This window comes from Sciurus carolinensis, chromosome 4 (genome assembly GCF_902686445.1).
Source record: "Sciurus carolinensis chromosome 4, mSciCar1.2, whole genome shotgun sequence".
In the NCBI taxonomy this organism is placed as follows: Eukaryota; Metazoa; Chordata; class Mammalia; order Rodentia; family Sciuridae; genus Sciurus; species Sciurus carolinensis.
Window position 1 is genome coordinate 165,037,589 of NC_062216.1, and position 138,151 is coordinate 165,175,739.

Consider the following 138,151-nt stretch of genomic DNA (forward strand, 5'->3'; position numbering starts at 1 on the left):
TTCCGTCCCTCCCTCCCTCGGGACAACTAGCTGTTGAGCACCAGATGCAGAGCTGGGTACCCCTTACAGGTGAGCTCACTGACTTCTCTGGACATCGTTAGGGGCGAGGGATTACTGTCCCTTGGAATGGCTGAGGGCCTGAGGCTTGGAGAAGCTACAGGTTTGCTCCAGGCCACACCAAGCAATGCAGAGCAGACACCAAATTTAAATTGAGGCAAGTTTCCTTTGGAGCATCTTATTCATCCACTGGTAGATACGCACACAAAAATGGTGCATCCAAACAACGGGATACTACTCAGTGATAAAGGGAAGGAACAACTACCGTGGGAAAGACATGGACGGATTGCCAAAAATAGTACTCAGTGAAAGGAGGAAGACACACAAGACCACCTTCTTTCTGTGGGATTCTGTTTGTGTGAAATTCTAGGAAAGGCAAAACAGTGTCAGAAAGCAGATCGGTACTTTAGGGAGGCACCGGCACAAAAAGCCCCTTGGGAGTGATGGAATGTTCGATATCATCATGGCAGCCGTGGTATCACGCTTCCAACTGTCCACTTTAAGTGGCCGATTGCACTGGACACTCTTGCACTGTGCACAGTACTTAGGCCTCGTTAAGCTAAAAAATGTTAGAGGCCTTGAGCTGCAGGTGCCAGGTGATGTGATGGTGGAAAGCGGGCAGGAGCTGAGAGGAGGCTCACACGACTGCAGAGAGACTCTGCAGAGAGACCCGCAGTCCTCCCAGACACCCTGTGTGGGAGGGGGGGCTTCCAGGGAGAGAAGGAGGGCAGAGGGGAGGGGGCACAACTCCGCAGAACCCCCAAATGCCGACGAGATCAGGAAGGGAACAGCAGGAGACCCGTCAGCAGGGGAAGGACAATCAGAAGCCCCAGGAGAGGACACAGGGCCCCTGTGTGAGCCCTGGCATTCACAGGCCTCCCCTCTTCTCCTGTCCACCCTGGCCACCCAGTGCTGTCTCTGGCTCCTGAAGCCCAGGAAGCACACACCACTGAAGACTCCATTCCTTCCTGGAGGCCACCGGAGGCCGGGCTGGAGGAGAGTGCAGAAGCAGGGGAAGAAAACTAACCAAATGACCCAAGTGTCAGGGTGGAGAAAGGGGAGGGGACCAGGAAGGAAGGCAGAGACCGGGTGACTGGAAGGAGCCTTGGAGACTCCAGGCCAAAGGGCTCCCACCCTTAGGGTGGGAACCTGAAACCCAGAGAGGAGATAAAAGTCACGACAGTGGCAGGAGGAGAGGGGACAGTGGCATTCATTCATTGAGCAAACGTTTGCAGACAGCTGACAGGCATCTAACACAGCAGAGAGTCAAGGTCGAACAGGGCTGAGTCCAGGCTTTCCAGGAGCTCACAACCCAGAGGAGGAGACAGCCAGGTCCCCTGGAAATCCACCTAAGTTCCAAGTTGCTCAGGACCCACAGGGTCCCAGCTCCCAACAGTCAACAAAATATTAGCATAAGCAAGGGAGAACACAGATTCAGGGGCCCAAAGCGTATTTGGGAAACCCTTCTGTGCAAAAAGACCACAAAATTATAAATGGAAAATGGGGTACAAAAGTATAAGTCAATGCAGGTGAGAGACCCTAAAGTTTAAGTTCTTTTAGCTCTTACAGCAAAAACTACTCTCCAAAAACAAAATGTACTTTGGAACTGGGCCAGCAGCGCCCTCTAGTGGCTCCAGGGAGGAAGGAGGCACCCACCAGGTGTCCAGAGACTGAGTCCGGTTCTCCTGGAAGCCCCCATCCTGTAGCCCAGGAGGGTTAGAGGTCATCGTGCAGATTGGTTACTTGTAGTTTGGGGGTGAGTAACTGTATCTTTGTGAACTTCCCTTTCCCCACTTGTAAATAAATTGTATCTTTAAAAAAAATATGTTGTAGTTGTAGATGGACAGCAAGCCTTTATTTTGTTTATTTTTATGTGGTGCAGAGGATCAAAACCAGTGCCTCACACCTGCTAGGCAGGTGCTCTGCCCCTGAGCCCCAGCCCCAGCCCCAGACCCAGTGAGTTGTATCTTTATAGGATTAAATAAGTAACTCCTCCCGAGGATGGTTCTCAGGATCAAATACCAGGACTCAGCAAGGGTCTTCTGCAAAGGGTGCTGTAATATGCTGGTTTTTAAGGATCACTTATGGATCTTTTTCTGCTTCTGAATCAACTCACCTGAAGGACTTCCCCTTACTAAGGACTGAGGAAGGACCACCCATCTCCTGCCACTCCCGGACCCTCTGAGGCTGAGGGAGGAGCTTATCGGCTTTGCTGATCCCAGTACCTCCCTGGCTGGGGGACCATCATGGGTTTTAGAAAAAGTCACTGCACAAGTAAATGGTGTGAGATGGACCAAACTAAATGAGCATTTTCTTGTTTTGCAGCCTACCTTTATTTGTTGACCTAGTTGAGAAAAGTTGAGACAATAACGAAGAATTTTCAGGTGCCCAAATTCCCACATGGGGAGGTTCCCACGTAAGCCCGTGCTTCTGCCTGTCGGACTCCCAGGACATTCCTGAGTGTGTTTGCATCAACCACCCGGACCAGGTCCCGTTCAGAAGTGTTCCTTCCTTGGTCCCCAAATCTTAAAATTTTCTTAAAATAAAAACATGCACTTACATCATCACATTTCAAGGATCCAAATCAGTGTTGTGATTTAGAGATGAGGTGTCCCCCAAAGTGAGACACTGCAAGAGAGTTTGGAGGTGAAATGGTTGGGTCAGGAGAGCCTCTAACCTAATCAGTGCATTAACCGCCTGATAGGGATTAACTGGGCGGTGACTGTAGGCAGGTAGGGTGTGGTGACTGCAGGAGGCGGGACGCTGGGGGCAGGCCTGTGGGGTTTATATTTTGTCCTTGCAGACCTGGAGGTTTCTCTCTCTGCTTCCTGAAGCCATGTCCCCTGCTGCTTTCCTCTGCTACACCCTTCCGCCTTGACATCCTGCCTCACCTGGAGCCCTGAGCAATGGAGCCTGCTGGCTCTGGACCAAGACCTCTGGAACGGTGAGTGCCTAATTAACTTTTCCTCCTCTAAAATTGTTCTTGTCAGGTTTTTTGGTCACAGTGGTGAAAAAGCTGACTAAAACAGTCAGGAAATTAACAAAAACAGAGTAATATTCTTATTGACCCTACGAACCTGTTAGATTTCACCACTGTTCCAATAATGTCCGTCCCGGCACGTGGCGCACGCCTGTAATCCCAGCAACGCGGGAGGCTGAGGCAGGAGGATCGAGGAGGATCATGAGTTCAAAGCCACTAAAGCAACTTAGTGAGACCCTGTCTCAAGATTAAAAAATAAAATAAAAAGGGCTGGGGACGTGGCTCAGCAGTTAAGCGCTCCTGGATTAAATTCCTCGTACCAAAAAAAAAAAAAGAATATCCGAGACCGCGTGTTGTATTCAACAGTGAACTCTCTGTCTTTGTGGATCTCTTCCTTATGGGTGTGTGTGCATGGGGCACGCTTCACGACGGACAGGTTTAAGTCAGTGCTAGTTATACAGTAGGATGTCTTTCATCTGAGGTTTGCCTGATGTTTCCTCGTAATTAGATTCAGATTGTGCACTTTGGGTAAAATGCCATAGGATCAATGTCATCTCAGGTCCTTGTATCAGGAAATGCCTAGCCATCCCAGGTGGTGGTAATGCTGATCACTGGTGTACAGTGGTGTCTTCGCTGTTATGTTGCTTTTTGGCTCCAACCTTGGCTCCACTGAACCACATACATATGATCTGGGTCCACTGGATCTTGGAACATAATCCCCGCAGATGGGGCGGGGGGTACTGTAATTTTTTACTACATTATTTATTTTTATGCTCAGTTTGTCCTAGATTTGAGCAGCGAGAAAGACTGAGAGAGGCATAGGTGTGGAGGGCAGGGAACTAAGTAATTTCTTAATGTCACAGGAACTTGGTCCTCAGTAAACACCTAGAATTTAGAGACCTGCAGGAGAGTGAGTGATGGATTGTCAGCGGTCGGCCGTCATGACACTTGCTTTTTGCTTATGAGAAGCTCCTCCAGAGAGAATAGGGACAGGAACTCTGATCCCTTCCATCTGAAGTTTAAAGAAATTAAAATATATCTTGCGGACTGGAATGATCTCAACTAAACCTGACTGCAAGAAAAGACAGACTTCGGGGGTGTGTTTGCCCTGGGATGGGGAGCTGGAAGTTAAGGCAGGATATTGACATCGGTAAAACCAAAATATAGACTATTTCCCTCTCCCGAGGAGCCCTGGTGCTGGGGATTGAACCCAGGGCCTTGTGAACCTCTACCAACTGAGCTATCTCCCCAACCCCCCTCATATTGTTCTTTCATGCCCACTGCACTTCCTTCCTGACCCGGCTCCACCTTTAATTACTGGTAACCTCTAATGTGTCCTCCTTTTCCATAATTTTGCCATTTCAAGAGTGTAATTTCGGGCTGGGGTCGTGGCTCAGTGTTAAGCACTCGCCTAGCATGTGTGAGGCACTGGGTTTGATCCTCAGCACTGCATATAATAAAGAAAGGTATTATTTCCATCTACAACTAAAAAAAAAAAAATTTTTTAAGAGTGTAATTTAAATGGAATTGCATAGTCTGTCATCTTTTGGGATTGGCTCTCCTCTCTGGGGATCCATCCAGGTTGTCGTATCAGAATTCACTTCTTTGTACATCTGAATAGTGTCCCGTGGTGTGGAGGAACATCTAGGTGGCCTCCTGTTTGAACGACGGCAAGGAGACCTGCTATGCATGCGTGTGTTTGCGTTTTTATGTGAACATAAATCTTCATTTTCATGGGATAAATGCCCAGGAGTACAACCACTGTGTCGTTTGGTAGTTGCACGTTTATTTTTTGTAAGAAGCTGCTGGCCCTTTTCTGAGTGGCTGTGGCCAGTGACGGAGCCCCTCTGCATCTTCACCGGCATTTGGTGCCGTCGCCGTTTATTTTATTTTAACCACTCCAAGAGGTGTGTCATGATATCTCACGATGGCTTTCGCTGGTGGCTGATGATGCGGCGCCTCTTGTTAAACACTTACCTACCACCTGCTAGTCCTCTTCAGTGACGTGTTCCTTCCTTCTTTTATCCATTTGCTCCTTGGATCGTGGGTGGGAGGCTTACTTGGTTTTTACTATGGAGCTTTTTCTACTATTGAGGTTTTCAAGTTTTCCACATGATGCTCAGTACATGCAGCGAGATGCTGTGTGTCTCAAGCAAATTAACACAGCTGTACCTCACCTGGTTTTGTGTATGGGAGAGAGAGAGAGAGAGAGAGAGAGGAAGACAGAGAAAGAAGGGAGAGAGGGAGAGAAAGAAGGGAGAGAGGGGGAGGGGGAGAGGGAGAGAGAGAGGGAGGGAGAGAGGAAGAGAGGGAGAGAGGGGGAGAGAGGGAGGGAGAGAGGGGGAGGGGGAGAGGACACTTAAAAATCTCTTGCCAAGGGTCAGTGTACGGTACAGCGAGATGAGGCACGGTCCTTCCACTGCCCGTCAGAGCTCCCGTCAATCATCCCTCGTTGCTACAAGTGTGCATTCTTCCACCTCCACACTGGTGGCCCGTTCTCTCTGTTCTATGTGCTCCAACTTTTCTGATTCGGGAGGTGAGGTCATGCAGTAGTTGCCTGTCTTGTTCATTTCCCTTAATCTCACGACCCCCGGGCTCATGCATGCCATCAGAACACCCCCATTTAGGGCTAACCCATAGTCACAGACACCCCAGCTCCTCTGTGCGCTCCTCTGTGGATGAACCCACAGGTGCTGGCACGTCTCAGCTGCTGGGAAATAGCGCCATGGTGAACAGGGGCCCGGATGTCTCTGAGGGGCTGACTCCCTTCCCCATGGGTGTATGTCCAAAGGCGTTGCTGCTCATGTGGCCGCTCTGCATTCACGTCTTTGGGAGCCTCCGTACTGTTTCCCAACCGGCTCACCAGGCCTCCTGCCCAGCTGCGGTGCCCAAGGCCCCTTTCCCCCACGCCCTCACCCTTGGGTTCCCTTTGGTTACAGTAGTCATTGAACAGGTCCAGGGCGACAGGTCCTCATGGTTTTGATTGACATTTCTCCTGATCGGAGATGTTTTGCACCTTTAAATATCTGTCGTATATCTTCTTTTGGAAAAATACCTATTGAGGTCCTTTGCTATTCTTTATTTTAGAGGTTTTTGCTCCTTGCTTGTTTGCCGCTGTTGAGCTGAATAAGTTTCTTATATACCTTGGATATTAACCCCTTATGCAATCTTGAGAGACAGAAAAACAAATGTAGGCATCATATTTCCTGATTCTGAGTTACATTTCAAAGCCATAGTAATCAAATCGGTATGGTACTAACATCAAAAACGAACACTTAAGCCAATGGAAGAGAACACAGAGCCCAGAAATAAGCCCAAATATGTACAGTCGACTAATTTTTGACAAGGTTCCTAAGAACACAATGGGGGACAGGACGGTACCTTCATTAAACAGTGTTGGGAATTCTGGATTTCCACATGCAAAAGAATGACACTGGACCCTAATCTTACACCAGACACAAAATCAACTCAGAATGGATTAAAGTACTACACATAGAAAAGGAGATAGAGAGGGAGGGAAGAGGGACTGAAAAGAAGAGAAAATGTAGGATGAATTTAACAAAAAATCATGTTATGTGCACATATAAATCCACCACAGTGAATTCCATCTTTTTTTTTTTTTTTTTTTTTTGGTATTGGGGATTGAACTCAGGGGCACTCAACAACCCAGCCACATCCCCAGCCCCTATTTCATGTTTTACTTAGACAGGGTCTCACTGAGTTGCTTAGCACTTCACTTTTGCTGAGGCTGGCTTTGAACTCTTGATCCTCCTGCCTCAGCCTCCCCAGCCACTGGGATTAAAAGTGTGCACCACCACACCTGGCTCACTGAATTCCACCTTTATGTGTATGTATAAATCACCAGTCAAAAGCATATCAATAAGGCAGGGGACGTAGCTCAGTTGGTAGAGTGCTTGACTAGTATATACAAGGCCCTGGGTTCAATCCCCAGCACCACCAAAAAAGGAAAAGTAAATCAATAAATGAGTGAAAGGGAGATCAGTAGAGTAGAGGAAGGAGTGACAGGGAAGAGGGAAGGGAAAGGCTGCGGGGAACAGGAACTGAAAGGTAGTAAATCAAATTCCAGGTTAGTCTGACTTTGTCAAACTGAACCCAACTAGTACATAAAACTATAATGTTCTAGTAAAAGATAAATGAACTAAACATAAGATGTAAGACTATAAACTCCTAGGAGAAAACAGGAGGAAAAGCTCCTTCATTTTGGCTTTGGCAATATTTTGGCTATCACACCAAAATCTCCATCAACACAGGCAAGAAGTGGGACCGCACACACCCAACCAAAAGGCTTCTATACAACAAAGGAAATGATCAATGGAAAGGCAAACAGCCTACAGATTAGAAGAAAGTGTTTACAGTCATACACTGTTGAGTTTTGAGAAGTCTTATCTATTGTAGGTACTAGTTCTTCTCGCTACTATTTTCTCCCACTGTAGATTGCCTTTCCATTCTCTTAATAGGGTCCTTTACAGGCAAGGGTTATTAATTTTGAAGAAGTCCCTTTAATCAGTTCTTTGCTCTTATAAATATTTTTGGTTTCAAGTTTAAGAACTCTGTACCTAGACCTAGGTCCTGAAGATTTTCTCCTTATGTTTTTGTATGAGTTTTGTAGAGTTGCACTTTACATTTAAGTCTGTGATCCATTGAGTTAATTTCTCTAGATGGTGAGACTTAGTTCAAGATTTTCTTGTTATCATGACTAATGTTGCTGCTGCTGCTTTTGCTGATGATTGTTGTTGCTCCAGCAGGATTTGTTGAAAAGGCTATCTCCCTTCATTAAGTCACTTTTCCACCTTTGTCAAAAATCTTATGGTATATTCCTTCCAGTTAATTTCTGGTTCTACAATCTGTTCTAATGATCTACGTGTCTCTCCTTCTGCCAATATCACAGAGTCCTGATTGATGTCTCTGTATGTCTTGAAGTTAGACAGACTAATTCCTCTTCCTCTGCCATGTTCTTCTTCTTCTTTTTTTTTTTTTTTTTTTTTTTTTTTTTTGGTACTGGGGATCGAACTCAGGGCCTTGTGCTTGCAAGGCAAGCACTCTACCAGCTGAGCTATCTCCCCAGCCCTGTTCTTCTTTTTCAAAATTGTTTTACCATTCTAATTTGTTTGCCTTTCTACATAAACTCTAGAATAGTTTTTCTATATAAAAATAATATTGATGAGATTTTGATAGGAATTTCATTAAACTTACATATCATTTGGGGAAAACTGGCATCTTTACTACTATGTTAAGTCTTCCAAACTATGGATACATGTCTTTTCATTTATATATGTAGTTTTTAAAATCCTTCACCAGCATTTTTCACAAGTTTCATTAGATTTATACGTAAGGGTTTCTCTTTTTTTTTTTTTTTTAACTATTGTAAACGGTACTTCATGAATGATTTTGAATGATTATTAATTGTATCATATTTTTAATTTCAGTATCTGCATGTCACTTGCTAGTATATAGAAATACAATTTTTTGTGTATGTTGTATCCTGTGATGCTGATAGCCTATTAGTTTAAGAAATTTTTATACTGTCATATTTTTATGTAAATATTTTAAGATTTTCTTCATAAATAACCATGCCATCCTTCCTTTTATTTCCTTTTCTTCCCTTATTGCAGTGGCTACAATTTCCAGCAATGATTTTTTTAATGAGAATGATAAGAACAGCCATCTTTACCTGGCTCCCAATTTTAGGGGAAAAGTTTTCAGTCTTTCATTAAGTAAGTTAGCTATAGGTTTTCTGTGAATGCTTTTTATCGAGTTGGGAAAGTTCTCTCTTCCTTACTTTTTAAATCACAAATGAGTATTAAATTTCATCAAAAGCTTTTCCTGCATTGACATAGGATCATGTGAATTTTCTTTTGTAACCTGTTATTTTGATGAATTATGTTGACTGATTTTCAAATACTGAAACAGCCGTACATCCCTGAAATAATTGTGCAATTCTTTTATAGTTACTGAATACTCTTTGTTAATAGTATTTGTGTCTATACTCATCAGGGACATTGACCTGTAATTTTCTTTTTTGTATTGTCTGTTTGGTTTTGCGATGACCATAACACCACTTCATAAGACGAATTGGAAAATGTTCCTTCCTCTTCTATTTTCTGGAAGATATTTTGTAGTTTGCTTTCGTTATCTTTAAATATTTGGGGAATTCTCCAGTAAAACCATCTAGGCCTGAATATTTCTTTTTGGCTTTGATTTGTTGGTACTTTGTGTTTTCTGAAGAATCGTTCTGCTTCATCTAAGTTGTCAAATGCTTGGTATTCTTGGAGAATACTATGAACAACAACACACACAAGCACAGTGTTCTGCTCCCTCCCTCCCCTTCTTTCTCTCCATCTGCCCCTCCCCCTCTTTTATTAATCTTATTAAAGAGCTAGACTTTTTGTTTAATTGATTTTCTCCCATCGTTATTCTGTTTTCAATTAGACTAATTTCTGAAAGCATTCTGATTCTCAGGCCCCCCTCCATCTCAAGCTGCCAAGAGGGTCCTCATTTCTCTCTCAAGTTTCAGAAATACAAAAGAATCGCTGTCTACCTCCTGGCTCCCACCACCAAGCCCCTCTTGTTGAGTTAGCCTCTAGCAGGCACCTGATCACTGTTTTAAAGAACATCCCTTCCTACCCTTACGCCTCCTGGTGGTACTTTCTTATCTGACCTAGCATTATTTTTCTCCACTTCTGATCATCATCTCGCATAGTGTCTTTTCTCCTTACAATGATTATATGCAGCCTCCCAACCCAACTAGAATATTAGTTCCTGGGAGTCAAAGACTAGATTTTGCTCACTGTTCTATTTCCACCAACTAAGGACAGTGCCTGATGTGTGCTGTGTCTTCAATATGGATTTTTTCAGTGAGTGAATGAACAAATGAACAAAAAATGAATGGGTGTGTCGCAATCCAAGACTAGGAGCAAGATAATAGTACTTTGTGATCCAGGGAGCAGGCTGTGGAGCTATGTGGAGTTTCAGATGAGCAAGAACCTGATATGCCCTGTACCTGGTGGGATGAAAGAAGAAATAGCACAGTGGGCACTCAGACACACTCTGGTCCACGCTGGTGGTACACAGACACTCTGGTCCAAGCTGGTGGTGCATGGGGGGACAGCTACTCTTTTCCCCACCCAACATCCCTTCACCCTTCTAACCGTACATCCTGATTTCCCTGGGTCCACCCCTACCCTACTTTTGGGGGTGAATATCTGAGATAATTTCGTGACTCAGGACACCCCACATTGTTGCTCATGGTGATTGTTTTCTGTTTGGACACATGACCCAATTCAGGCAAAAAAAAGTCAATGTCCCATGACTTTTGTAAAAGCAAAGGGGGGAAAGTAACTCCCTCCCCAGGGACACTGTTCGCAGCAAAGATGAAGCCTGGAGTTGTTGGAGTCACCACCAAAGCCAGCTCAGAGGAAAGCACCCCAAAGACTAACTTGAGTCTCTCCCTGGATCTAGCCATGCCTGAAGGCACTGGGCATTTCAATACCATTAGCCAATAAATTCCCCTTTTCTAGTGAACTATTTTCAGTTGGGTTTCTGTCACTTAGAACTGCAAACTTCCTGACTAGTACATCCAGTAATAAATAACAAAAAGGAAACACAGTCCTAAGGCTAAGGCTCTTAAACATCTCCAAGGAAAGTCTAACATCAGACATGGTGCCCCAGAAATGCCATTTCTCCCCCTTGGTGAAACTCATTGCTTTTTTTTTTTTTTTTTTTTTTTTTTTTTTTTTGGTACAAGGGATTGCACCCAGGGGCACTTAACCACCCAGCCACATTTCCGGCCCTTTTTATGTTTTATTTTGAGACATGGCCTTGCTAAGTTGCTGAGGCTGGCTTTCAATTTGTAATCCTCCTGCCTCAGCCTCCAGAGCCACTGGGATTACAGGAGTAGGGCACCACACCTGGCCATTGCCTATCTTTTTGATGAATAGGACAAAGATGAAGGAAAATAAGGTCATGACATCAGTTTTAGTTATTATTTGCGTCTACATTTTTGGGAATAAACTCAGCAACTTTGTCACAGGTGTTTCAACATCTCAGCATCTGACAGATGGAAGAGCAGCAATTAAACAAATTCAGTCTTCTACTCCACACAGAGGCAGGTAGAGCAGGATAAGGCAAAAGAGGACAGAGTCAGAGTCTAATGTTCTGGTTTCTAATCCTCATCAGCTCACTCACTAGCTGTGAGGCCTGAGACCAGCTGCCTTTCTCTCCTCTTTGTCTTGGGGCTGCATCCTCCTCAAGTACTCATCCAGTTCTGGAATGGCTAGCCTGCTAGGACAGAATTTCTTAACTTTGATGGGGCCTAAGTCCCAGAAAAACATACAGGTGATTTTTGCATAGTGTCATGGGGTTCACAACTCTAGAAGCCAGTGTGTATCTCTAACCCTGCTTTACAGTAACTAGAACCCCAGCGTCTGCTTGGACTCCTCCCATGATGGAGAGCTCACTACTCACAATGTAGTCCGTAATACTAGTGCTAGGAAAATAAAGTCTTCATATTAAAACAAGTTGTGTACACTGTAATGCCTAACCATCTGTCCATGTTCTTCACAGTAAATAAGAAAAATAAAGTTCTCTCCTGCATATGGCATCTCATCTCTGAATACGGCTTCTAACTTTTAAGTGAACATAATTTATGGTGGAGAAATGTGGATGAATAGGCATGCAAATTATTTTACAGTGTGTCATTGCAAAGCTATGTTCTTCCACCTCACCTCCCTGCCCTGATATCCAAATATAGATGCTAAATTACAAGTAAGCGACATTGCTGTTACTCTGCATGACTCTGAGTTTTGCAAATAGGGGAATTACTGTTTAAAAATATCTCGAAAGAAGTACTATAGTCTTTTGGGGAAAGCACTGTATTAAGAGGCAGAAGACTTGGAGTAGTAGTCTGCCTCCCATCTCATTCCATCATTGGGCAAGTCACTGAACCTCTCTGAACCTACTTCTCTTCTGCAAAATGCGACAAAACCGACCTCACAGGGTTGCAGTGCGTTTTGAACCATATACTAGCCCAAACCTGGCACAGAGCAAGTTCTCACTCAACACCAGCGCTGGGCTCCGCAAACGCAGATTCATTCGATACGCTCGGCGCTCTTTCTGAGCGGGATTTCCCCCTCTGGAGTCGGAGTCTGCGCTCTGGGCTCGACTGAGGCTCCCTGGCCGCTCGCGCTTTTCTCTCCTTCTCCAAGATGGCGGCGGTCGGCGGCGCTGAGGCGGGATCCGGGCGAGCCGAGTGAAGGTAGCGGCGAGCGGAGCCCCCACGAGGCCGGGCTGGGCCCCCACCCCGAGGCGGCAGCGGTCCCGACCCGGCGCCACCCGCCGCCCTGAGCCCGCGACAGCGCCGCGGGGGCGCCCCAGGCCCGCCGCGGCCTAGCCCGGGGGCCGAGCCGGGGACTGGAGTAGCGGCCGCAGCCGCCCCCGGGAAGGGGCTGGAGCGGGCCGAAGGAGGAAGGCGGGCGCGAGCTGTTCAAACGGGGAAGGCGGGAAAGCTGCGGGGCCGGGAGGGGGCGTGCGGCCGCCCCGGGGGCCTGCGGGCCGCGGCCGCCCCTCCCCCTGCCCGCGGCTCCGCCCTCGGGGGCGCCGGGCGCGCGGGAACCGGGCCGGGCCGGGCGGGAGGGCGGCGGGGCGTGGGGTCCCGGCGCTCGGGGGAGAGGGGCGCCGGCGGCGACGGGAGGGCCGTGTCCTGGGCCGGCGGGAGAGGCTGCGCGGAGCTCCTCGTCGCCTCTTCACAGAGCTTTGTTGAACTAGCTGTTGCTGCACAGCTGCCGGGAGAACCCCATGGGTTTGCCGTGCGGACCCCACAACTGGTGGTCCTGGGGCGCAGTTTGCATAAATTCCCTGGTACTGTGTGCATTCTTTGCGTGCCACCCAGGGTGTGCCTTCGTAGCGGAAATCTTCTCCATACAGGCCCCTTTTCCCTCCGCAATTACTACTCGTAGGTTCACTTTATTTTAAATCCTGCAAAAGAGAAGAAACGTCTTCCTCTCTCCTCTCCGCCGGCCGCGTCCGTGACTGATTGTTTCGCCTCGTAGCAGAATAAATAAAATACTCAATCCAAAATAAAGCCTGTTGATCGCACAGGGCTTGTCAAAATTTGTATCGCTGGTCTCATGGAAATGTGTCTTGTCAGCCGATCTGTGCGGTGGTCCTGGTTCCGCTAAATTGCACTGCAATGAGAGAATTCAATCCTCATCCCGGGCTGTGGGATCTGCAGCTTCCAGAGCTGGCAGGGGCTGTGAGTGCTGCATAGGTAGGTTCTTGGACAAGGGAGTGGCAAGAATTCCGAGCGACTGGGTTCCAGAGATCGGAGGAAACCTCGTGAACATAAGAAGACATCTGCTGCTTCTATCCTCCAACCAATGGCAACAAAATTTCTGCAACTGGCAACAACTGGATGTGCATCTGTCTGCCTTTACCTGCAGGGAGTTCCTGAAAGGCGTGTTGGAGGAAGAGGAAAAGGAGAACAATCCTGGACAAAGTGCTCAACGTGGACTAGACGTGGATCTTAGGGTTTCACTTACTGCCCAGTTCACAGGGCTAATTTGTTTCCTTTTTTCGGTTCTTATTTATAACCTGGGATGATGAAGCTTGGGGCTCAGATTATTTCAAAAGATCACCTTCTGAAACTTTGTATTTACAACTTTGAATTTTCAAAATAACAAAATGTTGCATCTGATGACTTCGATTTTTTTTTTTATAAATACTTTGGTCATCCAGAAAACCTGTGCCTGAATGCAAGTTGAATCTTTATCTCCAAGTGGAAAAAGCAGCTCCACCTCCCCGGTATCCATGGACTGAAGAAAGTCCCAGCACAGCCAGTTAACAGTTTGAACGTTTCCTGCACGTGCATTTTTAAAAGTGGCATGCTTACTTCCATAAACAGTATGAAATAATGAACTTTTACTTATGTTGTCATTTCTTAGCACGCTGAGACGAACATAATTGTAAAACTGTCCCTTTCTCCTGAAATTGACAACATTAAATTTTAAACTCCTAAATCGTGGAATTCAGGAGAATGTGTTTTCGCACCTATTTTACAGTTGCCAACATTTAATGTAGTTATGTTTTCTAATGTAAAAAGCAAAGTTAATTTTTTTCTTTTTCATTAATCTCACACTCTCCTCCCTCCCCCGAACCCTGAATTTATCTTGGATAATATTCAAGACCTGGAAGAAACATCAGGGGTTCATTCAACCTTGTATAAATGTTGCCTGAACTCTGCCTCTCTTTCATCCTGTTGCTTGAGACTTCTTTATCTGATATCATCTTTCTTTTATGAGTCAGCAACCACAACTAACCCCTGTGCTGCAATAATACCCTGATTTTAAAGAGCCTAGAAATTCAGGGCCAATCAGTTTTCCCAGTCTGTGAGTACTGTAGTCCAAGGTGTTTTTCAAGCTCTTGGCTGCCCCAACCCATTTTGGATTGGATTTGTGTTCAGGTCCCATTCAATTTTTTCTATATTTAATCCTATAATTATAAAGTGCTCTTCAGTATCTTTCAGAAGATTTAGGACTGGAGGTGTAGCTCAGTGCTAGAATACTTGCCTAGCATGCTCTAAGACCCTGGGTTCAATTCCCAGTACCAAAAAAAAGATTTAAACAATAGCAGGCCTAATTCTCACACATAATATCAACAACAGCGTGTTTCTCTGTTGGCCTACCTCTGAGGGACAGTTCCCAATTTTCTGTTCCTTTTTGCAGCTTTTTTTTTTTTTTTTTTTTTTTTTTTTTTTTTATTGCACTAGTTTTTCAGAGCACTCCGGTGTGAGACAAGGAGGGCTTTTTCATACCCATGAAGTCTCAGTCGCATTTCTATACTATCTGCAGAGCCACCACCTGCTCCTATTCTGACCAGATTGCTCAACTCTTCTGTTTTGATTGCCAAGGGCAGGCCAGCTCGTAAGTCTCAGAACCTGCCTTTGCTTAAATTTAAAAGTGCATTTTGTTGTTGACCACAGATGAAGTCTGTGTTTATGAGATTGAATAAGTATTTTTTGTTTTTGCCATTATTTCTCAAACATTCTTTGCCAAAACCCATTAGACATGAAAAGCATTTAACTGGAGGTCTCAAGCTATTGTAGTTCTTTGGCATCATCAGTCTGTGAAAACCAATGTGATCTGTATATTTTTCTAATAAACTCAATGTTGTGGTGCCAGTGAGAGAACGTTCCATTTTCAAATGGGTAGATATAATTCCCTGTGATGCATCTTCACCCCTTTTGGAGACAGCACCACTTGGGTGAGAAGGAGAGGATAGTGATTCCCATTCAAGAAAAATTAGTATTTAAATGCAGGAACATGAACAACTGGCCAGGCCACGTTACCTATCTTGTCTCCTCACATTTTTACACAAGGCCTGACCTTATATCCCCTTTGCATCCTCTGAAAAAGCCTTTTGAACAAGCAGTTTTCAGTTTGCTTTTGGCCAATTAGTTTCTTTACTTCACTCTAGTTTCTCTTAATTAAGCAAGTCCGTTCATCAGTTCACTTCTCAGGGAGTGGATAAGTACTTTTTGTACTTCTTTTCTTGATCTTGTAAATTATTCTTGTCAATCTTCTGTTTTCAATTTAGACCTACTTGTGTATTGTATTTTATCTAAGTGTACAAATAAGTTTTTTTAATGTTGATTTGTGAACATTTCCCCTATTAATCCAGTTCACCTTTTCATTCACAAAAGCGACTTACTTATTATTTGTACCCACCTGAAGGAATTAGTACTGTGTCATGGAAGTATCCTTCAGTATTTCTAAATCCCATTTATAATGATAAAGGTAAAATAAGATGGAAATAAATGACTAATCAGGTCAACTTTTAAGCATTTGACTAACTGTATGAGAACTTTTTCAAATTATTTAATACTTTAAATATCCTGCAAAGACCTTTCCTGGAGGACTTGTGACCCTGCTTGTCCTAAGGTCTTTGAAGAACCTCACCTTCCAGTGCCACATATAGCAAAGTCATCTTCAAAGTCAAATGCATATCTAAACTTCAGAAAACATTCTAAAACCTCAATATGATATATAGAACACTTAAATTATACTAATTGTAATCAATAAAGATCTAAAAATCGTACAGATCAACAAATGAAAATTCTCTGTATTTTTCACCTAGCCTTTAAGAAAGGCTTATTGGTGTTAAACTCTCATATATCCAACTACTATGAGAAGTGTACCTACTTTTACACACTTTGTGAACCAAATAATTTAAGTTTTTAAATATCTCTATGCTGTTATTATTTCTGTTTTAAGTTGCAATAAATTTTACTGTTTCTCCCATCCAGTTGGTAGGATTTTGTGGTCTTCAAGCATTTGGTGTAATCTGTCTTCCTTTGCATCTTGCTTTACCTGTGCATCTTGTAACCACGATCGAACCTACTCCTCTGACTTCATGTCAGTTTCTACCCTGTCTCTATGTTGTTGGTCCTGTTGGCATTTCAGAAATTCTCATTAATTTTGGAAATAATTTTTATTTAGGAAGTATTTTATATACTTCTCCAAATGACAACTTTAATTCATGACTCAAATCTAATTAATTTTAACATACCTCCTGCAGTTTCAACCCCAGTATATTTACAACCAGAATGAGGAGGTGACAAGACACTCCTTTATTTCTTGCTGCCCTTCCAGTCGGCCCTTGGATCGCTGCACATTCCACCTGGAAGGTTGCTTCTCCACAGATTTCGCATTACAGAAGGGTTTTCCTTCTTTATTTCTCAGACCTGGTCCTGTAGACGAGAAGGAGCCTGGACACAGTGACACATTCTCAAAGGCCCTGCAGGACCACCATGGCTTATGATGACTCCGTGAAGAAAGAAGGTATGGCCCCTTTATCTGAGAAGCATTCCAAAGGGGGTATCCTCTTCAATACTTGCAGCCCGTGGATGTAGGAACCAGCACTGGGCGTCCCAGCCTAGGCTCCCAAGTGATGGTCCAGAGCACTGTTATGACACTCAGCCTCCACGTCATCCCCAGACTGGGCCCGTGGAAATGAAAACCAGGACAGGGGTTCCAACATGAGAGTCTGAAATGAGTCTTGGTTTGTTGGGGAGATCCCCTGCAGCACTCTTGGTCCTTGCCAGCTCCAGTGTGCAGGAGTCTGGGGATAGGAATCATATTGGACTCCCACAGAGCAGCGCAGCACATGAATCATTACTTTCAGCCTTACCTCCGCAAGTCTGTGTCTACCTGTCAAATCACAACTAGGAAATCATGTCTGAGGATGCAGCTTTGGGCCTTGCATAGCATGGAAACATTGTTTCTTCAAGTTTGATTCTTGTATTTGCAGCCAGGTCGCCTGAGTTTAGCCCTGTATTCCAGTGGACTTACTGAAACAATTGTAACTTGGGAATGGAGAGACTGTTACATTTGGTTGCTACTTATTTGACATTCTCACTTCCTTTCCCAAATTAACCTTTGCTCAGATTGCTTTGATGGTGACCACAGCTTTGAGGACATAGGACTTGCAGCTGGCCGAAGCCAACGAGAAAAGAAACGTTCTTACAAAGATTTCTTAAGGGAAGAGGAAGAAATTGCTGCTCAGGTCAGGAATTCTTCCAAGAAGAAGTTTAAGGTAAGTTCTAAACATTTAAGTTAGAAAAATTGTTACACTTCTTATCATAATTCCTAATATTTGAAAATGAAAGTATCTTCTTAAAATTTTAGAAAAGAATAATAAACATCTTGACATCTGATTATTTTCCATGCTTTTCTTTGTTTTCCAAAGTCAAAAACCATCAAAGTGTAGTTCCAAACTGCCTTGCCACATCTCTTCTTATTGGCCAATTCTTCCTTTTAATTGCAGGATAGTGAACTTTACTTCTTGGGGACGGACACACACAAGAAGAAGAGGAAGCACTCCTCTGATGATTACTACTATGCAGGTATGGAGGGGAAGGGGCAACACACTTCGCTGGTTCTTGGAGTCGGGGTAGGGGAAAAGGATCCAGATGTTGCTGACTCAGTGGCCTATTTAACAGGACAGTGGTTCTTGTTCTGAGTGCCGATAAACCAGTGTGAAGGAGGAGAGAGGTGGAGGGCTGGTATTTTGGAGGATTCAGCATAGAAGAACAGTCTTCATTTGTGATATACCAGGTACCAGGTTCCTTCTCCCCCATCATCCACTTATCTTGTGCCATGTTATCTAGCCTCCCTTTTGCCAATGTGGTCCTTGGGCCCTCTGGCCTGCATCTGTGGGTCTTTTCTCAACCAGTGTGTATCCACTCACAAAACCAGTGTCTTAGCTGTGTTATGCACATAGCTGATGGGACAAATGCTTTACCGCAATGAGTTTTCCTGAACACAGAAACAAATGCTACTTGATCTGCAATCTAATCTAAATTGTAACTACCCCTAATCCACAGCTATAGTCGATTCTTCTGGGTTTGCTCTCTGGTTGCTTGTGAAGACTCAGTGAAGAGAAACGACTTTAGTGACAAGGATGGTCGCGAGGGTCACAGGCAGACTACCAAACCAGGAAGCACACGGGCACCTCGCCGAGCTAGGAGTCAAAGGGTGTCCCTTCACACCACTCCTGTCAGCCTCTTCCTCTTACTAGTTGGGTGTTTTGGTGAAAGAAGAAACTTGATGGACGTTGCTTCCTGTCTTATTGACAGTACTTCTCTTGATTATTTCCAGACATTTCGTCTTTGGAATCATCACAGAAGAAAAAGAAGAAGTCCAGCCCACAACCTGCTGATACAGCTATGGACCTGTTGAAAGCCATCACTTCCCCACTGGCAACAGGCTCCAAGTCCTCCAAAAAGGCTGGGGAGAAGTCCTCCAGCTCCTCAAGCCATTCGGAAAGTAGAAAAGAACACCACCGGAAGAAAGGAAGCGGAAGCAGCGGGGAGCTCTCCCTGGAGGACAGCAGCTCCCACAAATCCAAAAAAATGAAGCCTCTCTATGTGAACACAGAGACACTGACCCTTCGTGAGCCTGATGGCTTGAAGATGAAGCTTATTCTCTCACCAAAGGAGAAGGGAAGCAGCTCAGTTGATGAGGAGTCTTTTCAGTACCCCTCTCAACAAGCAACTATGAAAAAGTCCTCTAAGAAGTCAGCTCGGGATGAGCAAGGTGCTTTACTCCTAGGACACGAGTTACAGAGCTTTCTGAAAACGGCCCGGAAGAAGCACAAGTCATCCTCAGACCCACGCTCATCCCCTGGCCCTGAAGGCTGCCCGCCCGATGCTGCCCAGGTTCCAGAACCCCACAGTGCTAACCTTGATCTTTCAGGGCTTGAACCTATTCTAGTAGAATCAGACTCGTCCTCTGGTGGGGAGCTAGAGGCTGGCGAGTTAGTGATAGATGATTCTTACCGGGAAATCAAGAAGAAAAAGAAGTCAAAGAAGAGCAAAAAGAAGAAGGACAAGGAGAAGCACAAAGAAAAGAGGCACTCAAAGTCCAAGAGAAGTTCAGGACTGTCTGCTGCCACAGTGGGAGAGGCCGCAGTGACACCCGGCCCTCCGCCCAGTGTCCCGCACGCTGGAGTCGCCACCCCTGCCCCACCACTTCCCAGCTTCCACACAGACGGGCACGCTGAGAAAAAAAAGAAGAAAGAAGAGAAAGACAGAGAGAGAGAGAGGGGGGAAAAGGTAACATGTTTTTTGCAGGGGGGGGCAGGCAGTGGGTAGGAGATGAACTAGGTTCTTCCACGTGGGAAGTGGCCTTGGAGTCCAGCAGCCAAGGTGCATCTCTGCAGATTTAGGGGATCAGGGCTTCTGTGGAACGATAGAGCTTCAGGTATTGGAGTGGCCAAGTCTGTCTGTTCACAAAGAGCCCGTTGCAGTCTGAATTACTCCTGGTTTTTCTTAGTGGAGTTGCTCTCCCATTGTGCGGATCTGGGCTTGGGGGTACTGTGGCTTATTCTGGCCGCTTCTTAGAGTTCATGGGAGGAGCTGAAGCCAGCTTCTTTCCTTGCCCTTAGCAGCACTCTCTGGCGGTTGAGCATAGAAAGGTGTCCTCTGAGTTCATTTTAAAAGACCATTTTTTAAAAGCAGCCTTTCAAAATTAGAACAATGACTGGTTAAGTTAACAGTAAACTAACACGTTTCCACTGGCTGGTGCGGGCCATTTCTTGGTGCCCTCTTTGGGTGCTCACTGTGGGCACTGCTGTGGGTCTTGCCAGAAGGTTCAGAGATGAACAAGACATGGTTCTTCCCCTTGGGAAGGTTGCTGTCCCCTGGGGAGTGGGAGAATCATTCACCTGGGTTTGATAAGAAGTTTTCCAGCAGTTGGATTTTAGGGTCTGAGGGCTATGTAGCTAAAGGTTTTCTTTAAAAATGGGCTTTTTGTCCATCTATCTGAGTAATAATGAGAAATTTACAAACTAATAAAAACAAACAGTCTTATTCTGAAAATATCCCATGAGTAAATTACCAGAATTGCAAAAAAAAAAAGAAAGAAAGAAAGAAAGAAAGAAAGAAAGAAAGAAAGAAATTTATAAACTCTGAATGGTAGAAAGGAAAAGAAATCATAGTTTTGCCACTTAAGAATAAGTATTTGCTTCCTCTGTTTATACTTCTGCAAGATGAAATATCTGAAAAAATCTAACAGATGATCAGATACATTAAGAATTTGAGAGTGGGAATTTCATTTCTGTCTGTGAGGTATAAGTTATTTTCCCCACTTACATGGTGCCTTTTAAGATAGAGAAGAGAGTGCGTGTGTACACTTCAGAGTGGGGAGGGTGGGTAAAAACTACCCTTTGAGCCAAGATTCAGTGTGAGCCTGAAGATCTGGATATTTAAACACTAAGGCAGGTTTTATCCATTTGTCTGTTTGAAAATTGCTTCATGAAATACAAAGTGTATATTCTGTGTTTGATTCTGTTTATCCCAAGAATTTCCATTCTAGTGATCTATGATAATGCTATGAACTAATCGCACAGTGCTGGAGGTGGAGGGTCAGGGGTGGCAGAGAAAGCTGGAAAGAAAGGATGCAGGTGGGAGGAAACACCCAGAGGTAGAGAGGTGTTTTGGAACCAGCCTAGAGAAATACCTGACCTCCAGGCCTGTGTTTCCATCTCCCTGGCAAATATCTCTGCATGAATGCCTTGGGCACCTCAAACCCCTGTGTATAAATGAGTTTGTCCGCCAGGCTCCAGACCGCCATCTCCTCCATTTCCTTCTAGGTTCCCCCTGTCCTGCCAAACAACCCAAACTTCATCCTGTACACTTAGATTTTTCTCAACATTTTATTATGAAATTTTTCAAATAGTAAGAATTGAAAGATTGTACAGTGAACACCATAAACTCTCCTTTGAGGGTCTATAGTCAATATTTTGCTTTCTGCTCTATCATCAGTCCATCTTAGTTTTTTTAATGTATTTCACAATAAGCTGTGGGTATCTTACACTTTACCCCTAAGCCCTTCAGCTTGGGTTCTGTGTGTTTTCAGGGTTTTCTTTGATCTATAAATTTGCATATGGTAAAATGCAGAGAGGTTAGATGAACATTTGTTGCGTTTTGGTAAATGCACGCACCTGTGTAACCAAGCCTCTGTCAGGGTATGGACATGACCATCATCCAGAGAGCTCCCTCACACTCCTTCCTGGTCAGTCCCCACCCCCAGAGCCAGCTGCCGCTCAGATTCATTTTCTAACTCTACGGTTCACTTTTGTTTTTCCCTCTTTGCTCCCCTCCACTTGTTTCCACTCGAGTGTCAGGCCTGTCGTCTTCCTCGATAACTTTTAAGCCTTTATTCGCTGCCACTGTCAGATGGCTTCCTTTCTGCTGCTTCCCTTATGCAGTTCATCTGACACGTGATTCCAGCATTCCATCGTAGGTATGCCTGGGAGGACGACAGTCTTCTGTGGGACCCTTAGTACCTTATGTTAGACTGTGAGCTGCTCTCCCTGGGCTTAATCCAGCCTCTGGCCTTTTGTAGACCGTCAGGAAACACTTGCTGAATACATAAACACCAAGGTCCAGGCCTTGGCAAGCATTTGTAATTGTCTGGATTTAGCCCTAAACCTGCCTTTGCAGCTTCCCCTCTTCTTGGTCTATTTGATATACAGTGTGTGAAAATTGAACTCTTCCTCCCACACTCTCATTTCTGTTATTTTCCTCACTTTTGCAGTGACCTTCCCCTTCTGACACATCCAAGCTCTGCCTTCCCTTGAGACCTTAGCACATGCCACCTTATCTAAGATGTCCCAAACCCATGTCCGGGTTAGCTCCTGAACTCCCAGGACAACTTGTTTTCTTGTTGGACTTCCTTATATTAGAGCTGTCGTTAAGTTAAACACCAAAAGCTCCTCAATGATAGTCACTGTTTTAGTCAACGTAATATTACCTAAACGCCTCAGGTTCCCTAATAAGCATTTGGTAAGTTTATGTTAAGTGAACGAACTTGTGGATGAAACATGGCATTGAAAAGGCCAGGTGGGAGCCAATTGTAGAGAGACCTAGGTACCGAAATGAGGCACTTGGCAAGGGTGCCTTGTGGCTTATGAGCAAGCTTTAGATGTGATCCAAACGTCAATTTAAAGATAAAATGATAGAACTGGACAAGATGGATTAGACTGGCAGCACTCAGGAGCTGCAATAGTCAGAAGGTCAGCGGGGAAGCCGGAGGAAGGTTGAAAAGACAGATTCAGAAAGGACTTACGGAGAGTGGACGGGGTCAGGCCCCGGGGCGCTCACGAGTCTGAGGGAGGCCCTCAATGCTTAGAACCTGGGCGGGCGCCTTGGCGAGCAGTGGGCTCCTCCAGGCTGGAGGCCTGCTCTGCTGTGCTGCCCTGTGACAGGCTGGCAAGTGCTGAGAACCGTAGTGCTTGGCAAGAACCTTACTATGACTTAATGTATGAAGTGACTGTCTTACTCTGAATCTAATCATTTATTCATTCAACAAATATTTACAGTGCATATATCATGTTTTTTAAGCCCAACTTGAGCATAAAATTTTCCTTTGATGTTTTTAAAGAGTATTCTTGGGCTGGGGAGATAGCTCAGTCGGTAGAGTGCTTGCGTTGCAAGCACAAGTCCCTGAGTTCGATCCCCAGCACCGCAAAAAAAAAAAAAAAGAGTATTCTTTCCAGGATTTGTTTCATATTAAAAAAAAAAAGTCTCTAAAAGTCAGGGACAGAGTCCAGAGAGAGAGGAACTGCTCAGGGATAGTGTTCCCCCAGCCTGCAGGGAGCAGAGACCGAAGAGCCACCTGGTAGAAATGCTGGTGGCCAGAACTGATGAGGAGTGGAGCTGGCGTGGCGGAGAGAACATAGATTCAGTTCTGAGGAGGAAGCACCAGGAGAGCTGCTTGGCTGCGTGGTTGAGGCAGACTGTGGAGCCAGACCGTGTGTCCAGACCCGACTCTGTGTGTGTATGTGTGGGTTGAGGATTGTACCCTGAAGACTTTACCACTAAGCTGTACCCCAGCCCTTTTTATTTTATTTTGAGACAGTGTCTCACTAAGTTGCCCAGGCTGGCCTTGAACTTGCGATCCTCCTGCTATGGCCTCCTGAGTAGCTGAGATGACAGTGATGCACCACTACACCCAGCTGAAAGTAGATTCCAGTTTGTGGAGAATAGAGTATTGGTGTCTGGAGATTTGTCCTCTTGAAGAGAAGTGTGAAGGATTTTTTTTTTTTTTAAACAAGCAGAGTGTAATAAAGTGGTGAAAAACTTGGACTGGAATTCAGCAGACTTGAATTCTTCTGTCTGCTTCTTGGCAGCTTTGTTCCCTTGAGAATGCTCCCCCAATTATCTGCTCATTAGTAAAATGGGGTTATTTAGGTTAAATTAGCGATACATGTTAACACTTAGCACAGGGCATGACTCAGTAAATGGTAGCTGCTGTTAGAATTGCTGTTGCTTGCTTCTCAAGTTCTGCAAAAAACATAAAAGTATGTGTGAAAATGTCTTTAAAACTTCTTTTTCAGCCACTCATTCCACATACTGGTGGACTAAGCAAGGAGACTGCTTATGCGCCTGCTGCCCTCCTCAGTGCAACACCCCAAACTCTACAAGATCTTATTTGAAAAGCTGTTAAGAGCAAAAAGAAAACAGGGACTCTAAAGAGCAAAGGCAGATGTTATAAAATGATTTTTTTTTTTTTTTTAGTAATTTTTTTTAAACATTTTACTTATTTATTTATTTATTCTTAGATGTTGACAGACCTTTATTTTATTCATTCATTTTTATGTGGTACTGAGAATTGAACCCAGTGCCTCACATATGCTAAGCAAGTGCTCTGCCACTGAGCCACAACCCCAGCCATAAAATGATTTTTCTACCACACATCAGAGCTCACTGGAGAGCTTCATGGTCTCGGGGTGGGGGGAGGGGGGGAATTGTGACCCCACTGGCCTGTTCCTTTTTTCTTGAAGTGGGTAACTAGCAACCAGTGTACTTCCTTACAAAGTTGTGATGAAAATCAGCTGAGGTAGGGCTGGGGTTGTGGCTCAGTGGTAGAGCACTTGTCTAGCTTGTGTGAGGTGCTAGGTTCAATCCTCAGCATCGCATAAAAACAAAATAAAGGTATCATGTCCATCCCCAACTGAGAAAAAATATTAAAAAGTCAGGTGAGGTGACAGCAGGACACAAATGCTCTGGCCTCTCCCCACACAATTCTGAGGCTTTGATATTCATCCAGTACAGATTTATTCTGCACTTGGATAGTGCCAGGCACTTGCCAGCTGCCATGGGTACAAAAAGAAATAAGATACAGTGTCTGTTGTCAAAGATCTTCAGGTCTCTTAAAAGAGTTTGGAACATGTTCTGTATTGAACTGCAGCAGAGGCATGAGGAGGCAAGGAGCCTGCGTGGTAGGTTCCCTGGGTTAGGTACCATCAGGACCAGATCTTAAGGCCAAGTAGCAATTATCAGGTGGAAAAAGGGCACTTCAGTCAGCAGTTGGAAAACATCTGTGAGGAACTGAGGCATGAGTGGGCATGGGGTGGCCAGAGAACCCCAAGATGTCGGTGCACCTAATGGAAAGCCAGCAGGTCAGAAGTCCCCATGTAGAAGGCAGGAGGAACTGGGTAGGAATTAGGAAGTCCTGGCCTCCATGGCCGCGTGTATGGAGCTCTTGATTATGTTTTAGGTGTTTTCATCCCATTTCAGAGAAAGGGTCAGAGAAGTGAAATAACCTGCCCCAGGATGCCCACCTCTACATGCAGAACAGGAACTTGGACTCACATTTTTCTAACTGGGATCCATGTGCTTTTCACTACAGAAAGAGTGTTTCAAATTATATTCAGTGATGTATTGTGAGAGATCCAGAAGTATAGTGTGCATTTTAGAAATTTCCATAAATTGGCTAAAATAAAAGATTTGAAATAAAAACCTCATTTGTTTAGTAGCATCTCCCTAGCCAGGTTGGATTAATCAAGTTCGGTTAGAAGAGCATCAGACGGTTTGGTGGGTAACTTAATCTTTCAATTAATGGAAGAAAGCTAACTTTTATTTTTTAAAGATTCATAAGCAGCATTGTTCCTTTCCCTTAGATGTTTTAGCTTTCAAAACTGGACCGTAGAGTTCATAGAGGAATTTTCATCTGTTTCTGTGATCCAAGAAAGTTAAGTAAGACTACTTTAGAAAGAGCATTAAGAAGTTGCTATTTTTTGTGGGGGGTGCAGGGTGGGGGGCAGTACTGGTTATTGAACTCAGGGGCAGTGGACCACATCCCCAACCCTATTTTGTATTTTATTTAGAGACAGGGTTTCACTGAGTTGCTTAGCACCTCAATTTTGCTGAGGCTGGCTTTGAACTCAAGATCCTCCTGCCTCAGCCTCCCGAGCCGCTGAGATTACAGATGTGTACCACCATGCCAAGAAGTTGCTTTTTGAAACATCTTAATACTATTAGTATATATCATCAAACATTTTAAAGTAGATTCTGATTGTAAAATTAAATCAAGAGTCACATTTAGTAAGTAGTCAATAGGCTTGTTGCTAAGTTTGCTACTAGTAAAAAAGTATCCAAGTTTTCAGAATGATAACATCTTTTACAGCACAGTCCATGTATTCCAACTGTGATTGACTTGCCATCTTGTATGTTTTCTTGCATGAGAAAGCCTGAACTAGTGACCTTGCATTTTAAATCTTGTAGAAATGTGTTGTATGTATAGCTGTGTGTCATCCACCATTTGGGTATTTTTGTCTGTGCCTTGGAAAACTTTTAAGCCTTCACTTTGAAGTCTGAACTTGATCCACAGACTAGAGTTGTCTAACACAGTGGCTATGTTCTAAGGCCATATTTTAAGTAGTCAGAGTTTCCTTTGGAAATCCCTTGGGAGGGCGCCACTTTAAAGGCAGGCAGATTCTCAGTCCAATAGAATGTTAGTCCAGTGCAGCTAAATTTTTCTGAATTCTCAATATCACATGATGCCATTGGCATATGTTCAAGAACCATACGTCTATTTTTTAAGAAAATTATGTTATAGGCATCAGAATCCCACTTCAGTAGTGAGTTGCACACACTGAGATCTACAGAAACTATCTAGGAAAAGCAAATCTGTAAATTTATATCCCCTGTTTGTAGAGTAGAATGAATGACAGAATCACCCAGACTTTCCGTACCTCTGTGCCCTCCCTCTTTCACTACCCCCTCCCCAACAAATGGCCAGATATAAAACTTACTTGAGCTTGTGTGTGTGTAAGGCCACTCTGTTGTATTTTCTGTTGTATTATTGTGGGCTCAGTAAAGGGGGTTTTAAAAGGAAGGATCCTTAGTTAGGATACTAAACACTTTGGGATATAAAGCTGCTATTAAGTTAATAAAGGAGATATAGCACCCAAAACTCACTTCTGTAGCATCTCTGAACAACTTTACTAGAAGAATACTAAGAAATTGTATGTTTATTATTTTAATGAAAAAAGATTTAAATAAAGGGCTTGCAGCTCTTTTGTCTCATATAGTTCAGATTGTTTCACCCTGCTTTCCTCTACCCGTTCTTACATGTAAAAGAGCTTGTATTGGCTTTTTGGACGCCACAACTTCTGTTTTGAAAACTATAGAGGGAATAAAAAAGAATTCATATGAATTTTCTGTTGTGGCATAACAAATTATCATAAGCTTAGCAGTTTAAAATAACATGTTGTTGCCTCCCAGCCGTGTAGATTGGAAGTCCAGGTTATTTTCAGCCACTTCCTCCACACAGGGACTCACAGAACTGAAGTCGTGTTGGCCTGGGCAGGGTCCACATCTGAGGCTCAGGCCTCTTCCAGGTTCCTTCAGGTTATCAGCAGCTTTCAGTTCCTTGCAGTTGTAGAATTCATAGAAACTTGTTTTCTTCAAGTTCAAGGCCAGCAGTTGTTTTTTGTCCCTTTTTTGGTTTGGTTTTGGGGAGTGTTGTGGTTGTTTTGTTCCTGGGGACTGAAACCAGGGTTCTTGCACTGAGCCATGTTGGTCCCTGGCCCTTTTTTTTTTTTCTTTTGTACAGAGAATTTAACCCAGGGTTGCTTAACCACTGAGCCACATTCCCAGCCCTTTTTAATATTTTATTTAAAGACAGGGTTTTGCTAAGGTGCTTAGGGCCTTTCTAAGTTGCTGAACTGGCTTTGAACTCACAGTCCTCCTGCCTCTGCCTCACAAGCCACTGGGATTACAGGTGCATGCCACCACACCTGGCTCTTTTTATTTTTTGAGACAGGATCTCACCAAGTTGCCTAAGGCCCCACTGAGTTGCTGAGAATGACTTAAACTTGGAATCCTCCTGCCTCAGCCTCCTGAGTTGCTGAGATTACAGGCGTGCACCACTACACTGGACTTTGCTTTGGTTTTTTTCCTCAATTCTCATTTAATATGGTTTCTATTACATCCGAAATTATTTCAGGAAACATTTCTAAGATTTTATTTTTGTAAAGCAAAATTTTTAGAGTTTTAAATTCACAGCAAAACTGAGAAGTAGCAATCTCCCATGTATCCCACACCACCTGTGCGTGGCCTGCTCCATTATCAACATGGGCTGCAGCAGATGAACCCAAACTATATCTACACGTCACCACAGAAGTCCAGAGTGCTCTGTGGCGTTTTCCTCTGTGAGTTTGACCAGTGTGTCATGATAACTATGTGTCTACTGTTGGAGTGTCTTACAGAGACTTCCCTGCCTTGGAAGTCTGCTCCACCCGTTCATCCTTCCCCTGGCAGCCATGGGGCTTTCCAGTGTCTGCCTGCACACGTGGCCTTTTCCATTGTCACATGTTAGAATGTTAGAATGTAGCCTTACAGCCTCCACCTCCCTCACTTGTCACGTTCTTCAGTTCCCTCCAAGGCTTTCACAGCTTAATAGCTTTTTCTTTTAGTGCTGGATAATGTTGCATGGTGTGAAGTACCACAGTTGATTCCTTCCCTGGCAGCAGAACATCTTGGTTGCTTTCAAGTGTTGGCAATTAATGAAGCGTCTATAAATATCCGTGTGCAGGTTTTGCTTGGAGATAAGTTTTCAGCTCATTTGGGCAAATATCAAGGAGCATGAATTATATGATAAAAATGTCTTGTTCTGTAAGAAACCATGCAACTATCTTCCCAAGTGCCTCTGCTCTTTTGTACTCCCACCAGGAGTGAGGGTTCCTATTGCTTCAAATCCTCACCAGCACTTGGTGCTGTTGGTATTCTGGATTTGGGACATTCTAGAGGGACATTTAATGGTATCGCAATGTTTTAATTTATCTGATGACATGATGTAGATCATTTGTTCATGTTTGTTTACCATCTGGTTTGTTTGTTTGGTACTGGGGGATTGAACCCAGGGGCACAGCCCTTTTTATATTTTATTTTGAGATAGGTTCTCACTAAGTTGTTGAGGCTGGCTTTGAACTTGTGATCCTCCTGAGCCACTGGGATTACAGACATGTGCCACCACACCTGGTTCATCTGTGTATCTTTTTTGATGAGGTATTTCTTATAGTCTTTGACCCAGTTTTTACTGTGTTGTTTGTTTATTATTGAGTTTTAAGAATTCCTCATGAGTGTTGGTAGAGCCCTTGCCTAGCACATTTAAGGCCCTGAACTCAATCCCCAGCATTGCCAAAAAAAGAAAAAAGAATTCTTTATTTTGTATAACGATCTTTTTTCCAATATGTCTTTTGCAAGTATTTTCTCTCAGTCTGTGGATTGTCTTTTCATTGTCTCAACAGTGTCTTTCAGAGTGGAAGTTTTTAATTTAATGAAGTCCTGCTCATCAGTTCTTTGTGTTATGGATTGTGCCTGTGTGTTACATATGAAGAGTTGTTGCCAAACCCAAGCTCGTCTAGATTTTTCTCCTATGTTGCTTTCCAGGAGTTATATAGTTTTGCATTTGTCTGTTTGTTTGTGTGTTTTCTGCAGTGCTGGGGATTGAACCCAGGGCCTAGCGCATGCTAGGCAAGCGCTCTACCGCTGAGCCACATCCCCAGGCCCTTCTGATTTTTCTGTCCTATGTGTGTCCACTCGTTCCAGTACTGTTTGTTGAAAAGATGTCTCCTGTAGCTCTTCTCCATTGTGTTGCCTTTGCTCCTTTGTGAAATCCAGTTGGCTGTATTTATGCCAACTGTCTCTGGGTCTCCATTGTATTCCATTGGTGTATTATCTGTTCTCTCACCAGTAACACACTGTAGCTTGATTACTCTAGCTTTATAGTCAATATTGAAAGTGGAGTGAGACCAGTCCTTCAACTTTGTTCTTATTCAATACTGTGTTAGCTATTCTGGGTCATTTGCCTCTCCATGTAAACATTAGTTCCATAGAAACTTTAGTTCCTCCAAAGAAACTTTAGTTTGCTGATGTCTACAAAGTAACCTGCTAAGCTATCTTGTGGTTTTGAAGCACTCACCTGATGAGGTCAGGTCCAGTCAGGATAATCTCTATCTTTTTTTTCCCCGATACCAGGGGTTGAACCCAGGAAACACGGTCTCACCAAGTTGCTGAGACTGGCTTTGAATTTGCAGTTTTCCTGCCTTGACCTCCCGAGTTGCTGGGATTACAGCTGTGCACCAGTGTACCCAGACAGAATGATCTCCTTTTCATTAACTCTCTTGAGCTCACCAGAACCTGACAAAATTCCCTTTACCTGATAGTAAAACATGAAGTTGGGACTGGTAACCTTCATGTTCACCAGGCTCACCCATACTTAATGGGGAGACATGATATAGAACATACATACCAGGGAGCTAAATCTTTGGAACCATGTTGGAATTGTCTGCCACAAAAATAGTGTCACTGAGTACCTACCAAAGTGTGAAACACCATTTGATTAACTCCACCTTCGAGTTAAATGGTACCATCCAGGATTTACTTACAAGGAAATGAAGCCATTTGTATAACTAGTAATTACTAGTGTCAAGATTCTAACTCAGCTCTGGTGGTATTCAAAGCTCAAAACTTCCTGTTTTGCCACATGTCCCCATTAAATCCTGTCACTTCTCCTTCCCTTCTGGTGTGTGCACCTGCTTTTCTCTAGGCCACTGTCTTGTCTGGAGGCTGTCATCCTCCTTCCCAGCTCTCTGGTGGCGGCCCCTGGATTGGCCCTCCTGCCTCTGCTCTTGCTGTTCTCTAGTCCGTTCTCCACAGTCTTAAAGCACAGCCCCGCCTGTGAAGCTGCCTGCTTCAGACCCGAGACCTGTCCCTCCCACCTCAAGTCCATGCTGTGTAGTAAGGGTCACCGAGCCTCAGTTTGTGATCTCTGCCTGCTGCTCTGACATCGTCTCTTGCAGCTGTCTTTGAGTGTACCATGGTTCCCTCTGCCTAGAATGATTTTTTGTTGAGTTTTGTTTTCTTTCCTCTTTCTTTCTAGTACTGGGGATTGAACCCAGGGGCTTAGCACAGAGCAGCATCCCCAGTCCTTTTTAGGTTTTACTTTGAGACAGGCTCTTGCTAAGTGGCTTAGGCTGGCCTCAAATTTATGATCTTTCTACTTCAGCCTCCTGTGTAGCTGGGATTACAGATGTGTGCCACCATGCCCAGTTTGCCTAGAGCATTCTTAGCTGCTTTTCATCTGTCTAGTTCTACCCAGCTTCATGTCTAAATTAAATTCCACTTCCTCCAGAAGTCTCCCTTGGCTCCTTGACATGAAGGAGGTCTCCTGTCCTGCCCCCATGGCACCCAATATCTTCCCTATAATAGTGTTGCCTTTTATTAAAATGACATATTTGTCTTTTCTGTTGTATGTCTCATTCTTGGCTCTATCCCGATATCTGGTACGTAGTGGATGCTCAGTAAATATTTATCAATGAATAAATGCCAGAGTACTTTAATAGGTAACTTTTTTCTTTTACCTTTGAAATATTTCTTTTTAGTCTCTGCTTTTCCTTCTTTGCCATTAAAATACTTTTACTATTACATATCAGAAAAGCTACCCATTTCTCATGTGTTTTATTAATATCAAATAATTAGTATATGCTATAGGTAAGAGAAGATAGTGGGCCTTAGACTTTAGATTTCTTGCTTTCTACAGTTTATGCTCTTAACTTCCTGAGGATATGATCTGAACCTTTAAATTCATACTCTTAACTACTTACTGTACCATCACCCTGATTAAGTTATTCAGTAAATGCTAGTTTATTTTCTATATAATTGAATAAAGTCATTTATAAGAGGTATGAGGAAATCCCCTTTCTTCAGTAGGAAAATTGGGATCTAGTATATTGACCAAAAATTGTAATTAATTTTATAAAAGTAGTTTTAGGACCAGGGTTGTGGCTCAGTGGTAGAGCGCTTACCTGGCATGTGTGAGGCCCTAGGTTTGATCCTCAGCATCACATATAAATAAATAAAAGATCCATTGACAACTAAACAATAATTTTTTTAAAAGTAGTTTTAACTTTATGTTACAGCTATAGATAGCCTTGTGAATACGGAGTTAACATTTTAGAGCCTTGTATCACATTTGGGAAGCCTTGTTAAAATGCCTCTCTTGCAGGTTTTCTAATATGGCCAAGCGAGTTGTGGAATCTTGTGCTCACATGCTCTCTGATGTTCTCAGTGTTTAGTAGTGACGTGATTCAACAGTTGGGAAAGACTTGCAGATGTATAGATTATTGTACTTTAGTAAATGCTAAGCCTGTAGATAAGCCATTTTTAAAAGATTAGCATAAAAATTTGAAACTCAGTTTTCAATAAATATCCCACAGTTTTCCAAATAAATGCAATCTCATTCAATGCATTACTTTGGAAGGTATCCTAGGAATGTTTCCATTCTACAAAATGTTTTTAGAATTCCTTTTGGAATTAAAGTCAGAGCCATCACACTTGCTTTTCATTGAGCAAGTTATTTTATGGAAACACTGTTTGAGGATGGTTATTTTATGGAAATTACTTTAAGAACTGAGTCAGTCAGGTAAACAGTATGTGATCAAGCTTTGTTCAAACACCATGCAACTCTGAAGTTACAAGACAGGACTGTGGTGTTTGTTAGTTTGGGGTCCTGAATCTAACTCTTAAGGCAAACAAAGGTTTTCAGTAACTTTTTTCATTTCTTTCTTTCTTTTTTTACTATTTTTTTTTTTAAATGCAGGATTGAGCCCTGGGTCACTTAACTCACTAAGTTGCTGAGGCTGGCCTTGAACTTGTAACCCTCTGCCTCAGCCTCCTGAGTCTCTGGGATTACAGGTGTGCACCACCAGGCCCAGCTTCGTAACTTTTTTCCTTGGCATCACTGGTGATGAACCGGAAGCCTTGCACGTGCTGGGCAAGGACTTCCGTCACTCAGCTACAGCCCATCCCCGCCCCACAGTTGCTTGAAGCATGGAATGTTTGTGTCATTACAGGAACTAGAGGACCAAAAAGGATTCTCGGAGAAGGAGAAGGAAAACTAATCATTTTATTTTGATGCTTACAGATGAGGAAAGTTTGATTTTTTTTTTTTTTTTTTTTTTTTTTTTTTTTTTTTTTGAGGAAAGCCATTTTGAAAACATCTCAGTTTGTTAGATTAAGATTATATTATAAAGCGATAATTCTTTGTTTTAAATAGTAACATTTTCTGTGAGGAGGCATTTTACCAGCTGAGCACAATGGAGCACACCTATAATCCCAGCGACTCAGACTAAGGCAGGAGAATCACAAGTTCAACGCCAGCCTCAGCAATTTAGGCCCTAAGCAACTTAGCAAAACTCTGTCTCAAAAAATAAAAAGGCTGGGGATGTAGCTCAGAGGTAAAACACCCCTGGATTCAGTCCCCAGTACCCAAAAACAAACAAAAAGCATCATGTTTTCTTCGGCCCACAGTGCATAACCCTAAGAGTCAGAACTACTCTACACTCCAGTAGTCTTGGACACTAGTTATTAAAACTATTCCTCTGAGTTTATTTTTTCTCATCCTCAAAATGAGAGATTTGGACTGATACCTAATCTAATACCCTTTTCTGGATAGGAAAACTTACATTTTTTTTACCCAGTCAATGGAAAGCTGTACAGTGGTAGGTAATAATGTAATCACTTGTCTTCTAAAACCTTGCTGAATTGGCTTTGAAAGTTATTTGATGTCTTCTGAAAAAGCATGGGTTGCTTGTGGCATTGTCATGGTACAGTGAGGAACAACATGCTTCAGTTGATCCAGAGTAGCAAGTTAACATTAAAGAGTTTTGTCAAGGGGGCTGGAGATATAGCTCAGTGGGTAGAGTGTTTGCCTCACAAACACAAGGCCCTGGGTTCAATCCTCAGCACTGCAAAAAAAAAAAGTTTTGTCAAGGACTACCAAAATGTTGTCTTCAATTATTTATTTACTTCTTACCTTGAACCACAGGAATATGGACAGTAAAATAATGGTAAACTACAAATGACAGTAAAAGGATCAGGAAACTTCAAGATTAGAAATCAATATCAGAGAAACAAAAAACATAGATTTGGCTCTGATTTTCAAAGATGAGAAAAATAGATAACCCAGGAAAGGTCAAGATTTTCTTAGCACTGAGTTCTAAAAGAACTAGCAGTGTGTGATTGTAGACATGAAGAGTGAAAGGCTTTAGGAAGAGTTAGCATGGAGCTGCAGCAACCTGGAGAATCTAAAAATAGGGCAGCATATGACTTTTACCTACTAAAAGTAAAACTGATACTCATCTCCTAAGTGGTAAGTAACAGGATTAGAAAGTAATTATCTTGCCTGGCATTGCAGCACATGCCTGTAATCTCAGCTGCTCAAGAGACTAAGGGAGGAGGATTGCAAGTTCAAGACCAACCTCAGCAATTTAGCAAGTCCCTAAGGACTTAGCAAGACCCTGTCCCAAAAATAAATCATAAAAAGGGGGCTGGGGATGTGGCTCAGTGTTAGTGTGCCCCTAAGTTCAATCCTCTGTACCAAAAAAAAAACCATATATATACACACACACACACATATATATATACGCACACACGCACATATGTACATATATATATATATTTGTTTGTTTAGGAATACTGTTTAGTAGCATGGACCTTTCCTATGAATGAGAAAGTTTAGGTACCCTTTCTGCATTGTTACCCTAGATTGAATTTAAACTTGAGTTCTAATCAAGTCTTGCCTTATTCTTTTTTCTGTGTGGCACTAGCCAAAAAAGAAGAACATGTCGGCTTACCAAGTATTCTGTAAAGAATATCGTGTAACCATTGTGGCTGACCATCCAGGGATAGGTAAGAACATTTCTGATCTTTAGTTTGTTTACTTTATCTCTGAAGCAGTATAGCTAATTAATTCAGTCAGCAAGCAGCTTCTTCCCATACCAATCACATTTTTTTCCTCAGATCTGCAGATCACTTCAGATTCTGCCCTATGCCTAAAAGATAGAAGTTTTCTATACATACCTCTTAAACTGATAAAATGGGGAACTTTGTAAAATTAAATGTTATAAAGTACAGTACATATATATGTGCATAAATACACAGTTACTTCCATGATTCTATGTCGACCTTTTCCTTAAACTGCCCTTGGGTGTAGAGTTAGAATGAGGTGACTTTGTTATGTTGTTCCTATTTGTGTCTATATTAGAAGTCAGTGAGAAGAGAATACTGTGCCGCAGACCTCAGACAGGTCACTGAACATCTGCATACCTCACTGACCTTCTGTGTAAAGTAGCTGCCCTGCCCTGCCCACTCCATCAGGTTGCTGTGAGGTGCACATGGGTAGGTCTCACAGCCTAAACTTGCCATACAGATAATATTACACTTCTGGACTGCTACAGGAAAATGCTTCTTGACTTCTGATCTCAGAAATTTGGTAGAAACTTAGCGTCTCTTATCAAATTCTATGTAACATATTGTCATTAACCTTCCGTGGTTGGTCTTCTATTGCGAAGTTAAATGAAAGGACACCAAAAAGATCCCTAAGGAACAAACCCCTAGAGAGTAGATATGTGAGGATTCAAGCCTGTCTATGGCCAAAAGAACACCCCACTTCTTCAGGAAAAGTCAGGAGAAAAGAGACAGGGTGTGGTTGGGTTTCCTGAAGGAGCCCAGCATTATTTAAGTGTGGTATTCAAATCCCCTTTTCCAGTTTCCGCTCCTATCAGTCTTCTGTTTTGTTAAAGTTGGCCCTATTCTGTTTTAAAGTCAACCCTATTCTGTTTTAAAGTTAGCCCTATTCTGTTTTAAAGTTAGCCCTATTCTGTTTTAAAGTTAACTCTATTCTGTTTTAAAGTCAACCCTATTCTGTTTTAAAGTCAACCCTATTCTGTTTTAAAGTTAACCCTATTCTGTTTTAAAGTTAACCCTATTCTGTTTTAAAGTTAACTCTATTCTGTTTTGATTTCTTTCTTTCAACTCTTATGCCAGATTTTGGAGAACTTAGTAAAAAACTGGCTGAGGTATGGAAGCAATTGCCAGAAAAGGACAAATTGGTAAGTATACTTTCTTATAAACATATTTTTCTTTGCCTTTTGCCTTCCCAAATGTAGTTCTCCCAAAACCATCCAGCCACACATTGTAGGAAAAAAATCACAAATTCATGGAAAACGATTTAGCAGGGGGCACTGGCAGTGCTGGTATCAAGTTACTCCAGGGGAGCAGTTAGCTAAAGGGAAGTGATGTTTTTTAACTTTATTCAATTTTTTTTCCCCAAAAATTTTACACTGGGCCAGGCACAGTGGCACACAACTATAATACCAGCAACTTGGGAGGCTGAGACAGAAGGATCATGAGTTCAAAGCCAGCCTCAGCAACTTAGTGAGGCCCTGTCTCTAAATTACAAAACAGGACGGGGGTGTGTCTGAGTGATTAAGCTCCCCTGGGTTCAATCCCAGCACTGAAAAGGTCTCCCCTACGACCACCATGGTTGGCCATGGTCTGAGAACCGAGGAGCATCATCCTCAGACAGGAATGCCCTTAGCCATGTCCCCATCCTCATCAGGCAGCTCAGAAGGCCTTAGTAAATTCATGTCTGAGTCGTGCACAGTCACTTTCCAGTTGGGTGATCCGTAGGTGGTATGGGAACAAGAATTGCCGTCTTACTTTAAAGTACAACTCTCCAGATGAAACAGTTGATTTTCACCCAGATAAGTTAACCTTTAGTTGCTGTTTTCCATGAAATTTTTGTCCTATTGGTATTGTCAACCAGGTGACAGGAAATATTTAAACCACCTGGACACTACACAGAGCCACAGGTCTACAAGTTGGTAGTGAAATTTGACCATTAGCACTGAGGAACATTTATGATTCTCCACATAAATATCAATACAGTCAACAGTCCAAGGCCAGTTCAGTGGCCCTCAGCTTAAAAGTTAGCATTAACCCCCACTTTCCCCTCCACTGTTCCCTCTCTTCTTTTTGTTCCACCATGACTGCTTTCCATTTTACTTTTTTGTCCTTTTAATTTATTTTAATCTGTTGGACACTGATCTGATTACAGATTTGGAAACAAAAAGCTCAGTATCTGCAGCACAAACAGAACAAAGCAGAAGCTACAACTGTGAAAAGAAAAGCGTCCAGCTCAGAAGGTCCCATGAAGGTCAAAGGTAGCGCCCACTTCCCTTCCCGCTTTTAATTCTTTTCTCTACAGTGATGTGAATTTTGCTTCCTTACCAGGAAATTGTGAAAGCAGCTTTTACTAGAAGCAGACCTTTATACCCAGGTATTATTACTGAATAGTACAGGCAGAGGGGAAAAAAAAGATGTTCAGTTTTAGAAAATGTACATCAAAGGTCTGCAAACTTTTCTGTAAAGGCCAGAAAGAAAGTAAATATAGGCCTCATGTGCAGTGTGCATTCTCTTGTCACATAGTCTTGGATTTTTCTCCAACTCTTTCTAAATATGAAACTGTTTTTAACTTCCAAGTCACACAAAAAGTGGTTGTGGGCTAGATTTAGTCCACAGGCCATAGTTTTGCTATGGTTGATATGATTCATAAAAAGGCAAAACTAAGAGTCATGTTTTTGTGGTGTTCTAGACTGTAGGCAAATTTTATCTCTAATTTCATCCCTCTGTTCTCAGCTGCTTCTGTGGGAGTACTATCACCCCAAAAGAAGTCCCCACCTACCACCGTGCTGTTACCAGCGTCACCAGCCAAAGCCCCTGAGACAGAGCCCATCGATGTTGCAGCTCATCTTCAGCTGTTGGGAGAGTCTCTCAGCCTCATTGGACACCGCCTGCAGGAGACTGAGGTGAGCACAGCCCTTGGTGGAAGGACTCGGGTTGGGTACAGCGATTGTATCCACCCATCATTTCACCTACATTCACAGTTCCAGGTACTCAGGATACAGTAAAAAGAAGACATGGTGGTAATAGAAGCATCCAGAAACATGGAATCCACCTGTGTCTCTATACTAATATCATCCAGTTGAAACAGTGGCACAAAAAGAAGTTAGATATCCTTTAGCTGATTTTTATTCTTTAAAAATGTTATGTAAAAGATGAGTGCAAATCCATAGACATTTATCATTAGTACTTCTAAAGGAGTTTGAATTTTTCCGTGCATTTCCGGTAAAGTTCTGAGTAGACAGACTGCATTGTAAAGGGAATTAAGATTTCCTCTTCTTTGAAAATAGGTAGCAAATTGGGAAGTCATGGTTCTCAAGCTCTTTGTTACTGTGCACTTGAATTATATAATGCTATGTGCTCAAGGGAGATTTTTGTCCTTTTAAGCTTCAATTTCAAAATCACTTAGCCTGTGAGGCTGCTGTACTCCATCCACATCTAACCATTCTGCCTGTTGGCTAATTCAGTAGCATAGCAGTCCATCTTTCAGTCCCAGTAAGACATTTCTGCAATGAACTCTGAGCTACTAAAGCCATTCCTAAGCTACAAAATCAGTGCAGGAATATAAAGCTTGCTTCTATGTGAGAGTGGAATTATTGTTCAATAAATAAATGCCAAAGGCCACAAGAGATGAAACTATATCTGAGTTCTTTGGCTAATTTCTAAAAATTCAGCAGGTATCAAAATAACCTGAGCACTCTCATGGAGACTTATATATGTGAATAGTTGGAGGGATTTCCAGAATATATTCTCTGGTACTCATTTATGTTTTTCATATTTAATCATTCTTATGTTTCCTAAAAAGCTAGAAGTAAAAGTGGTTTGATTTTTTTGTTTTGTTTTGTTTTTTGCGGTGCTGGGGATTGAACCCAGGGCCTTGTGCTTGCAAGACAAGCACTCTACCAACTGAGCTATCTCCCCAGCCCAAAGTGGTTTGTTTTGAGCACCTTCCATATTCCAGGTTTTCCCAGGTAATTCCACTTAGTTTGGCAGATATTTGTTGAATACCTAGGCATTCTTCCAAGAACTTGGGGAGTAGAAAATCTAAATAGCACAGTATGCCAGTCATCAGGAAACTTATAATACAATTGGAAAGAGAATATTTACATAATCAACCAATTGAAACAGGTTGGGGATTTAGCTCAGTGGCAGAGTGCTTCCCTAGCACGTGAAAGGCCCCCCTGAGTTCAGTCCTCGGCCCTGAAAAAAAAAAGTGAGGAAAAAAAGTCCAAAAGTAAACAAAGTAACAAACTGAAACAAACTACCTTCTATGAAGTGTTGCTATGAAAGTTATATACCCAGCACAATAGTCCCTACTTGTGGGGGATAGTTCTAAGACCCCTGAGGATTCCTGAAACTGTAGATGGTACCAACAGCCGGATGACTGAGGTGCCCGCTTAGTATAGTAACAAGTGGGCGGTGTACACAGTGTGGATACTCAACAAATGGTTGGTTCACACCCTGGGCAGGACTGAGTGGAACACAGATGTCATCATACTATTCAGAACGACATGGAATCAAAAACTTATGAATTTGTTTGTTTTGGCTTTGCTTTTTGTTGTTTGTTTGTTCTGGTTTTGGTTTTGGTTTGCAGTACTGGTGAACCCAGGGCCTTATGCAAACTGGGCAAGTGGTCTACCACTGAACCCTGATAATTCAGCCCTGAATTATTTATTTATTTTTTGAATTTTCCTTTTTTTTTTTTTTAACAAGGTTGACTGTGGATAACAGAAACCATGGAAAGGGAAACTGGAAACCATAAATAAGAGGCAACCACTGTACCCAGCAAAGGAAAAGAACTTTGCAGATTCTCTAGTCTGCTTATTTTTATAACAGTTGTATTGAGATATAATTCATATATCATAAATTTTACCCTTTTAAAGTACAGAATTTAGTGGTTTTTAGTGTATTCTCAGAATTGTGGGCCATCACTATTATCCAATTCCAAAACATTTTCACTACCCCCCTAAAAAAACCATACCCACTGGGAGTCATTCCCCATTCCCTCTCTAATCGGCTTTTTCCCCAGTTTAATTACTTGGATATAATTTTGCAATTTCTATGTGTCATTTACTATTATTTACTTTATAGATTAATCTGTCTGTGCTTTTCTAATGGGGTCCTTGAAATCACAAAAATGATCTAATTTTTTGCTAATGCACATCATAATGGATATATAACTATCAAAATAATCCCTGAGCATGGTGGGCACACTTATAATCCAAGTGAGTTAGGAGGCTACGACAGGAGGATCGCAAGTTCAAGGCCAGCCTCAGCAACTTAGTGAGACTCTGTCTCAAAATATAAAGGACTGGGGGTGTAGCTCAGTAGTAGAGTACCCTTGGGTTCAATCCCCAGTACCTCAAAAATAATCATCCTTAATGTTCATCTATATGCCACCTAAAATCATGTATCACAACTTCAGGGAACCATGATGTATGTGGTCTGCTAACTCAGCACCTGAATGCCCGAAGCTCATGAAGTTCACTGAGTCGCACAAGTTGACAGCTGCTGGCAGCAGAGCTGCAGTGGCAGCCCGGCCAGCCTTGCCTCCACCTGCCTTCCCATCTTCCACCCAGTGCTTGCTTGAGCAGTTAGGAGACTGATGAGGACAAGAGGAGGCAGGAGAGGCTTTGTGAAGGGAGGTGGCGTTCAGATTCGACCTTAATGGATGGGAGGACCGTGTCCTGCAGGGGTCCTGGAGAGACGCTCCAGTCACGGACACGGGGGCTTTCCAGAGATGGATGAAGGCCCCTTGGAGGCCGGGAACCCCATCCCGTTGTAACCAGCCGTTTTATGTATTGGGGTTCCATAGAAAGCTTTATTTGAAAAAGAGTTGCACTACTAAAGTGTTGAAACCACAGGTTTTATTACTTTAGCAGTGAATTTGGATCGTACAGTGCATTCGGTGGGAAGAAAAGGCTGGAACCCAAATTGCAGCAGGTCTTCAGGGACACTGAGGTCTCTCCTCTGCTGTTCAGGAACAGGAGGGTGTGATCAAATCAGAGGTCCCAATTGGGCTTTCTCTGAGAACATCTTCTGTTTTAATTTACAATTGAAAAGACACCAGAACTGGGGAGGTTATAATAGTTTAGACCTGACAGAGATTTTAACTTAATTCAGCAGATTATTGCAAGTGGCATGTGAATGGACAGGAGTTGCTGATGGGCCACCCTCCCACAGCTTCTCCCAACTCCCTGTGGCTGACTGTTACTGTCTGTGGGACAGCAGCCGTTATTGAGAGGACTTTAGAAGGTGTAGGCTGCGTTCCCTGCCCTCGAGGGACTTAGAATCCACCCAGAGACAGAGTTGTAAAGTCTTAGCCATGGGCGCAGGTCCTAAGTACTGTCGCTGGCTGCTGACTCCCACTGAGGCTGCTCAGCCAGCTTTGATTCAGAGTACTTTATGTAGATCAGTTCTTCAATTCACACTGCAACCTGGGAAACAGCGTTATTATGTCACGAAAGAAAAAATGGAGACGTAGGTTGAGTTGCAGTTAGCCCCTAAGCGTTGAATCAGACTTGGATTTGAAGAGTGACTTCAAGGTGCAAACTCTTAACCTCATGAAGAAATGTGCCCCAGAAAATAGAGAGGGGAAGGAAGAGTCAGCAGTGGATGAGGCCTTGGCACTGGGCAGCTGTGGAATGGTGAGGATTTGGGCAGAGATATGGAAGCTGAGAGGAGGGCAGGTTTGGCTCTTCATGGCTTGTTGACATTGAGCAGTGGCCATCAGGAGAGACCAGCAGGCTGCCAGAGCATGGTTCTGGAGATGAAGATGTTGGTCGTAGTAGTAATAACTTCTGATGTGTTTTGAGTACTTAGCAGCTACCAGCTACCACCCCAGGTACATCCCTTACCTCAACCCCTTGCTGTCGGCACTCCATTCTGCAGGCACAGCAACTTGCCCAGGTTCCAGAAGCAGCAAGTGTGGGACCAGGATCTTGACCGAGGCAGGCCAAGTCCAGAGCCATTCTCTAAAAGACTCCACTATGCTGCCTCTTGATGATTTCATGTCCTCACAGTGCTTCTGATTGAAGCAGACTGTGTAGGAACTGGGAAGTCGTATTTGCAGCAAGCAGTCTTAACAGTTATATAAATAATAGGAATTAAACAAAGTGTTAAATTTTGAAATTAATCAAATGCACTTCTTTTTGAGAGTGAACAGTTCAACCTAGAATAACATTATCGGCTATCAAAAGCCACATGTGGGGCCGGGATATAGCTCAGTGCTAAAGTGCTTGCCTCACAGATATGAAGCCCTGGGTTCGCTCCCCAGTGCCACTGAAGGAAAGACCAAAACAAAACGAAGAGAAACAAACACTCCTCCCCACCGCCCCCCCGCAAAAAAGAAAAGGCCACATATGTAGAGAAGCACATATATCCTCATGTAAATGGTAGTGTGTGGGGTTGTAGGTAATCACATTTGAGCTGTATTCATGGAGTTCATAACAGATAAGCTTTTGCATTTACGATCTCACAGACCTTCCCAGTTGCTCTCTGCAGTAGGTGAGGCATATTTCACCAGGGGAGAAGAGAGCCCAGCGACTTTCCCAGGACCATCGAAGATAAGATGGGTTAGGAATATAGAAAGAAAACCTGAAAATATGTAGTAAGAATTGTCCTTTTAAGCAACTTAGAGTGATTAAAGGAGAAACCTTCCATTTGTGCTGTAGTTCTCATATCATGACTAGAAGTGCCCAGAATTTTAAAAGCCATGTGAGAAGTTAACCAGAAAACGGAGAGAGCATGGAGAGCGTGATTTGAGTTAGTGTCCTCTCCTTTCAGGGCATGGTGGCAGTGTCTGGCAGTTTGTCAGTGCTTCTGGATTCCATCATCTGTGCCCTTGGCCCCTTGGCATGTCTGACGACACAACTACCTGAATTGAATGGCTGCCCCAAACAAGTCTTGGTGAGTTTTCCTTGGATTTTTAGGGCGAGGCCCTGGAGATCAGAGCGGCCCTGCCTTACGGGTGCTGTCAGGTAGACTGCCAGGCGTTCTGGTTTGCTGTGCGTGGCCGGGGGAACGTGATGCTGCATTATCAAACGCATGTCGTGTCAGTAAAACTAGAAAACATGCCATTTCCCCAGAGGGTACTTTGGAGAGAAGCAGTCTAGCCCTTGAGGTGCTGCGACTCCTGCACTTGCCATTCGCTCTTCTCCACACAGACAGTGCAGGCGCTTCACTGGGGTTAGTGGGAGAAGGCGTCAGGAAAGCCCCTAGCTGGGCAGAGAGCAGGATGCCACTGCCAGTCCTCCTCACCCTGTGTTCCTGGCTCCACTCTCTGTCTCATCTCTCTCCCCTGAACAAAGAGACATGTCTCAAGAAGCCACAGTGAGTGCTCTTCAACTGAACCTTTTTTCCTTGTTTTGCAGTCAAACACACTAGACAACATTGCTTACATCATGCCTGGACTGTGACAGCAAGACCCCTGGGACAGAAACCTTACCTACCCTTTGTGTATAGGTTTGTGTATATGTGAACTGTCCAGACCCCTTCACTGGCCTCTGGCTGTGGGTTTTACATTTTTATATCTATACATATATATATATGTATATCTGTATATATATAATGTACAATATATACATAGGACTGTAACTACTTAGCTTTTAATAATTTTATGAAATAGCAAAGGTTTAGCCAAGAGGAATCTTTGGCACGAAGTATGGGCTTGGGATCTTTATTCTCTTGTGGTGGATAAATCTGCCTTAAAAATCAGTGTAACTCGGGACTGGGGGCTTGTTCTGGGTGCCAAGTGCATCTCCTTATGGATAGCTAAAATGTGATTTTTTTTTTCCAAACTCAGTTGTACCTCCAGACCCATCACTGACCATTTGCCTTACCTGTCTAACAGTCAGAAATATAATAGGATAGATTATGGGAGGATGCCAGCTGACCTGAGTGCAGCCTTTCAGCCTGCGGTGACTGAGGTGGGAGTGACGAGGTCATTCCCACCGTAGCAGTTGGGGTGGGGTAGGTGGACTGAGTAGGGGGTTCATTCCAGTTCCTACTGCACAAGCGTCCGTGTCTCAAACTTTATTGTAATCATTGGTACCATTGGCAGCCTCAGCGGAGGCCAAGGAGTTATGTGATTCCTGGCAGCAAAAATACTGGCCATGCTGCCAGTGCCACCAGTTGAACCTGCATGTATTCTCTCAGCTGACCCAGAGTCTGTGGTCCGCAAAGCCAAGAGCTGGTATCTTTCATTGGCAGCATTAGGTTGGCCACCAAGTCCTCACAAATTCTGCTGCTTAGTTGCTTGGTGGTTATGGAAGATAGACTTTGCCCAGCATGGTTCTTGGGTTCATCTTTACAGTTCCCCTGGTGGGCAGATACAGTGTTCTGCATTCCACGTGTAAGTGAATTGCAAAGAAAGTACTCGATTCTCATGTAGGTTTATTTATGTGTGTGAATGTGTATTTTAATTATGTGTATTTAACTCTTTAAAATTTCTTAGATTTTAATTTATCCTGTAAATTTCTGTATATATAATTTAATAACAAAAACTTTCCACCAGCAACAGCATGTGGAAAATTTAGATTTATCATTTCTCCCTCCCTTCCTCTGGGCTGTTCCAAAAACTCCAAATCATCTATATTTTAAGGTATTGTACCTCAAAAAGGAATCATTATGTTGGGATTCTAATTCTCTATAAAGAACTTCATGGCCTTCAATAATGTTGAGAAAATGAAATTAAAAAAAAAAAAGTTGCCATTCCTAGCTCCCCTTATTTCCAAAACCCCAGACCTTCCCAGTTGCAAAGAAGACAGTCAGATACTTCAAGGAGAGTTTTATAGTTGGTGTGAGATTCGCTACCAAAGCCAAGCTCTGAGGCAGCTGTGCTCTCCTCCCTGGCCTAGTCAGAGCAGGACAGCACCACAGTTACCTCTGGGGACAGTGCGGCCAGCAGGCGTCCTGTTCATTCCCCCCGTTCTCCACCAGTGTTGCAGCACTGTGCTTCCCAGAGGCACCCGGCTGCCGAGTCCCTTTCTCAGCTCGGAGCAGTTTTAAGATTTAATCCAGGAAACAGAGAAAGAAACAGGAATGTTTAGGAACTAAAATCAAGAGAAGCAGAAGTCTTAGCTTGATTTCATGTGTCAGAACCTTGTCCCATGCCTCATCGTCCAGCGGAAGTTTCCTGTCCGACACAGGGTGTGGGAGCAGCAGGGAGACTCGGTAGTACAGCAGAGCTCGCTCCTGCCACTGTCGTTTGTGTACCTGAATGAAATCCCACTGAGGACCCACTTTTTGTTTGTTTTCCTTTGAAACCCAGTCCTGTTGTATTTGTATTTAAGATTTGTACACATTTGTATAATAATCTGTACCTTGTGGTATTTGGTACTATTAGAGGAAAAACTTTGGATTCAGGCCTTCTTGCAGTTTTTATATCATTGTTTTATTTTGTTTTTTAAATAAATTCTAGTGGTTTCATCCAAATCCCATTACAGTTGTATAAAGAAATAAAATTTTGTACTTATATTATTAAAAATCACATTTTTAATATTTGTAGTTCAGTCTCAGGTGTCTTTTCCCTAATTGTGCTAATCATAGTTGCTACAAAATCATAAAACTTCTTTCACACTTTACCCTATTATAATATTCTTTTTTTAAAAAAAACTGGAATACAAGTCAAGTTTCTAATCTCAACCATTAACATATAAAACCAGTGACTCAGATAGCTGTGGCTCTGTTTATTGGCAATGAAACTGTATTCTTTGATGTCGACCTAATTCAAGAAAAGATCCATCAGTCTTGGGTAAGGATCATATCTATATAATTTGCTAAAGATGATACATTTCATGCTGTTTCACTACTGTCTGGTCTTAGTGATGTTGGCTAAGTCACTTAACTTTTATATAGGTTTCCAAAGTCTCATCTGTAAAACAGAGTAATTTCACTTCCCTGTCTCCAACCCAAGCCTGCAGCCAGCCAGCCTGATGTCAATGTTTAGTAATATTACAAACATTGAATAAATGGAAATTTGACTTTTCAAGGTAAAACACAAAGTATTAAAAGTCATAAGTAGGTCTTAGGGTGTAGCTCAGCACTTGCCTACCATATGCAAGGCCCTGGGTTCAGTCCCCAACACCCGCACACACAAGGACATTTTAAAGGCGACATCTTATGGAGAAACAGCAAGAATGACTATCAGGCTGACTACACACTTCATCTCTCTTCACCCTCTCAAAAGCCTTTGAATAGCATTCCCCTTTACTGTCTCTGAGGAGAAGGATGCAGGAAAGTACCTTTCCTAAGTTCATATAGCTAGTAAATGGCAAAGTGAGAATGATACTGGTATAGCTGCCCCAAAACCTAGGCTCTTTCTACCCTAACCTACTTTCAAACTCAAATCCTGCATATGATTCATCAAGATCCTGTTTCCTACGATCCTGATTGCAGGAATGCTGAGATCTTTTCCTTGTCCGGATGTCCAGCAGGCTCTCACTTTTCTCATTCTGTTGGCTTCAGATGTTAGAGGCAGTGTATCTTGAGTAGTCTCTCGAAGTCCATGAAGGGTGTGGATTGCATTTATGCAGTATGTCAGTCTTACGGTGCTTGACATTTTTACCTTAGTGAAGCTTGACATTAATATAACACACATCCAGAGGAAAGATTAATTTAAATTGAAACAGATTTTTTTTGTGGGTTGGGGGTCCGTACTAGAGATTTAACCCTGAGGCACTTTACCACTAAACTACATCCTCAGCCCTTTTTGTTTTTTATTTTGAGACAGAATCCCTAAGTTGTTTAGGGCCTTGCTAAGTTGTAGGAACTGGCCTTAAATTTGTAATCTTCCTGCCTCAGACTTCCATGCTACTGGGCTTACAGACATGCCCCTGCGCTCGGCTGAAACAAGACTTTTTACTGGATGAATTTGTTCCTTATTAGTATACTTTTAAAAAAAAAGTTTTGATCAGTTTAATAATACACTCAATTTTTACCATGTATATCCATATCTGCTGTTTTGATAAAACTGATGTATTTCCACTTCTGTAGGAATAGCTATATGGAATGCATGGAGTTAATGTGATTCTGCTTCCTATTTGGGAATATTTGTTTTTTTTTTTTTTCTGATTTTCTGCCATGAAGAATAAAGCTTAGGAGAACTTCAAGCAAATCACCATCCAATAGGGGGATATTAATGAAAGAACCCAAAAGTTCACGTTCAATATACTCCATCCAACCAAGCAGTATGCTTGAATGCAGAAAGACAGAAAGTAACTGACATGGAGTTAAGTGCACACACACCCTTTACAACCCAAAGACCACTACTGAAAGGCAGACTGGCCGACTCAGATTTTAATATGCTCTTCATGGGGTTAAACAGGAGTAGCCATCAAAATAGACACAGTATCCCAGTCGTCATGGAACATCTATCCTGGTAGGGAGAAGGGCACTTGTTTACAAGTCTTAAGAACATTATTGAAACACTTCAAAAGTTTTATATTATACAGGAAAAATGTCCCATGGCAGCTCAAACAAGTGAATGCATAAATCACAGAAGTGACTGACAGTCCTAATTTAGGTTTTCAGTCATCCAAAATTTGTACAAAATCAATTTAGCAATTTGGATTTGGAAGTCACAAACGTCAGTATCAATAAATTCTAAAGCTCCCTGCAGTAGCCCAAACTACCAAGGCAGTGGCAATTGTATGTTTTGGAGTGGTCAGATGAAAAGGTTAACAGCCAACAGTTCAGGTGTCTGGTGTGTAAGCATAACCGACACATGCACAGCAAGGAAGGCTGAAGAAGACACTAGAATCACAGAGCTGGCAATGTCCTTGGGGATTCTTGAGGTCTACTGTTGTAACTCAGGAATCTCAAAAACTCCCTGGTGTTTTAAGCAAAATTGGATCACTGCCTTTTCATCGTCTTCAATTTTTCAAAGGAGCCTGTGACCTAAAAAAGTAAAATGAATTGGTTAAGAGTCCTTGATCTAATTCCTGTATCCAGAGAAAATTAGCTTGTTTGGATCACAGGGTAAATTAATGGTAGAGATGAGTGCCACCTGCCCCATTCATGACTGCATCAGTGTTCACTACTAGCCCATCAGTCATAAGGGACAAATCCAAGTCCTTGCCATCTAGTGGAAACAGGTGAAACGGATGCCCATTTGGAGCAGGGAAAACCCGACATCAAATAGGAGTAGTCTTATCGGGCAGGGGCAGGCAGAACCCCATTCTCAGGTTAGGGGTGTAGTCTCAGCGAGGTCAGGACTAGAGATAGTGACATTCGCACTAGAGTTGCGAGTTTATGCTTAAACTTCAGGTCATTCCCCGACCACAGACCAGTCTTCCGATGGGGTTGACACCTTTAGGCCACGCCCCTAAAAGCCTACTGAAAGCGCCAGGGGCGTGGCTTGGGAACACGCGTCCCAGGCCACGCCCCAGCCCTCCGACGTGCGTGACGTCCGCCGACGCCGAGGGTCTGCAGCGAGGTTGTCGCCCTCAGACTCAGGGCGTCCGCCTCGCCGTCAGGGCGGGGCCTGTGGCGGAGGCAGCGCCTGGGCCCCGCCCCCGTCGGCACCTCCCCGCGGGCGGTCCGCCGCGTCACGTGACGGGTCGGCGGCGCTGGCGGTTGCTGTCAGCTGATTCCCGGGTTGGTCGCAGCGGCAACCGGGGCGATGGACTTTCTCTTGGGGAACCCGTTCAGCTCTCCGGTGGGACAGCGCATCGGTGAGTCCCTGGAGCCCCGAACAGCTCCTCCCCCGTGCTCCTCACTCGGCTTTGGTCCCCGAGGAGCCTCCAGGTTCCCAGTCTCAGCGCTGGGAGGCTAGGAGGGCAGTGAGGCTGGCGTGTCGTTGTCCCGCCCACTCCCCCGCCCACTCTTGATTGACAAGAACTCAGGCCACTAGGAAGCCGGGCTGGGGATGGATGCTTGCGAGTGCCAATAGGAAAGGAGAGAGGACGGGTCCAGCGGCCGCGTCTCAGCCAATGTGCGCGTGCTGGGGTCCCGAGCGGAGGGAGAAAGTTTTCGGGATTAAAGGGACAGAGTGATTGAGCAGGAGTTGGTCGGTGGGCTGCTTCCCCGGCGTGCTCTCCTGCGGGCCCCGCTGCCAACCACTTTCTGGCTCGCCACGCTGCCGGGACATGGATACCTGAGCGGGATCAGATGTCCCTTCTCCCTAGACCCAGGAGGCTAGGACTTGGCACCTGGGGCGACTTGACGGAGGGACTCCGAGACCTGTCGGCCGGTCTCGCAGACCCGGGGCGGGCTGCCGCTCGGAGCGACCTCGCCTCCAGAGCCCTTCTCTGGCGCGATCTCGGAAACCACGGGTCGGCCTCCCTGGCCCCCAAGTGGCTGTGCAGCGAGCACCTGCCGAAACGTGCCGTTCGCGGGAGCCCAGGGCTCCAGGCCCGCAGCATGATGGTGTCTCCGCGCCCTGTCGACAGGACACAGAGTTCTGTGCCAGAGCCCCTGTGCTGAGGGCTCCTCGCCTGTCGTTAGGGGTAACAATCCCTTCTTTGGCTTGTGCAGATTAAACTCGTTAATAACGTGAGAACAGAGAGCAGTGCCCAGCGCGCGGCCAGTGCTATGTAAAAGAAAGTCCCAGTATCGTTGTTACTGAGATACCACCAAGTGGGGATCGTGAATACTTGGAAACCACCCGGCAGAAGGTCTCTAGGTACCCATTCCCAATCACAGGCCAAACCGTCACTTCAGGGACAGTCTGGGTGTGGTCCAGTATTGTATGAAGCAACTCTAACGGCCCGAAGTTCTCTCATCTTCTTGATAACTTTTAAACTTAATCCATATTGGGAAAGTGGCTTCTTTTAAGTAACACCTCCTTTCCATTCTTAATGTTTCACTGACTCAGCTGTGTTGTAATGGCCACAGGATTATGTAATGGCCACAGGAGTGAAATCATCTCAGGTCTACGGACCAACGTGCCCTTTCGAGAGTAAAGCTTACAGGACTGGCATCCCTGAGGACAGTGGCTTCTAATGATACCAGTAGGACGAGAGTCACTTAACTCTCAAAGTTACCCAGCCACACACATGCCTTGGTGCTTGCCTGTCGCCCTGCCTGGAGTGTCTGCTCCTGCTTCCCCTCTGAGCAGCTCTACTCATCCTTCAGGACACGTGGCGTCCCCTCCTTCCTGAGGCCTTCCCTGACCCTTCAGGTCCAGCCACTGTTCCCTGCTCTCCCAGGCTCCTGCCTGCCAGACTCCCTTAAGCTGTGGCTGTCAGTGTGGAGCAGGCTAGTCCCCAATAGCGCCTGCACAGCGCAAGCGGACATAGCCTCAGCGCTGGTCGCCGTCATCATTGGCATTATTTCTGCCATCGTCACACAGATGCACCACTGTCCTCTTGTATTTGCAGTCGTGCCTGTCTGTCCCCTCAGCTAGACTGGACTTCTTGAGCGCAGGAACTGCCCCCCACTAGCCCAGCACCAGCATGATGCTGGCATCAGGAGGGAAGAAAGCAGAAAAGTGACATCTTGAGAGTAAATACCATGTGCCAACCATTCTGCTGGGGTCCTTAGTATTCATCTTGGTGACCCTGTGAGCTTTTGCTACTTTCCATTCCTCCAAAAGCAATTCTGAGCGAAGGGAGCCCTGCAGGTCTCACGGCTCCTGGAGCCAGAGTTCACCCCAGCCCTGCTTTTGCACCTCCCCACTGGGCCCCAGGCGCTGGGAGCATGTTGCGAACTCACCTCAGTGCAGCCCGCTGAGAGGACGTATGGCTCCACCCACAGAGGAGGACATGCTCATGGGTTTGTACACCCTTCCAGGACACTCACCGTGTCAACTCCTGGAGGGCTTCCCAAGGGCAGCAGCCCATGGCCAAGAGAAGCCCGATTCTTAGTAATAGGTAAGGCAGACGAAGCCCTCTTCCTTCCAGGTATTCCCTGAGAACAAGTCTTAGTGTATATTTTATAGACAGACGTCAAAAGTCTTCCCGGGGATCCCATTTTTCATCTCTGGCTGTCAGCTCACCCCTGGCACTTTGAGTCCAAATCCCAGCAGCTTGCTGTCATGGAGCTGCAGAGACGGAACACAGGCAGCCCTGGGGCCCGCCCTGGTAGTCTGGGTGCTGGATACTGGGCGTCAGGAGAGAAGAGTACAGACCTGAGACAGCCCTGGAGCCGAGGAAGGTCAGAACTGCCCCAGTCCACTAACTCCTCCCCAGGGGACCTTCAGAAAGGAATCGGAACTGAGCGACCCCCAGTCGCTTCCCCTTTGGGGAAGATGGACTGGAAGCCAGAGTGGCAGTCAAGCCACATGATGGAGGCAGGAGAGCAGCTCCAGTTCCGGTCCTCCTTTGCCTCGCACCCTGTCCTTTGCCCTTCTCCTGCCTGTGACCTGAAGGCACCACCACTGACCCTGTCCTTCCCAGAGGACTGGTGAGGAACAGGAGGTAGGCGAGGAAGGACGATGCTAGAAGAAAGAAACTGACGCTGTTGAGAGGAGAGAGCTGAGTGCACAAGGCCCAGCGGACAGAGTTCAGAGCCTGCGCCGCCAGCCCTCCATGGTGCACTGGGGGCCAGCGCCCCACCACCCTGGGGTTGTGAAAGCAGGGACCCAAGGGCAGGGAGCTGCGCAGGGGACTCCTGCCCAACTCTGGGTGGACCTGACCAGGTCTGCAAACTTTTTCCATAAAGGGCCCCCTAGTAAGCTCTTGTGACTGTGAGCTGTGTGGTCGCTGTTGCAGCTGCTCCGCATGGCGGTGATTGCATAAGAGCCCTAGACGGTAGGTAAATCAGCAGGCCGGCTGTGCTCCAATAAGACTTCATTTATGACGCAGGAATACAAAGTTGGCCTAATTCTCACGTCAGGAAATATTCTCCTTTGGCTTTTGTTTCGTCCATTTAAAATTGTAAAGACCATCTGTAACTCTCAGAGGGTACAAAGATGCACTGAATTTGAACTCCGAGGATGCTGAGCTCTGGATCCGAGCCCCGGCTGAGGCAGAAGAGTGGAAGGCTGTGTTCCTCAAATGGGATCAGAGCACCCACGTGGGGCGCTAAGGCCCTGGGCCCTCTGAGTCAGGACCTCTACCCTTATCTGCAGGGTGCCCCTGGATGTCCTCACGTTTTAAAGCTTTTGTTTCCTAACTCACAGATGCAGGAGCCAGATTAGAGCCCAGGTCTCTGTCTTGAGGCTGGCGGCAGAATGTCGGGACAGGACATAGTAGTAAGACCCAAGGTGAACTTGACCCAGGGACCCTCACCAGCTCTGATAATGGGGCAGGTTTCTTAACCAATCTGTTCTTCAGTTTCTCATCTGTAAAATGAGACCAATAATGGCACCTGCCTGAGGGAATTGCGTGTGCTGCCTCGCAGGGCCCTTGACCTGGGACCTGCAAAGGTGGGTCTGCTGCCTGCCGCCGTGGTGATGCTCGCTGCTGCTGCTGCTGTCAGCTCCTCAGCACAGCTGGAGTTAGTGCCAGAGCTGAGGTGCCAGTCCAGGGCCCTGACTCCAGTGTAGCCCTGTGTTGGTTTCTGTCTGGGTCTTTGTGTCCCTGGGAACGAGCCACAGGCTGGTGGCAGCCGCATTCACGGACAGGTCAGGTTTCAGCCTGTGGGGTGGAGCTGACTCTCACTTGGGAATTAAGGCCTTTGCCTGATGGAACTGGTGAATAGGTTTTGTTCCTTCACTGAGCTCAGAGAAATAAGAATCCTAGGAAGGATTTCCGCTCTTCTGGTTTTAGAAAAAGCAAAAACAAAGCCCCTCAGTGTCTTCTAATTAGCTCGGGGTGAGAAGCAGGGGGTTGGGGCAGGTTAACGCTCCCCCTCCTCATCGAGAGGCCCAGCCAGTGTGTCCTTTGTGTGCGACCATCAATCCATCTGTGGACCTGCCTGCCACCTGTTTTGTGGTCCCTCTTTGCTATTTTAATCTGACCTGGTCCTGTGTGGTTATATCCCTGAAGTCATGGCTTCCATGAGCCAGTTCATGTTTTTTCTGTCCTACGTTTAAGTAAACATGTCCGTCTGTGTCTTTGTGTTTGCCCGTGAGCCAGCCTGCCGTGTTCCAGGGTGACACGTTTTGATGCCTTGGTCCTAGTAGCTCCACGTGGGGTCCAAGCCTGGCCTCTACCTCAGAGGAGCAGGGCTCAGGTACAGTCCCTCCCCTTCCCATCTGTGTACCCAAGACAGGTGACGAAACCTCAGAGGGTCTCACACCTCACAGGACACGGGAAACCTGACCATTGATAGAGCACTAAAAAGTGCTACTGTACAAGACCCCAGGGGGCAGCAGAGCTCCTGTGCTCCTGAGGGCGAGGAGGGGTCGGAGAGGCCAGCAGGCCCCGGGCTGAGGCAGAACAGAGGGCAGACAGGGTGTCCACTGCTCAACTTGAACTCGTTTGGGTACAGTACAGCCACTGTCGTGGTTAACTTTATGTGTCAACTTGGCTAGGTCATGTACCCAAATATTTAGTGAAACATTCCAGATGCTTCTGGAAAGATATTTTTAGATGAATTAACATTGAAATCAGTAGACTTTGAAGCAGATCACCCTCCGTAATGAAGGTGAGCCTCGTCCAGTCACTTGAAGGCCTCAGTAGAAACAGGCTGACTCCCCGAACAAGAGGGGAATCTGCAGGCAGCTGCCCTTGCACTTGAGCTGCGCCTGGCCCTGGTCTCCAGCCTGCCAGCCTACCTGGCAAATTTTGGACCTGCCAAGTCACTACAATCACTTGAGCCAATACCCCCAGTCAATCAATACCCCCCAGCCCTGTAGAGAGACAGCAGAAGCCTAACACAAGCCCCTTCTCCTCCCTGCACCCAGGTGGCTGGTTGTGCCTCTTGCACTCGGGGGCAGCCCTCAGGCCCCGGCCAGCACAGCCTTCTCCCTCTTAGGTGCGTAGTTTTAGAAAACCCTCCTTTGTCTCACTGAAATTTTCTTCATTTGGGTCCTATAGTTAGTTACACCGAATTGAAAATTGTGGATTACAAAAGTAATACCCTCTGCAGGGTATTTTAGGGCTCTCTTGTGGTCCGTGGTTAAAAAATGACAAGGCAGAGGCAGCCAGAGTTTTGAGGAAGGACGGCTCACTGACTTAGGAAGCTGGTGGAACTTTCCAGGCTAGGTCTGGAAAGAACTCTTCATGTGGAAAATAGCCTTGAAGACAAGTTGCTGGCTGGAAAAAAAAGAAGTCTGCCGCGGTGTGTGTTGACTTTTTTCCTGTAGTTTTAATTTCGTGTTTATTTATTTATTTAGTGGTAGAGATTGAACCCAGAACCTTGTACATGCTAGGCAAGTGCTCTGCTCCTGAGCTACAGGCCCAGCTGTGTGTAGAAAGTCTTTTGGGGGGAAGTACTTGAAATTTTAAAAAGCCCATTTGATATTTTTGTAGCAGATAACACTGATTTGGGTGCTTACTTTGTGCTCATTGGACACAATGTGCTTAAAATGCATCCTCCTGTCTCAGTACTCTGGAAGGTGAGTGACTAGTTACATATTCTGCACAAGGACTGAGACAGGCTGAGGCATTCACCCGGGGCCACACAGCTAGTGGGCGCTCCAGCCAGGACTTGAAGTGGCATTGGTCTGGGTCCACGTCTCCTGCTGCTCACTCTTGCTCCTCACTGCTGCCCTCAGGATCGAAGGGCCTCTGGGCTTCCTTTGGTGGAAACACGTGTCCATCCAGAGTGAGTCTGTTCGGTAACAGCTCCTTCTGCGTCCCTGTCCCCTTACGTATTGGTTCCATCCTGGCAACCAGAAGCTTAACGGACAGCACAGTGGCCTGGGTCTCTTACCAGGAGAGAACCTCCCCAGGAGCCACCTGAGGGGTAGGTGCCCCCTGCGTCCAGGGGCCGGAAGTAGCTGCAAGGGAGACTGGAAAAGCGGAATACCGAGAGCTAGCAGCGTGTCTGTAAGGGCGACCAGCCCCCTGCAGCCAGTCTTTATGGGGGAGGGGCTAATAAAAGTCCAATGTCCAGCACAGGCAGGTGGGTCCCCATGCTGCCTTTCCTGGTGGCCAGCACAGCTAGCCTGTGTCCAAGGAGTCAGAAGGTCACATCACCTCAAAGTGGAGTGATCCCAGTTCTGAGGGTGTTAATTTGGAGGACAGATGAAGGAGGGACATGGAACTTTTAAAAATATTCCAAGGTCAGTCAGTTGAAAGGAAGACTAGAATTTCTACCCTGCGGCTACCAAGGAATCAATGAGTATCCTAAGGCATAAGAACTTGATCTAAATATATTTTCTAAAGGCACATGGTGCTGGCAAGTCCCTCAGTCGCCTTCAGCCACTCAGCAAACAGGTACTACAGGTTTACCTGGGCCAAGTCCATCAGGTGTGGAGGGCTGGGCAACTGGTGAGGAGCCTGCAGCCCGATGGGACAGAGTCCTTCTGAGGAGTCCACTAAGCAGGACTGGCAGCTGTGCCTGAGCAGCAAGCTGCTGGCCACCGAGGGAGGAGCAGGAGGGGAAGGGCCTCCACCAGACCCCACCTCGAGCTGGCGAGGATCCTGGGGGAGGGTGGGAAGCGGGGACACGCTCCTAGGACAGGACAGGTTTGAGGGGTCGCAGCCTGGCAGGAAGCAGAGCTGTGGGAAGAAGCGGGAGAAGGGCCAGGCCACCCCACACCTGTGCCTGGCCCCCACTTCAGGGAAGCTGTGTCACCGAGGTCCTTGCTGGAGTATGCACAGCTGGCATCCTGTGGGCGGACAGTTGTTGTGATCAGGGCCACTTTCAGCAGCAAGTACCAGGAAAGCCCCGGAACAGGCTCAAGCCTCTGCCCTGTTCTCCTAGCAAGAAGTCTGAGGCTTCGGGGCTGGTGTGACTGCTCACCGATGCCCTTACACACCCAGTCCCTGCTTGCTGCGTCCCTGCCTGGTGGCTGGTGGAATGCAGCCGAAAGTACAGGGGAGGCCAAGGTTTGGCCCCCACGTTGCATTGAGGCTCAGTCCCGCATTCCACACCCAGCGACCCTCCCCTCTGTGCCTCCTGGGAGTGGTGGGGAGCAGGGAGGAGCCCTCTGCTGGCTCTGCGGCAGCCCGTCCATCCCGGCAGCTGGCTGATCTCTGGGGCGGGGCTCGGTGAGTGCTGGTCCTCACGTCATTGTTTGCAGTGTTGTCAGGGCGGGTGAGGAGTGACCCAGTCTGGGAAGGAGGCCAGCCCTGGAGAGCTGACACAGACGGGTGGGGTGGGCGTGGTGGCCCGTTCCTCTTCTGCACCCTGGCCTCCCACTGACTCAGCACCTGCCCCCTCGGCCGTGGCTTCACCTCCTGGATGTGTAGGGCATATAACTGAGGGTGAGGCCACTTCGGTTTTGTCTCCCGTGTCGTCTTGGGTCCTAACACAGTTCAAGAGGCACACGACGTGGTGGTGAGGTGTGTGGACTTGAGACCCAGGTCTCTCGGGGCTCGAACCTCTGCAGCTCACGCACTGTGGCTGCAGACAGGTTGCCAGCTCCCTGTGCCCCAGCTCAGCGTCCGTCGTGGTGCGCTGAGCGCCTGTGTGTGAGCTGGTGCCCGCCTGCAGGAAGGGTGCATGCTGGGCAGAGGCCCCAGGAGGTGGGCAGCAGCCTGAGGAGCCCGGGTCTGAGGGTCACAGTCAGGTTTAAGCAGAGAACGCTGGTCAGCTGATGTTCAAGAAGAGCTTGGAGGTGGTGGTCTGGCCGGGCGGGTCATGAGCCCGGTCCAGAGCCACCCTGTGGGGAGGGCCTGGCGACGGCTGGAGTGGTCAGGCTGCGGGAAGGTCCGCAGCTCCCCGCAGCACCACAGAGGCAGGAGGAGAGCCGGCTCCGGGGCCCGTGGGCTGGCCGTCTTGCCCAGATTCCGGGCACTGCTCAGGAGGAGCAGGCCAGGGCGGGGTGCCCAGCAACTGCCCGGAGCAAAGCCAGGTGTGACTTGGCCGTGGCGGCACTCCCTCCTCCTCTGGGCCCACGTCACAGCCATACCTGCCCTGCCCGCCTCTGCCCTCAGCACCGAGGCGGCCGCTCCGCCCTGATTCCACATGGGCAGTCAGGCTGGAGGGTCAGACCTTTGCCCGCCAGGCACAGGCCTCTGCTCCGTCTGACTCTCCGTGAGGGGAGGCGATGTCACCCTCAGCTAGGCAGAACCCCCGCAGCCCTCCGAGCGGGAGAGTCTGCAGCAGGCCCACCGCAGAGAGGCAGGCGCCCAGACCTGAAGCCACAGGACGCCGGGTCTGGCTCCCCATCAGGAGCTGGGAGATGGCCTGCTGCCCGTCTGTCCTTGAAGCGCGGCCAGCAGGTCAGGGTCAGGGTCAGGAGTCAGTGTTTTTATTGCCCCTTCTTAAAATAGCTGGGTCACTGTCACAGTTAAAAACAAAACATGACAGATAGCCTCAGATTCCTGTGGTCAGAATTCCGCCCTGATCGGACACGCCTGCTTGGCGGGAGCCTAAGTAGTCCACGCGTCCAGCCCTGACCTGGAGCAAGCCAGCCAGCGGTGACTGGGCAGCCAGTCTCCCCGTGGCAGCCTTCCACCTGGACTGGTCAGGTGTCAGTGCTCTGGTGTCACCTGGGCCTCGTCCTTCTCTTCCTTTTCCCACTTCCTATGTTGCCACCGTCCTGCACCTGTCCTCTCAAATCTCCATCATTATCTTTTTTTTTTCTTCTCCGTACTGGGGATTGAACTCGGGGGCTCTTAGCACTGAGCCACATCTCCAGCTTTTTTTTATATTTTATTTAGAGACAGGGTCTCGCTGAGTTGCTTAGGGCCTCACTAAATTGCTGAGGCTGGCTTTGACTTTGAACTCACGATCCTCCTGCCTCAGCCTCCCTAGCTGCTGGGATTGCACCCAGCTGAAATGTCTGTCTTCTTAATGGCTCCGCCCCCTGGGAGAGCTTCAGACTCGTGCTCCGGGCCTTCAGCACCCACCTGCCGCCCAGTGCGATTCCCCTTGTCTGTAAATGCCCAGCTGCCCCTTCGCAGCCACTCTCTTTCCAAAATGACTCCATCACGTTCAGAACCTCAGTGCTCTGTCCCCAGGACAAGAGTGCTCATCACTTTCAGGGTGTGCTGGGGGTCCCAAGGGGCTCCAGCTGGGGGGCCGCTGGGAAGCAGAGGTCAAGAGAGAGCAGAGTGCCTGGCAACGCAGAGCCCCCAACCCAGCGAGAGGGCAGCGAGCGCAGGGTGGGCGCCCCTCCCCCAGGAGGCTGACACTACACGTAGCTTCGCTGGTCAGACGAGGGTGGCGACGTGCACCCGCAGGGTGAGGGTCCAACCTCGTTCTTCCTGTGAACGCCGGCGGCGTGGCAGGGTCGCTCTGGAGATGAGACCATCACTGCGGAAGGGCCTGTAGGCCAGGCCAAGGACTAGGAGCCTTGCAATCGCAGGCCCGGAGAAACGGGGGCACTTTCCAGCTTCAGGGCGTTCCCTCTGGGCAGCGTGGGGGTGGGTGGGGCCGAGCCGGCAGGAAGCAGGGAGAGGCAGGTAGGCAGCTTGGGGACGGTGGGAAAGGAGTGGTGTGACAGAAGGGGACTGGGAGCTGGAATTGGCAGGATTCATAAGCCTGGAGTCAGGAGTGACTCCAAGACTTCTGGCCCATGGGACAGAGGGTCGCGGGGACACGGCCTGTGGGACACACGTCCTCTCTGCCCACGCTCCCTGGCAGGCCTCTTGGTGGCCCCCGGTTTTGGTCAGCTTTTTCGCTGCCGTGATGGAAGGGCCTGACCAGAACAACTTTAGAGGGAAAACGTATTTGGGGCTCACAGTACCAGGGGTCTCAGTCCACAGAACGCAGGCTCCGTTCCTCGGGGCTCGAGATAAGGCAGGAGCTCCTGGTGGAAGAGGGCGGCAGAGGGATCAGGAGGCCGAGAGGTAGGCCTCCACTCACCAGATACAAACACTTACCCAAGGCCATGGCCAGTGCCCACCTCCTCCAGCCACAGCCCCTCCAGTCACCACTCAGCTGATCCCAGGGATTGACTCACGGTTAGGTTGAGTTTCTCCTCCGTCTTCATGGTCTCCCACGTGCGCTCCTGGGGACACCTCACCTCCAAACCCTGACAACCCCCAGCATGGTCTGCACACGACAGCCACTCCCTTCCCCTGGGAGCAGGCACCAGGGTTTGGGAGGTGACGGAGTCACGTCTGAGTGTTCGCTGTCCCCCCGAAGCAGGCAGGACCCTCTGCTCAAAGGGACACTTGCTCAGCTCCCTTGGCTTCTCCCGTGTGGCTGTCGGGGTGAGAGTCCTCAAGGTGGCACGTAAAGCCACCGCAGTAAGCAGTCGTGGGAGGCACGAGTCCAGCTGTCAGCCCTTTCAAAGGGAGCCCTCCGTGTCCCCACCCCTGGCCACAGTCCAGGGGTAGCGCTAACGCCCTCCCACCTCTGCCACCTGACCATGTCCTGGGCCACCAGCATCTGTCTGGCTGCAGGACCCAGGGGTGGTGCTGAGGTCAGGTCAGTTTAAAACCCAGAGTCTGGGAAGGCACAGTTTGAGAGCAGGAGTGTCCCCACCTGGCATGGGCATGTCCTGAAAGACCGGCCTGCCAGCCACAGAGGTGCCCTCCTGGTCCGCAACAGACCTGCTGGAGAACGTGCTGGGACCAGTCTCGGACCGCAGCGCAGGGCCTCCGTGCACCCTGCCACCACCGTGTCCCAGTGAAGTTAGCCCAGTCGGGGGCACAAACTGTGGCTCCAAAGGGACAGCCTGCATCACCTGTGGGTAATGCAGCCTTCGCTTCCTACATAAAGAAGGTCCCTGGGGGGTGACAGAGGAAGCTGGGTACAGTGGGTCCCTCTAGGAGGCGAGGGGCTGGGGCGGGGACAGAGATTTACTCTCCTTTTAACTGACTTGGAACTGTTTACATTTTGGACCTCGTGAATGGTTACCAATCCAAAGATACCACAAAGTCAAGAAGGGACAGCTTACAAAAATAAAGCAGTCCTGGCCCTGTTACCCTGTCAAAGACGAGCAGCCCGAGACCAGGCCCACCTAGATTGCTGACCCTGCTCCATTGGGTAGACTCCAGGCCCAGGTTTCCTCTCTTCCATCAAAGGACAGGGGTGCCCCTGGCCTTAAATGGCCACTGTAAGTGTCAAGTGACAACCAGCTAACATGTGTCAAACTGGTCCATCTTGGGTGCCAGAGAAGCTCCATCCCCTTGTCCTCTCCCATCTCTTCCCACCTTGTGCCTCCTCCCCGCTTACCCACTCAGGCCCTCGCACCCCTCTGACTGTGTCTTCTTCTCCCCAGAGAAGGCTACAGATGGCTCCCTGCAGAGCGAGGACTGGGCCCTCAACATGGAGATCTGCGACATCATCAATGAGACCGAGGAGGGGTAAGGACCCATGGGGGGTGCAGCCCGAGGACCCGCCACAGAACCGTCCACACCCGCGTTGACCCTTACCTGCATCCTGCTCTCCAGCTGGTGGCCAGGGTGTGGGAGGGGCTGCAGAGTTCCTCTGAACCCACCCTAGGCAAGAATGTGACCTTTAAACACTCTGGACCTGACCCAGGCCAAGCCCTTTCCCCGGGGGATGAGAGGCAGAGGTGTAAAGCAGTGTCCAGCAGCTGCCACCCCGCACTGCCTCCACGGCCCAAGCACAGCAGCTCCCGGGACAAGGCCAGCAAGGAGGTGGCCTGGCGCCTTTCTGCATCCCGAGAGCTGGGCCATGCGTCGGGGCCGCGGCCCCCTGAGCAGGAGCACACCTGGGCCCCTGTTCGCTCCCCTGAGACTCGGACAGGCAGGGCAGGTGCAGGGCATGGAGGGGCGGGTCCTGCGGCACTGCCGACTGTCAGCACGCGGGTCGGGACTTCTCAGAGCCGCAGAGCCCTGCCAGGGGCCGTGACGTGGGCTGCTGGGACTCAGCTTCTCACCTCTGACTAGTCAGAGAGAGAAGCGGGCAGAAAGCCTCGTCGAGCCTCTGGAAGGGCCTGGAGCTCTGTGGATGTTGTGCTGGAGGTGACTGTGTGTCCTTGGAGACAGCAAGCTCCGTCTTCCTGATGATGCAGACTGGAGCTGAGTCCTTCCGGCGTGTGACTGTTTGAGCACTTGAATGTCCCGGCACCACACGAGGCACCAGGCCAGCAGTGAGCGAGGCAGTGGCCCCTGGCCTGCGTTCATTGTCATCTCAGTGTCCTCACCACACAGTCTCCCCATCGGGTTGTGGCCTCCATGATGTGCACCTGGCTCCCAGCAGGGTGCTGGACGCCGGGGTGCACAGCCTGCGCCTGGAGCTGGGCCCCATCCTCCAGGCCGCCCTGTAAGAAGCAGAAACGGGTCCCTCTGGAGCCCTGGAGTGGCCCACAGGGCAGCAGCCATGCCGTCCACCTTCCAGCATTGTGACCAGTACCCAGATGCTCAGCTCACGGAGAGAAGCTGCTTATCTCGACTCAGCTGGAGGGGTCTCCAGGCTGGGCGAGCGAGCGCTCAGAGAGCGAGAAGGCAGCCAGGGAACCCAGTCCCCTTCCGGGCAGCCCAGTGACCTGAAGACCTCCTCTAGGCCCCCTCTGGGCTTCTGTAGCTTCCAGTAGCACCACCCTGGGGACCAAGCCTTAATACCTCGGCCTTTACGGGACATTCCACATTCCAAGTTTAGCAGTGGCCACACAAGGGCCCAGGAAGGCAGGCAGCCAGCCAGGTTCCGATGCGTGGAACCGCTATCCCCGGCTGTGCCAGGCCCTCCCTCCCTGCCCTCTCCTCTCCACTGGGCCTGACCCAGCTCCATCCTACTCCTGATCTGCCCTGGAGGCCTTGCCCACGCCTTCACTCCTGCCCAGCGCCCATGCCAGGCTCCCAGGTTCCTTGGTGTAGCCCTTGATGGGTCAGCGCTACTGGCAGGTCCTTGCTTGGTCAGACTTGAAGGAGAGATGGACAGATAGAGCACCGACCAGGCGGGACACTAGAGCACGGCCGCAGGGCTTGCACATGTGCAGAGCCAGGGCTGTGCCCAGGGCGCTGCCGGGCGAGGCCTGAGGTCGCCTGCCTTCGGTCAGGCGCTCACACCTCTGCCCAGAGGGATTCCCAGCAGGAGGCCTGGGCCTCCCGAGGGGAAGCCCTGCTGGGCAGCCCATCTGCTGGGCAGGCTTCAGAGGACTGCAGACAGTGCTTGACCAGGGTCTGGACGCTCGTGGACACATCTCCGGCACAGGGAGGAGGGGACTCCGAGGCCGTGCCAGCCTTCAGGGCCTCCTGGCACAGCCTCTGCCAGGAAGGGGGCCTGCCTGAGCCTCTCTTCCTTCTTCCTTCTGCTCAGCCCCAAAGATGCCTTCCGCGCAGTGAAGAAGAGAATCGTGGGGAACAAGAACTTCCACGAGGTGATGCTGGCTCTCACGGTGAGTGCCCATCTGTCCACCTGTCCACCCCTCCATCGGGCACGGGGCAGAACCAGTCTGCTGCAGGCCACCTCCCCTCAGGCCCAGTGGAATGTCATCCTTGGGCTCCTCTTCAGAGGGCAGAGTGATGGCAGTGTGGGAGCAGCGGCCTCCTCCCCGGAGCCACGGCACGGAGCCCGGGCCAGAGAACCACAGGCGCTCAGGAAGCCCAGGCCCAGGGAGGAGGCGTGGCAGGAAAGCAGGTGCTGCCTGGCACTTGGCACCATGAAAAATGAGCTCAGAACAGTGCCAGGGGCTGAGAACAGGTTTGCCACCATCCTGAGACTATCCAGGCCCAGGATGGGCAGGCACAGGTGGGCATCCTGGCTTCAGGGTGGTTTGGCTGGTGGGGAGGAGCATGCTGTGTCCCAGCCTCCCAGCAAGTGGCTCTGTGCCCAGGAGGGTCTGGCTAAACGGACAAGCAAGGGGAGGGAGGGGGCTCAGCACTGGTCCTGGACCAGCGTCCCCAGGTGGTGGGAGCTCAGGTTCTGGTCTCTCCCTGGAGAGCTGCCTCCGCTCTAGACTGGTCAGCTGAGGTACGGCCGCAGGATCGGGGGCACTGACCCGGGGAGGAGGCGCTGTAGCAGCCCCTCCGCTTCCCCGCCCCCAGGAGACAACCCGAGTGCTGGCGTTGCCCCCGTGTTCCCCTCCCGGGACTCAGACGGAAGTTCCTCCCACATGGGACGCAGGACCAGCCTGGGCGGGAGAGTGGGCACTTCCCTTCCTCTAAGCGGGAACTCCCGGGCACCTCTCGCCCTCCAGGTCTTGGAAACCTGTGTGAAGAACTGCGGGCACCGCTTCCATGTGCTGGTGGCCAGCCAGGACTTTGTAGAGAGTGTGCTGGTGAGGACCATCTTGCCCAGGAACAACCCGCCCACCGTCGTGCACGACAAGGTGCTGAGCCTCATCCAGGTGAGTCCTGGCCAGGGAGAGGAGGCCAGGGCTTTCCTTCCCAGAGCCCCGCCCGCCTGGGCTGCCCCGGGCCCTGCTGGCCTCGGAGAGCTTGGTCATCGGCGATGGTGTGAAACATGGGTGGCGAGGCAGGTCACTGTCCTTCGCTGGCTGCAGGTGGTCATAGAGGACCAGCAAGTCAGGGGAAGGCTTTCTGTTCCCTTTTGGGTGCCAGGTGGGGCGGCTCACAGGGAAGAAGGTGAGCAGTAGTTACCGGCCATGTCCCCTTGTCCCCTCTCAGTCCTGGGCTGACGCGTTCCGCAGCTCCCCGGATTTGACAGGTGTCGTCGCCGTCTACGAGGACCTGCGGAGGAAGGGCCTGGAGTTCCCCATGACCGACCTGGACATGCTGTCGCCCATCCACACGCCCCAGAGGGTGAGGAGGACCCCGACCTGGAAACCATGGGCAGGGCGGGGTTACCCAGGGTCCTGCAGCTCCTGCTGTGGACCGACCTGGGTGGCCTGCTCCACCGTCTTCTCCCCAGACCGTGTTCAACTCAGAGACGTCAGGACAGAATTCCCTGGGCTCCGACAGCAGTCAGCGAGGGGACCTGAGCCAGCACAGCACCCCTCTGCCCACCCCAGCCCTGCTGCCTGGCGATGCACCCATCACACCAACCCCGGAGCAGGTAGGCAGACAGGCCCCGGCAGAGCGGGCAGATGCGGGGGCAGAGCCCCCATCGGTATGGAAATCACTGTGGTGTTACAGTTCCTGCTTTAGAGGTGAAGTCCAGAGAGCGGTCACTCGCCCCGAGGCCCACAGCTCAGGAGGCAGCTCAGGCCTGTCTGACCCCTGGCTCTTCCCAAACCATGCTGTCCCCGGAGCCCTCGGGCAGCACCAGAGAAGAAGTGCGCAGCAGGTGGCCCTCAGCCAGAGGGCCCCTTTATCCAGTTGGTAACGTGCGTACTGCAGGTCTCGTCCTCGCTGGGGCTCTGACCAGAACATCTGCACAAGAACCAAACAGCGCGCATGGCGCCATCCTGCTTCCGCAAGCCTCCCACCGAGGCTCCGAGTGGAGCGTGGGTTCTAGGGAGGTTCTCCCAGGCGACCTCTGTGCCGCGTCCTCCCTCTGAGGCTGGTCTGCAGCGGCTTGCCCGCTAGCTGGGAGCTCTGCAGGCTGAGGCCGTGCCGGGTGTAGCTGCTCATGTCAGATGGGTTCCCATCTGCACAGCGGGGTGCCAGCTCTGGGGAGTCTACAGACTCCGCTGAGCGAGACCTCTGCTTTGTTATCTCTTGGCAAGTGATGAAACCACCCCGAGCATAGATGTTACCAGAAAAGTTTTGCCAACTGGACAAAATAATTGAAGCCATATAAAAAAATGGTAAAACCACCCCATGATACACAAAAAATCTACCTTGAGATTTCAGCCAGCTTGCCTAAAGTCTAGCAGCTGCATGGATTAAGACTGATTACCTCTAAGTACCAGAAGGTTCTCGCTAAGCAACACTGGAGTTTTTGTTGAGTTTCAGTCTGCTTTTGTCCCCTGGAACATGTTAAGACGGTCAGGAGCATGGCGGGTGACGCCCTCCCCCGCTCCCTGTGGTTAGGTCCCTCTGGGTGGGATGCCTCGGGTTCCCCACCCACTCACCACGGCGCTGGTTAAAAGGCCAGTGGCCAGGCACGTTGTGGGCTTCGGTGCTCGTGAACCAGCGTGGATATGCAGACGGTCTCTGGGCTGTTTCTCATGGTGAAAGCTGGGCCGTGGATGCCGTCCACCTGTGGCCGAGGCCCGGTTAGCAGCCTGTGCACTTGGCTGTCATGCAGTGGCCCGTAAACGGTGGCAGCTCACAGTCTTCCTGATTTGCATAGTGGCGTTCTCATTCTGAAATCACCCGTAACTGGTCACACTATTGAGAGTATGTCAGCATCTCTTTCTCAAAGCATCGTCCTCTGGCCGCCGCACCACGGCTGCCCCGTGAGGAAAGGGTTCTGCAGCCAGGTCTCGGGCATCAGCGTGCGCAGCTCCGTGGGGAGCAGAGCGCCCCGGGTCCTGCCTCACAGCTCATCTGTTTGAGGCTCCTGTGAAACTTCCTGACACTGTCCCCGAGCCCAAGCCCTCAGCTCCCTTTGGTCATTGAGACAACTGCCAAAGCCGAGTTTAAGCTCAAGGTGGTGGCAGGGCGGGGACACTAAAGCAGATCAAGGTCAAGAAGGAATCCAGGGGGATAGTCCCCGTCCTCCTAGGGGAGAGAGGGACACGAAGCCGGCTCTCCCAGGAGAGAGAGGGCCTGCAGCGCTGCTCCCAGGGGAGCCTGGGCCCCGGGGCCTCGTTAGCTCCACCTGGACCCAGGGGACGCTGGCGTGCTCCAGCCGCACAGCGGGCGCTGCCTTCCCCTCAGCCTGTCGCCTTTCAGCCTCTGTCTGCCAGGCCTGGCTCCCGGGTTTGGAGATGGCAACGGTTGGTAGCACCGCTGTAAGGGGCCTGTGGGGGTCGGGGTCAAGCCCACCACCCGCCTCTGAGGCCGGGCTGCATCTGGGGAGCCAGGAGCGAGGCTGCCTGGAGAGGGTGCTGCCGGGCAGCAGGGGCCCCAGGCGCTGCTCGCCTCACTCAGCCGTGGGTTTCAGATCGGGAAGCTGCGCAGCGAGCTGGAGATGGTGAGTGGGAACGTGCGGGTGATGTCGGAGATGCTGACGGAGCTGGTGCCCACCCAGGCGGAGCCTGCGGACCTGGAGCTGCTACAGGTGAGCCCAGGGCCCTGCCCAGGTGCCCCGTGCTCCTTCACCCACGCACATGCCTTCCCAGTCCACGCTGTCACCTTCGTGGCTCTCTGGGAACTTCCAGGTCACAGCAGGGCATGTGACGGCCAGGGGCTCTGGACTCCTGAGACTGGAACTCAGACCTCAGCTCTGTCCCCTCTGGTTTGACCCGAGTTGCCATCTTGCCTTGGCCGCCTCCTCTGTGAGATGCTCCAGCAGCCTTCCTGGTACAGGCTGGGCGTGAGCATTACGTGAGGAATGGCGTGGAAGACGTCAGCCCTGTGCCCGTGGTCAGCTCCCATGAGTGGCCCTGGGATGAGCTGGAAGGTTCGAGCCGCCGTTGAGGACGGTCGGGGTCAGGGCCATGTGGGCTTTGAGGTGGGGTGGGTCTCGGGAGCCAGGCGGGGGGGAGCTGTGGAGTTCCGTTCCTGCGTGCCGTGAGCCAGGTGCCGCTGGAGCAGAGGGGCTGTGGCTGGGGAAAGGCCCCTCCCTGTGGCAGTCAGCCATGGGGGCACCAAGAAGGCTGGGAACCCCCCGAGGCCCAGGAGTCAGCGGGATGCATGAGGGGGTGGAGCCTCGGGTGCTTGTCTGACCGTCACTCTCCCCTCGGGCCTCAAGCCCCCCAGGCAGGTTTCCATGTCCCTGTGCCTAAGGGGCTGTACTCAGGGGTCCTCCCCATGGGGGTGGGCAGAGCTTTGGAGCTAAGTGGACACGTGAGTGTGACAGCTGGCAGGGGTCGTGCAGTGCAGTTAGCCCGAGTGCCCACCCATGGCAGGTGTGAGTGGTGTGTGACTCAGGAGGGAGAAACTGGCCAGGTAGACAGACAGCGCCCACGCATTGGGACCTGGCTCCTGGTCCCAGGCTCTGTGTGGACTCGATTGTGTTCACCAGAACCCTCACCACACCCATTCTGCAGGTCAGGAAACTGAGGGCAAAGGGTCAGGTGACGTGCCTGGGGCGATGTGGCTGGTCAGTAGCGAGCTGGGTTTGACCAGGAGGCCTGACTTGGAGCGCTGCTCTCGTGCGGGCAGGCAGGGAAGCGCAAAGCACACACGCCAGAGCGCTGGGTCTCGGAGGGAAGAGCAGAGGCCACAGATGTCGAAAGTCGGCTGAGGCGCCCTGGCCTGTGCTGGTGTGACGAGGAAGTCCCGGGAGGCCCGGCCAAGGCGGGTGGGCGGCGAGGCACACAGGAGCCAGACCCAACAAGGGAGCGTGCTCTGTCCGCCATGCCCAGGGCACTCGGGACCCCATTCCATCCCCAAGGCAGCCGTCCACCTGGCAGCTGCTACCTGAGCAAAGAAACAGTCTTGCAAGTCAAACCTGCAAAGCTGGGGCTTTAATTTCTTTATTTTCCCCAAGTAAGTTTAAACGTGACACTCATGATTAAAGTGAGCTGTGACGTGTGGCTAAGTGCCGTGTGGGTGGGCTCCTGGAACAGAGCAGAAGGCGGCAGAACGGGTGAGACCAGCCAAGGGGCGGTTGAGTTAACGGCCTGCCCAGTGTCACCGCCTTGGATTTACAGGTGTGGGACGGGGTGCCGGCACACAGGAGCTCCCTGCGACGCTGGAACTCTGAAATTATTCCCCAGTTTAGAAAGTCGGATAACGAGGCAGGGATTCATAACCAGCGTACCTGGATAACGGCCTGTGTCCGGTCGTTGTCTTTTCTTTTTTTATATATATATATATTTTAGTTGTTGATGGACCTTTATGTCTATTTAAATGCAGGGCTGAGAATCGAACCCAGTGCCTCACACATGCTAGGCAAGTGCTTTACCGCTGAGCCTCGACCCCAGCCCCAGTCGTTGTCTTTTCTACACCCAGAGGAGCGTGACCCTGTGTTCAGCCCTCGCCCTCACGCCCTGCAGTCTGTTCTTTCAACTAAGTAAAGATGGTGGCAGAGACTTCCTTTGGAACCCTGCCCGCCCCGAGCCAGACCAGCAGCACAGTTAACGTGCTGGGAATTTTCTGTATTTTGAATTTTAAGGTAGAGTCAGGCAGGGTGGCGGGTGCATCTCAGCGTCCCAGCCACTGGGGAGGCTGAGGCAGAAGGATTGCTTGAACCCAGGGGTCCAGGGCAGCCTGGGTAAAATATCAAGACCCAATAGCAAAACTCATTAGTTAATTTAATTCATTAAACATAGAAACCAGAAGTAAAATCCGCACTCATGTTTGTAGAGCCCGAAAGCCGCCCCACAGAGACTTGAGGTCCTTGGAAACCACTCCCTCGGGCAAGGCCAGCCCAGGCCCGGTGCACTGCCCACGAGGGACGGCCTTGCTGGGTGAGTGGGTGAGTGACCGTGTCTCGCTTCCACCCCGGCAGGAGCTCCACCGGACGTGCCGGGCCATGCAGCAGCGGGTCCTGGAGCTCATCCCGCACGTCTCCAACGAGCAGCTGACTGAGGAGCTGCTGGTGGTGAACGACAACCTCAACAACGTGTTCCTGCGCCACGAACGGTAGCCCCTGCCCAGAGCCCGAGAGCCGCCCTTCACCCCAGCGCCCCCCCAGTCCAGCCCCGGGCGGGGGCAGGTGGCGCCCGAGCCCGGGCCCTGCTGCTGCGTACCTGCAGCCCTGGGCCCGCGGGCGATGACCCGGCGTGCTGAGGCCTGCTGGAGGCCACACAGCCTTGCCAGAGAAGCTCAGCAGAAGAGAACCTTCTAGGCCTTATTAAACAGGTGGTTTTCAGAATCCAAAGAAGAGCGAGACAGTGAAGCCACCAATAAGCAGGCAGGATGGCCCCGGGGCAGCTCTGGGTCTGGTGTGGATGTGGGGACACAGAACCCTGGACTGTGTCCCAGGTGCCCTGTCAGAAAATGTGTCAGCTCCAGACACTGGTCCAGCCTGTCTTCCTGAGTCAGGCCCCAGAGACTGGCTTGGCTTCATCATGCCACCAGATGGGGAGGGAAAGGGCCCTTGGTGACAGCTCACCAGGATCACATGACATTGGGGAGCACAGGGTGCCGCTGAGAAAGAGCGGCAAGGGCTGCCGGGCTTGCACGGGCAGTGGCCCTCCACGCCCCACCTCCAGCTGGCGGTGACCGAGTCCGTCAGCAGTGCCTGGAGATCCCGCACAGGGGCCTGGTGTGCAGTGCCCGCCCCACTCCTCCAGCCAGGGTGCGCACGGGTAATAGGAATTGACTGAGAGGGACCCCGGGGCCCCGCCCACTCTTCTGCTGGAGGCCCAGGGGAATGCAAGGCCCTCCTGTCAGTGCAGGCAGCGGGCCATGCGGTTGTCCCCGGATGCCATCCCCAGGCCACCCGGTGTGCGGTGCTTCCTGTTCCCAGACGCTTCCACCCAGTGTCTTCGCCCCTCCTCTCCCATCTGGGAGGCAGGTGCCCAGACACTAGGCGAGGGCACTGGAGTTAAGTAGTGATGCCACCTCTCAAGTCCCCAGACCAAGGCCGCCTCCCTCCACTCCCCAACCCCTTGGCCTGCAGTGGCTCAGACCCCGTGCCTTTCCCACACCACCTGCGTGAGAGGAGAAGGTGGGGGAGGAGCGGCACCGGCCCCCCTGTGGGCCATGTGCCTTGTCCCCTCCTCTGTCTTGCCTTGCTGGTTGGTTTGCTGGTTGTGACTAAGGGGCCTTTGACTGCCATTGAAATTGGGACACTTCAGCCAGTGGAGAAGGGGCCCTGCTAACAAGCACATGCAAACAGCAGGCGCTCATTGGGCAGACCAGGACTTCTGGGCACCCTGATGACCCACCGAGTTGATTCTGAGACCTGCAGTTTGGAAAGCTCTTCTGGAGCAGTGCCTGTCTGTCTGTCCCCTTGACTGGGATCTTTTCCGTCTTGTAGGTTTGAACGGTTCCGAACAGGCCAAACTGCCAAGGTAAAGGTCGTGTTCCCTGCGACAGGAGCGTGTGTCTCAATGGAAAGCGGGAAGTCTTCCCCTCCCCCCGCACCCCAGACAGGACAGAGCTGCTCACCGGGCTCCTAGGGAGGGCTCCTGACGCCTCATGTCCCACATAGGGCTCTGCCACCAGCTAGTGCCCAGGGCTTCCCTGAACGGAGCCCCAGTGGAAGAGAGAAGCCCCCTGACTCCCAGTCAGAGCCTCGGGGGCCGAGCGCGCGGGCCAGCGCTTCAGAAGGGAATGGGGCTGCAGGCCGGGAGGACACTGGGGCCTCTCCTTCCTCCAGGCCCCAAGTGAGGCCGAGCCGGCCGCTGACCTGATTGACATGGGCCCTGATGCTGCGGCCACCAGCGACCTCTCACCCCAGCTGGCAGGAATGAGTAAGTACCTTGGGGGCTCAGCCAGGGCACTCACGTGCTGCAGCAGCCCTGTGGTTCTGGGGGCTTTCCACTGCGCGCGGCTTAGAACAGCGTCCCTCCAAACCAACCTGCCAAGGTGAAGGTCCTGTTGGCTGGGACAGGAGCGTGTGTCTCACTGGGAAGCGGGAAGTCTTCCCCTCCCCCTGCGCCCCAGACAGGACGGAGCTGCTCACCGGGCTCCTAGGGAGGGCCAACACTTACTGAAAGGTTGGCACTCGGGACAGAACACTGGGGCTGTCCTGGGGGTCCCCCAGGTCCTGGCCCCTGCATCTCAGAGACCCACTGCTCTGTGATTGTCCCTCTGCGCTGACGCCCAGGGCCTAAGTCATCTGGGTGAGTTTGGGCAAGTGACTCAGACTCGCTGTGCCTCTCCCTGGGCCCACCTCCCAGGTCAGGAGGATGGGACAAGCTCACTGACACAGGCCAGTGCCAGGCCTGGAGGACACTGGGTTTGTGAGTGGTACTGAAGATGGAACCCAGGGCCTTCTCATGCTGGGCACTGAGCTACCCCCAGCCCATCATCGCTGTCACTGCGATTGGCTTTAATGCTGTGGCTGCGCGCTTCGTGCCCAGCCCAGGAGGTCATTCAGCCGTTCAGGTCTGGTCACTGCCCTGCTCCACCACCTCCCCAGCAGAGGTTAGGGGTGGCCTCTTCTCCGTTCTGTGACCCTCACTGCAGTCCCCAGGGGGTGACAATGCCTGCACCCTGGGTGTCAGCAGACTGCAGCTGGAGAGAGGAGTGGCCTCTGGCTCCCCACCCGTCTTCCCCACCTGCTGCCCACACCCCTGCCCTGCTGCTCCCCAGCACCAACCCCAGGCCTGGCAGAGAGGCACAGGGAGAACAGGCAGATCCCTCATGTGGCCTTTCTGTCCTGCAGACCTGGGCTCCAGCAGTGTGAGGCCTGCCCTGCAGTCTCTGGATGCCCCAAGCCGCCTGGAGGACGAGTTTGACATGTTTGCGCTGACCCGGGGCAGCTCGCTGGCTGACCAGCGGAAAGAGTGAGTGACCTGGCCCTGCCATGGTCCCCTGCAGGCAGGGCCTCTGTCAGGAGAGGGACTCTCAAGACCCCAAAACCTGGCATGGCGGTGGGCACACAGTGAGGAAAGGCATGTGGCTGCTCAGTCCAGCATGGCCAGAGAGCCTTGTGGTCAAGGGACAGACTGACCACAGTCGGCAGGGGTGGCCGGGAAGGGATGCTGCAGACGGTGACCAGCTCTGCCTGGACCTTACACGTGGTCAGAGGGGAACCGAGGCACCGAGAGACAGGTCAGGCTGGGCAGCTGGTGTTTGGCATCACAAGGTTGGGAGCCCAGGGCTGTCTGGTTCCAAAACAGTCTCTCTAGCCCCTCCACCCCTCCAGCGGCCGGGAAGTTTCCTAACGAATCCTCGGGGCTTTGAAGCCCCAGCCACCTACTCCAGAGGAGTCCCTGCGGCCCGCCCAGGCCTGCTGCCTTGCACCACCAGTGGGCTGTCCTTCCCGCAAGCTGTCCGTTTTGGGGGACCTGCTTTCAGCAGTAGAGGCAGGTGGCAGGTGTGTCTGAGGGCCCACACCTGGCCTTGGTTTCTCCAAAACTGGCTCCATACGTGCTTGTCAGGGAAACAGTTCACTTAGTGTTTTCTTCATCCCTTTGCCTGTGACCACCTGGGCTGAGCTGTGGGCAGCCAGGATTCTTACAGCCAAGGACAGTTCTAGATTAAAGGATCCTCCCAGCTGCTGCCACTTGGCTTTGGGTGCTCTGTGTCGATCCCCTGTCTGCACCCGCAAATCCAGGCCCAGTCACAGGCCACGGCCAGCAGGATGGGCCCTTTCTCCCAGTCAGGATTCCATAACCAGGATCCAGGTGTGCCCTGCCCTGCCCGCAACCAGAGCCAGCCTGGGCTGTGAGCCGACTCTCTCTTTTTTCCTTTTTCTGTTTTTGTTTTGATTTGGGTACTGGTCTTTGAACCCAGCACATGCAAGGCTCTGTGGTTGAACTACAGCGCTACATCCCAGTCCTTTTTTAAAAGTTGAGACACTAAGTTGTCAAGGCTGACCTTGAACTTTCAATCCTCTTGCCTCAGCCTCCAGAGTAGCCCTAATTGGAGGTGCAGACGGCCATGCCCGGCCGGCCGTCTTCACCCTGAGCAGAGTGTGCACTCCCAAGCCCAGGTGCTCCGAGGCCTGTAGCTCACGGTTGCCGTGGAGTTAGGGATGCTGCTGAGGCTGCTGTGCAGGTGGAAGCTAATGGGTCAGGGGGGACTTGCCTGCTGCGGGGCGGGCCATCCACACTAGCCCCAGAGATGGCAGCTTGGCCCACTGAGAGCGCAGAGGGCGCTCTCGCTGGGCTGCTTCTCCCCGACACAGCCCAGGGGACAGGGAAGCTGCACCCGGAGCTTGCTCTCAGGGCTGCAGTCTCCTGGCAGGGTGGCCCACGCTGGGGCTGCTGCACTGTGGGGAGCGCTTGCAGAGGGGCAGGCAGCTTGGAGAGGGTTCCCGCGCTGTGGACAGTGAGGGGCTGGGGGACGGTCAGGAAGCACCCAGGGCCCAGAGCACTTGGATGGGTGTCCTACCAGTGGCCCAGTCTGTCCCTGCCCAGCAGCCGCACGGGGACCATCTGAGGAGAGGCCCTCCTCCGTCCCGCACTGGCGTAGGACAGCCAGCCGCTGGCCAGGTGGTCGTGGGGCCTCCAGGGCAGGCTGCCCTATGCTGCTGCAGGCCCGGTGCAGGGCTCCTCCCCGGGCGGGAGACAGGCAGGGCAGGAAGGACCAGGAAGGAGCGCAGTGAGGGAAGCAGGGCCTCTGAGTCCCAGCGCCGCTGCCTGCTTAGCCAGGGACCGAGGGCAGGGCACTCCCCAGCCGTTCTGGCTTGAAGGTGGCTCAGCATGGCCCCGCAAAGCGGCACTCACGGGGACAGGAGCCTCGGGACAGGATGTGCGGCCACAGTCGCGCTCTGCCAGCTCCTGTGCCTTCTGGGGAGGTGCGTCACGGTGCTTCTCAGACACGGGGTCTACTCAGGAAGCCCCCTTCAGCCAGGCACGTAATCCTAGCGACTCAGGAGGCTGAGGCAGGAGGATTGCAAGTTCAAAGTGAGCCTCTGCAGTTTAACAAGGCCCTAAGCAACTCAGCGAGACCCTGTCTCTAAATTAAATATAAAAAGGGCTGGGGGTGTGGTCAGTAGTTAAGCACCCTGGGTTCAATCCCCAGTTCCAAAAATAAAAACTAGAAAAAACTTTTTTTAATTTAAAAAAGAAGCCCCTTTCAAGCCAGGCGTGTTGGCACAGGTCTGTAACCCCAGCAACCTGGAGGCCGAGGCGGGAAAGTCACAAGTTTGAGCCGGCCTGGACAATTTAGCCAGACCCTGTCTCAAAATTTTTTTGAATTAAAAGAAAAGAGCTAGGGATGCAGCTCCATGGTAGAGCACCCCGAGTTCCATCTCCAGCACCAAAAAAAAAAAAGCCCCTTTCAGTGACGCCCACTGATTCCTGGGAAGGCATCTTGGGTCACACCCATTCCACGTGTTGTGGTCCCAGTTCCTGAGTCCCCAGTCTCAGCAGAGTAACAGTGGCCCCCACCTGGGGCGACCCAAGCCCTCCCTGACGGGAACCCCTGGCTCGCCGCCTCCCCTCCGCGTGCCAGCCCAGGCCACGTCCCACCTCTTCGGCCTGCCATTCAGCTGGGAATCGCCACCCTCCCCACATTAGGACACGGTCCAGGGCTTGCCTGGACGACCCTGCTCCCAGGGGGGCCAGCTCCCGTCCACTCTGGGGTGACACTCAGTCCCGCTGAGGCTGCACCTCGGTCACAGCACATACACCTCCCGCCCTTTCCTCATCTGCCAGCAGCTGAGTGGCAGCCCCTTACCTTCCACCCTGCCGGGCTGGTTGACCTCCCCAGGGACATCTGGAAGAGCAGGACGGGTCATCAGGGAGGGGTGTGCCGCCCGGGCAGCCCACACGCTTGCTTTCAGCAGCAGACCAGCGGTGCCCTTCAGAGCAGCTTTCCGGGCCAGTTGGAATTGTGAGACGGAAGTGCTCAGAAGAGGGCTCCGTGGGTAATTGCCCAAGAGCGTGGGGTCAGCGAGAGCGTGGGTCAGTGCAGCTGTTCCTTAGCGTGGCCGAACCCGCCATCGCCCTTGGTGTTCTTGTTCTGGGTCTGGACAAAGACCCGCTGAATCCTCCAGCCTTTGCTGACGCCTGTCGCGGAGGTCGTGGGCCTGAGCCTGGTTCCCGAGGCAGACGTGGGATCCCTGCGTTCCCAGACAGTGGGGGCCCTCAGCCCTGCCCGTCCTGTGGTCTGCGCTGCCCTTGCCCAGGCCCCACCCAGTCCACACAGGGACTCCGAGTCCGCTCATTCCCAAGCCCTTGCATCCCCTCCAGGCCTGGTGTGGCCAGGGCAGCAGCTGATGGACGACTGCCTCTGCATTCCAGGGTCAAGTACGAAGCCCCCCAAGCAACAGATGGCCTGGCTGGAGCCCTGGACGCCCGGCAGCAGAGCACTGGAGGGGTAAGCGGAGGGCCTGTTCCACCCGGGCACCTTCCCGAGGCGGGGCCCTGGACCCAGGCGTCCGCAGCCCTTTCCCCGCCCGGCTCTCCGGTTGGTCCTGCAGCTGAGGACGCGGCTCCAGGCACCCTATAGCTCTGCCTGCTCCTGGCAGCGCGAGGGGCCTCCAGCACCGAGCCTCCCCAGGCCCGTGGGGCTGAGTGGTGGGAGAGGAAGCCCGAGGGTGCGGGGCCAGGGCGGCTGGAGGGCTGCCTTCTGCCCCACTGAGGAAGCCACTGGAAGGTGCTGGGCACAGGAGGGACGTTTATACTGACTTCGATCACACAGGGATTGAGAAGGGACCCGGACACAGGCTCTGAAAGTCATCAGCCCCACTCGGGGTAGGGGAAAGGCAGAGCCCGTGACTCCTGGGGACTGCCCGCTCCCTGCTGCGTCTCTCAGCTTCTGGGCCGTTCTCGAGTCAGCCCAGAGCCAGGCAGAGGGCAGGGGCAGGCAGGACCCAGCGGGGACCCAGGGCCTCGGGTCTGTGCTCGGCACCTGCCACTACTCGGCACTTCTGCACCCCCAGGGGCTGCGGCTTAGGCCACTCGTGGCTGGACTGGCCCCCACCCAGCACCGTCCTGCTCTCTGCTCCCGCTGCTGGGATTCCACCGGCAAAACAGCCGGCAGGGAGCTGGAGCCCTTGCTGCGGCTGCGAAGCCGGCCCCTGCCCTCTCTGGACAGCGCCACCCAGTGGGGTCTGGCGCTGGGCCACAACTTGGAGACCATGCGGGCTTGGCTGGCGAGACTTCTCCCCCTCTTTCTGGAAATGGCTAAGCAGCAACTCCGAGCCTGCACCTCCGCTCTGCGCAGGCACTGTGTGCGCCCTCTGCAGGTGGCCAGGAGTCTCGCTGCCTCAGGACAGTCTGTGCCCGTGACCTCCAGCTGGAGAGTGGTTAGAGAAGGAAGCCACTACCATGGTGGCAGAGACCATGTGCTTGAGGCCCAAAGTGAAATGTCCCCATCTGGAACGGCACCCTCTGAGACCGCTGCCTGTCCACCCAGCACCTCCCTCCCCTCAGGCCTTTCTGCACCCTTTTGTCATCAGCCGAGTCTGTGCAGGTGCCAGAAGACAGGACCTGCGGTCCCTCCCTGGGCCTCTGCATGCTGCCCTGTCCTCAGCCAGGAGCCCCACTGCACTCGGCGTGTCAGAACTCAGGGCGCGGCTCCCCCTGCCCTGACCCTAATCCAGCTTCCCGTACCCCGTCCCACCCCCTGCTTGGTCTCTGGGTACTGCACCCCTTCACAGCCAGGCACAGTGGACAATGAGGGAATGCCAAGGCCTCTTCCTCAGCAGGAGGTGCCCATCCTAAAGAGGAAGCTGGGGCACAGCCACTGCCACCCAGCTGGCGGACCTGAGCTTCTGCCTGGTCGCCCAGGGCGCTGCCCCTCGCTGCCTCACCCCCGCCTCTCCTTCCAGATCCCTGTCACCCAGGCCTGCCTCATGGAGGACATAGAGCAGTGGCTGTCCACCGACGTGGTAAGTCGGGGCTCACCCCTTGCCCTCCTGGCAGGGAATCCCATTTCCTGCTGAAAAATGAGTGGCCACAACCACGGTGCTGTTCCGTCGTGTGCGCGTGCAGCAACAGATTCCACCGTTGTGCACACTGAGCGCACCGATAAAAAGAAAAGAAGGTGCACAAGACCAGGGTAGAGCTGTCCCCCCAGGGGGACCAGGGCAGAGAGGGACTGGTGAAGGCCATCCTGGCCACCAGCTGCTCCTGGTGTGAGGCCAGGGGTATCAGCCCCGAAGGGGAGAAGGATCAGCTTGAGACCAACAGGGAACCACAGCCATGCTGGTCATGTCCCTGCAACTCATGGAGATCTCCAGCCACTGGCAGGGGGACACTGTCGTCCCCCTTGCACAGATAGAAGACTGCCAGGCAGCTGCAGGGGCCCAGGCCCAGGGCACTCGCCACTCTTCCCTAAGGGAGGCACCCAGGACAGGCAGTCCAAGCCCCCAAGCCCTGCTGCCCTGCCCCCAGAGACCAGAAGGCACAGGAGCGACCAGGGCTCCTAACCCAGTATCTGTCACCACCTCTCTGAGCACCAAGGACCAAGCAAGAACCGGGAACTTCCAGGCCAGCACCTGCCTCTGCCAGCTGAGAGGCAGGCTGTGCCCAGTCAGCGCCCCAGCCCCCAGCTTCAGCACAGTGCCTGTGTCTGGGCGTCCGCCTTCCCCCCACGGGCCGGACCGTCCCCTGACTGGACCCTGCAGGAGCTAGCCCCGTCCAGGGTCCCTGGGCAGCACACCTGTGCTGGACATTCGCACGCAGCCCACCAAGTTAGCCTCAGCCTCTCTGTTCTAAAGGAAGGAGAAACCAAGGCTCCGGGAAGTCACAGGACACCCAAGACCTGCAACTCAGTGGGAGGGGGACCACGGTCCAGGTCCTGGGCTAGCCAGGCTGAGCCCGAGCGTGTCACCAAGGCTGGGTCCACAGGGGCCTCGCGAGCCACACTGCACCACGCGGGATGGACCAGTCCTGGCGGCCTCTGACCTCTGTCTCCTTCTGCTTCCTCAGGGGAATAATGCTGAGGAGCCCACGGGTGTCACCAGTGAAGGTAGTAGCCCCTCCTGCCCACCCCTGACCCTGGACTCTGCCTCCCAGCCCACCCCCCCCCCTCTCCCGCTAGAATTTGACAAGTTCCTGGAAGAACGGGCCAAAGCTGCCGATCGGCTGCCCAACCTCGCCAGCCCCTCAGGTGAGGGGCCCCCAGGACCCCCTCCTGGCGCAGCCCCTCGGAAGAAGACCCAGGAGAAGGACGACGACATGCTGTTTGCCTTATGAGCCAGGGCCTGGCGCCCCTCTGCCCAGGCCTGCTGCCCCGGCCCTGGGCTCTCCCGCCTTAGCACTGCGGCTGCTTAGTGGGTGGCTGGGTGCCCTTTCCAGGAGAGTGGAGCTGGGCCATGCTACCCTGGGGGGCAGGACGGGGGGATGACCTGGGGAAGGGGTCAGCTCTCCACTGGACCCTGGCTGCCCCACCTCCTCCTGCAGCTGCTGGGAACCGGGAGGCTCCAGGCAGCTGCCTGGCTGCCTCACCTGGTGTGACTCTGCTCTCCTGGGGTCCCACCCTGGTCCCTTCCCGGAGGCGCCTCAGAGCCCACACTGCCTGGCCCTGCCTGCGGGCCTGGAGGCTTTGGCTTGCTGTGTGAGGCTGGGGTGGAGGCTGTGCCACGCTGCTGTCTGGGGAGACCACCCCCTAGGAGGCAAGGCCTCGGGGCCACCAGGGCCCCCGCCGCCCCTGCCTTTCCCCCCTTTCCCAGTTCTCCTGGCAGGCTGCACACCCTGCTGGACGATCACCTTGGACAGGGAGAGGTGCCCTTTGTGTCCCCCAATAAAGACAGAAACCACCTTGCCGGCTGCGTCCTTCTGAGCAGCACAGCGCCTGGTCTTGGGGCACCTCCTTTTTGAGCCCAGACTCCACACCAGGTGCCCAGGAGGGTCTGCTCTGGGCTCTAGGCACCCCGAGTCCAGCCCTCTTGGTGGTGGTGAGAAGAAACCCAGAGGTTGACCTGCCCAAGAGGGCAGCCAGGGAGGAAGGCAGTGGCCAGCACACCCAGGTCCACCGGGCTGGGCGCCTGGAGTGAGCATCTCTGGGTGGCACCTGTGCTGTGTGGCGTGGCCTGGAGCTGGGCACGTGGGAGGCCAGGCCCAGCCCAGCCCTCCAGGTACAGCGGGGGCAAAGAAAGCAGCTTAGAGGCAGGCACCAGGGACCCTCCGCCCACCCATGCCCAAGCGGGGACGGCCCGAAGTGCTGCCCCCAGGATGGTGGGCCAGGCCAAGCTTGAGGGCTTGCAGACAAGCCAGCCCATCACACCTGGCCTGCCCGAGCCACACCCCAGACACCCCTGTGGGGCCCCAGCTTCCAGCCCCACTCACAGGTGGGGAGAAGGCACGGGGAGCGTGGAGTCACACCGAGACGGGCCCACTCCCCACGCCGCTCCCTCCTCTCCACAATGAAGCCTTCAGGGGAATCGTGATTTCATAAGGACCAAAGCCAAGGCCAGCTCTTCCCTGTGGCCACCAGGAAGCCCCAGGAACTTCCCATGGATGCTCCAGGGGCCCCCAGCCCCGCCAGGGTAAAACTGCTGGTGGTTGGTGCCACCTGTGAGCAGGTTCCTGAGCACCGCTGAGCCAGGCGTGGCACTGGGGCTGGAGGGAAGCCTGAGGTCGCCGTGGCTCCTGCCGGGTGGAGGCAGTGAAGACGCCCGACAGCTGTTTCCTACGTGAGATGAAGGTCAGGGCCACCGGCTGGACACCAAGCCAGGGAGAGATGGAGCCAGAGGCCCTGGGATGCAAACCAGAAGGGCCCTGGGAGGGCCCTGGGCTCCGCTGGCTGGGACAGCACCAGCCGCAGGGAGCTTTCCTCCTCCAGAGAGGAGGCTGCCGGGCTGCCGGGCGGTGGGCGAGGGAGGCCCTGGCAGGAAGCCGTCCGGGCAGGCAGGCTGGGGCCCTGCCCACCGCAGGCCACCGTGGCCCGTGAACACAGGAGCAGCGGCTGGTGCCTGGGCTGGCAGAGGGGCCTCCCCCCGGTGCCACGGGGCAGCATGGAGTCTGAGTGCTCCTGCTGGGACTGGCCACCCTGGAAGGTCACTGCAGGCCCAGGGACATCAAGGCCTCAGGGTGGGGCCAGAGCAGAGCCAGGCCAGGTGGGCAGAGGAGCACCTGGGAGGAGCCCGGCCTGCAGGAAAGTGGAGCTCTGCAGAACCTCCGCCTCTCCCTTCCTGCCTTCCCTGGGTGGGTGGAGTCCCAGCCTGGAGCTGGACACTGAGCCTCCACCTCCTGCGCAGCGTCAGTGTCCACGTCCCTGACCTCTCCAGCTGTCACACGCAGTGAATCCTAATGCAGCCTCTTCTGAGTGTGTGTTGTCAGGTGAAGGACTTGACCTCTCTGCCTCAGTTTCCTCACTTGTAAAATGGGCTGATAACAGTTGCTCAGTCACAGGGCATCGTGGGGTCCACTGGACAGACAGGTAGCACGGCGCTGGCCACAGAGTGCCATCGGAGTTGCGTCCGCTTCAGGGCAGCCTCGGCTGCAGACCCCAGTTCAGCGCACCACCCCCGGCTCAATGTCCCGTGTGATCTTCCCGGCCCCCCTCTGTGGTCTCTCCCTTCAGGACCACTTCTCTGCCTTAATCCCTGGCAGATGAGAACTAGAGCCTGTCCTCCTCGTCTGGGATGCTCCAAGGGTGGCCAGGACCGCCTTGATCCCAGCAGTGGGAGCAGACAGATCGGCCACGCAGCGTGCGCTCCAGGAGCCCTGCCTCTCCAAGGTGGCCATGTGCGCTTTGGCTGGGTGCTATAGGCCTTGGGCCTGTCCCGGGCGTCAGTGCCCCGTGATGACCACACGGTGGCAGCAGTGCTGCATGTGCCCATCCCACCAGGGTGCGGGGATGGGGGCCACTATCCTATAATGACCCTGGGAGGTGAGGGTGGCTGCCAGCTCAGGCTCTGCCCACACAGGCTCCTTGCCCTCCACCCTTTGCCCCTTGTACTCACACGCACGCACGCACGCACGCCTTACTGGGGGGGCTGATTTTTCAGTACTGGGATTGAACCCAGGGAGACTACACTGAGCTACATCCCCAGCCCTTTTTATTCTTTATTTTGGACAGTGTCTTGCTAAGTTGCCAAGCTGGCCTTGAACTTGCCATTCTCCTGTCTCGGCCTCCCGAGTTGCTGGGATTACAGGCTCCCCGAGAGGCTGAGAAATAGTGGTCGAGGTCTGAACGCTGGAGGCTGAAGGGTCTGGCCCCACAGCCTGGGTCAGCCAGGAGACTGGTGAGGGGCTTCAACAGAAGCGCCCGGTCTTCTCACGTCTTCCCGCCTCAGGGGCCGTGGGGAGCGGGATGGGCAGTAGCCCTGGGGGCTCATTAGTACCAGTCCCCGCTCTTCTGGGTGGACCCGCTGGCTCTGGGCTGTGCGTTGCCGTGGGTCTCTGTGTGGAAGTCGTGCGCTCCGGCACCGCAGAGCCAGCTCCTCTCCTCTCCTCTCTCCACATCTGTGACGCCCTGCTCCCGTGCTGAGAAACCCGGCTTCCGTTGTCCATTTATTAGCTTGTTGCTCAATCCCCACGGTAACCAGTCCATTGCTACCCCTGCCCAGCCTCTGCTGATGTCCTCCCGCCATCCTCCAGTGGCCCCGTGGCCTCTGCTTGGACAGCCACTCCTCACTGGGCCCAGGTCCCCATCCCTGCTCTGGGCCACTGCAGCCCCCACCCCACCCCTCGAAGCAACCCTGCCCAGCTCAGCCCTCCCACGGCCTTGGGATGGGAAGATGGTCAGGGCAAGCGTCTTGAAGTGCCGTCCTCCAAGCCCCACCGTCCCCACAAACCATCCAGGCGTTTGTCTGATCCTAGGATTCGCACCTCCAAACAACCCGCCCGCCTCAGAAGTCCCCGTCGGTGTGTCTGTGAGGACTGCCAAGCCGAGAGCCCCCAGCAGGGGCTGAGACGGCAGAAATGGGTCCTCTCCAGCCTGCAGCCCAGGGGGCCAGGAGCAGGCGTGGGTGGCACGGTGCTTCCTGAGGCCTCCCTGGGCGGCTCGCGGGTGGCCTTATCTCCCAATGTCCTCCTGTGGCCGCCCCTGCGTGACACATCCCTGACCCCTTCCTCTTCTTAAAAGGACATCAGTGGTGTTGGATTAGGACCCAGCTAGTGACCTCATTTTACCTTAATCACCTGTTCAAAGGCCCCGTCTACAGTCCCATGCTGAGAGCCGGGGCTCTGGGGACTAGGACTTCAGCATGACTCTGTGGGGACACACATGCCCTCCAGGCCTGCTGCCTGTCCCCCCGGGGGAACCAGCTTGCCAGAGGGCGGGCATGTAACACCAGCCTCCACCCCAACCGCCTGCGGTGGCCGGTAGACCCTGCGCTTGGCCAGCGGAGGCAGCCCACGCCCACCTGCACCCCAACTCCCCAGTGCATCTGCGTCAAGCCAGCAGGGCCCTTAGGCGCTCAGAGGTCACTGGAGTGTACCAGACGGGGAAGAGAGGAGGCCCTCAGCCGGCGGGCCCCCCACCCCGTCCCAGGAGGCTCCTGGGAGCCCCCACCCAGCCCACAAGCACAGAGGGGGCAGCGCAGGGCACAGGGGGAGACTCCGCCAGGGCAGGTCCAGCTCCCAGCCCACGTGGCCGCCCACATCCTGCTGGATCTGGGGCCAGACCTCATCTGCTCAGCAGGGGAGTGAACTCAGGATTCTAAGGTCGCCTCCCGCTTTGCTATTCATCCTGTCTCCAAATCCTCCATCCCCCTCCGAGAAGAATGGAGTGGCAGGAGAGAAACCCAGACATCTACAGAGATGGGGGAGCAGGGCCCTGGCTGTGTCCCCCTCCCCAGGACCAGCAGGGGACTCAGCCGGACAAGCCTGGGAAGCAGGAGCCGAGAGCCTCAGAGGAAGCGAAACCCAGGCGGGGGACACCCTCCCCCGCAGCCTGCCCCAGAAAGGGAAGCAGGCGGACGACGGGTAGCGTGGCCCCCGCCCTCACCTCAGCCGGGGAAGCCCCGGGTCACAGCGGAGGTAAGTCGGGAAGGTCCCCGGAGGTCAGGTGCTGGGAAGGGTAGGCAGTCTGGCCCCTTCTCTGGAAAGAGAGGGAACCTGGCTACGGGGTTGGGGGCAGTCAGGTGCCGTGCGTCTCACTCTAGGGCTGAGGCTAGCAAAGCCCCGCGTGTGCCTGCCTGCACGCGTGTGTGCACGTGTTCACGCGCACAGATGTGCCTGGAACCTGCTGCATCTGCTGGGCTGCGAGGCGTCGTTCAGTCGCCAGCAGCCGCAGGGCAGAGGCAGCTGCAGGGGCGGGGCGGGTGGCCCCAGTGGAGTGACCCTTCTCAGGCCCAGAGAAGTGCAGAGACTTGCCCAAGACCACACAGCAAGCTGGCGAGAGAAGCAGGAGAGAATCCAGGATGTGCAGGGAGCGCAGCTGGCCAGATGCAGACACAAGGGCCGCGGGCGTCTCCTCGGCACCCTCCGGTCTGCGCCGTCCGCAGGGCCCTGAGCCTGCCCCTGAGGAGCTCCACACCAGGCTCTCCTGGGCCCTGGATGCAGGCTGCAGGGGCTTTGCGGACAAGACTTTGTCCAGGTGTGCAGCAGCAGTCCTCTCCCTTGCCTCTGTGCTCAGACTGGCCCAAGGTGTCGCAGGTACCTCTTTCCAGCCCTGGGCTCGTCACCCAGCAGACTTGTCCCAAGAACTGACCCCCAGCCGCCGATGGCACAGGCTCTCTGGCTTGGAGCAGAACCCTCAGCCCAAAAGCACAGGAGCAAAGGGTAGCGGCTCTCACCGCCAGCCAGGGGCCCTGCGTGTTCCTACCCACCTGGCCTTCTGCTCCTGGGGACCCCAGTGACCCCTGGCCCGCATTGGCCCCACGGGAACATGGCTTTGCTCTCAACTCTGCAGATGCAGCCTCGGAGCCGCCCCTGGGCGCTCAAACTGGCTTCCTGTTCTAGCCCTGCTCGTTCTGCCGCCCTGGTACTTGGTGATTCAGGCCTTCAGACCACTGCTCCCCGTGGGAAGTCCCACTGTCCCCTCGCCCCAGCTCCTCTCCAACCAGGAGTCCACCCGTCGCCCACGGAGCTGGTGCGGCAGAGCATCCTCACACACGCCAGAGAGGAGGCTCCAGAGAGGAGGCTCCGGCGGGGGCCACCTGGGGCCGAGCCCCTGCTCCTTCCTCCCGTCCTGCCCAGTGGCCCACCTGCCACCCTGCCCTTTGTTCACCCGACACGTGTGCCCTCACGCCATCCCTTCTGTCCCCCGAGCAGACAGTGGCCTGGAGGTGCCCGGGAGGGGCAGGAGGGAGGTGTTAAATTGGAGGTGAGATTAAATTTGAAACTGCCCAGGGTCTCAAAATGCCCCGCTGTGGTGGCCACACCGGTAACCCCAGCTCCTCGGAGGCCGAGGCAGGAGGATTGCCAAGTTCAAAGCCAGCCTGGGCCACTTAGTGAGAACCTGTGTCAAAAGAGAAAGGGGGCTGGGGTTGTGGCTGTGGCAGAGCGACCCGGGTACAACCCCAGTACTGAAAAAAAAATTAAGGCTGGAGTTTTTCATGCTTGAAAGTGACAAGAAAGTTAGCAAAACGGCCTGGGTGGTCACAAAGGGGACAGGGCAGGGCCCAAAGCAGCACTGGAGGTAACAGCCACCCTTCAGTTAGGTCTGCCATTGGGACGGCTGCGTGGGCCCCGGGAGGGCCCCGGGAGGGCCCCGGGGAGGGAGCGAGACTGGCACCGGGCAGAGGGCTGGGGAAGATCGGAGATGAACTTTCTGTGGGCGGGGGTCCCAGCCACAGGGAGGAGGGGGCGGCACATTAAAGCCTCCCCCGCCCCCATGGCGCCTGGTGCCAGCCCTCCCTGAAACCCCAGGATCTTTAGAAAATGCCCTGTTCACACTTATTTGTCAAGAGCAAGGCTTTGTGGGAATGGAGAAGGGCTGAGGTTTCACGGGAGTCAGCAGAGGACCGAGCAGAAATAACCTGGAGGAAGCACAGGCGCTGGGGGCGGGAACATGATGGGAGGACTTCGGACTTTCACTGGACCTGGCTTAAAGCACGGACACTGCCCACCCCGCAGCATCGTCCCACAAGCAGCCAGAATAAATTTTAAAGGACAGATCTAACCGTACTTCACGATAGGGCACCCCGAGCCTCAGCCCGCACAACTAAACCGTGCTCCCAGGTCTGGGATCCACTCCTGGCCTGACCTCTAAGGTCCCCAGGATCTGGCCCCCATCGCACTCAGGCACACGGGCTCTTTCATACCTCAAAAGTTTCAACCCCTGACCACAGGGCCTTTGTACATGTCCTGCAGGACACCCTCAAACTAACTCACTCATCCTTCAGGCTCAGCTACAATGTCACCTCCTCAGGCGGCCGCTCTTGGTCTCCTGACAGATCATTCATCCATCATGGGATTCACGTCTCAATGACACAGGCAAAGAGGAATGGAATAATCAAGGGATGTCTTAGAGTCTACACCTTAGACCAAAGGTCTAAGACTCCTGGTGTGGGCCGCTGGGGCCTGCCTTCCCTGGATCTGCGATTCCACCTGGATCCAGAGCAAGTTGGGGGTCGGCATCAAGGGGCGGGGGAGGGCGGTAGGTAGACAGCCAGCAGCGTCAGCCACTTCACCCAGCTACCCCCAACACGCCCACGCTGGCCCAGGGCGAAGGAGGGGTGCTGTTTCTAGAAGGCAGAGCCGGCCGGGCGGGAACCAACTTGCCAGTCTGGGCTCTGAACCCGGACAACCCGGAGCTGGCAGGGCGAGCGGCAGAGGTGCTTTATAATTAGCTTGTTTGTAAGGCAGGTCAACTGCAGGTCACGTCACCTCTCCTGGGGCACACAAAACACAAGCCCCGCCCAGATCCCCTCAATCTGCAGTGCATCAGCCTGGGGCCTTGCCCGCTGCCAACCGCCCATGGAGACTCCGGGCTGAGAGGGTGCCTTCCAGCCAGCAGAGCTCACACTGGCCCTAACCCCAACCCTAACCCTAACCCTAACCCTGATCAAAACCCTAACCCCAACCCTAACCCTAATCTTTTTTTTTTTTTTGAGTGCTGGGGATTGAACCCAGGGCCTTGTGCTTACAAGGCAAGCACTCTACCAACTGAGCTATATCCCCAGCCCCCCAACCCTAATCTTAACCCCAACCCTAACCCTAATCCTAACCCCAACCCTAACCCTAATCCTAACCCCAACCCTAACCCCAAACCAACCTCAACCCTAACCCCCAAACCAACCTCAACCATAACCCTAACCCTAATCCCAACCCTAACCCCAATCCTAACCCTAACTAACTCCAACCCTGACCTCAACCCTAACCCCAACCCTAACCCTAACTCTAACTCCAACCCCAAACCTAACCTCAACCCCAACCCTAGGCTTCACCCAAACCGTGCACACTCCAGAGGAGGGGGCTGGCACCTCCCTGGGGGTCATTTCACCTGGCCAGCCCCAACACCAGCCCTCAAGCCGTCACGCCGGGCTGTCCTAGTGTTCGATGGGTACGGAGTTTCAGTGTGAGATCATTAAACCATTTCAGAGCTTAGTGAGACCCTCGACTTAGCGAGAGCCTGTCTCAAAAAATGAAAAGGACCGGGGCCAGGCCCAGGGGCACACGCCCGGGAGTCCAGCGACTCTACCTGTAATCCTTGGGGGTTGAGGCAGGAGGCTCACAAGGTCAAGGCCAGTCTCCACAACTGAGTGAGGTCCTAAGCAACTTAGTGAGACCCTGTCTGTGAATAAAAATAGAGGGTGGGCAGTGTGGCTCAGTGGTGAACGGTCCTGGGTTCAATCCCTAGGACCAAAAAAAAAAAAAAAATATATATATATATATAGTGATGGGCCTTCCTTCAGCCTCCTCTCTCTGGCTCAGTGTCCCCTGCAGGACTGTGGTCACTGTCACCCTCCCCCCATGACCCTAATGTGCCCTGCTCTGAGGCTAAAGGGAGGACTAAGCCACAGCCCTTGTTCTCCCAGGCACAGGAGCCATCAGGGGAAAGCAGCCTTGGTTGAGTTTTGGTTGATCGAAAGCCCCCGGCCTCCATGACACCCAGCCCAGCAGCCCACGGGCCACCCTGAAGGCCTGGCTGGGGTGAAATGACACTGGCCCCGGAGCTCCCGGCACAGACTGTTGGGTGGACACTGTGTCCTTGGGAATGTCAGGTGACACGGGGCGGCAGGTGCCACAGGAGAGGAGGCAGGTGCCAGTCTCGTGTCCTGAGACACCCAAAAAACAACCCACGCAGGAGGCAGAGACACAGCCAGCCGGGCAGCAGGAGGGAACCGAGACCCAGCTAAGCCAGAGGTCTCAGGCGGGTGGCCCCGGAGCCAAGCCAGGTCTGACAGAGGGATTTACTTTTAATTCAGTTTATTGTCAATGTCTAAAAATGATAATAAACTGGGCGCAGTGGCACATGCCTGTAATCCCAGTGGCTCAAGAGGCTGAGGCAGGAGGACCATGAGTTCAAAGCCAGCCTCAGCTCCTTAGCAAGGCCCTGAGCAACTCAGTGAGACCCTGTCTCTAAATAGAATATAAAAAGGGCTGGAGGTGTGCTCAGTGGGTAAGCGCCCCTGCGCTCAATCCCTAGTACCAAAATAATAATTACAGTAGTAATAGTAATAATAACGGGGATATTATTTGTGGCAACATTTGGGGGAGCTGAGGTCTGTCTCCCCTTTGAGGCACATTTGGGCTCCGACTGGCCTCAGGCCCCACCCACCAGCTCCATCTCCCACTCAGGCTGCCTGTCAGCCCCTGGCCGCCTCGAGTTCAGGATTTCTGATCCAATCCAACATCCAGAGGGATGACATAGGTCACAGATGACTTTGAGCAGACCCAGAGAGGGCAAATGACTTTCCCACGGTCACACAGCTAGTAAGTAACTCAGCTGGAACCAGAAAAATTTAAAAACCCCCTGGGGCCACCCAGCGCCTCAAATCCTTCAAGCAACCTTTGGGGTCCTGCTGAGGGGCAGCACAGCCTGCTCACCTGTGTGGGCAAGAGGCTGCTTGCAAGCCAAGAGGAGGGGCAGTCGGCCACCCCGGCCTACAGAGAGATACAGGAGCGGGTCCCCGCCCGCCACCACGGTCCAGTCCCAGGACACACGCAGTCCACACCCCAGGCTCCCGTCGCCTCTTCATCTGTGGAGGGGTCTTCTAGTGCAGGAAGAGCTGAGGTCCCGGCATGTTCCACTGCTAGGCTGTGCAAGGTGGGGACAGGGAGGCCTGGGAGGGGCGGCAGCCACCCAAGGCCAGAAACCTGGGGAGAGCGCCGCGATGGTCAGGATGAGCGCACCGTGAGCCCTGCTCCCAGCTGCCCCGTCCACCCTGCAGCACAGGGGCCCCAGGCTGGCTCTCAGGCCCAGCCGCCCAGCCAGAGGGCAGAGAGCTCTGGGGACAAGAATCCCTCCACAGTCGTCACTGGTCTGCCACCACCATAAAGCTGGAGCCAGAATTGGGGACAGGCAGTCAGTGTAGAAATAGGGGATGGGGTCAAATTGAGGAAATGAAGCCATGAAGCCATCTGCCTCTGGAAGTTGGAGACGCCCCTGGGAGAATGGAATGTCAAGGATCTCCAGAGCCCATTGATTACCAAATTTACCTGCCCTTATCAAGGACTGCAAGCAAGGAGCTGCTAATCAATGTCCCCTGGGCCCTTACCTGCCTGAATCACCCTGGCCCTCCCCTGCCCATGGCTTCTCACTTTATGCAAAACCAGGCCTAGTCACATAGGCAGGAAGGAGAGATAAGGGGGAGAGAACTGGAGAACAAAAGAGACCCTAACCTATAAAAGATGTAGGGTGCGCTCATTTCTTGGGACTTTAGAACATCAGCCATGGCCCCCTTCTTCCTGCTGGGAGAAGTCTGTATTATTACCTTTAAATAAAACCTGCTTAATGTGCTTGCCTTGGCTGCTTCTCTACTGTTCAATCTTCAACATTAGAAGGAGCAGAACTCGTCACCGGTCAACGGCGGTATCAAAGCCACCATCCTGCAGTGCCTGGGCTGGCCTGCCCTGACCCCCTCCTCCCTGCCTGCGCCTGCGCACAGCCGGGGGCAGACAGAGCGAGGGCCACAGGGCTCGGCCACCCGTGTCCCCACCTGCACTCCCCCTTCTCAGGTCAACGGTCATCGGGTCCGTGTGACAGGCACCAGCGCAGGGCAGCACCCGGACCAAGCGCTGGCTTCTGGAGCCCCTGCCACCGCGGCCAGTGAGGGAGAGATGGGCCGCGCCGGGCGACCCCGCAGCACCCTGAAAACCAGAGCCGGGCAGGTGGCCCCTGGACTCCCGCCGCGGCCTGGGGGACGGGCGCTGACATCCCCATCCCAGAAAGAAGCCTGAGGTGCAGTCTCCGCTCACCTTCCCACGGTCGGACAGCTAGAGGGGCCGAGCTGCAGGGACCCACATGGCTGCCCAGAACCGGACAGGGACCAGTCTCGGCAGCATCACGGCTGCTGTTGTTGTGTCATTGTTATGATGATTACACTGGGGACTGAACCCAAGGGCGCTCTACCACTGAGCCACAGCCCAGCCCTTTAGTTTTATTAGAGGCAGGGCCTCGCTAAATTGCTGAGGCTGGCCTTGAACTTGTGATCCTCCTGTCTCAGCCTCCGAGTCCCTGGATTACAGTCCTGCATCATCGTACTTGGTCATTATGGCTGTTATTGATTATTCAATATTATTGATTATTCAATATGAATAATCCCTTGGGAAGAGAAGCAGGGTCCCCGACTGGGCACCTACCACACACCACACACCGCACCAACCAGACTCCTACCCGTGTTCTCATTTGACCCTGGCTAGTTGAGACCATCAGTCCCATTTTCCTGATGAGGAAACTGAGGCTCTGCGAAGCGAAAAGGTCAGGATGTGAGTAACTGGCAGAGCCCAGCACCCAGCAGTCTGAAGCTCCAAAGACCCGATGCAATCTACCCCTCAGCCCCAGACCACCAGCCCAGGCCGATGCCCCCTCTGTAGGAAGCTGGGCTCCTCTGGAATTTCTTAAGGAGGCCCTCAGAGCCTTATAGAGACCCTTTCGAAGAGCTGCAGGGGGGACGCCCGGGAACCAAATGCCTCCCGGCACTTGACAGTCGGTGCAGAAGGTCCACAGACACAGTTACGAGTGGCACGAAAAGTCCAAGAGCCAGTTTTAATCAGCTCCGATTCAGAGAGGAGGACAGAGCGGCTCAGCCCAGCCCTCGGGCCGCGGTGCCCCTTCTTAGAAACCTCTTCCTCTCCTGCTGTGGAAACTGGCAGGGCAGGTGGGAGATGAGGGTCCGGCCCACTCTGCCACTGGCCCCTTTCCCCTGGTCCCCCTTCCTCTCTGCTGCCTCAGTTTCCTCACCTGTACAGCGAGGAAGGAGGAAAAGCCGGCGCTGGGCTGCCCCGGGGTGGATTCACCCTGCCCTGCTGGGCCACTTGGAGGGCGGGCAGGCTCTGCGCTGCCCAGTGCAGGGGACATTCACAAGTTCCAGGGGTACACGGAGCCTCCTCAGGGCAGCCCAGGGCTCCCGGGGCCTCCGGTGTGGGCTGGTCAGGCCCTTTCCACCTCTGCCCCCTGCTCAGGTGCTCTGGGGAGCGGGAAGAAGACAGGTACCAGGGTCAGGGCACTTTTATTTGCCAATGATCCTGAGTAAAACCAACAATTCCTTTCTTCTGAACAATCACAGAGCGCGAGGCAGATGTTAAACATTTAATGTGAATTCTTTCATTTAACCGTCACACAAGCCTAGGAGGGAAGTACTATCATTAGCCCCATTTTATGGATAAGGAAACTGAAGCCCAGAGACATTAAAAGACATTAAAAGTTTATGACTAGTGGACTCGAAGCCAGGCCTAGGAACGTTTCAAGCACCAGGCTTCGTGAGGAAGTGACGGCGTCCTGACATTCATAGAGCCCTCTGGCCTCTGCTCCATGACAATCTCCACGTCACACGAGGGCACTTCTCCTGCCTTTCATGATCAGTCACCAGCCTGGGCAAGTAGGAATGTGGCGCTGGGATGCGTGGAGCCTGCCGCCGACTCGAGGGCGCCGTTTCCCCATCTCCTTCACCGGGGCTTTAACATCACCATGCTGTATTCTGGCCTCGCGTGTTCAGCCAGGATCTAACCTGGAGGAGAAGGACAGACTCAGAGCACGGGACATTTCCAGTACTAGGGGTTGAACCTAGGGCGTGCACGCTAGCCAAGTGCTCCAGCACCGAGCCACGCCCCGCCCTCTTTTTTTTTTTTTTTTTTTTTGGAGACTGGATCACACTAAATTGCCCAGGCTGACCTTGACCTTGAGCTCCTCCTGCTTTACAGTCATGCACCACAACACCCAGCAAAGCAATCCTTCCATGTAAGGGAAGACTGTGGCAGGACGCAGCCACGGAGGGCGAGACGGGACCCCGGCTTGCGGAGGGGTAGGGGGGTCTCCTGGGAACCAACTGGGAATGGGGTGGGTCCCAGATGCTGCAGGAGAGGACAGAGTGTGGCTGGGCTGTGGCTCAGTGGCCGAGCGCTCACCTGGTGTGCACCAGGCCTGGGGTTCCATCCCTCAGCACTGGACACCCCGGGTTGAAGGGTTCTGGAAAATAAGATTCCTTTTGTTAGGTCAGAATTTGGGCGACTATAGGAGGGAGAGCGGAGCAGCTGAGGCAGAGGGCAGCGCGCCACACGGCGACCAAATGGGCAGGAAAACTCCACTGACCCTTACATCCCCTGTCACTCAGCAGGACCCCACCCATTCCAGCCTATAAAGACCCTGGGCAGCCGGGCCACAAGTGATTTTCTCCCGGTCCCTACGGTGACCTGTACCCTGGAGGGCTGGGGATTTTGCCCGAGAGCCAAATTCCAATAAAACTTGCTTCCTCACTTTCTGTCCGATTTTATTTGGCCACTAGCGGTGGCCCCCGAGTTACACCTGTAAGACAGCTCCCCAAGAAAATGGAGGGAGGGTGCGGCTCAGGAGAAGGAGGAGAAGGGACGGAAATCGGCCAGACCTTAAACCTCTCCCAGTGCCTTCCTAACAATGGGCCCTGGGGGAAAGGGGCGGATATGGAGTGCCAGGCCCTAAACCTTGACCTTTGTTTGTCAACTTAGTCCTGAATGACAATGGGGACAACTGGCCCCTGGCGGTCAAGACTGCAAGTGCATGGTTTCCGGTGATTACATCCTCCTCCTTGCTCCCTATAAAACCAGAACCCCCCTGCCATTTTCCCATCTGGAATGTGGACCCAAATGCGCTCGAGTCCACCAAGGAATAAAGGTCTGCTTCCTGTGCTTTTGCGCTTACCGGGGTGACAGTGGCCGTGTGCACGGTGGCCTTGCCTTAGTGGGGAAGAGTCCTGATGTCTACAACCTGTTCCCAAGTGGTTCCCGACGGAAGAGTGAATAGAAGCAGGAGCCACACACCGCGGGCCTGGGGTCGGACACCGTCCTTCCTGCCCTTTAGGAATCTGAAAATTTTCACGTTACAGGGGAGACAAGCAGTGGGGAGTCTGCTAGGCTCGGCTCTCCAGCTGTGGAGCCTAGGACACTGGGGCAGCCCTGGAAGCTCTGTGACAAAGCCCCTCAGACCCGGTGTCTTGGACAGCAGGCTCTTCTCGTGGTGCGGAGGCTGGAAGCCCGAGGCCCGGGAGCAGCAGGGCTGGTTTCCTCCCAGCTGCTCTCCTTGGCTTGCACGTGGCCGACTTCTCACGGTCACCCCCCTGTGCCCGGCCGTGTCCTCCCCCCTCCTATCAGGGTGCCAGCCAGGTGGCGTCGGGCTCACCCTAACGGCCTGGTTTGGCTTCCTCTGTAAGACACAGTCTCCACGTAGACCGAGGTGTGAGAGGTCAGGGCTTCCACGTGAGAGCTTTGAGGGACTAATTCTGCCTGGGACACGATGAGGGACACGAGGGCTGCTCCCCCACAAGCCCACAGGGGCAGAGAGGCCTTTTCAGCCAGATCCACACAGACCAGAGGCTGCGAGGCGGAGGGCCGGCCAGGCAGGCAGGCTGTGCGCAGGCCAGCCCAGGGGCCACGCACACGTTCCTGGCTCTGCAGTCCAGAGTCCACCAGACCTGGGCAGAGCCTCAGCGCCCTCCTTGTCCACCCCTTGCTGTCTCCCCTGCTCACGCCCCTTCCTGTCCCTGCTCTCAGCTGAGCAGCTGCTCAGGGGCCCAGGTCTGTCAACTGCCCTCCAGGAGACCCTCTCAGCCTCTCCTCTGGAGGTAGTAGAACAGGCCTCTTCCTGGAGCCCCAGGGTCCTTCCTTCCTTCCCTAACAGGTGGCTCCCTGACCCTCCTCTGTGGTCACCCCTACCCGCACAGCCCACATCCTTGCAGGATACTGAGAGGGTCCTTCCTCCTGGCTGTCACTCAAGAAAAGCCAAGCTAGCACATGCGCATACTCTCCAGTTAGGAGAGGTGTTTGCTATAGGAAACGTGGAAACTTCAAAGTTTAAAAATAATGCAGGGGGGCTGGGGTTGTGGCTCAGTGGAAGAGCGCTTGCCTAGCATGTGTGAAACACTGGGTTCAATCCTCAGCACCACATATAAATAAATGAATAAAATAAAGGTCTATCAACATCTAAAAAAATTAAAAAAAAATAATGCAGGGGACTAAATGCCTTTTACCTATAATTAAGCAACAGACTCAATAAAACTTAAAAATATTTCTGCTCTTTCACCTAGTCATTCTGCTTTTGGGTTTGTTTCTATTTAAAATCAAAAATGCAGGACAGTTTTTGCCTGGAGAGGTGGCCTCTGCTGTCCGCAGTGATGTGTGACCCTGTCCCGCCTTCCCGACCAAGGCTTCCAATCCAGGGAAACGCCCTGTCCTTTCATTTCTCAGGTGAGGACTGAGGCCCCTCCTCCCCACAGGGCAGCTCTGCTTGTGGGGCTCACAGCCCGGCTCCTGCTTGCATCTCGCTCTGGGAGGCCCTCCCTCTCCACGGATCCCTATGGGAGCAGGGGTCGCAGTCTTTTGACTGATGGTCTGGGCTGCTGGAGGCCTTGGTGGGCAGCCAAAGCAGAGGTGGCGCCACCTCTCAGCTCTGGGAATTGCTTTCCGTTTCCCATCCGAAGCCCCAGTCTCACAGGGCCACGTTCTGACTTCCATGGGCCCAAAGCATCTTTGTCTTTCAAGAATTTTTCCTGCATTAAAAAAATAATACAAATAAAGTGTTGTTGAAAGCTAGGTCCTCGTCCCCATGCCAATCCAATAACAAGGACGGAGTGTTGAGAAAAAGAAAAAGGAAAGTTTATTGCTTTGGTAGCAAAGGAGAAGCACAGGGGACTGTCCCAGAGGCTGGGATTCTGCCCAGCAGCAGGAACAGGGGCTTTTAAAGAGGTGACCAAAGGCTGCATCCCGCGGGTTCTCTGTTGAGTCGTCATTCACCTGTTCATCTGGCAGGCGGTCATTTCTGAGACCTTCCGGTGCCATCCTCAAAGTCTGCTCACCTTGTCCCTGGGGGAGGTGCGCTCAAGGACAGATAACTCGGCCTGAAGTGGGAAGCAGGGTGATCCTGCTCTCCTGAGGCCAGGGAGGGGGCAGATCAGGGAGGAGCAGGGGTTACATTCAAAACATAAAGTGGACCACTGTTACAAAAGTACATTTTGGGACCATGATAAACTCCAGAGAGGACTCATTATTATATATTTAATATTATTGTATCAATTTTTCTTCTGAAAGTTTTTTCTCTTTATCAGTAGTGAGGATTGAACCAAGGGTACTCTCCCCTTGAGCCACATCCCCAACCCTTCCCATTTTATTTTGAGACAGGGCCTCACTAAGTTGCTGAGGCTGACCTTGAATTTGAGATCCCCTTGCCTCAGCCCCCCAAGGAGCTGGGATTATACAGGAGGCCGCCACCATGCCCAACAATTCTGGTTTCAAAAGAAAATAAAAAAAGTTTTTTTTTGGTACTGGGGATTGAACCCAGGGGTGCTTAACCACCGAGCTACATCCCCAGCCCTTTTTAAACATTTTATTTGGAGACAGAGTCTCATTGAGTTGCTTAGGGCCTTGCTAAATCGCTGATGCTGGCCTCAAATTTGCAATCCTCCTGCAGCCTCCAGAGCTACTGAGATTACAGACATGCACCACTGTCCCCGGCTTCTGGTTTCAAAAGAAATTAAAATGAAAGTATTTCTCCAGGCCCCCTAAGTGTCCTGAGCCCTGTGCATGGTGCCATGGGTGAGTGAGCTTCCCAGCTTCTCAGTGCAGCCGAAGCCCCTGCCTCCTGTCCCCTGTGTCACCCTCTCCTGCCAGGTCTGAGCAGGTGGGCGCTATGCAGGCAAAGGCTTTTCAAAGTCAAAAAGATAATTTTTGGATACTGTTTTAGAATACCTGGCGCTGGGTAGTCCAATGATCAGAATGCAAGGTTCTAGACACTGGGAAGTCCAAGATCTTGCAGGGCCAGCAGATCTGGCAAGGGCTCTCTAGCTTGACATCCCATGGTACAAGGAGGAAGGGCAAGGGCGGCCAAAGGAGAGAGGACCCAACTTCCCTTTTATAAGAAACCCACTCTGAAATAGCAGTATTCCATTCACCAGGGCGGTGACCCCAAGACCCAAACACCTCCTTAGGCCCACGTCCCAACACACTGCACTAGGGATCGTCTCCAACAGGGAAACTTTGAGGACACATTCATGCCACAGCAGACGTCCTACCCTTTCCCTGGCATGGGGAAGCCTCTGCAGTTATGAGGTTATTTTTGTTTTTTGTTAAATATCAGTTTTCTTTCTCTTTCCATATGAGAGAAAACAACTGAAAGATTTAATAGCGGCAGGCACTCACGATAATAACCACTTCCCCCCTCCCTTTTTTTTGCAGTACTGGGGATGGAAACCACAAACACTGTAACACTAAGCTACACCCGCAGTCCTTTTTATTTTTTGAGACAGGGTCTTGCTGAATTGCAGAGACTGACCTTGAACTTGTGATCCTCCAGCCTTAGCCCCCAGAGTCCCTGGGTTTACAGGGAAGCCCAAGCCATATTTACCAGCCCCAGCATACTATTCCTGGAATAAATGAATATGTTGAGGGTCAAACCCAGTGCCTCACACATGCTAGGCAAGTGCTCTACCACTGAGCCACAACCCCAGCCCAATTCAGTGGATTTCTTTGCAATATTTTTGAATGATGTCTTCAAGGAGTTTTTAAGGGCTCTGTGGCAGAGTGCTTGCCTAGCATGTGTGAGGCACTGGGTTCAAGCCTTAGCACCACATAAAAATAAACAAAATAGGGCTGGGCATATAGCTCAGTTGGTAGAGTGCTTGTCTCGCCAGGCCCTGGGTTCAATCCCCAGCACCAGGAAAAAAATGAAATAAAATAAACAAAATAAAGGCATTCTATCCATCTACAACTACAGAAGAGTTTTTTTTAAAAAGGAGCTTTTAATAATTTGGGGGCTGGGGATAAAGCTCAGTTGGTAGAGTGCTTGCCTTGCAAGCACAAGGCCCTGGGTTCAATCCTCAGCACCGCAAAAAAAAAAAAAAAAAAAAAAAAAAAAAAAAAAAAAAATAATAATAATAATAATTTGGGAAAACACAAGCTAAAGAAAAAAGTATACAAAATATGCATTACAATTGCAGTGATATAAATTTCCATAGAAAAAGATTACCTAAAGTCAGGTCCCAATTTCTTAAGCTACATTCGTTATTTTGTATATAAAATTTACTGTATATATACACTTCTTTCCATGATAAAATTCATATATTTTTTTTCTCCTGGTGCTGGGGATTGAACCCACGGCATTGTGCTTGTGAGGCAAGCACTCTACCAATTGAGCTATCTCCCCAGCTCCACAATTGGTTTGAATTTTTGAATTCTAAGAAATACTCTAAAATTGGGTATGGTGGCACACACCTGTAATCCCAGTGGGTCAGAAGGCTGAGGCAGGAGGAATGCAAGTTCAAGGCCAGCCTCAGCAACTCTGCGAGCAACTTGGCAAGATCCTGTGTCTAAATAAAATACAAAAAAGGGCTGAGGATGGTGCTCACTTATTTAAGCCTGGCTTCAATCCCCGGTACCAAAATGGGGATGGGAGGCTGGGGATGTAGCCTGTGGTAAAGCGACCCTGGGTTTAATACCCAGTACCAAAAAAAAAAAAAAAAAAAAAAGAAAGAAAGAAAGAAAGAAGTGAAAAAGAAGCGCTCTAAAATGTTAACGGTTGTCTGGGGCTTTGCCGGGAGCGGTGACTGAGACAGAAGGATCCCAAGTTCAAAGCCAGCCTCAGCAACCCAGTGAGACCGTGTCTCAACATAAAACATAGAAAGGGTTGGGGACATGGCCCAATGGTTAAGCTCCCCTGGGTTCAATCCCTAATAACCTCACCAATTTTTTTAAGTATTATTTTTAAGTTTTATTTAACAGTCAAGGAAAATGGACCCATGGAATGTTAAGTGGAAGGGAAATTGTTCTTATTCTTCAGTTTCCAGTGGGGACACAGAGGCCTCGGAGGGACAGCCAGGTGAGCGCTGAACTGAGCTGGAGGCCACGGCCCGATTACCAGCCACGATGAGGACGACGGGCCACCCGGCTCGCCGCCCTGCGTCAAGGTGCCAGGTGACACGTACAGCGATCTGCCGGCGGGAGCCTGGAGCAGCCGTGAGCTGCGCCCGCGGGGCGGGGGCGTGGCCGGCGGGAGGGGCGTGGCCGGCGGGAGGGGCGGGACGACCGCTGGAGGCGGTGAACATGTCTGGCAGGGCCGGCTGAGCTCGCTGCCTTCCCCTGAGTCACGTCTGCGCAACTTTCTGCTGAGTCACGGTCCCGAGGTCCTTTTTTGCTGAGTCACGATTCCCGCTCAGGGTTTAATCCCTTGGAGCAAAGTCCGCGGCCGGCAGGGAGGTGTGGTGGGGAGAGGGACTGCAGGCCCGCGCGTCCTCTCCTCCCGAGCCGCAGGGCCGCTCAGCCCCGCTCCTGCCTGCGCCCTGCCCTGGGGAACTCAGCCTCTACTAGGATTCACGCTTCAAATCCGGGTGCCAGTGGGGTGGGCGTCACGAACCCACTTAAAGATGGGGATCTGCGAGAAGCTGGCCTGTGTGTTCGTGAAACATAAAGGTCATGAAACAAAGGCTGCAGAGACCACAGAGGCTGGGCGACTGCATGGAATGCAGGATCCTGCCCCCTGGGAACCGCTGCAAAAGGTCTTAGTTGGTGCCATTTGAATACAGTATGGATTTTATATTGAAGGAGTTTGGAATATGCCAATTGGGCATAAGGACTAATTTGGGGAATAGGCATATTTTTAAATCTGGTGCAAGAAGGTGGCTCCTACTTCAGTTTTTCCTCCTAAACGCAGCAGACCCAGCCAGGTAGTGGCTCATGCTTGTAATCCCAGCTCCCTGGGAGGCTGAGGCAGAAAGATCACAAGTTTAAGGCCAGCCTGGGCAACTTAGCAAGACCCTATCTCAAAATAAAACACAAAGAACTGGGGACTGCCTATCTCTCACTCTGCATAAGACTCAACTCAAAATGGATCAAGGATCTAGGCATTAGACCTGAGACGCTTCACCAAATAGAAGAAAAAGTAGGCCCAAATCTCCATCATGTTGGCTTAGGACCAGACTTCCTTAACAAGACCCCCGTAGGGCAAGAAATAAAAGCAAGAATCAATACGTGGGATAGATTTAAACTAAAAAGCTTTTTCTCAGCAAGGGAAACTATCAATAATGTGAAAAGAGAGCCTAGAGAGAGGTAGAAAATCTTTTCCACACACACTTCAGATAGAGGACTAATCTCCAAAATTTATAAAGAACTTTAAAAAAGATTACACCCAAAATACAAAGAAGCCAATCAATAAATGGGCTAAGGAACTGGGCAGACATTTCACAGAAGAAGATATACAGGTGATCAACAAATAGATGAAAAAGTGCTCATCATCCCAAGTAATTAGAGAAATGCAAATTAAAACCACCCTAAGATTCCATCTCACTCCAATTAGAATGACTCTTATCAAGAACACAAGCAATAATAAGTGTTAGGATGTGGGGGAAAAGGCACACTCATACATTGCTGGTGGAGTTGCAATTTGGTGCAGCCACTCTGGAAAGCAGTATGGAGATTCCTCAGAAATCGTGGAATGAACACACCATTTGACCCAGCTATCCCACTCCTCCGTTTATACCCAAAGGAATTAAAATCAGCATACTACAGTGATGCAGCCACATCAATGTTCATAGTTGCTCAATTCACAATAGCTAGATTGTGGAACCAACTGAGATGCCCTTGAACTGATGAATGGATAAAGAAAATGTGGTATATATACACAATGGAATATTAGCCTTAAAGGAGAATAAAATTATGGCATTTGCTGGTAAATGGAAGAAGTTGGAGAATATCATGCTAAGTGAAATAGACCAAGCCCAAAATCCAAAGGCCAAATGTTTTCTCTGATAAGTGGATGATGATACATAATAGGGAAGGGGAGGGTGGATGAAGAATGATGGAACTTTGGATGGTGTAGAGGAAAATGGGTGGGAGGGAGTAGGGGAAGAAAAGACAGTAGACCAAGACAGTATTACCCTATGTATATGTGTGAGTATATGAATGATGTGAATCTACATTGTGTACAACCATAGAGATGAAAAGTTGTACCCCATTTGTGTACAGTGAATCAAAATGCAGTCTGTAGGGCTGGGGATGTAGCTCAGTTGGTAGAGTGCTCGCCTCGCAAGCACAAGGTCCTGAGTTCAATCCCCAGCACGGCAAAAAAAAAAAAAAAACAGTCTGTAAAAATCAAAAAATTTAATTAAAATAAATAAATAAGAACTGGGGACTATAGCTCAGTGGTAGAGCTCCGCTCAGGTTACAAAAACAATTAGTGACGAAGAATAACATTTGTCAGCTGTTAATGACCCTTCACCCCCATGAGTGCAGAACCCTCCAGAAATTTCTACTTAGGAAGAAGGCTGTGGCTGACTCATGAAAGGGGAACTGGCTGTCTCTGACCAAACATAACAGCTAAGCTTCCTGTGTACTTCCTCTGTGCTGGGCCCATTTTTAAGCTCCTTACACATATTAAACTGATTTAATCCCACCACATCCCCTTCAGTCTCTGCTGTTTTTGATCCTCATTTTGTCAAATGAGGAAATAGAAGCTTAGGAGGTTCGAGTGCACATAGCTGATAAGTCATGATCCTGGATTTGCCCGAAATCCTTTGCTTAAGAGTTCATTGCATTAGCCAGTCTACTCGAGGAGTCCGCCACCAAATGGAACCAGGTCTTAGAGCTGTAGTCAGCCTCTGTGCTGGCAGAAGCGTCCTGGTGGCCTGCCCTTCCCAGACTGGACCGTGGTCGCCTTACCAGGCTGCAGGCCTCAGGTTCTTGGGTCAGTGTGCTGGAGGTGGACAATGCTTGAAAAAAGCATCTCTTTCTGCCCCTGCTGCCAGGCCCAGGGGCTCACAGGCCACAGGGGGCAAGAACATGAGTGAACTTGAGCTTGACCTCAAATACCAGGGGAGCCTATGACCTTAGGTGGGGAATTTAGCCTTGCTCGCCAAGCCTTATCCATCAGATACGTAGGGAATGCCTGCCCAGTGCCAGCTCTGGGCCTAGGAATGAATCCACCGTGGTCCTCCCTGCCTTCAGGGGCCCAGTCAGGCGTGGGTGGGGGCAGCTGGGCACAGGTGGCTCAGTGGAGGGTGAACAGAAGAACTTCAGGAAAGCCTGGGCTGAGTCTGTCTTACAGCTTTATGGAGATTAAAAACGACATATGACAAACTACAGATTTAAAGTACACGTTGTGACCAGTTTTGACATCCTACATCATCAGCAAGCCTCACCATCAAGATTGTGAACTTGCTGGGCGCGGTGGCACACGTCTGTAATCCCAGCAGCTCCGGAGGCTGAGGCAGGAGGATCGTGAATTCAAAGCCAGCCTCAGCAATTTAGTAAGGCCCTAAGCAACTTAGTGAGACTCTGTCTCAAAATAAAATATAAAAAACAGGCTAGGGATGTGGCTCAGCGGTTAAGAGCCCCTAGGTCCAATCCCTGGTACCAAAAAGAAAGAAAGGAAGAAAAAAGATTCTGAACTCAGTCATGACTCCCCAAAATTTTCTCATGACCTTGGCAATCCCTATGCTCTACTCGATCACCACTGATCTGATGAGCTTACCTTGCGTCTTCTAGAGTTCTCTGTAATCCTGTGCGCATTTTATACGCCATCTTTTTATAAATGAAAGATGTCATACGCACTGTTTCCTGTAGCATCATCTTTTTGAGAGTCATCCATGTTGCATGGATCAATACTTATTCATCATCCCAAAGTTTTCTCAGGGCCTTGAATTTTCATGACCTTATTCCTGAACGTCCATTGTATATTTGCACCACAATTTGCTTATTTATTCATGGGTTATTTCCATCTTGGGACTATTCCAGACACGGCCGTAGGGAACATTCCTAAACAGGTCTGTGTATGTGGACATAGACTTTCATTCTTGTGGATAAATGCCTGGGAACAGAACCCCTGATTGGATGGGAGGTGAATTATTAACCTTTCAAGAAATTGCCAGCCAAGCCCATGGCACAGGCTATAATGCCAGTAGCTTGGGAGGCAGAGGCGGGAGAACTGCGTGTTTGAGGTCAGCCCGGGCGCCGAGATCCTCCTGCCTCTGTTTCCTAGGTAGCTGGGGTGACGGGTGTGGACCACCTTGCCGGGCCAAGACCCTTTCTCCAACTAAAAAACAAAAGGACTGGAGGCGTGGTCCAGTGGAGGCGCAGCCTGCGTCCAGTCGCAGTACTGCCCAAGAGACAGACGAGAGAGTTCCCGAGCGCTGCGCAGGATCCCTTTTCCTTCTGCCCTCCTACTTCTCTGGCTGGGGGCCTGGAAGTTGTGGGGACAGGTGACAGGTGATCAGGACAATAACCGCTGATGAACACGTACAGCCTGCCTGCACCTGGGAGAGACTGGGGTGAGTAGCCCAAGGCCTGGTTAGAATCTGGACTTGGGGAGCAGCCCGAGGAAGACTGACGGGAGCACGGGAGAGGAAGGACCAGCTTTGGGAAGAAAGGCATCTGTGGGAACTAAGGAAGCGAAGGGTCAGCCTCGCAGGTTCCCTGGGCTGGGAGTCTGAGTCTCCTTCTAGGCAAAAGGGGGACAGGCGGGGTGGGGGCACAGAGCCGTCCTGGGCGTCTGCTCCCCGGTGGTCCCCAGATGGAACACCCCTTGTGCCCACGTGGCGTGTCCTTGGGTGGCGTGTCCTGATGCCTCCAGTACCGTTTTACGTTCCCGGCAGCAGCATGTTTGAGCTGCTGCACAGCCTCAGTAATAACGGGCGGGCACACCTTTTTACTGTGATCCATCTCGGCTTTAATTTGCATTCCGTAATGACCTGTGTAGTTACCACTCATGCATCTTCCTGGGTGAATGTCTCATTCAAACTTGTTACCCATTTTCTAATTTGCTTCTTTGTCTTGTATGGAACCGTGCGAGTTTTAACTGTGTGAGATAGAAGTCCTTTGTTGACAATGTTTTACGAATATTTTCTTCTAGTTTCTGGTTTGCTTCTTATTTTCCCTAAGAGGATCTTTCAAAGAGCAAAAGAGCTTAAGTTTATAAAATCTATTTACTTTTTCCTTTCCTTTTATTTTTTTGGTACTGGAGACAACCCAGGGCCACTCTACCACTGAGCTCCATTCCTCATCTTTTTAAAAATCTTTAATTTTTTTGTAATTTTGAGACAGGATCTGGTTAAATTGTTGAGGCTAATCTCAAACTTGCCATCCTCCTTCCTCAGCCTCCTGAGTAGCTGGGATTACAGGCGTGTGCCACCACACCCATTTTGTGTATGTCTTTTGGGAAATCTTTGCCAAATCTTAAGGTCACTAACTTCTCTCCTGTGATTGATGCTGTGTATTGCATAAGATTAAACTTTTTCATTTATGTCTCTGATCTGTTTCTGAGCAGCATCTTGAAAGATAAGCAGCTTGGCAAAGAGCAGGCTTCTTCCACCCATCAGAGGCCCAGAGGCTAGTAGCCCTTCCTTTGAGGGTGGCACACACGGGTGTGAGGGAGCCAGCGGGCCAGGTGGGCCAGGATGAAGAGCTTGCTCTGCATCTCAGGGGCAGTGGGGAGCTATTGAAGAACATTGAGTAGAGGAGAAGCTCAGCAACCTGTGCCTTATCTGCAAAATCTGGGGGCAGGAGGTGTACGTGAGAGGAGGAGTGGAAAGGTGTCCGGCAGGGCTGCCCTCTTCTGCCCCCCACCCCCTTCTCTCTCCCAGGACCGTGCCAGGTGCCAAATAACTGTGGCACTCTTGCCTTACTGCTTTGGGGGACTCTTATTAGGAATGTCCATCTCTTGTCCATCATGTGCATGGCAAGCCTGTATCTGCCGTTAGTGGGGTTGGGCCTCTAGCCATCAAGGGTCCTCCATTAGCCCTGCAGTCTCCGGGTATCCTCCCTAGGATTTGGGCTGGACTACATCCCCTTCCCTTTCAGCTGCGGATCAATCATCTCTGGGGTCCCTGACTGGCAGGGATCTGCACGAGGCGTGGTGTAGTCAGGACACCCGCTGTGAGGTCCCCTACTTGAGACCACCCAGGCAATATTGTTGTCGCGGTGGCGCGGGCCTGTAATCCCAGCAGTTTGGGAGGCTGAGGCAGGAGGATCGCGAGTTCAAAGCCAGCCTCAGCAATTTAGTAAGACCCTGTCTCAAAATGAAAAGTAAAAAGGGCTGGGGATGTGGTTCAGTGGTGAAGCACCCCAGGTTCAATCCCCAGGACCAAAGGAAAAAGAGAGCGAGAGAGAATACCCGGGCAAGGGTCCCTATTCTCCTGGGGAAGAAAACCTCCTCCCAGATCCCCCTCCAGGTCCCCGGCCTCAGCGAGGCCACGTCTTTGTCTTTCCTGGGAGCTGCTGGCCCCCTCCCTGCAGCCCAAACCACTTCTGTTTCCCGGAGGGCGGCGCCTTGGCCATGCCGAGTCAGGTTTCCGCCAGCCCTGCAGCTGCGATTCTGCTGTGTCATGGTTGGGAGGGGGACCGGAGCCGAGGGAGGGCAGGTTTTGCTGAGTCACGGCGGCTTTCCGGCCTCTGGGGGCAGGTGGCGAAAGGGCAGCCTGTCAGCAGGAGGAAGCGAAACTTCCAGAAAAGAGCAGAGGCCTCTTGTTTATCTCTGGATCTGTGCACGTTCTGTGCAAAGCCCTGTCCCACGGATCTCAAAACTGACACGTCTGCCGGAGCCACCGTCCCCGCTGCAGTAACCCGGGAACTCCGTCTTCCCAGTTGCGTGGAGCAAAAACGCTGGGTCCCCTGACACTCCTGTCCTTACACTGTCCCTGTCCTTCTGAGATTGTCAAGGGCTCTGCCTGTGAAATCTGAATGAATATGTGCCAGATAGTCGGGCTCCGGGCACCAGGCTTGGGCGGCTTTCGGGGTCTTGGTCCTTGTCCCCGATGCCAATCCAATAACAAGGGAAGGATTTCGAGATAAAGGAAAAGGAAAGTTTATTGCTTTGCTAGCGAAGGAGAAGCACAGGGGACTCCCCTCCTGGAGGCTGGGATTCTGCCCAGCAGCAGGAACAGGGGCTTTTAAAGAGGTGACCAAAGGCTCCATCCCGCGGGGTCTCTGTTGAGTCGTCATTCACCTGTTCATCTGGGAGGTGGTTGTTTCTGAGACCTTCCGATGCCATCCCCAAAGTCTGCTCACCTTGTCCCTGGGGGTGGGGGTGCTCAAGGACAGATAACTCAGCAATGGCGGGTGGCGGGGGGAAGAGAAGAATGTCGGAGGGGTAGAGGAAGAGGGGTGGGAGGGGTGGGGACGGAAACAGTGGAATGACGCAGTCTCACCCTGCCTGTGTGGGACTACTGGATGGCGCGAGTCTACAGGGTGCACAACTGTAGAAATGACAAGCTGTACCCCGTTTGTGTACAATGAATCAAAATGTGTCTGTAAAAATAAAAAATATTTTAATAATAATAAAAAAATAGAACAGATAACTCTGCCTGAAATGGGAAGCAGGGTGATCCTGCTCCCCTGAGGTCAGGGATGGGGAGAGAAAGACGCGTCCATGGTAAAACGCAGGCGCGGTGACAGAGCGGCCGGGGCTGTACTCAGCACAGAGTGGACTTGGTTCTGGAAGGACCCGGAGGACCCGTGACGCCGTGCTGCGGGGGTGCCCCCTCCAGTGAGGTGTCTTCCCAGCTGTGTACCCCCTTGTCCCCTGTGCGCCTGTCCCTTTCTGGGTCACTTCCCAGATTTCCTCCATTCGGATCCTGAGCGCACGTGTGTCCCGTGGAGCTGGACACTGTGGGCTTCAGCCGCAGAGGACCGTGGCCAGAGGGCAGAGGAGGGCAGTGGTGTCCCCACAGAAACACTCCAGTGGGGAGCAACAGGCCTCATGCCCGGGGCACATGGGGGTGCAGGAGGGTCCCCAGGGCCCCTGCCCGTCCTTCCCCTATTCCCAAAACTGAGCATCTGCCCTGCTTCCGGTGAGGCAGGCGTTGGGGGTGTATTAGTGTCCTATGCTGCCGTCACAAACTGCCACAGAAGAGCCCCATTGTATTCTCTGGGAGGCTGGAGGTCAGAAGACCCCAGGTGGGCTGCAGGGCTGTGTCCCTGTCCCCTGGCGTGGGGAAGACTGTGCCCACGCCAGGGCCAGCTTTCCGAGCCGCCTCCTCAGCCCCCATCTGCAGAGCCAGCGGCCCAGCACCTCCAGGCTCTCGGTCCCTCTGCCTCCTTTGTCACATCACCTCCTGCATCTGGAGCCATCCAGCCTAGCTCTTGTGACATCAGGCCCCGAGGATAATCCAGGATAATCTCCCATCTCAAGATCTTTAACGTAATCCCATCTTCAAAATCCTTTTGTCACATAGGCAACGTATTCGCAGGTCCTGGGGACACGGGCTGGGGACATGGGCGTCTTCCAAGGGCCTGGCTGGGCCCACCGCCATAGGAAGAAGGGCACTGGTGCCTTGGGTTGCTGAGGAAAGGGAAGGGGAAGTCCAGAGCTGAGCCAGCCCCGGGCAAGGTTCAGGAGCTCAGAACTCCAGCCGAGCTGGCACCAGAACAGCCTGCGTGACCTCCCCTGCTCCCGCATTCCCTGTGTGGTCTCTGTTCTAGCAAAGCCTGGGGCTCCGGGAGGAATAAGCTGGAACCAGGAACCAGAAACCCTGGGTCACTGAAGACTCCATCCCCAAATGGGGGCATAGCCTGGGCAAGTCCCTCCTCCTCTGGGGTCCCTGCTCCCTGGGTGCTTAATAAGATGAATTTGACTTTCTGGGGTCCCTGAGTTGACAGGCTCTGGAACTGCAGGTGGCCAGCTTTCAAACCTCTACCCTCTTCTGCCTGAACTCCTGGACCCTCTGTGAGAGAGGCTGGAGTGTGGAACAGGAGGGTAGGGCCTGGCTTCTCACTGCTGGAATTCTGGCTCTGTCACATCTGGCTGTGTGACATAGGAACATTACTTAACCTCTCTGTGCCATGGATCTTACATGGACAAACCAGAGATAAAATGATGATTGCAGGTATCTGGGGGGTGGCAGCTGTCAGGATTGAACGCAGTGGTGCACGTCTGCACGTGGTAAGCATTCCACAGAGTCTGGCTAGGACATAGCGTGTGACTAGCTTGGTAGGGCCCCTCCTATCAGCCCAGCAATTTACAGCCATTTGTTTGCACTCTTGTTACCGAAAGCTCGGTCCTCATCCCCTATGCCAATTCAATAACGAGGACGTGGGTTTGAGAAAAAGGAAAAAGAAGTTTTATTGCTTTGCTAGCGAAGGAGAAGCACAGGGGACTCCTGTCCTGGAGGCTGGGATTCTGCCCAGCAGCAGGAACAGGGGCTTTTAAAGAGGTGACCAAAGGCTGCATCCCGCGGGTTCTCTGTTGAGTCGTCATTCACCTGTTCATCTGGCAGGCGGTCATTTCTGAGACCTTCCGTTGCCATCCCCAAAGTCTGCTCACCTTGTCCCTGGGGGAGGTGCGCTCAAGGACAGATAACTCCGCCTGAAGTGGGAAGCAGGGTGATCCTGCTCTCCTGAGGCCAGGGAGGGGGCAGATCAGGGAGGAGCAGGGCAGAGCGGCCCGGCTACATTCAAAGCGGAGAGGACCCTCTTGCATTCTGAGCTCACCCAAGGGCCCTGTCTGTCCCCAGTCCAAGGGTCCGCCTTATGCAGAACCAATTTGACAGGTGACCAGTGCTCCAGGCCCCGAGGCACTGAGGATAAGGAGTCAGCACCGTGTCCCATTGAAGCTGTCCCTGTGTGTGCCAGGATGGAGGGCCACTGGGTCCGCTCCTGTGGTATGCACGATCCCAGGCACACCACTCCTCCTGCAGCCTCACTTTCCCATCCGTAAAATGGGGGCGGATTTACCCCACAGGACAGACCCGCAGAAGCACAGTGCTAGCTAGGCCTTGGCATGTTCTGGAAACCAGGCCCCAAAGGTGCATTTCCAGGGGTGAGGGGGTAGCCCGTGTTGGCGGGTTCTGGGATGAGACAAAGATGGGTCAGTCCCTGGCTTTGCTGCCCCAGGCTCTCTGGGACCCTCGAGGACTCCGGGGTGCCCCAGGCCCCATGACTGGGTGGCAGCGTTGGGGGGCTCTGGAAGGGACCCAATGGCCCCCAGAGCCCTGCAGCAGCTCAAAGTCCCTGTTTTTTTTAAAAAAAGAAGTGTGTCCGGGCTTTGTTCCCTGGGTCATATGACCGCCCCCTCCGCAGCCGGCGGGGCGAGGGGCGGGCGCGGTGTCGCAACGGGCGGGAGCGTGGGCCTGTGCTGGGCGCCGGCCACGTGACGCCCGCGCATAAAAGGCCGCGGTGGCGCCTCGCAGTCACCGCCGCTGCCTGGTCCTCGCCGCAGCCGGAGACGCCCGCCGCCCTCCAGCCAGCCAGCCCGCAGCCCCACCATGGACCGCCCGCTGCGCGACAGGCAAGTGCGGCGGGGCGGGACTCGGGGACCACGGGGACGGGACGGGGCGGAGTGCGCGGGGACCCGGGGCGCCGGCTGGCTCCCGGGACAGCGAGGGGCCGGGGCACGGGGCGCCGAACCCGGGCGTAGCTGGAGGCAGACAGTGAGTGACAGGCGCGGCCGGCCCCCGGGAGCAGCGCGCGTGTCGCCGGCGCCCGCCGCCCGGAGAGCAGCTTCAGGTGCGCCGGGGCTCTGGCCAGGCTCCCTCCCTGGGGCTCCCCAGCCGGCCGAGTGCTCGGTTCTCGGTGGCAGGGCGGCAATCACCTGAGCGGGACAGCACCTGTCCCTACGTCCCTGGCGTCCCTGGTGTGGTGCTCAGTGTAGGGAGGCAGCGCCCCCTGGTCCGGCCGCTGACAGGTGTCAGCTGGGATTCGAACCCGTGTGCCGCTTCTCAGGCTCCCGAGTTCCCTTCTCCCGAGATTTTGCTCAGCCTGGGTCGGGCTGTGAGGAGAGAGGAAGGACCACGGGGTAGGATGGTAGGAATATCCCAGAAAGGGCGCTTAGCCACGGAGCCACATCCCTTTTTATATTTTATGTAGACACAAGGTCTCACTAAGTTGCTGAGGCTGGCCTCCAACTTGCCATCCTCGCGCCTTCGCCTCAGATCTGCTGGGGTTACAGGTGTGCGACACCACCCGGCAGTAAGGGACTTTTGGGTAAAGCGAGTTTCTCAGGCTTTTTAACATAGCTGCTTTTATGAGCCTAACATTACAGGGTGTCATCCTGAAATTTGTATCTGGAACTTCAACCAAATAAATGAATTAGATATTGGGTCGAAACACGTTCAAAGCAGCCGGCGAAGCGGTGATCGCCTGTAATCCCCGCTACTCCGGAGGCTGAGGCAGGAGGACACCAAGTTCAAAGTCAACGTCAGCAACTTAGCCAGGCCCTAGGCAACTCAGCAAAACCCTGGCTCTAAATAAAATATAAGGGGGCCAGGGATGTGGCTCTGGTAAAGTGCTCCTGGGTTCCACCCCAAGACCTAGATAAGTACCAGCCGAAGCAGACAGCGCGAGGGCCGCGATCTCGCTGGTGAGGCTCCTCCCGGTTCCTCCTCCCCTCTCCTTCATTGGGGTTGCCTGGGGACGGGCACTTCCCGCTGGTTTGGGGACTCCGTTACATAGTGTTTTAATGACGGCAGGGTGTTTGCAGGCTGGGGGGGTGGCCTGTGTCCGATTGGCAGCTGGACGGACATCTACAGACCCCATGGGAGAAGTGGCCTGAATCCCTGCGGCGGGCAGGCGGCCTCCAGCTCAGCGGCCAGCGGGGAGGACCCCGCCCCAGCCACCCTTCACTTACCCTCCCCGCTTGCCTCTGCAGCGTGCCCCAGGATCTGTCCGAGGCCCTGAAGGAGGCCACCAAGGAGGTGCACACCCAGGCGGAGAATGCCGAGTTCATGAGGAACTTCCAGAAGGGCCAGGTGACCCGAAAGGGCTTCAAGGTACGTGTGGACTGCTGGGAAGAGCTGCGGTGGAGGGGTGGCGGGTGTGAGTGCTCCCGGGGCTCAGGCCAGCGCGTTAGGGCCAGAGATGCTGAGGGACCAGAGGGGCTTGTCCAAGGACATGGTGACACTGTCTGAGGCTCAGACAGAAGGGACTTACAGAGGTCACCCAGCAAGTTCATGGCCTACTGAGTAGTGTTGTGGAGCAGCTGAGACAGCAGTGCCATCAGCGAAAACCTTTCTGCCTTGGGCACCTTTTATACATTTGTGCCTCAATTCGGATGAAAAGATAAAGGAAAGTCTCAGAGAGGTTAAGTGACTAACAGACAGTCACACAGCTGTAAATAAGTGGAAAAGGCCAAGATCAAACCAAGACTGATCTCATTTCAGACCTTGTGCTTCTATCCTGATTCTAATTGATGACAAGGGGGCAGTATGGATTCAAGCCCCGGCATGACCATTTCCCAGTAGGACCGGGGACGTGTCCTCAAACCTCCCAAGCCAATTTTTCCTCATCTGTGAAATGGAATTTCTTTTTTCTTTTTTTATAGGTACTGGGGATTGAACTTGGGCACTCGACCACTGAGCCACATCCCCAGCCCTACTTTGTATTTTATTTAGAGACAGGGTCTCACTGCAATGCCTGGGGCCTCACTAAGTTGTCGAGGCTGGCTTCGAACTCTTGATCCTCCTGCCTCAGCAGGAATTTCAACAGCAGGATTTTCTTTTCTTTTTATTTATTTATTTGGATACTTTTGGATACTTTTTTGGACACTTTTCTTTTCTGAATACTTTGAGATTTAGCCCAAGGGCAGTTTACCACTGAGCTACATTCCCTGTCCTTTTTAACTTTTCTTTTTGAAACAGGGTCTTACTAAATTGTTTAGGGTCTTGCTAAATTGCTGAGGCTGGCCTTAAACTTGCGATCCTCCTGTCTTGGCCTCCCAAGCTGCTGGAATTACTGACATGCACCACCACGCATGATTCAACAGTAGGAATCTTTTTTTTTTAAAGCACCCCATGAACTCTGGGCACTGATTTTGCTATTTCCTGGCATGGTTGTGAAATCCATGTAATTTGAAGGTGCTTGACAAGTAACTGGCAGGTACTGGGTGTTAGACCGGCAGTGCCAGGAAAAGCTGATTCGGGGTAACCCGAGAGTGGGGGGTCGGGTCTGACCACGCCTGACCGCCATCTTGCTTGCAGTCTGGACCCTCCCCAACCCCACTTCTAACACAGGAGATTCCACTTGCAGTTCTGTCTGGGGGGCCCGGTGTCCTGGGTGGTGCACACACAGTTGCTATACTGTGGCTGAGGCCGTGGGCAGGAGGTGACTGCTGGAAGAGGCCAGCCCCCAGCCACGTAGACTTGGTTTGAGCCTGTAAGTCACAGTGCCAGTGGGCACTGGAACTATGCAGGGACCCAGCACTGCATCCCTTAGGCTGTGGGGTGGCGCTTAGCCCTGCCTCTGCTTGGAGTGCTGGCTAAGTCCTGCCTGGACCGTCCCTTAACCCCACGCCCGCTCCGTGCAGCGTGTTGTGGGCTCCCCTTTGGCAGGAGAGGGATGAGCTTGACCTGCAGAGTCCCTCGGGCCCTGGGTCACCTCCTGCCCAGGTTTGGGAAGCTGAGGCCAGAAAGAACTAGGTACTGGCCCATGGTCACACAGCTGAGAACCGGCCGAGTTGAAGAGAGAGCCAGGTCTGTTACATCGGAAGGCCCAGCGGTTTCGTAGCAGGCTTCCTGGCTTTCTGCCTTGCGGAAGGGACAGTCCATCAATGTTTAAGATTGAGAAATAGCTTCCGGACCTCAACCTGAGCCTCTTAACTTTGTCCCCACGCCACTCGACCTGGAGTGTAACATGTAACAGGAGGGAGGAGGCAGGGGTGGGGGGAAAGGAAACATAATGGGATGAGACAAACCTCATTACCCTGCGCACATGTGCGATTATGCACATGGTGTGACTCTACTTCAGTACAACCAGAGAAACAAAGTTGCACCCCATTTGTAGACAATGAATCAAAAAAACCCCAACCTAACATAGATATTATTAAATAAAAGCATATTCAAAAACTAAAAAAAAAAAAAATACGTTTTGCCCCGCTCAGCTGGGTGCACAGTGGGCCACCAGGAAGGGGAGTTCCCTCTGCAGTGATCGTGGGGCTAATGTCAGGGGCGCCTGCCAGTCTGCGGTGAGCGCTTTCATTGGTTTCCTCCTGCTCCAGAGCATTCTAGCGTCATCATAGCCTGGACTTCAGTTTCATTTCTCATTTGCTGTGCAACCTCAGTGTCTCAGCCTCTCTGAGCCTTCATTTTCTTCTCTGTAATATTGGAATAGGAACTGCCTTTGGATTTTTGTAAGAATTAAATTAGCTGGACACAGCGGCACAGGCCTGTAATCCCAGTTACTCAAGCTGAGGCAGGAGGATCACAAGTTTGAGGTCAGTCTTAGCCACTAGGGGAGAGCCTGTCTCAAGATAAAGAATAGAAAGGGCTGGGGTGTCTTCTTGGTGGAGCACCCCTGGGTTCCATCCCCAGTGCCAAGCAAGAAAACAGGCAGAGAATCACCGCCACCCGGTTCTTCTGCCGGGGGGCGTCGGCTCCAGGCTGCGGCTGCAGGGGGAGGCTTCCCCTGTTCGCCGGGCCTTGGGTTGATCCCGGCACTGCTTCAGGTGGAGAAAGTGCACGGTCACATTGCTCTCTTCGGAAACCTCTGGCTGCTGTGCGGGAGGACTGGAGAGAGCGGCGGGGGGCGGAGCGGAGAGGCCCGAGGCCACGGCTGGACCTGGGCGGGGCTTCTTCAGCCTGACCCGTGCGCCCCGGTTTCAGCTGGCGATGGCGTCCCTGTACCACGTCTACGCGGCCCTGGAGGAGGAGATCGAGCGCAACAAGGACGACCCCGTCTACGCCCCGCTCTACTTCCCCGAGGAGCTGCACCGCAGGGCCGCCCTGGAGCAGGACATGGCCTTCTGGTACGGGCCGCGCTGGCAGGAGGCGATCCCCTACTCGCCAGCCACGCAGCGCTACGTGGGGCGGCTCCGGCAGGTGGGGCGCTCGGAGCCCGAGCTGCTGGTGGCCCACGCCTACGCCCGCTACCTGGGCGACCTGTCGGGGGGCCAGGTCCTCAAGAAGATCGCTCAGAAGGCCCTGGACCTGCCCAGCTCCGGCGAGGGCCTGGCCTTCTTCACCTTCCCCAACATCGCCAGCGCCACCAAATTCAAGCAGCTCTACCGCTCGCGCATGAACGCTCTGGAGATGACCCCCGAGGTCAGGCGGAGGGTCATCGAGGAGGCAAAGACTGCGTTCCTGCTCAACATTCAGGTGCGGGTCTGGCAGCCCTGGGTGGCCATTGCTGCCTCCTGTGACACTCCTGTCACTGGGGGAGAGGATGCTGTGGCTCAGTGTGGGGACTCGGGCCAGGGTCCCAGCATTGCCACTTGGTAGCCGGGTAATTCTGGGCAAATCCCTTCCTCTCTCTGTGTCTCAGTTTCCCTGTCTGCAAACTGGGTAACGACAGTACCTATGTCAGGGTGGTCACGGGGGCGAGTGAGTATTGGTGACCTTCCTGCAGGCGTGCCAGGCACGGGGAGCCCTCGGTGTTAGTGACTGTCATTAAGTGTGTGACAGTCACGTGGAGGCACCCGTGGCAGCATCTGAGGTGTGCTCACACTTGTGTGCAGCCAGGTTGGCCCTGCAAAGGTGGCAGGTGCTGAGCCGCTCAGCCGAGCCACATCTCTGTAACTGCCTCAAATCCAGGAGCAGTGACCCGGCGTGGAGCAGGCTCTGGAATGGTGGATTCTGAGTGCAGCTGGAGGGCGGGGTTCACTGCTGGAGGTGGCGTCCTGTTGCTGTCCCCACCACCTGGAGGCACTTTGGGGGCAGAGGCTCTCAGCCTGGGCTCAAGTGCCCCTCCCTCACACCCCAAATCCAGTTACTCTCCCTAGAAAGTCTTCTCTTTCAGAGAGGTGTAGTGAACTGAGGACAAGATTCAGCCCATCAAGGGCTGGCTCTCCATCCTGACCTCTGCATCCTGACCCTTCATCCTGATTTCTGCAAACTGATCCTCCATCCTGACTTTTGTATCTTGCCTCCATCCTGTCCTCTGCATCCTGATCCTTCATCCTGATTTCTGCAACCTGATCCTCTATCTTGATCTCTGCATCCTGATTTCTGTTTCCTGATCCTCCATCCTGACCTCTGCATCCTGATCCTTCATCCTGATTTCTGCAAACTGATCCTCCACCCTGACCTCTGCATCCTGATCCTTTATCCTGATTTCTGCAACCTGATCCTTTATCTTGATCTCTGCATCCTGATTTCTATATCCTGATCCTCCATCCTGACCTTTGTATCCTGCCTCCATCCTGATCTTCGCATCCTGATTCTTCATCCTGATTTCTGTATCCTGATCTCTGCATCCTGATTTCTGTATCCTGATCTTCCATCCTGATCTCTGCATCCTGATTTCTGTATCCTGATCTTCCATCCTGATCTCTGCATCCTGATTCTTCATCCTGATTTCTGTATGCTGATTCTTCATCCTGATTTCTGCAGCCTGTTACTCCAGGAGCTACAGATGCCTCCTCTGCAAACACAGCCAAATGAACACCCCAAAATACACCTTGCTTAGGATGGAGCTTCAAATATGAAGTCATATGAAGAAAGCAGGCTGCAAAAGAACACATACATGAAGATTCCACTCTCTTTTCAAAACAAGCAGAGCGGTGCTTTGCGTAGGGACACTGAATACAGACGTTGTGTATGGCAAAGTGAACTCTAAATCCAGGACAGCTGTCATGAGGGGACAGGGTGGAGGTGAGAGAGTGCTTGGGAACAGGCAGGGGAGCCAGATGTGCCTGTGACATCTTGCCCTGGAGCTGGGTGAAAGACACTCGATGTTTAAAATTTCCTTATTTTGTCATTTGAGACACGTTTCGTGACAACTTACCCTGTCTTCTGTTGGGACCAGCAGCACATCTCACTGAGTGGCATGTGCCTCTTGTCTTCCAGCTGTTTGAGGAGTTGCAGGAGCAGCTGACCCAGGACCCCGAGGACCAGAGCCCCTCACAGACCGCAGGGCTTCGCCACCGAGCCAGCAGCCGCGCACAAGGTGAGGGCCTCGGGGCGTCTCTCCTGGGCCCGTTAGGACATGGCGGGATTTCTGGCTCTGGTATTTCTTTTCTGCCTTCCCGATGGTTTTTTGTTTTTTGTATTGGGAAGTGAACCCAGGGGCACTTAGCCACGGAGCCACACCCCCAGCCCTCATTCATATTGTATTTAGAGTCAGGGTCTCCTGAGTTGCTTAGGGCTGTGCTGTTGCTGAGGCTGGCTTTGAACTTTCCATCCTCCTGCCTCAGCCTCCTGAGCCGCTGGGCTTGCAGGCCTGCACCACCACGCCTGGCTTCCCAGTGGTTTTAGGTGAGAAACGGAGCGCAGGCAGGAGGGCCTGGGTCGCCTTCAGTGTGACCCCGGGTGAGCCAGGGAACTTCTCCGCACCTCAGCATCACCTTGGCAGTGGCGTTTGAGGCAGTCCTAGTGCGCTGGCTCAGGTGCACAGGACCCCGTGAAGTCGGGGCAACCCCCACCCCCGCCCTGATTTAGGCTCCTGAAGGCCGGCCCAAGGCAGGCCCTGGGATGGGAGGCGGGGACTTGGGGTCCTGTTTCCAGCTGTTGACCCGCCAGGGGGGCTAGGAAGAGATGGGACTTCTGGGTCTTGTGTGTCAGCCCCTGTCAGCATGTTGGGACGCTGGGGACTTACAGCATGACCAAAGGGCTCCTCACAGGGTGCCAGCTGCCTGGGGTGGGGGCCGGCCAGTTGCCTTAGGTTGCCTCAGGCTGTCCCTCTCAGTGCCACCCCAGGCCACCTGGCCTGTGGCTTCCCCAGCTGTGCCAGGACCATGTGGAGCCCCCTGCTGGCAGTCCTGGGGAATGAGCTACCTGGCAGGTGAGGGACTTTACCCTCCTGTAGCCCTTCTCAAACTGGGGTCCAGCACCCTTGGGGGTCTGAGGTCAAAGCTGTTGTTACGATAGTCCTGATACATTCTGGGGTTTGTTCCTGGCCTTCTGAGACTCATTTTCTCATGAACGTGTGTTGGAGTTTCCCAAAGGTCACGCACACACCACGCCTCTCGGTCTGGTTGTCCCCGTGTCTCCTGTGCAGACAGTTCCTTGGTTTGGGGGCCTGGGGTGTAACCCAGGCATTGCAGGGCCCTGGGTTCCATCTCCAGCACTAAAAAAGTTCTCTCTTGGCTTTAAATTCTAACACGCGAGGGCAGGTGCTGTACTCCGTGAGCAGAGGCTCCTTCCGCTCCTTGACCCCGGAGCAGAAGCGGCGTGGGGCCACAGCCTAGCGCTTCCGCGCCTCAGGCTGCTCCTGTGAGCACCCGGAGTGTGAGCTGGCCCGTGCCTGCCACCGCGGTGACCTGGCCACCAGCCCCGAGGCCTCTGCAGGGTCCCCTGTCACTCCTCTGCAGGCTGGGGCCAGGCTGCTCCAGAGGCCTGCCTGTCCTGCCCACCCAGGCCGCCTTGCTGGCTATGACTTGCTCCGTAAATGATGGGGGTGGGACTGAACCTGGACTCCCAGCTTCCTAGCTTCTGCCCCGTTGCCATCGTTCAGAGAATGAGTCTGAGATGAGAAAGTACAGCTAGAGCTCATGGTCAGTGGTAAAAGGCCTCCGAGAACCTCCTGGCCACACGCAGAAGCTGAAAGCCACGCCTGGCCCTGGGCTTCCTCAGGGCAGCCTGCCGAGCACAGAGGAGCCACCTGGGGAAGCCAGGCATTCCAGCGGTGGCCGGGCAGACTAAGGGCCTCTGCTGTCTCAGGGACGTCAGATGCCACATCCGACACGTTGCTGACCTTGTCTTCCTTTCCCTTTCAGACCCCACCCCTGTGGAGACCCCCAGAGGGAAGCCCCTGCTGGGCGGCCTCTCCCGGGCGCCGCTGCTCCGATGGGTGCTGACTCTCGGCTTCGTGGTGGCCACGGTGGCCATGGGGTTTTACACCTTGTGAACGCAAGCGTGCGGCCCTGGGCCTGAACTCTGCCCAGCGAGGGCCTTCTTTCTGGAGAGGGTCCCTCTTGGCCGCCTCCTCGTCTTGGACACCAGAGGCCTCAGGGGCTCCCGACGCCTCCCTGCGTCCCTCCTTCCTGGAGGCCTCTTCCCCGACGGGAGCTCACCCAGTGCCCAACCTCCAGACTGGCATCCCCGGTGCCTGCGCGGAGCCAGGAGGCCTGGACGGAGTGGCAGCCCTCTCGACCCTCCCGGTGCCCTTGGTTGCGTGTCCTGGGTGACGCGACCAGATGGCTTTCCCGTGGGCCGTGGCAGCTTTTATATCAACATGCAGAGATGCTGTGTCTTGTGTTTGTCTTATTTTTGTTGGAGCCACTCTGTGTTCACGGTTGGGCCCGAGCCGTGGTGTTTGTCTGGTCCTGTTGTTTTCATGGCAGGGTGGGGGGTTGACGGCACTGTGGCCTTGCTCTCTAACTCTGTAATAATAAATGGCGCTGTCTCACGGCTGAGGCCTTTTCCTTGGGCTGCTACCCTGGGAGATCTGCCCTCTTCCCCACTTGTTTCTGGAATGCCTGGCGGGAGGGCGGTGACGGGGGGTTGGCAGCAGCTGGTTTGGGATGTTGGGCTTTGCGGTGACAGGTGAGCTTGAAGCGGTTGGCAAAGCACAGGGATGAGCCCTGCCGGCTGCGCGGTTTGCCGAGGATGGGGCTGCCCTGTTGGGCGGCGGGCAGATTCCAGGGTGCCGCGTACTGTGGACAGTGACTTGGGGAATGGAGGGGAGTCCCCGGGTTCAAATGCTACTGCTCTTTGAGGTTAGTTACTTGGCCTTGCCTGTCGGAAGCAACCGAGATGAGTACTAAATGCCAGCACCCTCAGCCCTGGGGTCACGGTGCAGGTGACCTCACCTGCCACCTGATAATTCCTACGGGTAACCAGACCGAGGATCGGGAAGGATGTCAACCAGCTCTGTGGAGTTCTAACACAAGCCCTTTCCCTTGAAAGCTGCGTGAAATGCTCAACACTGGGAAAGTGAAACCCCCCTGGAGGCACACAGGGCAGGGGGCGAGGCCGTGGGAGTCAAGAGGCTTTTGTCCCCATCCCGCTGTGCCACTAAGTTGAACCTTGGGGCAAACACTTCAAATCTCATTTTCTTTGCTGGGAAAAGGAGTGTCGGGCGGTAGCGTTCAGTGGTGACCTGCAACCAAGGCAGCACTGGGTGCACCTGGAGCCAGATGCGGAGGCATCCGCCTGTCATCCCAGAGACTCGGGATGACAGAGGCTGAGGCAGGAGGACTGCAGGCTCAAGGACAGCCTCAGCAACCAAGCGAGGCCCCAAGCAATTTAGTGAGACCCTGTCTCAAAAAAAAAAAGGGGGGGGGGAGAAGGGGATCTGGAGGCAGCCCTGGTGGGTCCTTGAGTTATGCCACAGAGGGGAATTTCAGATGTCAGTAGAGGCACAAGCCGAGATTTACCAGCAAGGCAAGCAGCGGGGCAGAGCAGCCCCAGGGAGTGCGGAGCTCAGGAGTGGGCTGTGCTTGAGGATCCTGGGCCCTTCCTTTAAGGAATCCTGTAAATGTGAACCTGAGAAACACGGGGTGGCATCAGCCTAATGAGCTGATTCCTTTGATCATGGAGCAGAGCAGGTCACCGCGTTCTGATTCTTAGAGAGGATGACGTCATCTAGTTATCAAGGTTTTTGTTTCTCTAGGCTCTTTTAATTAATCTAAAAATATGTTTTGTATGCTAACAAAGTATGTGGGCACTATATAACCAGAATCACAGCGCTGGGTCTGAAGAAGTCAGGCCTGGAGGAGAATAGGCCTGGGAGGTGGAGGCAGGCATCCAGGGAGGTTTTAGATTTAAAGTGATGGTCCCTCTTTCTTCCCATTTGTCTTCTTTTGATCTATCCTATTTCTTCTATCCTACCTCAGTCTTGAGGAGTTGCCCAGGCTGGCTTTGAATTTGGGATCCTCCTGTCTCAACCTCCCAAGTAGCTGGGATTATAAGGATGCATCATAGCACTCAGCTCTCCTGATTTAAAAAAAAAATTAAGATGAAACCCCCACGTGTCCCGAGGACTGTGCACGCCCAACTTCCTGGTGCAGTGGAAGCCCCTGCCTCCTGTCCCCTGTCCCCCTCTCCTGCCAGGTCTGAGCAGGTGGGGGCTATGCAGGCAGTTTTTTCAAAAAGAGAATTTTGCATACTGTCTTAGTCCATGCCATGCTACTGTAACAGAACACCAACACTGGGTAGTCCAATGATCAGAAATCTTGTGGCTCAAGGTCCTAGAGACTGGCAAGTCCAAGATCTTGCAGGGCCAGCAGGATCTGGCAAGGGCTCTCTTGCTGTGACATCCCATGGTACAAGGAGGAAGGCCCAATTTTCCTTCCCCACTTCCAAATAACAGCTTTAATCTGTTCATGAGGGCAGTGACCCCAAGACGCAAACACCCCCCTTAGGCCCCACCTCCCAACACCACCGTTGTTGGGGAACAACAGGGAAACGTTGGGGACGCATTCAGGCCGCAGCAGATCCGATGCGATGCCCCTTCCCTGGTAGGGAAAGCCGCTGTTGTTTTATTTTTGCGGTACTGGGGATGGACCCAGGGACTCGCACTCGCTAGGCAAGGGCGCTATCATGGGCGACGTCCCCAGCTAGGGATTGAACCCAGGGAGGCTTAACCACTGGGCCACGTCCCCAGCCCGTTTTATTTAGAGACTGGGTCTTGCTCAGTTGCTGAGGCTGGCCTCAAACTTGCCATCCTCCTGCCCGGGCCTCCGGCTCTTTCTGCGCACTGTACCAGGGCACCGGCCGGATGCTCTCGGTAACCACGTGTCCCCGCGAGGAGAAGCGCGGTCCCCAGCGGATCGCGCGGGGCGGCTGCTGGAGTTCGCCGGCCCAAGTCGCCCGTGCCGCGTTCCCCACGGCTCTAAATCGACCATAAAGGGCAGAACACCCGCCTCGGGGCCGGGCCTGCGAGGCTGCCGGCGGGTGAGGGAGCCCAGGTCACCATAGACGGCGTCTGGCTGCCCAGGTGCGGTGAACCGCGTTCTTCTCGGGCCCGTCTCCCGTTACAAAACGCGGCAGCTGGACCCTATCATTTCCGAAATCCTGCATTTTTCTCCCAATGGCTTTGGATGGAGTCATTTTCTGGTGAGGCCTTAAGAAGGTTTAAGAAAAGCGCACAGCAGCCCCCAGCCCGCGGCGCGCCCTTCCGCCATCTTCGGGCCGCTCCGCGCCGCCGCCGCCGCTTCCTTCCAGGTCAGAAGTTTCGCGCCAAATTGTTCCTCACACAAAATGGAGCCCGGAAGGAGGCGGGGCCTTACGTCACGCAGGCCATGTCCAATCCGCTCGGCGGCCGGGCCGAGAGGTGGAACTCCCGGGCGCAGAGCGGTCCAATCGCTGGCCGCGGGGCCCTGAAGGACCAATGGGAACGCACCGCCCGCGACGGCCCAACGAGACGTCTCACTTTTCCCGCGAAACTCGGCGGCGGCGCGCGGAGGTCTGGTCTCTCCCGGAGTGAGTAGTGCCGAGGTGGAGGTGAAGCGGGAGGCGCACGGAGGTCGGCGGGCTGCGCAGAGTGCGGGCCGCGGTTCACCCGGGAGCGGGGCCGGGATCCGGGCGGGCCGCGCGGCGCCCCTCCTGACTCAGAACGGGACGGGCGGGTTCCGGGCCGGCGGCCGGGCGTGGCGCGGGAGGGCTCGGCGGCCCCCGGCCCGCTCCAGCGCTCCGTCCCCGCGCCAGGTGCAGCCATGTCCGGCTTCGACGACCCCGGCATTTTCTACAGCGACAGCTTCGGCGGCGACCCCGGGGCCGACGAGGGGCAGACGCGCAAGTCGCAGCTGCAGCGGCGCTTCAAGGAGTTCCTGCGGCAGTACCGGGTGGGCACCGACCGCACGGGCTTCACCTTCAAGTACAGGTGCGCTGGCCCGGCTCGCCGGCCCGGGCGGGGAGCGGGACCCGGGCCGCGGCGCCGGCTTCGCATCCTCGCGCCCCGAGTTGGCGTTGGAAGGAGTCGCCTGCCCGGTGGGCTGCGCCAGCCCAGCCAGCGCAGAGCCGCCTGGCCAGCCCTTCCACGTAACGTGTGATGACGTCCTGGGCGCCCTGTGCGTACAAGGTGGAGAGGGTGTTAGGGGTCTCTTCTGTCGTCGGCCCTTCTTCTGGTGGTCTTCATCCTTATTGCTTGAGCACCTGTTGCATGCCAGGCGCTGTCGCGGGTGCTGGCCACAGTGCTGCCCCTAGTCCGCGGGGCGACCTGCGACATCGTGTGCAGTCCCTGCAGGCCTAGCCTTCACCCCCGAGGCTTTCAGGTGCACAGTACCAGTTTGCATGTACAGGATTGGGCCTGAACAATTATTAGCCAACTCGCTTCCAAGTGGCAGTCTCTCTGGATCTCGGTTTCTTTGTCAGAGAGATGAGCAAAGCTCTTCCTGCCACCACTTGTTGATGCAGCAGCTGGCTTTGCCTGTGTGCCAGGCACTGAGAAACAAACGTGAAAAAACAGATTTCCTGTCCTTGGGAAGCTCACCGGTCAGGCGAGTGAGGCATAGACACCAGCAAATTCCAAGTGATGCTGCCTCAGTGCAGGGAGGTGGGGAAGGTTTCAGAGGAGCAGAAGGTTAAGGTGACTCGCCGGGAAGACAGTTCAAGGGTGTGCGCCATTCTAGTAGGAGCCGCTGTGTGCATCGAGTACGGGGTGTGCTTTCACAGCTAGGGCCACACTGCATGTTTTATTGGCTCCTGGACGTAAGGTAGGAGGGAACGGACCTGTGATACTGTGAGGCTGGGAGCAAGCTGCTTAGGTCAGTGGTCCCCAGATTTATTCTTGGGACAGGTGCTCATGGGATGCTCCGGATAAAGTCTCTATGGTAGTTGGCAAGGCAGACATGAACTCTGCTGTCCCGGAGCCTCCAAGTTTGAGGCATATGCCCTATTGGTGACCAGGAGTGACTTAATGGCACTGAGAAGTCCTGCAATGTAAGAACTGGCTTTCCGTGTGAGTCCGTCAGTGTGCTTGGACGCCCCATGAGCTGCTCCGTGGAGCTTTTCTTTGGAGTATGTGTCTGTTGGCAGTAGGGAGTCTTTGTAGGGCTAAGTGATGGAATGCCATGGAAGGAGACGTGGGTTTGGAGCGAGGGGTGGTGGGGCAGTGGGTCAGGTTCTGGGGGTGCAGGTGTGCCACAGCCAGAGTTGGTTCCCTCTTCTCTGCACCCCTCCCTGCTCACTCCAGAGATGAACTCAAGCGGCATTGCAACCTGGGGGAGTACTGGGTCCAGGTGGAGATGGAGGACCTGGCCGGCTTTGATGAGGACCTGGCCGACTACTTGTACAAGCAGCCAGCCGAGCACCTGCAGCTGGTGAGTGGGACTGTCCCTCAGCCCCCAGGGTTGGCCTACCTTGTCACCAACAGCCTGTGCTCTCCCTCCTCCAGCTGGAGGAAGCTGCCAAGGAGGTGGCAGATGAGGTGACCCGGCCGCGGCCCGCTGGCGAGGAAGTGCTCCAGGACATCCAGGTCATGCTGAAGTCGGACGCCAGCCCGTCTAGCATTCGGAGCCTCAAGGTAGGTCCATGGAGGCTAGTCGGGTGGCCAGGCTGCTGCGTGGTACAGCAGGCTTTTGAGACAAGCGGCTCTGGGCACCAGCTGGTAACCCTGAGCAAGACACCTGTCCTTTCTGGACCTATTGCCCTCTCCGTGAAGTTGACTCATTAGACAGATACTTATTGAGCTTATTCCTATTGAGCTTATCCTGTGTGCAAGACACTCAACTGAGTCCTGGAGAAACGGTGGTGAACTACACAGTGAACCTCTGTCATTAGAGTTTATATCCGGTGGGAGACCAAGAAATCAGTAAAGGTCACGTATTTTTTTTTTTTTTTAATTAAAATATTTCTTATTTTTACAGACACATTTTGATTCATTGTACAGAAATGGGGTACAACTTTTCATTTCTATGGTTGTACACAATGTATATTCACACCATTCATGTAGTCATATATACATATAGGGTAATACTATCTTTCATTCTACTGTTTTTCCATCCCCACCCTCTTCCACCCTTTTTCCTCTACACTATCCGAAGTTCCTTCATTCTTCTCTTTCCCTCATCACCCCCCGCTTGTTATATGTTGTCATGCACTTATCAGAGAAAACATTTGGCCTTCGGTTTTTGGGGCTTGTCCTATTTCACTTAGTATGATATTTTCCAACTTCATCCATTTACCAGCAAATGCCATAATTTTATTCTTTATGGTTGAGTAATATTCTATTGTGTATATATACCACAGTTTCTTTATCCATTCATAAATTGAAGGGCATCTAGGTTGGTTCCACAATCTAGCTATTGTGAATTCAGCTGCTATGAACATTGATGTGAATGTCACATATTCTTAGATGGTTGGAAATGTAAAAGCAGTTAAGAGAGGGACCTGAGAGCACGAAGCCTCTTTAGGAAAGATGGAGAAGCCTTTGAGAAGGTGACCTCTGAGGTAGGTAGGGCAGCATGCAGACAGTGGGGGAAGCATAGGCAGGAGGGGGTTCAGCTGGTGCAGAGCCTGCGAGGGAGGAGGACATGGCATTTAAGCCCAAGGCCATATGACGGCCTGCCACCCGGACTCAAGAGTCACGGGGAAGCTGGAGAGGCTAGCAGAACCCATCTGCTGGCCACTCAGTTATCTGCTTTGCTCAGCAGGTGCACTGGGTGGCTGCTCCCTGCCCGGTGTTGGCAGGAGCTCACTCTCTTAAGCAAACAGGATCTCGTTTTCTCCGAGCTTTCGGTGGGAGAAACAGAAAAGGAACAGTCAGGGATCTCAGGCATGAAGACAAGAAAGGGTGTGACACAGGCATGAAGAAAAGAAAGGGTGCTGGGTGAGCCTCCCGAGGGCGGTGGAGGGTGGCGGAGAAGCCCCCAGGAAGCGTGGTCGGAGATGGCGCATGCTGCCGTGTAGCAGTCTGGCTGCCCCATCCCAGGCTAAGGAGAGTCGGGCACTGCAGGGGCAGTGGCCCTGTTCAGGGAACAGGAGGAAGCAGCTGGTGTGGCCCAGCCCAGCAAGCAGAGGATTGGGGGAGGGAGGCGGAGAGGCCGATTGCAGGGGCCTTTGTGGCCACAGGAAGGGGCCTGGGTTTTGTTTGGAGCATGGTAGGAAGCCATGGAGTTGTCACCATCACCTCGTGTCACCTCCATCTTGCTCTGCATCTGAGAAGGCCATGCTCTGTTTACTAGAAACCCACAGTCCTGGCAGCTTTGTCGGGTCGCTATCCAACCTGTGTTTAGCAGGACAGCAGGTCTGTTCCCAAAATGGCTGTGGGCTCTCCAGTCTCTGAATTGTGTCCACTTTGATGAGGGATTCTGAGCCTGTGGAGCCAACCGGCTTGTGCCTGTCTGGGGGCCTCGTTTGGCAGGGCAGCGTTGGGTCAGAGGCAGGCTTCTGCAGGTTCTTGTGCTAGTGATCACAAGTGCCTGTAGTGCGGTCTGGGGCATGACCTCAAGCCCTCCCATCCTGCAGAGTCCAGTGCCTATGCCTCTGTGGGTTGTTCCAGGGTTCCAGTGTCCCGGGTCTGGGCAGACCCTTGTGGCCCTGGCTCCGTTTATTCCAGAGAGGTGGCCAGCCTCCTGTGTTTCTCCTCCTCTCTCAGGCTTCAGAGGGGGCTCCAGCATGGGTCTGTGGCCCCTCTGTTCCAGAAGACCTACTGGGTATAGGAAGAAAAGATGATTTTTCTGTGGTGTGTGCTAGGGATTGAACCCAGGGGCACTTAACCACTGAGCCACACCCCCAGCCCTCTTTTATATTTTATTTAGAGATAGACTCTTGCTGAATTGTTTAGGGCCTCACTAAGTTTCTGAGGCTGGCTTTGAACTCGGAATCCCCCTGTCTCAGTCTCCTGAGATGCTGGGATTACAGGTATGTGCCACTGTGCCCGACTGTTTTTCACTTTTATTATGAAAAATTGCACCCCTGTACAAAAGTATAGAGTAATGTAATGTGCCTCATATACCTTTACCAGCTTTAATGATTGTAACATTTTGCCCTTTTTTGCTCCTTTCTCCAATTAATTTTTTTGCTAAAGAATTTTAAGGTAAATACAGACTGGACACTTAATCTCTAAACACTTTAAAATGGATTTATTTTTTATTTTTTGAGGTACTGGGGATTGAACTTGGGGGCACTCTACCTCTGAGCCACGTCCCCAGCCCTGTCTTGTATTTTATTTTGAGACAGGGTCACACTGAGCTTCTTAGAGCCTTGCTGTTGTTGAGGCTGACTTTGAACTTGTGATCCTCCTGCCTTAGCCTCCTGAGCTGCTAGGATCACAGGTGTGCACCACAGTGCCCTGTAGTATGCGTTTTTAGTTTTTTTTTTTTTTTTCCTTTTTTTTTTTTTTTTTTGGCGGTGCTGGGGATTTGAACCCAGGACCGTAGTCCATGCGAGTCAAGCACTCTACCAACTGAGCTATATCCCCAACCCTAGTATGCGTTTTTAAAAGACGACTTCTCACATAGTCTCAGCACCATCAGTGCCCAAACAAAATTAACAAAGATCCCTTGGTGTCAATTATCATCTAGATTCAGATTTATCTAATTACCCCATATGCTCCTTACAGCTCATGTGTTTCACGAGGACCAGACATTATGTTAGGTTGCTGTATTGAAGTCTTTAGTGCAGAACAGCCTCCCTTATGTTTCTGGCTGCGAATCTTCAGTTGTGTCCTTGGAGGGGCAGGGCTTACTGTCCTGTAGAACGTGCTGCCTTGTGGGTTGATCTGAAGGCTTCCTTGGGTTGGTGGCATGCCCCTTGCCATCCTGTGGTTTTTGGAACCTGGGAATTGGGTCCAAAGGTCTGGTTGCATTTGGTTTCACATGCTGGGCAAGAATATCCTTGGTGATGCTGGTGCTTCGTGTTACATCCCAGCACAGAGGAGGGGGTGGCACGGGTGCCCTGCTCAGGTCCCGGGTTAGGGTGGCAGCAGCCTCCTCTCCCCATGGAACGGTGAAGTGCAGAGCCTGGATTCAGCCTCTTCCAGCCTCGCTCCTTCTGCAGTCCCTGGTCTGTCTGTTCGAGGGCTCCAACCAAGCCTTTGTGCCCGTGCCTGTTCTTATTCAGCCCAGGGCGGCCCTGTGGGGAGGTGGTGGAGCAAGATTGTCCTAGTCCTGCAGATTCGTGTCCAGGAGCTTGGTGAGGTGGGGGCTGGCATAGGAAGCAACAGGCTGCCCGGGTTTGCCTTAGTTTTTTATGTGGACAAACCAGACATTAGAATGTAGAGGTTAGGCTAATGAATCCCTGTACTTGTCACCTAGCTTAACAGCAGCTGTGGCCAATCTTGCCTAATCTGTGGCCCTGGGCTGCTTTTGAAATAATTCCCATACATCATGTCAGTTCATCTGAAATTTCTTTAGTATGTATCTTGGAAAGGTAAGAAAGCAGTTTTAAAGCATAACTGCAACATCCCTCTTAAAAATTCACATTGTCGCCTTAGTGTCCAGCATGGGGGTGGTCATCAAGATGGCTCTAGTCCTGTGGCAGAACGTTTGCCTGGCATGCACAAGGCCCTGGGTTTGAACCTGGGCGCCAGAGGGGGAGGGAAGAGGATGGGAAAACCCAGTCTGAGAGGGAAGGTCCTATGTGGCTTTCCCAGCTTGCCCTGGATCGTGGGCCCTTGCCTCCAGGTCGGTGCTCTGGTCTGCACTGGTCCAGGTCTCCTGGCTCCCGCCACTCTGAAGTGAAACGCCTTTCCCGTGTTGCCCCCTCCCCTTCCCTGTTGTGCGGGGAAGTCCTTAAAGGCAGACGCTGCACCTGAGTCTCCTGGCACCCTTGATACCAGATGGCTTGGCATTGGGGGTGCTCTAGAAATCTCTGAGCTGAGAAGAGCTGTGACCTTCCTGTGGCTCAGGGCCGCCTCCTCCAGACCCTGCCGGGTCGTTCCCTGGTGTCCTCTGGCTCCCTAACAAGCCTCCTGATGGCTCCCTTACAGTCAGACATGATGTCACACCTGGTGAAGATCCCTGGCATCGTCATTGCGGCCTCCGCGGTCCGTGCCAAGGCCACCCGCATCTCCATCCAGTGCCGCAGCTGCCGCAACACCCTCACCAACATTGCCATGCGCCCCGGCCTGGAGGGCTACGCCCTGCCCAGGAAGTGCAACACGTGAGTGTGGCCAAGAGGGACTTTCCACGGCAAAGCAGTGGAAATCGGGTTGAGGAGGACACTTCCTGCCTTGTCCTGTTAGAGACCTGCTGGGCAGGGCTGGGGCAAGGCTGGGGCAGGGCTGTGCTGATACCCTGCGGCCTGGTCTCCTTCCGCCACAGAGTCCTGCTCCTGCCAGGGTGCCCAGACAACCTAGTGGGGAGCCCCGGTCAGGAAGGAAACAGTCCCGCGCACAGAGTCTGTGGAGTCCTCTGGGGCAGACTGGCTCGCAGCCCAGCTGCCATCTGTCAGCCACGTGGCCAGCCTGAGCCACGCTCCTTCACCTAACGGTGTCCGTGACCGCAGAGGCAGAGGTGCACCCTCTGCTCGCCGAGCCTCGAGCTTCACCCGGCCCTGTGGACGTGCTGGCACCGTCCAGAGGACCCCACCTCACACCAGCCGCTCCTCGGCTTCCCAGCACCTGTGGCGTGTCCGCCTCAGTCCCTGGTGTGGGTCTCACCTGGAGTCACCTAGTGCCTCCTCCCTGAGCCGGGTCCTCCCTCAGCCCCTCAGCCTGCTCCAGCCACAGCCAGGCAGCCCCTCACTGTGGGGCTCAGCGCGCCCTGGTCTGCTCTGCCTCAGCTGAGGGCCTCTGGACTTGCTGTCCCCTTCCCTCGGGCTGCTCGGGCTGCACACGTCCCCCACCTCCACCCTGGTCTGGTGCACACTTCTGGTCACGCTCATCGGCTTATTTCTACCTGGGAGCAGTGCCTGTCGTCACATCACGTAGCTGATCCCCTTGTTTTGGGTAGGACTTAGCTCCACGAGAGCGGGCACTTTGGTTCACCGGTGTCCTCTGTCCTTGAGGGAGTGTGGCTTTCATTAAGTGCTTTGCTGTGACATCACACACATCGCACACATCGTGTTTGTTGGCTGAAGACTTTGCATAGGTTTCATGGAGACCCGGACCCCTGGGATGCCTGCAGGTTCTAGACTCCCTGGAAAAGGTCCTGGGCTGCGAGTGGGGCTCAGTAAGGCACCTGGCGATCCAGGCCCCTTCACCCGTGGGGATGCTAGGCCTGGCGGGGTGACGAGACTTGTCTGCTGCCTCACCACGTCAGAGGAGCCAGGCCCCCGTCGTGTCCGACTCCTGTCTGGTGCTGGTGCAGTTAGAGCTGCCCTCCTGGGGCCCTTCCCAGTGACCTTCAGTTGCTGCTGGCCACGTCGTGTTCCTGACTCCGGGAGCGGATGAGCTGCAGCTGCTGGGTTCTCAGGGTAGCTCTGGTGACCCCCTACTGCCCAACAGGGACCAGGCCGGGCGTCCCAAGTGCCCCCTCGACCCGTACTTCATCATGCCCGACAAGTGCAAGTGCGTGGACTTCCAGACCCTGAAGCTGCAGGAGCTGCCTGACGCCGTGCCGCACGGCGAGATGCCCAGACACATGCAGCTGTACTGCGACAGGTGAGGTGGCCTGACCGTGAGCGCAGGACCAGGCCTCCAGCCTCCGTCTCGGCTGGGAAGCGTCTCCCCAGCCCTCAGGACTGCAGGCCCAGGGCTGAGTTAAGCGGCAGCCTCACCCACCCCACCCAGGCGTTTTGTTGAGTCTGGTTGTGGTGCCATGCCTGTAATCCCTGCCACTCCGGAGGCTGAGGCAGGAGGCTTGCAAGTTCAAGGCCACCCTGGGCAATTAGTGAGACTGTTTCAGAAACTAAATAGGGCTAGAGATGTAGCTCAGTGGTGCCTCTGGGTTTAGTCCCAAGTACCAAAAAAAAAAAAAAAAAAAAAAAGAAGAAGTCGAGTTTAGAGTTTTGATGAATAATTGGGAAGGGAGAGAGGATGCTGGACCTGGGCTCAGAGACTCTGGCCTGGAGTTCTTACTGGGCTTGCACCCCTGAGTTGAGTTCACCTGTCCATATGTAAGTTTACCTGAGGAGCATTCTGTAGCTTTCATTAGCTCCATCGGTGGCCGTAGTCTGTGTGGGACAGTTAAGCTTGAAGGAGTTACGTGAGTTAGCCAGACCTCGGTTTCCTTGTGGGTAAAATGGATAAGCACAGTTCTAATCCATCACAGGGCTGCTTGAAATACAAATCAAGAGCTTAGTAAAACTCCTTAACACATTATATGCTGAATATAAGATTCTTCTGTCAGAGGTGCATGCTCATAAAGCTTAAGAAGTAGGGTGTGGGGCTGGGGCCCAGTGGTAGTGCACTCGCCTGGCACGCGTGAGGCCCTGGGTTCAATCCTCTGCACCACATGAAAATAGGTATTGTGTCCGCCTACAACTAAAAGATACATATTTTAAAAAAAAGAGGGAGTGGAATGAGAGTAGCAGGGATAATGGATGAAGACGGTGGCCAAGGTGTAACTTGGTGGGTGGAACACCCTACTTGAGCCACCAGGGTCGAGCAGGTTAGAGATACTGTACCATCCCCAGGCTTAGAGAGTGGCAGTGACTTACTTGAGGTCTCACAGCTATTCTGGGTCCCCTCTGTGCCACCCCAGCTCTGGGGGGAACTTGGAGACTTCCCCTGTTGCAGCATTTTATTTTTAAGAGGAAATGAAAACCCAGAGGCCAGTTGACTTGGCTGAGCTTCCTGAGCGAGGCAGAGGCGGGCGTGGGAGCGCCTCAAGGCGGTGTGGGGGGGAGGGCGTCTCCCCTGAGGTGGTGAGAGAGACCCTTCAAGAACCTGCAGCAGATAAGTCACGGGGCCTTCTGAAGGGCAGGGGCAGGACCCTGAGCCACTGCCTCAGGCAGCCTACAAATGAGCTCTTGAATTCAGAGAGCGAGCTGTCACCCCGTCAAGGCCTTGCTGTGAACCAGCGAGCCCTGCAGGCGGGGTGGGGCTGCTGAGGGGGAGGGACCCTTCCTCTGGGCCCAGGTGGGGGAGCTGCGAAGGAGAAGTGCTGAGGTGACCGAGCGGTGCCGCTTGAGGGTGTAATAAGGTACTCACAGTCCCCACCAGGATCTCACCTCCTTCTCTCTCCTTCCCCTGCCCTCATCTCAGGTACCTGTGTGACAAGGTTGTCCCTGGAAACAGGGTCACCATCATGGGCATCTACTCCATCAAGAAGTATGGCCTGAGCTCCAGCAGGGGCCGTGACAGGGTGGGCGTGGGCATCCGGAGCGCCTACATTCGTGTCCTGGGCATCCAGGTGGACACGGACGGCTCTGGTGAGTTGCTTTGGGGTCCTGGTGTGGCCCTGCTGGAAAGCTGGGCTTGCGCACTGTCCTCAGCAGGCAGCGCGGGACCCTGGGGCAGCCCGGACACCCCGCGTTGCTCCTTCCTTCAGGTGTTCTAGAGTGATCTAGCATCTCTTGGCCTGAAACTTCCACCTTTGGTCCCCGCTGTTGCCCCCTGGCGGAGGATGCTTGCCTACATGCAGGGGTGAAGTGGGACTGGGTGGGGATTCCCGAGGGCAGTCCGCATCCCCACAGCAGCCGGCGTAGGAGGAGCACGCAGGCCTCGGAGGCAGGAGTGAGGAGTAATGCCGCAGGGAAGCGGGAGTGTCAGGTGCAGGGTGTGCAGTTCCCACGGGCTGCTGAGTGACCCTGGGGTGTCTGAGCTGGACTTCGAAGGGTGGAGGTGTGGAGGTCTTCCGGGTGGGAGGGGATGGTGTGAGCTGGTGAGGACCCTGGCTTGGCCCGGGGCTGCGTGCGTGGAGGTCAGTGGGAGTCGATGGGGGCGGCTGAGCGGGGTAGTGGCGTGGAGAGGGTTTGTTAGGGCTTGCCCTGCCCTCTGCTGCAGCGAGTGCCTTAGAGGGGCGTATTTCCCAGGCTGTCCTGGCCGCTCTCTTTACTGCCTGGGTAGTTACAGGTTGAGTCGTCTGTCTGCTGTCAGTTTGTGCATGTCCACCCCTAGCTGGCTCCCCGTGCAGCTGTGCAGCCGGAGTGTCCCCTTAGACTCCAAGAGGCTCTCAGACTTCCTGTGACTGCAGCTGAGCTCCTTTTTCCCCCGCCCCCAAACTGGCTCCCTTTCAGTCTTTCCCTCCTCTCCTTTCCAGACCGCCGCAGTGCCCCTCTCTCCTCCCTACATCTCTCTGTCACCTTTAAATTCGACAGGCTCGTCTCTCCCCAGCGTGGTCTGAGCCTCCGCCCTCCCCTGGACTATTGGTCCTCGCCCCACCTCTTCCATTCACAGTAGCCAGAGCGAGCGGTGCTGTCTGAAGATGCAGTGTTGTTCCCTGGCTGCAGTGGGAGGGATACTTTCCAGTGGTCCCCAGAGGCCTGTCCTCAGACCCACTGCTCCCCAGAACATACTGGGCCCGCTTCAGGGCTTGGTCTGTGGGGCAGCGGTCACGTAGGCTGCAGCTGTGCTCTCGGGGTGCCTGAGCTGGGCCCGGGCTGAGCTGCAGCAGGTCCCCTCACACTGCACCTGCCCTGCCACCTAGGACGCAGCTTTGCCGGGGCCGTGAGCCCACAGGAGGAGGAAGAGTTCCGTCGCCTGGCCACCCTCCCCAACGTCTATGAGGTCATCTCCAAGAGCATCGCCCCCTCTATCTTTGGGGGCACAGATATGAAGAAGGCCATTGCCTGCCTGCTCTTTGGGGGTTCCCGCAAGAGGTGAGGGACCTGGGGAGCAGGACTGGTGATGTGGCCTGCAGGACAGTGTCAGGTGGTCGGGACCCGGTGCTCTTTCCGTGTTTCCCAGGCTTGCTGTCAGGTGCTCGTCAGGCGCCGGTCTCAGGCTCCTCTGGCCCTGGCAGAGGTGGGTTGGGGACAGCTGGCAGGAGCATTGAGAGCCTAGGAGTCTACTTGGGTGGGGGGCACCACCGGCCTGCACCCAGGTTTCTGCATGAAAGAAGCAGGTGAAAGTCCTGGCACGGGACACCACGTGTCCTTTAGAAACTCTAAACTAGCAGGGGTTCAGACAGCAGCCGGGATGACGTGCTGACAGCCACCACTTCCTGCAGTCCCCCTGTGCTCCAGGCTGCCTCCTAAGTGTCCGAAACCCAGTTAGTCCTTGCAGTCACCCTGTGAGGATGCTGTTCTAGCCCGTTTTCGCAGATGAGCAGATTGAGGCAGAGAGAGCAAAGTGACCCTCTGGTGTCCTCTCCGCTGTAGCCTGCACGGCCCGCCCTCAGTTTCTTTCCAGCCAGGAGGAACATGCTGGTGTGCCCCTGCATAGCCGTTAGCGCCCTTTCCTTTACCTCCTCCCCTGGAGGTCTGTTCTGTCCCCCACAGTTAGAGCAGGCCTGCCGTGGTCACACTGCAGAGCTGAGTGTGAACCAGTTCTCAGGCCAGAGCGTCTGCCCTCCCACCTGCTCTGTGGCCCACGAGAGGCTGGGGGCGCGGCCAGCCCTCCAGTGACTTCTCACCTTGTCCCCAGGCTCCCGGATGGACTCACACGCCGGGGAGACATCAACCTGCTGATGCTGGGAGACCCTGGGACGGCCAAGTCCCAGCTGCTGAAGTTTGTGGAGAAGTGCTCTCCCATTGGGGTGAGTGGCTGGACACCTCTTCCCAACCTGGCATCTCAGCAAGGAAGGTGCTGCGAGCAGGGCTCTGGCCCAGGAATACCCAGGGTGGTCTGGCTACTCAGAGCCTCGGCTTCATTCCTCTCGGCTGAGGGGGAGAAGGAAGGAACCCACAGGCACGTGCAGATTTGGGGTGGGGGTGAGAGCGCTGGACTGAGGGCTGGGTCTCAGCCAGGGCAGTAGTGGATGGCGGACTTGGAGCAAGTCACCTTCTCTCCCTGAGCGTCAGTTTATCCGCTTGCTAAATAATGACGTGAAGATCAAGGGCCAGGTGACCTTGACTCACTGACTCCAGCTTGCAGTAGGAACCATCACCCCCTGTTGTGCCTGAGGAAACATGAAGTGTCTCCCCGGGCGCCCCTGCTGGTGAGCACTAGGACAGGGCTGGCACCAGCCGTCTGAGCCTCTGGTGGCTCTGGAGGGTCCGAGTGGTGGCTGCAGGCAGTGGGCAGGAGAGGAAGCGCGTGCACGCTCACACCGCCCTGGCCAGCTCCACGTGGGAGGAGCTCACGTCACCTGGGGCGTGAGCCGTGGTCCTGTTCTGTCTTCTGGTAGCCACATTGAGAACAATAGAAACAGGTGAAGTTGGTTTTTGTAGTACGGTCCGCATAGCGTGATTTAGACAGTCACGGTGGCGGTGGTGACTCGTGCCAGGAGAGGAGCCCGGCTTTGCATGCGGACAAGCGCCTCCCGCTGGGCCGCGTCCCAGCCCTGAAGCTGTTAGTGCTGCAGTCCGTGTGTGTCCAGCACTTTAAGGGCCTCAGCACAGTCTCGCCACGTTCCGAGGGCTCGCCAGCATGTGACCCGCGGGGCTCTGCAGATGACAAGGGACTCTGGGCGGGGGCGGCCCTGGGGCACCCAGCAGTCTGCACTCGGCCCTGAGGCCCCTGGCAGTGGTCCCCTCTCTGGGCCTCTCCTCACAGGCGTGGTGGGGCCCTGCGGAGCCCTGTTTGCTCTGGGGAGGGTCCAGGCCGCCTCTGCTGCCGGAGGAGCTCCCAGCAGACCTTGTGCTGAGTGTGCTCCACCGTTGGCTTTGACGGGAGGCCTGGGCACGCCAGGCCCCCCTGGGCGCCTGGACCTGCTGGAATCAGTGTGGGCGGGGCGGGGCTGGGCCTCACCACCGCCTGCCTCCCCCAGGTGTACACGTCTGGGAAGGGCAGCAGCGCCGCGGGGCTGACCGCCTCCGTGATGAGAGACCCCTCATCCCGGAACTTCATCATGGAGGGCGGAGCCATGGTCCTGGCCGATGGTGGGGTTGTCTGCATCGATGAGTTTGACAAGGCGAGTCGGAGGCGGGTGGTTGGAAGGTGGGACCCGGGCCGGGTGACCTCTGACTTGGGAACTTGAGCTCCTTCTGGGGTAAGTTGGGAGAGCTGTGAACCTCAGCCTCAGTTTCCACTTCTGGAGATGAGGGAGAGTAAAACCAAGCCCATGTGCTTGTCACCGTGATGGGAGGTGACCTGGTTCCTGCCGCTGGTACGGCCCACACTCAGAATGGAGCTCCTGCCTGTTTCCTTCTGTTACGCCTCCACCTGGGTGAGTGTGGTGGACGCGTCTCTCCCCCTCAGATGCGGGAAGATGACCGTGTGGCAATCCACGAAGCCATGGAGCAGCAGACCATCTCTATCGCCAAGGTGAGCGCCCTGGATCCCGCTTGCCCGGGCTTGTGTCGGCCGCTGCGGGCCTAGAGCTGTGTGCCTGGCCATGTGCGGGGACAGACCTGTGTCGCCTCCTCCCTGCGGCTCTTCCCTATAGGCTGGGATCACTACCACCCTGAACTCACGGTGCTCCGTCCTGGCTGCTGCCAACTCAGTGTTTGGCCGCTGGGATGAAACGAAGGGGGAGGACAACATCGACTTCATGCCCACCATCTTGTCCCGCTTCGACATGATCTTCATCGTCAAGGACGAGCACAATGAGGAGAGGGACATGGTATGGCCAGGGCCCGTGGCCGCGGGGCTCCAGTCATGGGGAAGCAGAGAGCAAGGTGCTTGGCCAGGGAAGCCCCACAGTCACTTAGGCAGTTAAGGGAGAAGACAAGGTGGAAATGGTGGTAGACCGGAGCCGTGGAGAGGGGCCTGGAGCCCCGTGGCCGGCCTGGCCTCTGCCAGGAGGAGGTGCTGTGTGATTCAGGCTGTGTTGCTCTCTCTGGGTGTCACTGCCTTACTGTGGAACAGAGGAGCTGGCGCTGCGTTATGAGTAAGAGAACCCCTGTTCTGATGAGTACGCTTCTGAGAGGGTCTTAGTGGCTCATGGAGTTGACACGTCCAGAGCTGGATCCACTCTGCTCGCCCAGGCAGCTACTCTCCTTGTGGACCACGTAAGATTTTGTCCTTCAGCTGGTAGCTTAACTGCCCCTAGGTTAAGAGGAGGCTTCTTCTCCAGGGATTTCAGCAAAAGTCCCAGGGTGAACTGTTGGTTTGGATGGGTCCAGTGTCCATCCTTAAAATAGACACAGTCCCAGTGTTGGGACAGGCTGAACTCCACCTGAGCCACAGGATCTGGGCAGATGCGCAGAGGATGAGCTGGGCCCGTCCTGTGGGATGAGCACACCCGAGATCTGAGCAGCCTTCTGGTGTCCTGATGCCAGGGCCCCCTCAGCTCTTCTCGCCTGCTTGACCTCAGGGGACCCAGGCTCAGGAAGGCCTGTGGGCTGACCCAGTGACCCCTCTGCTCCCAGATGCTGGCCAAACACGTGATCACTCTGCATGTTAGCGCACTGACACAGACACAGGCTGTGGAGGGCGAGATCGACCTGACCAAGCTGAAGAAGTTCATCGCCTACTGCCGAGCGTGAGTCAGGACCCAGGCCCAGGGGACAGCGGGGGCCCAGTGGCCTTGGTCCTGCCTCTCGCTCAGGACGCCTTGGACAAGGCTGTGGAGTTAGCCCTGTGGGGTCTGCTCTGCTCCCTGAGGAGTGGGTTTGAGACGGCCTTTGGACTCCTTGAGTCAGCCATGCAGGGAGGTCATTGTGGACGTGGCTCTGCATGACCCCCATCCCTCTTGACCTTGGGCAAGTTGCTCGACCTTTCTGACCCTCGGTTTCCCCGGGTTGGTTTGTTTCTTAGTCATGCCGTAGGCCAGCACCAAGCAAATCCTCGCAAACTGCGGTCACAGCGTGCTCACGTCCTCACAGGTTTTCAGTAGCAGTGGTCACACGGTGTTTCTTTTGGGCAGGGCATTATTCCAAGTGTTGTCGCCCTAAACCTGAGCAGTTAGGTGACGAAGCGTACTAGGTTTCATTTTACCAGTGGGGAGACTGAGGCAGAGAAGGTTAAGTAACTTGTCCAAGGTCTCATGTGGGAGGAGGTGGACCCAGGATGCGAACCCAGGTCCCTACTTAGAGCCACATTCTTGACATGCAGCACCTTGGTTGTCTTCCGCTCATTCTTGAAGCCGGGGTTGCACCCAGGCCTCGGGCACGGGAAGCCAGCCCCTGCCGCTGAGGTGCCGCCCAGCCCTCGGCTGTCTTTAAGAGGCCGGACCTGGGGGAGCGCTCTTTGCCCTCCGCCATGGCCGACTCCCGCAGGGTGGGGCTCTGAGTGTCGCACCGAGGTCCACGTTTGTGAGTCGGGCGCCCTGGATTCTAGGCTCCTCTCCACCAGTCCCTGGGAATCGTGGGGCGCTCCCGCTCTCCCTCTGGCCCTCATTCTCCTCGGCTTTAGGGTTCCCCTAGGTCGGGTTGTCAGTTGGCCTGGGGTGGAGGGACGGGAGGGGGTGGGCTCTGACCAGTGCCCCTGGCCCGCCTCCTGGTCCATCCCAGGAGCTCCTGGCCTCACTGCCCAGCCTCTTGCTGGGGTGGAGGGGCTAGAGGCTGCGTGATGGCGGCCACGTGAGGCCTCCGTGTTGCCACAGTGCTGTCCTTAGTCACGTGGTGGGGCGGTGCCCAGCTGGTGGCCGCTCCGTGAAGTCCTGTAGTAGGGGTGATTGTCACCTCTGGAGACATGCTCAGACCGTCTCCCCATCTCTGACAAAGGCACCCGTTTTCGTCCCCATGTTGATTCTGGTGCCTGCCCACAGGCAGCCCAGGCTTCACTTCAGGCCCTTTCACGCCAGCAGGGGACACGGTGGGCACCCCCGGGTTCCTTCCTGGCCTCAAAGCTGGCTGCTCCCTATTGTCCTGCAGGAAGTGTGGCCCTCGGCTGTCAGCAGAGGCTGCAGAGAAGCTCAAGAACCGCTACATCATCATGCGGAGTGGGGCCCGCCAGCACGAGAGGGACAGTGACCGCCGCTCCAGCATCCCCATCACTGTGCGGTGAGCGAGCAGGGGGTCCTCACCGCAGGTGTGGGCAGCCAGGGTAGTGGTCACCCTGCCCAGGCCCGGGAGGGTCCCTTCAGGAGTTGCACTGTGGCCTCCCAGTGACCTGCCCTTCTCAGTTTGTTCAAGTCTGGGGAAGCTGGGACCCCCCTTTTTAATTTGTTCTGGCCTCCCGCTGGGGGGCAGCCTGAAGGACCCCGACTAGAAGTCAAGGTGTTGGCCCCAGCTTCTGGCCCGCTGTGTGACTGCAGGAAATTGCTTTCCTTCTCTGGGCCTATTTTCTTAGCCTTCACCTCTGCTTGCTGTGAGTTCATAGAGAGAGTGTAGTGGCCGAGAGTCGGGGTCTGGGTTGACTCCTCCCTCTGCCCCGATTGATTAAAAGTGTACTTGGCTCTGTGCAGTGGAAACCTCAGGCCGCTTAAGTGAACTGGAAACTTGTTTCTAGTTTGAAGTGTCTGGAGGTGATGGTCATTGGCAGCTGGGCTTGTCGGGCCCACTCTTGCCTCAGAGAGCTGCTGCTCTGTGTTGCGGGATAGGGGACAGAAAGGCACGCCCTGGGGGTTCTTCTGACGTACCCCATACTGCTTGGCTCTGCAGCTTGCTGGCCACGATGGTCACACACACTCGGATGTGAAAGAGGCCGGGAAGTGTCCTTTTGCGGGGTGGCACGTCCTGGACTAAGACTCAGGGTTCCATTACTAGGATGGACCGTGGGCATGGCCGTCGCTCACAGTACTAGCGGCCTTGGGTGAGTTCTGCCTGCCTTTGCCCCACAGGCAGCTGGAGGCCGTGGTGCGCATCGCAGAGGCCCTCAGCAAGATGAAGCTGCAGCCCTTCGCCACCGAGGCAGACGTGGAGGAGGCCCTCAGGCTCTTCCAGGTGTCCACGCTGGACGCTGCCTTGTCGGGCACCCTGGCAGGTAAGCAGGTGCTGTGGCCACTGTCCTGGGCCATGTGGTGGGCCTGTGCTGGAGGCCTGCAGGTGCTGCTTCTGAGTGTCTCCCGCCCACTCTGCCCCAGGCCATTCCTCTAGAATGGGAGGAAGCAGCTTCTCCCCCGACCCTTGAACTTCACCCTCCTGGCCTAGTTCATGGTTACTTTAACCTGCAACAGGTAACACCTGTAATCTCAGCAACTCGAGAGCTTGAGGCAGGAGTGTCATGAGTTCAAGGCCAGTCTCAGCAGCTTGGTGAGACCCCGTCTCAAAAAATAAGGGCTGGGATGTGGCTGTGGTAGAGCACCCCTGGGTTCAGCCCCCAATACAGGGGAGAGTAATCTTGGCATTGCTTAGAGCTGCGGTCAGCCCTCCGAGTGCTGAGCTCAGAACTGTTTTCAGTGCCTCCCGAGCTGTTGTCTGATGGCCACACCCCGGAAGCTGTCAGTCTTCCTGTTAGTGATGATGAGAAACCAACCCTCGGAGAGCCCAAGGTCAGGGGTCTTGGTGGGAGTGCAGGCCCGTCAGAGGTCAGAGGTGGGCCATTCCTCACCCAGTAGGCAGCCTGTGCTCGCCAGGCCCTGTCCAGGGGCGGGGCACTTAAGCAAACTGACCATGAGGTCACTGCCCTGTGGGCCCCCATTTCTTCCCCAGGGGAAGTAAACAGACAAGTGCAAATTCAGATAGTGCAAGGTGGTGAGGAAGCGGCCAGGGTGCTGCTTTCTATCAGGTGGTCAGGGCCTCTCCGGTGACCTGTGAAGGGAGGAACGGGCTTCCTGAGAGCCCAGGTGGAGGGAACGGTATCAGCAGGGGACCACCCACCGCAGGAGCTGGAAACTGTGGGCCGCCTCCTTGCTGAGGGCCACTTCAGGCACCCTCCAGGTGTGGTCTAGGGTGGCCTGCCTTCCCCCTGGGTCACTGATGGGCCCCCTTCAGCAGTCTTGGGTCTAATTCAGGAGATGGTCCTGTGGCCCCTCCAGCCGGGTGGAATCCGTGTGTTCCATCTTGCATGACTGACTTGTCAGGGACTGACGTGTCTTCCCTCAGAGCCCTGCAGTGGCTGTTCCTCTGGCCAAAATAAAGACAATCATGCTGTGGCCCCCTAGGGCCCATGGGACCTGGCCCTTGGTTACCATGCTGGCCCTGGACTGCTGAGCGCTGTGTCTGCCGTGCCTGCTGCCTGCAGCGCCCTCCCTGGTGCCTCGGGTTGCCTGGTGTCGGCGGGCTCACTGGCTCTCAGTGCCCTGTTCTCTAGTTCACGCTCTCGACCTGGCTCCGGCCACTTTTCTTGGGTTAGAGGCTTGTCCATTTCTCCAGGCCTCCCAGCTTGGGCCAGGGGTCCCCAGCACCCTGACGCCCACCCATCTCACCTGCAGGGGTGGAGGGCTTCACCAGCCAGGAGGACCAGGAGATGCTGAGCCGCATCGAGAAGCAGCTCAAGCGCCGCTTTGCCATTGGCTCCCAGGTGTCTGAGCACAGCATCATCCAGGACTTCACCAAGCAGGTGGGCCGGCCCCTGGGCCGGGTGGGCACAGGCAGGGTGGCTGGGAGTTTGGCATGGGGTGCAGGAAGCGTCTCCTTGGCCCAGCCCCCACCACCCAGAGCAGCCTCCTGCTCAGTAGAAGGCCTAGGTGGGGGTGGCAGCTGTGGCTCCTCCAAGGGGAGGGGAGCGGCTCCCCAGTTCCCCTGTCCTTCTCATATTCCTCTCCTCTGTTGCCTGACTTCAAAGGGTAGGGCAGGGCAGAGCCAGGAGGGTGAGCCTTCCAGCCCATTGAGAAGTCACTGATCCCATAGAGGCAGTAGGGCCGTATGCACACCTGTGATCCCAGCAACCTGGGAGGCAAGGACAGCAGGATCCAAAGTTCAAGGCCAACCTCAGCAACTTAACAAAAAGTGGGGATATGGGGATGTGGCTCAGTGGTAAAGCACCCCGGAGTTAAATCCCCAAAACAAAAACAGTGGAGAACTGCCATCTTTAAAATCACTGCAGTCCTAGTGTTTGGTCTTTGTTCTCTCCTGCATGTCTTTTTTCATTTTGATCCTGAGAGCACTTTATGTGGTAGGTGGTGTCTAGCTAGCTGAATCTTAGGTTTAGGGATGACAAGACTTGAGTTCTAGAGTCACAGGGACATAAATCCAAGCTCTACCACTTAATTGCTGTGTTACCCCAAGCATGAGAGTTAACCTCTCTGTGCTTCAGTTTCCGCTCCTGTAAAACACGGATAATCCTAGTATCAGCT

General features: G+C 52.9%; 4 protein-coding genes and 1 long non-coding RNA gene across 11 annotated transcripts in view; 4 read left to right on the top strand and 1 right to left on the bottom strand.

Annotated features, from left to right (window-relative positions):
• Positions 1-12,213: 12,213 nt before the first annotated feature.
• Positions 12,214-45,152, top strand: Hmgxb4 (HMG-box containing 4). 5 transcript variants are annotated; one of them, XM_047550832.1, is made up of 11 exons: positions 12,214-12,311; positions 17,496-17,644; positions 17,876-17,954; positions 18,051-18,165; positions 18,709-19,664; positions 34,511-34,592; positions 35,730-35,794; positions 36,802-36,907; positions 37,383-37,552; positions 42,432-42,554; positions 43,019-45,152. In XM_047550832.1, the coding sequence occupies exons 5-11, from the start codon at positions 18,777-18,779 to the stop codon at positions 43,061-43,063; spliced, it is 1,479 nt and encodes a 492-aa protein (XP_047406788.1). In that variant the 5' UTR covers positions 12,214-12,311; positions 17,496-17,644; positions 17,876-17,954; positions 18,051-18,165; positions 18,709-18,776; the 3' UTR covers positions 43,064-45,152. The 5 variants fall into 5 exon arrangements, with proteins under 5 accessions (XP_047406788.1, XP_047406789.1, XP_047406785.1 ...); XM_047550829.1 differs by lacking the exon at positions 18,051-18,165 and adding an exon at positions 16,792-16,890 and having other exon boundaries at positions 12,257-12,311; XM_047550830.1 differs by lacking the exon at positions 18,051-18,165 and adding an exon at positions 16,792-16,890 and having other exon boundaries at positions 12,257-12,311; positions 34,520-34,592.
• Positions 45,153-48,072: 2,920 nt separating this feature from the next.
• Tom1 (target of myb1 membrane trafficking protein) lies at positions 48,073-77,693 on the top strand. The gene is made up of 15 exons (XM_047550758.1): positions 48,073-48,319; positions 59,758-59,842; positions 61,761-61,839; positions 62,641-62,790; positions 63,071-63,205; positions 63,315-63,458; positions 65,397-65,513; positions 67,851-67,984; positions 69,327-69,360; positions 69,669-69,762; positions 70,680-70,800; positions 74,209-74,284; positions 75,741-75,800; positions 76,843-76,882; positions 76,955-77,693. Exons 1-15 carry the CDS (start codon positions 48,268-48,270, stop codon positions 77,107-77,109), a joined length of 1,476 nt encoding a protein of 491 aa, XP_047406714.1. The 5' UTR covers positions 48,073-48,267; the 3' UTR covers positions 77,110-77,693.
• Positions 77,694-89,808: 12,115 nt separating this feature from the next.
• LOC124982233 (uncharacterized) lies at positions 89,809-91,223 on the bottom strand. The gene is made up of 3 exons (XR_007108225.1): positions 91,085-91,223; positions 90,316-90,376; positions 89,809-89,918 (listed from the first exon to the last, which is right to left on the bottom strand). It is a non-coding gene; the product is annotated as an uncharacterized LOC124982233 (long non-coding RNA).
• Positions 91,224-106,519: 15,296 nt separating this feature from the next.
• Hmox1 (heme oxygenase 1) lies at positions 106,520-115,628 on the top strand. The gene is made up of 5 exons (XM_047550035.1): positions 106,520-106,639; positions 107,999-108,119; positions 110,946-111,437; positions 113,127-113,226; positions 114,995-115,628. The coding sequence occupies exons 1-5, from the start codon at positions 106,617-106,619 to the stop codon at positions 115,123-115,125; spliced, it is 867 nt and encodes a 288-aa protein (XP_047405991.1). The 5' UTR covers positions 106,520-106,616; the 3' UTR covers positions 115,126-115,628.
• A 2,888-nt stretch (positions 115,629-118,516) lies between these two features.
• Positions 118,517-138,151, top strand: part of Mcm5 (minichromosome maintenance complex component 5) — a 20,795-nt gene continuing 1,160 nt past the window's right edge. Inside the window, exons 1-16 of one of the 3 annotated variants that reach the window (XM_047547880.1) lie at positions 118,517-118,643; positions 118,869-119,043; positions 120,355-120,481; positions 120,556-120,684; positions 125,092-125,264; positions 126,550-126,705; positions 128,251-128,417; positions 129,635-129,806; positions 130,573-130,684; positions 131,858-132,001; positions 132,289-132,354; positions 132,476-132,652; positions 133,401-133,513; positions 134,847-134,975; positions 135,755-135,897; positions 137,288-137,415. In XM_047547880.1, coding sequence (XP_047403836.1) covers positions 118,877-119,043; positions 120,355-120,481; positions 120,556-120,684; positions 125,092-125,264; positions 126,550-126,705; positions 128,251-128,417; positions 129,635-129,806; positions 130,573-130,684; positions 131,858-132,001; positions 132,289-132,354; positions 132,476-132,652; positions 133,401-133,513; positions 134,847-134,975; positions 135,755-135,897; positions 137,288-137,415 — 2,103 coding nt within the window. In that variant the 5' untranslated portion in view covers positions 118,517-118,643; positions 118,869-118,876. The other 2 variants (XM_047547882.1, XM_047547883.1) reach the window with 2 other exon arrangements.

Excerpts from the sequence above, each read along its gene's own strand:
- Hmgxb4 (XM_047550829.1), top strand. The coding sequence starts at position 16,860 with ATGGCTTATGATGACTCCGTGAAGAAAGAAG. Across the intron at positions 17,955-18,708 it reads TGATGATTACTACTATGCAG|ACATTTCGTCTTTGGAATCA; the intron begins GTATGGAGGGGA and ends GATTATTTCCAG. Across the intron at positions 37,553-42,431 it reads ACCGCCTGCAGGAGACTGAG|GGCATGGTGGCAGTGTCTGG; the intron begins GTGAGCACAGCC and ends CTCTCCTTTCAG.
- Tom1 (XM_047550758.1), top strand. The coding sequence starts at position 48,268 with ATGGACTTTCTCTTGGGGAACCCGTTCAGCTCTCCGGTGGGACAGCGC. Across the intron at positions 67,985-69,326 it reads GTGTTCCTGCGCCACGAACG|GTTTGAACGGTTCCGAACAG; the intron begins GTAGCCCCTGCC and ends TCCGTCTTGTAG. Across the intron at positions 75,801-76,842 it reads AGTGGCTGTCCACCGACGTG|GGGAATAATGCTGAGGAGCC; the intron begins GTAAGTCGGGGC and ends CTGCTTCCTCAG.
- Hmox1 (XM_047550035.1), top strand. The coding sequence starts at position 106,617 with ATGGACCGCCCGCTGCGCGACAG. Across the intron at positions 106,640-107,998 it reads GACCGCCCGCTGCGCGACAG|CGTGCCCCAGGATCTGTCCG; the intron begins GCAAGTGCGGCG and ends TTGCCTCTGCAG. Across the intron at positions 111,438-113,126 it reads CGTTCCTGCTCAACATTCAG|CTGTTTGAGGAGTTGCAGGA; the intron begins GTGCGGGTCTGG and ends CTTGTCTTCCAG.